General features: G+C 36.9%; 4 protein-coding genes across 5 annotated transcripts in view; 3 read left to right on the top strand and 1 right to left on the bottom strand.

The window, feature by feature from the left end:
• LOC134791613 (cadherin-23) overlaps positions 1–19680 on the top strand; it is a 44874-nt gene extending 25194 nt beyond the window's left edge. The window contains exons 8-28 of the mRNA XM_063762663.1: positions 1–79; positions 721–921; positions 1469–1746; positions 3388–3545; positions 4024–4179; positions 4958–5137; positions 5770–5904; positions 6298–6482; positions 7053–7309; positions 8887–9050; positions 9281–9448; positions 9944–10101; positions 10566–10747; positions 10989–11218; positions 11489–11677; positions 12296–12576; positions 12960–13200; positions 14397–14582; positions 14718–15053; positions 18097–18295; positions 19228–19680. The exon at positions 1–79 is cut by the window's left edge and continues 115 nt beyond it. Of these exons, the coding sequence (XP_063618733.1) occupies positions 1–79; positions 721–921; positions 1469–1746; positions 3388–3545; positions 4024–4179; positions 4958–5137; positions 5770–5904; positions 6298–6482; positions 7053–7309; positions 8887–9050; positions 9281–9448; positions 9944–10101; positions 10566–10747; positions 10989–11218; positions 11489–11677; positions 12296–12576; positions 12960–13200; positions 14397–14582; positions 14718–15053; positions 18097–18295; positions 19228–19577 (4313 nt within the window). The 3' untranslated portion in view covers positions 19578–19680. The remainder of the gene's footprint in view (positions 80–720; positions 922–1468; positions 1747–3387; positions 3546–4023; positions 4180–4957; positions 5138–5769; positions 5905–6297; positions 6483–7052; positions 7310–8886; positions 9051–9280; positions 9449–9943; positions 10102–10565; positions 10748–10988; positions 11219–11488; positions 11678–12295; positions 12577–12959; positions 13201–14396; positions 14583–14717; positions 15054–18096; positions 18296–19227) is intronic.
• Positions 19681–22384: 2704 nt separating this feature from the next.
• On the bottom strand, positions 22385–26966 carry LOC134791586 (ubiquitin-conjugating enzyme E2-17 kDa). Its single transcript, XM_063762639.1, has 5 exons — positions 26694–26966; positions 26119–26182; positions 25685–25716; positions 25318–25501; positions 22385–23410 (listed from the first exon to the last, which is right to left on the bottom strand). Exons 1-5 carry the CDS (start codon positions 26715–26717, stop codon positions 23271–23273), a joined length of 444 nt encoding a protein of 147 aa, XP_063618709.1. The 5' UTR covers positions 26718–26966; the 3' UTR covers positions 22385–23270.
• A 1091-nt stretch (positions 26967–28057) lies between these two features.
• LOC134791914 (progestin and adipoQ receptor family member 3) lies at positions 28058–46805 on the top strand. The gene is made up of 7 exons (XM_063763036.1): positions 28058–28261; positions 28488–28711; positions 30445–30601; positions 38434–38586; positions 43042–43230; positions 43992–44060; positions 45155–46805. Exons 1-7 carry the CDS (start codon positions 28190–28192, stop codon positions 45317–45319), a joined length of 1029 nt encoding a protein of 342 aa, XP_063619106.1. The 5' UTR covers positions 28058–28189; the 3' UTR covers positions 45320–46805.
• Positions 46806–70455: 23650 nt separating this feature from the next.
• LOC134791874 (pituitary homeobox homolog Ptx1) lies at positions 70456–136972 on the top strand. Of its 2 annotated transcripts, XM_063763000.1 has the most exons (5): positions 70456–71063; positions 79941–80235; positions 106666–106791; positions 113289–113530; positions 135745–136970. In XM_063763000.1, the coding sequence occupies exons 2-5, from the start codon at positions 80043–80045 to the stop codon at positions 136330–136332; spliced, it is 1149 nt and encodes a 382-aa protein (XP_063619070.1). In that variant the 5' UTR covers positions 70456–71063; positions 79941–80042; the 3' UTR covers positions 136333–136970. The 2 variants fall into 2 exon arrangements, with proteins under 2 accessions (XP_063619070.1, XP_063619076.1); XM_063763006.1 differs by lacking the exon at positions 70456–71063 and having other exon boundaries at positions 79826–80235; positions 135745–136972.
• Positions 136973–144179: the final 7207 nt, after the last annotated feature.

The following is a 144179-nucleotide window of genomic DNA, read 5'->3' as shown; positions in this document are numbered from 1 at the left end:
ACTTAGACTATGAGAAAGTCACTGTGATGAACTTCAGCCTTATAGCCAAAGAGATTGTTTCTAACAATCCTAAAATCAGGTATGTAAAAACGGATTGTATACTATTATATTGTCTAAAGTAAGGTCACTAAACACGAAGAATGTATTGACACGCCTTTTCCTGTCTCCATCGCACGCGCATAATTATGTTGCTCGCGATGATGATGCCGGTGGTCAATGCCACTGCTAGCGGGACAGCAATAAAATTATTTGCAGTGTCCTTACTTTAGTTATTGATTTGTTACATTACAGGGAAAATATGCAAGATAAGGGGTTGTGCACAATTCACGCGAGGTATTTTCGGCTACGTTTTGATCCCCCCTCCCCCTTGGTGATATTTAGTGAGGTTTTTGGCTACCCCCTCTCCCCCCACACAACCTCACGTGTATTTTTTTGCAATTTTTCCATTCGACCTTATTTTAAGATAAATAGTATTTTGAAGTGCAGAGTGAAGATTTATGTTTAACGAAACCGAGAAATAGTATCTACTCCTGTGGTAGGTTTTATTTCTTAGTTTCGTTCACTGTACAAAAAAAAATACACGTGAGGTTTCTTTATACCCCCCTCCCCCAACGTGATCTATCGTGATTTTTTCGTGACCCCCCTTCCCCTATCGAACCTCGCGTGATTTGTGCACAAGCCCTAAATTGTAATGCCTTTACCTACTTATATTTTTTTCAGCGTGGTTCCTATAACGGTTCACATAAAAGACGAGAACGATAACTTCCCCGAGTTCACTGAATCCTTGTACACGGTGTCGATTCCCGAGAACTGCGGTGCGGGTACCACCGTGGCGTGGGTGCGCGCGCTCGACCAGGACTCGGATAACTATGGCACCAGGGGCATCCGGTACACCGGGCTTGGAGGCAGTATCGCAAGTTTGTTAGTACTTACAAGTACCATAATTATACACGATGGCTGTAAAATACTACATTCCCGTTGCCAGGGAAGTTTTGGGATCTTACTGAACAAATTTTACTATGGGACCAACCCCGAAATCGCGAAAAAAAGATACTCTCCCATAGAAAATAGACCAGCCAAAATGTATGAAACAGACAATTTTTTTTTTTGCGATTTTGGGGTTGGACCATAGTAAAACCTCCCTGCCAACGGAAATGCAGTTATTTTTTAGCCAACCTGTATAATGCTTGATGCCGACCATGTATTGTGCTGTGCTGGTCGCTCTATAGTCTATACTTATTACTGTGTTGTCGATTCGCAGCTTGCATTTATCGGCCGCAGACCTACATACTGCAGGCGCATATTGTGGGTCTACAAGGTTCCGACAATTTGGTTCATGGAGTGTAAAAAGTACTGAACCATAACTTTGCACACAAAAAATACCTATTAAATAGACCAAAGTGAATTTGAAAAATATTGGATTTCTTTTATCCTACAACGACATAAATAACACTTATAATAATTTTAGATTAAGCCTCAACCCAATATCTGGCGTGATAACCGTGAAGCAAGCCGGCGGCGACAGCTTCGACCGCGAGCTCGTCTCGCGGCACTACCTCACCGTCGAGGCTCGCGACGACCTCGGCAAGGGCAACCGGAACACTGCACAACTCATCGTGAATATAGAGGATGTCAACGATAACGCGCCTATGTTCCTGGCTAATAAGTATGAGGCCAGGCTGCTTGAGAATGAGCGACAGTTTGAGAACCCGTTGGTGCTGGAAGCCAGAGATATTGATTTGAATGGTAAGTAAACGTATTGATTTCTTATCTCTTGGTCGAGGCTCGTGTCGACCTCAGCAAGAGCCACTGGAAGCAGTTGTGCAGACAACTCATCATTAACATCGTCAATGACAAACCACCTAACGCCTATGTTCCTGAGCCTATGGGGACAGCAGCAGCAATTCAGCAGCAGTTTTAGAATCCGTTGGTGCTGGAAGATATCGATTTGAATGGTGAGTTTTGTTGCGATCTCTTATCTCATGGTCGAGGTGCACGACGAAAAGTAAACACCAAACAACGCATGTCCTGACGATTTGAAAAATCGAATGGTTTTGAAAGCTAGGAACATCACTCTATGTAAGTACATGGTAAGGACTGCTACCTCACGTTTGAAGTAAGAACTTTGTAAAGGCAAACGTAACACCGTCCAAGTCATACTCAACGTAGTAGATTTCAACAACACAACACCGCTTTAAAGCTGCCTGTCCACTGAAGCGGAGCGGAGCGGAGATGTGGGAAATGAACCAATAGCATTGGTTGTAATCCATCAGAGCGGAGATTACAACCAATGCTATTGGTTAAAACTATAGTTCGTTTTTTTAGCATTAGAAATAAGGTAAACAATCTTGATGTGTCTTTTAATTGAAAAACACATTTTAAAAATAAGTCACGGCAAATATGTAACAATTATGAGCCTAATACGATCATTTATATTCTTCCGCTTTCATAAGTAATAGTTATTGATTTTTAAAAAGCATTTTTCAATTAAAAGACATGTCAAGATCGCTTACCTTCTTTGAAGTTCTTTCTAATGCTAAAAAAACGAACTATATATTACGAAATTTACGAGTTAAAACATAAACTTCAGTACGTAATCTAACTAAATGTTAACAAACGATCAGCTCTTTAAAATTCAGTTAATTAAGGGAAGGTTAAATTTCTATTATAATCACAATCAGACAAGTGAACGAGAGAGAATGTGATGCTAACACGAGTAGGGTACCTACGTAATTGTAGCGTTTTGTAATGGTTTTCTCTGATGTTATCTCGAAAATTCAATGCCACTGTGACAATCTGTGGCACACTTTAAAGCTGACATTGGATTCGGTAATGATTTTGTATGTGACGCTCTGCCGGAAAAGACGATGCCGGCGTCGCTTACGCACTTATAGCCTTGTTTTTCTTATTATGATAGTGCATTAATGGACGCTTAGTGATGTCGCTTCCGGCAAACCAACATATGTTTGATTGTTTAAGTTATAACAATAGAACATTACCTTCTCAAAATGCATACCCGTACTCAATTAAAAATGGGTTAGAACTTATTCATATGAGCCTTGGCTATTTGCTCGCGTGAGATTGTTATTAAAATATAAGTACGGCATGTCAAACTAAAAATGCCTCAGATAAAATGTTGTAATTTGTATCTGTGTGTAATGACAATTTTTGTGTGTTATTTATTTTATACCAGATTGTGCCTTTATAAGTGCTCAGAGCACTCGAAAGCCAAACAATTAAGTGAATTACCTCACCACTGACTGGTAACCCATGCTTTTATTCGGATAGTACATAATTTGGGAAATGGTATAATATAAAAAAAAAATGAAATTATTGATTTCAGATGAAGTCTTTTGTAAAATCTAATTTAAAAAATTAATTCCGCAGGTACTAAGAACAGTCACATAGAGTACTCGATAGTGGGCGGCGAGTACAGGAACAATTTCTCCATCGACCCCAACTTGGGCATCGTCTCGCCCGTGGGCGGGCTCGACTTCGAGCAGATTCCGGGAGACAACACGAACATACGCCCGATACATCTCACTGTAAGATTTTATATCATAATTATATTTCTTATAGAACGTCCGGGTCTAAGTAACATTTACTATTGTATTAACAGTCCGCCGGACGGTATCGGCCTGTCAGTTGTTCGGAACTGTAAAAAAATTGTTCTAACTGACAGGCCGATACCGTCCGGCGGACTGTTAATCAGTGGGCCCCTTTAGACTATTTAAACCTCTTCTACTTATAATAATCAACATTTTTAACATCTTGTAATACTATGGTTGGCATTTAATAAATTATATTATGGTAATACTTTGGTTGTAACAGCAACTTCGATTACTTTCTGTCAAACACCCTGATATTTATATAGTATTTTTATATTTTTATAGCCTTAGTTTTTTTTATCAGCAAAGCAAATCGGAATATTGTATTTATTATTTACGAAAAAAACGAGTAATACACGAAGAGATGTCCTTTTATATTTTCTACTGTCACTACCATAGCATATGCCTGTATCAGGTCCGAGCGCGCGATTTCGGAGTACCACCGTTGTCCTCGACTGTACCGGTCACGATATACGTGCAGGACGTCAATGACCATGCGCCCATGTTCCAGCAGATGATGTACAAGCGCTCAATACCTGAGGACATGCCTGGAGGGACTAGTGTGTTAGAGGTATGCAACAAGCTTTCTTTCATCGTTTTTCGTTTACCATCTCTCACTGCTTAGGTCTACTTGCACCATCCCATTAACCCGGGGTAACCATGGTAACTCCAGGTTTAACCGGTTAACCCCGGGTTAGTGGAATGGTGCAAGTGGCCCTTAGTTACCTAAATAAGTAAGTATACTTAAATTGAATGACCTTTTTTAAAATCAAGTGTTGTCAAAGTAAGTAGTACTGAATATTTCATATGTCGCAAATTCGTCCTTAAATCCTTTATAATTACTAGAACAGTAAATGTTAACATATCGTTATGAAGGCATTGTCGGCGCGGCTGGTCAATTCCACAGGGGACCGTAGAGCTGGCGCGTACCTCTCTCAGCGTATCGCCCTAGCGGTACAGAGAGGTAACGCCGCCGGTGTAATGGGGTCCATGCCGCAACCCGAACTGTTGGACGGGTCATTTTTTTTATGATTGGTTACTTTATAGGTTAATTTAATTTTTATACTGTATTTATAGGTACTCATTTATTTAATTTTAAATTACTTAACTCTAATGTTGTTTAGTCATACTAATTTTATTGGGAAATAAACGTTTAAATACATATCGTTTAATGTCGAATTACTTCTTAAAAGCGTCGGTTGCACCAAATCATGTGTTACCGTTAAAACATTAACTAAATTGTATTGTCTACATAGTTCACTCCTGACTGACGTTGATCAGGCCGTCAATTATAATTATTGGTGCTACTCGTACCGTGTTATAGATAACTTATATTTTCAATGTGTCAGGTGAAAGCTCGCGACGGCGACGGTTCGTCCCCTAACAACCGCGTGGTGTACCGCATACAGCGCGGCGCGAGCGACAAATTCGTCATCGACTCCCGCTCGGGCGTCGTGTCCGTCGCCAACGGCTCCTCGCTCGACCCCGACAAGACCAACCCGAAGAGCAACCGGTACACACTTACTATCGTAAGTAGTTTTGCCCTTATGATCATGGCAACAGAGTATAATCCTTAAAGGATCATCATCGACTCTCGCTCGGGCCGCTCGGGCGTCGTGTCCATCGCCAACGGCTCGTCGCTCGACCCCGACAGGGCCAACCCGAAGAGCAACCGGTACACACTTACTATCCTAAGTAAATTTTGCCCTTATGATCATAGGAATTGAGTATAATCCTTAAAGGGTCATCATCGACTCTCGCTCGGGCGTCGTGTCCGTCGCCAACGGCTCGTCGCTCGACCCCGACAAGACCAACCTGAAGAGCAACCGGTACACACTTAATATCGTAAGTAGATTTCGATCTTATGCTGATAGCAATGGAGTGTAATCTTCGATGGTTCGTCATCGCCTCGCTCTCAGGCGTCGTGTCCATGGACATACACGATAATAACAAATACATTCCTTTGTTAGCAATAGATAAGTAAATAAGAAAAGTTTACTATTTTACATTCATACGCATTCGAGCGTTGCCGTTCCTGAAAATCTGAGAGCTCGTCGAATAATAATTTCTGTCACATAAATCCAAGTTTAAATTTAAAACATAAACATGTAAACTATTTAAGTATTTATATTAAAACTAGAAATTACATGTCAATGTTTAGGTGGCACTGGACGGCGGTATCGGTGAACAGCAACTGAGCGCAGCGGTGCTTGTGAACATCACCATAGTGGACGTCAACAACAAACCGCCCGTGTATGTCGAGCCGGGCACAATCAGCGTCAAAGAAAACACGCAGGTAAACAATAGGCTCTTCTCGCGATAGGCACTTACCCAGATAGAAACAAGGACCAAAATAAAATATACTAACAGCCACTTTTAAAATTTGACAAAGCGAATATGTGTTCAATTCACTATACGTTATGTTGTTCATTATACATAGTTTATTTAGAATATTTTGTTAAAATTAAAGAATACATTAGCTACTAGATGCATGAAGAGTATTCATTGCTTTAAAAAAATAACTACATTTTTCCGGCTGATCTGCTTCGTCCTTCTAGTCCTTAAATGGTTTCTTTGAAAACCTTTACTGTAGTCGTGGGCAACTAGCGACATAACGCGTACATAACGCGTTATCGCTAACGCGTTATCTACGCTAGTTGAAATAAAGAATATCAATAAATTATACCAGGTGGGAACCCTAGTATACCGCGCACAAGCCCACGATCCAGACTCGCAGCCAGTCCTACGTTTCGCAATAGACAAGGACGCCAGTATCGCGCGGGACGAAGACGGCGTGCTCGTGCCGCTCACGGAGTACGACTACATCGCGCTCTGGGACTTGAACGCTGTTGACGGGACGCTTAGGGTTGTCAGGTGTGTAAAATTCACTATACTCATGTAGTAGAGGCGAATGGTACCCACGAATGACGAATAAATGAATGAAAATATGTACTCAGAAATAAAGAAGTGAACTAGAATTTGTATCTACATAAATAATCTAGTTTCATTACAAACAGTTTCATATCTGTACATGATGGTGTGTTGTTGGGTAACTGATCTCACCTTACAGTTTGATACCTGTGTGTTGATATCATGAAATAAGTCTGTTGTCTCAAACCTAAGGTTAATAATATGTATTAACCTTATTAAAGAGTGAGCAGAGATCTAACTTGCTCTATTTTTAACCCTCGGTGAGGGATATTATAAGTTTGACCGCTATATCTGTGTGTGCCTGTTTGTCTGTCTATGGCACATACCTCTTTAACGAGTAAACCAATTTTATTTATTTTTACTTGAAAGCTGGTTTATAGCGGAGATTAGACATGTTTTATCAAAATTAGTTCATCCATTTCATGGCATTTGTTTTTTTTATATTTTCAATTTATGTTTTTTATGCACTATAATACAAAACTAGGAACATTCTAAGAAAAGCTTCTTTCACAGATTACTTGACAGAGAAAAAGTAGAAACCATAAAGCTAGTAATCACAGTAGAAGACATGGCAGCAGTAGCCGGGCCCCAGCAAACCGCGTCAGCCACGCTCACCATTATAGTCGCCGACGAGAACGATAACAACCCCAAGTTCAGGAGGCCCTACTACCGGACCTCCATAGCTGAGAACTCTAAGAACGGGGCTAATATCGTGACCGTGATCGCTGATGATGCGGATAAAAATCGCACGATGACTTACTACGTTGAAGGTATTTTTTGGAACTAAGTAGCTTGTTTTAAAGGTTGAAGCTAAAAGATCTGGTAGGGGGGAAGGGGGCAAATCGCGTCAGCCACGCTCACCGTTATAGTCGCTGATGAGAACGACAACAACCCCAGGTTCAGGAAGGTCTACTACCGAACCTCCATAGCTGAGAACTCTAAGAACGGGGCCAATATTGTGACCGTGATCGCTGATGATGCGGATAAAAATCGCACGATGACTTACTACGTCGAAGGCAGGGACAGGAACCGGTTACCTTAACCGGGGTTTTTCATAGGGTTATTTTAGAGGTGTTTATAAAAACCCCTACCATAACGGTAACCACTTAATAAGGTAACACTTTGATTCGGTAACCGTATCAGATCGAGTTAACCTCTGTTACCGGTAACCGAAATAAAAACCCAGTCTATTCAGTTACCTCATTATGAGGTTTTTGACCAGTTCAAACGATTGTAATCTTTACGCACACTTAAATTCAACTTATTATTGAATAACCGAGGTTGGCATGGGCGGTCTATGAAGCCTCCAACGGCTCCAACACAAACAAGTTTTTTTGCCTTTCCTTTGTTTATCTTTATACCTACCTGTGTGGTGTGTTCTTATTATAAATATTATTATATTATAATTAAAATAAGTAAATTAAATATATTAAATAAATTAAATAAATTAAATAAATTAAATAAATTAAATAAATTAAATAAATTAAATAAATTAAATAAATTAAATATATTAAATAAATTAAATAAATTAAATAAATTAAATAAATTAAATAAATTAAATAAATTAAATAAATTCAATAAATTCAATAAATTCAATAAATTAAATAAATTAAATAAATAAATTAAATTAAATAAATTTAATAAATAAAGTCAATAAAATCAACAAAATATAAATAAAGTAAACAAAATAAACAATTTTTTTAGTATTTTTTTTTAGTTCTGACGGCACATCACTAAAACTACTTTAATGTAGCAAACCAGTAAGCAACCGATAATAAAGGTTACCATAACTGAATGAAAACCTGTTAAAAACCCTTAACAAAAACCCTATCGCGATGGGGTTTTGAGATTAACTCGGTTAAAGGTTAGGGTTACCGTTTCAATAAGGTTACCATTACAATCAGGTAACAGTATGATAGGGTTACCGAATGATAAGGTAACCGAATCGATTGGGTTACCGAATTGATAGGATTAAGCGTAAAGAGGGGTTTTCCGGTCCTTGGTCGAAGGTAATTTCTAGAACTAAGTAGCTTGTTTTAAAGGTTGAAGCTAAAAGATCTGGTAGGGGCAAATCGCGTCAGCTACGCTCACCATCGTCGTCGCCGATGAATACGACAACAACCCCTAGTTCAGGAAGCCCTCTTCGGTTGATGTCTCGGTCTCCGTTGTTGTCGGACCTCCGTAGCTGATGTTTGTTACTCAAATTCACCAACATAAATACTCTGGGTCAGCAGTCAAATAAAGTCACTGTTTTAGGCGCATTTGAAAGCCTGTTTGTATGCATTTACCGGGCAACTTAGCTAACAGTTAATGCGACCATGGCGGATCTAATCACATTCGATTCCAGGCCCCGAGAAGCTGTTAAACCTGATCCACATGGAAAGCTCGACGGGCGAGATGGTGGTGGCGAACAAGATCGACCACGAGCAGCAGGCGTGGATCAATCTAACAGTCAAGGCGGTCGACAGCGGCCAGCCGCCGCGTTACGCTGTCGTCGATTTGTTCATACAGGTATGTTAAATCATAGTTATGTGTTTAAATCTATATAAATATAACATCAGGCCTATGTTCAGCACTGGAAATCTCTCCGTCCAAAAAAGGAATTAGCACCGAAAACAAGTATGCTCTACTTGTGACCCTTTGAAGTTTTTGCTATTCTATTCATATCGGTCTCTTACTTGTGATTTATGAATTCAAAAAATCATTCCTTTTTACGATTGTTCGGAATAAAATCTTGTCAGGTGCTGGATGAGAACGATAATAACCCGTATTTCGAGAGCGGCAACTTCGAGTATCGCGTGCGCGAAGACGTGGAGCCCGGCACCACCATCGCCAACATCGTGGCGCGCGACGCCGACTCGGGCGAGTACGGCAAGCTCACCTACCTGCTGGACCGCATGTCTACACAAGTACGTGGGTCTGAAGTCTACGTGTAGGTACCTATAGCAGGGGTGCGAAACTCCTCTCTTCGGCCAAACTCGGCTCCGTTCGGCTCAGTATCGCTCCGAGCAATTATTAGGGTTGACCCAACTTGACATCCCTTTGCGTGCACGACCACATTCTCTGCAGATAAGATAATAGCTTGAATTTTGACAATCCTAAATTGCCGAAAGGGATAGTGCCATATATTAAAAAGGGACAGCATGATTCGACCCTGAACCGCTGTCAAACTTCGGTTTTGTAGGAAGTTTCCTTTCTGTACAGTAGTATACTATTATTTATGTGTGTGCCTATAGTTTATTTGTCATAAAATCTTGCTGGAATGGTTTGTTCTCCCTTATCTATCCCTAAATTATCTTAAAACGACTGTAACTCGTATTTGTACCACTACATTTTATATTTCTACAGTGGTAGATCAGTGGCTGATCAGTGGATCAGTACCTACATTTATTTTATTACCACAGGGCAAGTTCCTGATAAACGCCGAGACGGGTGCAGTAACTGTATCGGACTGGCTGGATCGCGAGACTCGTGCGTCCTACACTTTAGTAGTCGAAGCGTGGGATAACTACCAATTCGGGTACCTTAGCGGGGAAAGCAGGAACGCCTTCAAGCAGATTGTGTAAGTATTTACTTACTTATGGTGTCGCGCCCTGGGGGTCGCTTACGCTTATCGCTGTTCAATCAAAAGTATGTATTACACGTATACGGCGTGCACAAAAAGAAACGGGCTAGGAGGAAATAAACGATGCTGAAGTAGGATACGATTATTTCATATATTTCTATATAATTATGTGTAATATTATAAACATATTTGATGTCGACTCAACCTAAAACATTTGTTCTGAACCTGGGGATAATTAGCTCCGGTTGGGGTCAAACATCAATTCTGCCCTCTTAAGCTAAAAAGCCGTATTTGCATTCAGTTTTCATACAAATTGACTGCAAATACGGTTTTTTAGCTTAGGAGGGCAGAATTAACCTAGGGCAACATAAAAAAAACACTATCCTAAAGCAATAGTTCGTGAAACAGCGATCCTCGTTCTATTAATATGTACTAATGTTTAACTTGCGGTGTTATTTTAGTGTTCACATAGAAGACGTGAACGACAACCCGCCCATACTCCAGCTACCATCCGACTGCGTCACCATCAGCGAGTTCCACAAGCACCGCGAGCCCATCGTCGCCGTGTCGGCCACCGACGCCGACGACAACGCCTCGCCCAACGGCCGCGTGCAGTTCAGACTCGTCGGCGGGAAGGGATACGGTAACGTAGTACTACCCCTCTATAGTTCCACAAGCACCGCGAGCCCAGAGAGAGAGAGAGAGAGAGAGAGAGAGAGAGAGAGAGAGAGAGACGACAATGCATTCAATATTAAATGTTCAAGTTTGTCAATAGCAATGAAAGAGTACCTACCAAGTACTCTTTCATATCTTTCTAATAACGCAACAAAGGCATACCTACTAGCATACGATCCTGTTAATATACGGATGATTTTGTTTCTTAGATCTATTCCGCTTCGAGCAAGTCGGCGGAGACGCCAACACAGGCCGGCTGTTCGCAAAGCAGTCGCTCAAGGATCGCTTCGGGAACTACTCTCTCACCGTGGAAGCCAAGGATCTGGGCACGCCGCCGAATGTAGTCCGCGGGGAGTTGAGGTTGTGCGTCACCGACTTCAACGACCACGCGCCCGTGTTCGTGCACCCGCCGCAGAACGTCACTATTAAAGTACCTGAGGTATGTCACAGTTCGATAAGATAAGACTACAGTAATTTCGGTAAATTTTCCCTAATCATACCTTGCCGAAGAAATGTGAGTGCCGGATGAGACACTCGTATAACGGCGGTTTCGGCAGACAGTTTCTCACTGTGGCGACTAAGGGCCAGCAGCTCAACGCCTTGATCAGTTTATATTGCTTGTATTTTCGATAAGTCGTCTGTCTCATGGAAATTGTAAAGAGGATAACGATTAGGTATTTGTTTGTGGCATTTTTTTATGTCTTATCAGAACGCAACAATCGGCACGGTGGTGGTGGAGGTGCGAGCGATCGACGCGGACATCGGCGCGAACGGCGCGGTGCGGTACCGCGTGCGGCGCGACGCGGGCGGCGCCTGGCGCGCCTTCAGCGTGCACGCCACCAGCGGCGCGCTGCGCACCGCCGTGCCTCTGCATCGCGATACCACCGCGCGCTATCAGGTTACTTTCTAACTTCCAGCTGTGTGCAGTCGCACAGTCTATACAAATCGCACGCAGGCGCCACCGATGGCGCTATCAAATAATTAGCTTCACACTAAAACCAAGAGCCAAGAGTATGTACTGTCAATACAGTATAGCTTATGGTATTGCTGCCCTCGTATTCAGCTTGCCTATATACACAACACACTGACATACACACAAGACACTGAAATTCTTATAGTGCAACAGACAGCGCAGCGCTAAAAAGTACCATAATAAATAATAAACATGAGATGGCAAACCATCCACCAGCCGTGCGTTATATTCATAAATAGGCTGGACAGCAAAAACCATTATTATTGTAAGCTGCCAGCAAATCCTCGACCTAACACACTGACCTCGACCTCGACCTAGCAAATCCCCGACCTAACATAATAACACAACCTATAACTGTTGAAACTTTGACCATGCTGCATTGAAATATTTCATTTTGTATGTTCATTGCATCTGCTTCTATTTTTTATACCAGTAATAACTACACAAACACAGTTTACGGCACTTTGTCGGATGAGATCATATGAGAAGGACCCGTACCATACACAGTTATTTGCTAAGTTATCCAATATATAATTTTCACAGCTCCGAATCGAAGCTTACGACCTCGGTCTCCCCACGCCGCTCAGCTCCGACCTCGACCTGACCATCTACGTGCAAGACGTCGACAGCTACCGGCCGCGCTTCCCCGACAAACATCTGCACATCAACCTCACAGAGAACTTGTACGAGGAGGGGCTGTATTTGCCCAGTGTCATAGAGAGGGACGAGATCGACCGGGGGGATGAGCCGGTGCTACCGGTGTGCTATTATATTGTGGAGGGGAATGAGGATGGCGAATTTGAACTTCACCGGAATACGCACAGGTACGTAAGTTTCTAGTACGTACGTATTTTGTAGCTTGTAACTCTTTAATTGCATTGGAACCCGAACGCCCCTGCATTCCATCCAAGGCCATACCCTTCCGAGCTGGGGCATAGACTGTATGCAGATGTCATTTATTGCATTTACCGTTCCGTTCTTAAAAAAACCAAGCCTGAAATTACGATTAAAGTAACAGCAAGCCTTAATTTGCATCTTAGAAGAAACCTTGATCAGAAGTTATTTTTCATCGAAATATATTTATTTTTTATTTATCACGCATCAAGCAGTTTTTTGTAAAAAAAAAATGGCGTTGCGTGCAGGCGCTAACCTGTCGACTGGCTACCAAATCGGACGTTCAAAAAACCAAATAGTCTTTATTTAACAGGTTGGCCACACAACGCCCGCTGGACCGCGAGAAGAAATCCAACTACACCCTAACAATATTAGCTACAGAGGACTGCGTGGCCGCGCCCGAGTACCGCGCGCGCGTAGATTCCGTCAGCACCCTGACCGTGCACGTCGCGGTCAACGACTTGAACGACAACGCGCCTAAGTTCGTCAGCAGGATCTTTACTGGGGGCATCACCACGGAGGCTGACTTTGGCATTGAATTCATGCATGTTAAGGTACCTACCTAATCCCAAACTCGTATAAAATTAACTGACTAACTGTAGGTAATGATTAGTTACTTTATGTATGGCCCTGAATACGACGTGATCATGGACACGGGCAGTAATCTGCTATTCAGATCGTATCTTGTATGTTCCCATGTTGCCACGGCCATAATTTATAGGTATTATTCGCCTCAGCCCACGACTTCGGTCGCGTAGAAAATTAGGTGGGAAAATTTTCTTAGCTGTTATACCAGTTATAACAAAACTATTACCAGTCAACCCAGTCGTAACAAGCTGTTACCAGTATAACCCATTTCATAGGATTAGTTGAACGCAAATTAATTAACGAAGTAAGCAAGACATGTAATATCTACGCAGCTCATGTCTGTATATTTTAAGATAAGATATGGAAACGGATTTCTTGCATATCTATTTCATCTAGGTACTTGCTCATATTGTACTGATACTTTTTCTTCATGCATGGTTGACCTACACTTATCATGATGACACTTATTCATTATACACACTTATCTGCTGAAAGCAAGATAACTTATATCTAGTGTCGGTGGCGATAGACTTTATTCGCTATCTTGAGTATCATGTTTTATAATTGGTATTACCAATACGAGACATTGAGTTTCCGGTAAAATATTCATAAAACCGGGCAAGTGCGAGTCGGACTCCCGCACGAAGGGCTCCGTACCATAATGAAAAAAAAAAACGGGAAAAAAATGCAAAAAAAAACGGTCAGCCATCCAAGTACTGACCACGCCCGACGTTGCTTAACTTTGGTCAAAAATCACGTTTGTTGTATGGGAGCCCCATTTAAATGTTTATTTTATTCTGTTTTTAGTATTTGTTGTTATAGCGGCAACAGAAATACATCATCTGTGAAAATTTCAACTGTCTAACTATCACGGTTCGTGAGATACAGTAAGAAAAAGGTGTCCCCAGTTTTTCATACAAATTGTTGGTGCCAGTTTGTAACGGTCCATACAAAATGAAAACTGAAATTTTTAGGGACACTGTTTTTTTTTTCGTTTTAAATCGATAGTCTTCGTGATTCTGAGTAAAAATAACCCAAAAGTTGATGGATTTTCGAAAAAAAGTAAATGGTACACTTTTAAGTGAAAATGTAATAAGTACCTATAAAACTGGTCATATGGAAAAATTATATGCTCATTTTAAGTTTCTTATCAATATTTCAGGCCATTGATCTCGACGAAGGCGAAAATGCCAAAATGGGCTACTACCTCCTGGGCGAAGTGAAGAAGACGCTAACCGAAGGTTTGGAGAATTTGGCAGTATCGCCTTTTCTGGTCAACGAGGAGACGGGAGCTATCTCACTTAATTTCGACCCACAGAAAGGGATGAAAGGATACTTTGATTTTAAAGTAAGTTCCTAACTCGCTTTATTTTATGATAAGATGAATTAGACAACATTTTTCTTGGTCACTCATATATTTGAATGAATGAAAAAAATCAAGTTTTAGTAAGATGATTTTACATTCTACCTAACTTTTTTGTAGGTGCTTGTCAACGATACGGGTGGCCTACAAGACGAATCTCACGTATTCATATACCTGCTACGGGAGGATCAAAGAGTGCGTTTCGTTCTACGCTCGCATCCGTCAGAAGTCAGAGACAAAATAAACATTTTCAGAGAAAAACTAGCACAAGTTGCAGAGTCCGTAGTCAACATAGACGACTTAAGGGTGCATGAAAATAAGGACGGATCTGTAGATAATACTAAGACTGATTTGTACCTGCATCTGGTTAATGGACAAGATCATTCCGTGCTTGAGGTGAATCAGGTGCTGCAGTTGGTCGACAAGAATATTGAACAACTGGATGACTTGTTCAAGGTAGTAAAGTATTATGAGTAATCTAACAGCATAGTCATATATTTCAACGTCTATAAGCATAGGTAACTGCCGACATGGCTCCCTACTTCAGCTACCACAAATGCGGTCGCAAATTCCGGCCCCCCATTGGCTTATACAGCCACAAGAGACATTGTCCCTCGCATATACGCTGCATAAATCATCTGTCAAGATGTTAAAGGCTGAGGCCTTGGACACAGTGGCGTAGCGTGATCTGATGGGTTATTCCCACTAGTTACCACCAAGTTCTTACTAGTGGTAACTACTGGGAATTTTTTTCCCACCTTTTACCATTAGTATTGAACTCTAACAAAATTTTGGTGGTAACTACAGCTTGGCAAAAAAGAGTAGAAATTAAAAAGTGGCAACACTGTAGTGTCGTCCCTTTCAAATCAATACATATAAGAGAACGGGACGACACTACAGTGTTGCCACTTTTTAATTTCTACTCTTTTTTGCCAGGCTGTACTGGGAATTTTTATTCCCAGTAGTTACCACTGGTAAAAGGTGGGAAAAAAATCCCAGTAGTTACCACTGGTAAGAACTTGGTGGTAAATAGTGGGAATAACCCGATCTAATCTGGCCGTGGGCAAAGTCGCATTTGCGAGGTCCTTTTCTTTCAATGTGTATTCCAAGAGAATAATAAAAACTTTTTACAATAAAAATTAAACCGACCTCAAAAAAGATGAAATAAAACATTATCCTTTTTTATGTCTATGCGTTACCAACTGATATGCTTGAAGTCGGTGCCAAGCCAAATTTTGAAGCATACCATGACTTTGGTGCGATTCGATAAGGATTTACCTACGTTGGATTGCCTTACACGACGACAATGAACGTACTTTCTGTAGGTACAGTCGACGTTAAAAATATGTTTACACTTTTCGCCTTACAAAGGAGTAAGGTTCAAAAGTGTAAACATATCATTGACGTCGACTGGACCTAAGAACACACCTCAGAACACACGATCAAACCTTCTTGGCGCAGTCCGTACCATGTTTGTCGGCACATTAGTGTAAATATAAATGCATTTTTTTGCCGTCGTATTTTTTAAAGAGCATTTCTTACTAATGCTCGAACAGTCTATAGCACGCAAGTGTGGGATTGGGACTGAGTTATTTCCCGTCCCTTATCCAGAGGACTACATTTCAAAATATAAAACAATTCAAGGAATTTACCTACTTGCCAAATTTCACCTAAAGCGGTTCAGTTGTTTAGCCATGAAAAGGCGACAAAGAGGCAGACAGAATTCTTTACACATTTATAATAGTTATTAGTACAGTTCTAATGGGATTTATAGCCATAAAGCTGATTATTTTTGACTAGTATTGTTACTACTTGGCTTGGCACCGACTTCAAACATATCAGTTGGTAACGCATAGACATAAAAAAGGATAATATTTTATTTCATCCTTTTTGAAGTCGGTTTCATTTTTTTTGTAAAAAGTTTTTATTTTACCATTTTTAGTTTTAACACATTGTTAAGAGCGCGACGCATGAATGAAAAACAAGATCATGTATAACACTAAATTCGTGTACCTATTACTTTAGTAAATATGTAATCAGGAATTTTCTCGAGTCCGTCTGGGAAATTATAATTCCTGTCAACTAAATCCATCCGCCCGCCCCGCCACTGACCCAATCCCTCAGCCCCCCGATCACTCAACCTCACAGCACTACAACCCCTGATCCAGGGACCCCTCGATCCTGAACCAGCAAACCTTCAACCGCCATTCCCCGACCCCTTAATCCCTGACCCCTTAACTCCTAACCCTAACCCCCGATCAGTAGCCTTACCAGCTTACCACGAGTTTGACATTGATATATTCGCCAGCATGTGTGTAACTTACTTCCTATGCATCTCGCTCGTACTAACCTTAGTGTGAGCGAGATGCATAAAAAGTTACATTTAGATGCATAAGACGTTAGCGAATATGTCAATATCAAACTCGTGGTAAGGCTACAGTTGCAGTAAGTACATCAAATTGGTGATTTCCGGAAGCAAATGCTCGAGTTACTTTAGAAAACCCCGAAATCACTTAACACGAGCCTTTAAAAATTGAGGAGTTCCCTCAATTCCTCATGGATTCCATCATCAGACCAGAATCAAAAATGATACAGAAACACCTTGGAGGTAACTTCTTCCAAACACAAAAAGAATTACTCAAATCGGATCACAGGTGCCGGAGTAATCGCTGAACATACTTACATTTAATGAAATCATCATCATTATCATCAAAATAATCGTCATCATCAGGTCTACTTCATCAAATTGGTGGTTTTCGGGAGAAAATGCTTGAATTGCTTAAGAAAACGCCGAAAACGCCATGCATGCGCCTTTAAAAATTGAAGAGTTCCCTCAATTCTTCATGGATCCCATCATCAGAACAGAACCAAATTAAAATGGGACCAACTCGGAGGTAGCTCCTTTCAAACAAAAAAAGAATTACTCAAATCGGACTACGGATGTCAGAGTAATCGGTGAACGTGCATAGAAAAAAAAATAGCCACAACCGAATACAGAACCTCCTCCTTCTATGAAATTGAAGTCGGTTAAAAATGGTTGGCTTCCGTGAGGCCCCCATAAGTGCTAAGCCGTGGGCGAGCGCCCACTTCGCCCACGCCTAGCTACGCCACTAATTTTACAAAATGTTCTTCTGTATTACAAAATGACTTGCAGTATTTCCATATTTTTAAAGAAAAATATCAACGCCTATGTTATATTATATAGCAATGTTCGTGGGACACTATTACATTAAATTTCTTTTCCCATTCTATAAAGCAGGGCAGCAGTGCCCTTGCACAGTACAGGAGTTTGCGTACAATTTGACTAGAGTGGCAAGTAGTTAAATTATAGACAACATCACATAACTACAAAGACTTGATACAATTTAAGAGGATTCTTCTTAGATTTCTTTTTCTTCAAAATTTAAGAGGATTTAATCCATATGTTCCTGGGACGATTTTTCATCAGGATCGTTCAACCAACCAACTTCTATTTCTATTTTCTACTTTTCCTCGCCAGGAATTCAACGTCCTCGATACGCAACCGGCCGAATACCAGTCGCTAACGGTAGACACGATCACGTCCAACCAGACGGTGTTCTGGCTTGTCTGGACCACTCTGTTCCTCACCGTGTTGCTCGTGCTCGCGGTCATGATGTGCCTCAGCCAGCGGGCTGACTACGTGCGCAGGTTGAAGGCAGCCACGGCTACTGCTTATTGTAAGTATGGTCATTATGTTTTGTAATTTACTAAATCATTGACACATAAATACACAACACTGAGTAATAACAACTATGTACTTACCGTAAAATGGGGTGAGTTTCTATGTATTTAAGTATTTATATATGATGTATATCGTTGTCTGAGTACCCACAACACAAGCCTTCTTGAGCTTACCGTGGGGCTTAGTCAATTTGTGTAAAAAATGTCCTATTTATTTACATAAGGTTTTTCAACACTGTTCATGAACCTACCTTATAATATTTTCAGGATAATCCTGGTTTAAGGTAAACTTTGGGTAAACTACGAGTATATGTGAAGTTGTGAACCAAATTTCATCAAAATCATTAATCCATTTTTACGCACATGTTTGTAGGTACTAGGTGCTATATCATTATGTCGATACCCTAATTCACACTCCTACTATATTTACGCCGAAAAATTAGTTTCAATCAAGACATTCGTTTGTGTGGTATGGTAAGATACCTACTAATTACAATAAATTTTATCCCGTAATTAAATACGAGTGTGCACTAAGGTACCTATCGATATTTTATGCGAGAGAGCATATGACAAGCAGCCGGGCTAGCACATGATTGGCGCGACAGTATCTCGCACTACCCGTCCCTCTTTAATTAATACAGTTAGAAATAGACGGGTAGTCTATCTCGCGGCGAGATACTGTCGCGCCAATCATGTGCTTGGCCTACAGATGAGAAATCGATCGTTTAAATTTAGTAAATGCGACATTAAATTGGTCAATGTACCTTCGAATCTGTTTGGCAAACAAAGTAATGCGTATCTATATCTATACTACGTAGTACCTGTTATCTATTTTGTACCTACCTATACAAAACAGTTTGACTGTTATTTCGCTTCATGCAAACAAAAATATATCCACTGTAACAATGGTTATAACTATTTCTTTCAGCATCACCGACTCCCGGCGAATCGGATATGACGATTAGGAGTTCCGGCGGCCGCGTACCCAACACCAACAAGCATAGTACAAAAGGATCAAATCCGATATGGCTCCATGCATATGAAAACGAATGGTACAAATCCGACGACCAAGTAAGCCATTCGGAACGCGACTCTCTCGACGAAAACGCCGTTGATCAAGACTTGTCTAACGAAAAACCATATTTTATCACCACAGGTGCCTTTCCCTCCATAGATTCTAATGCGACTGAACCTCAGACCAATCCGGTTAAATATGACTTCTATCAACAATTGGAGCAGATGAAAAATGCAAAAAATATGGAAACAACAGAATTGTAAGCAATTTTAAGAGATTTACTTGGACACTGCTCAATTAGGCCTAGCCTACCTTCTCTAAATTTAGAATGTATAGGTATGAAAGGCTTTTCTGTCATATCGTAGATCCCTTAATATGTGGACTCGGCATTAGGTTTGAGAGATTTACGCGCAGAAGTGAAAAACCGAATGTGTATCTGGTCATAATTTAGTGATCAAAATTAGCCAACCAACCTATAATATCACAAACTGCCGCTTGTAGTATAGTAGTCGTGCCTTTTGTAAATTATTTTCTGTACTTAGTTATTAATAATTAGGCCTAAGTGTGATTTGTACAATTCATTTTGAAATCTACATTAATTCCTGAAGAGAATAATAAAGAACAAAGTTTTTGAAACTTATCTTATCAAACTATGTAAAACTAGTTCATGGTAACTTTTAGTTTATTTGAATGTTACCTACCTCTGATATTAATTCAAATAGGGAGTATATAGTTTGCGAATAAACTAAATGTATTTGGATAACCGTTTTACTTAACCAACCCTATTTAATAAACTCCCCAATTCAAGTTCACTATTGAGGGCTAGTCGTCATAGGTGGTAACTTGGTAAGTCTGCAAAGCAATGGATCTATTTACCTACTCAATCGAATGGCATCAAATAGGCAGTTAGATTTATATATATACCCTGCAACAACAATAGTACCTACAGTCGCCATCAGATATATTGGAGCTGCCAAGGTGCCCAAAAATATCTCACAATGCACTTGATAATAGCGGTTTTGTTCAGAAATTTATGAAGACCTTGGCCGCTCCGATTTATTTTCCAAATGTTGTAAAGCTCCTGAAAGTGAAATCGCTTGGGCTCCTCCCTTCCGACATGTCGGAAGCCGGCGTTGCTCGAAGGGATAAACTAGCAAAGTTTAGCGCACCTGTAGGCCAAGCACATGATTGACACGACAGTATCTCGCGACGAGATAGACTACCCGTCATTTTCTAACTATGTGAACAAATGAGGGACGGGTAGTCTATCTCGCCGCGAGATACTGTCGCGCCAATCATTTGCTGGCCCGGCTGGTGCTGCAATCGTTTATCAAAAAACATATCAATAGTTCCAAAGAACCTACACCACAAACTTTTTTGAAGTTCCTGACAGATTGAACCATATAAAATATGGGTTTTTAACCTATATCCCGATAGAAATTAACTTAAAGTATAAATATCCCCAAAAAAACTATAATTAGCGCCATCTAGTGAATGAAAGCTTATCTAAGAACCGTGATGTATTTACAAAATCCTTTAAATAGAAAATCGCACTCAAATATACGATGCCACAGATGCACATGTTAAAATAATAACACTTGAGTCTATGCGGAAAGAGAAGAGTCGTGAAATGTATGGGATCCAATCTCTTTCCGCACAGACTCTATCCCTGTTTTTGTGTCTGAGCGGAGGTTATAAATAGTAGGTATGGAATGGAGACAAGAAATCCAAATTTAAATGGCGCCATGGCGTTGAAATTTCTTCACGTGTGGGTTGATGTGCGGATGGCTTCTCTACGCTTCAGTGCGATACGTGGGTACAAGGAATCCTGATGCCCTACCGCCAACATCGGAAATCCATACCTGCCTCTCTATCGCTTGAACACACGAGTGACAGATACTTAATGTACTTAACGATTTTCGATGTTGGCGGTAGGCCCTCTCGTCACCTCAGTGACAGTGAATCCCTTTATTGCTGTGCTTCCGCTTGACGAATTAAATCAGATAATGTAATGGTTAAAACCTGACCTGATTAAGAATCGTACTTTAATAATTAAAAAGCGTAATTTATTTTTTAATAAATCATAATCCGTGTGCGAATTAATCCATAGGTCTTTTATAATGATGTTTCTAAAACAATATTTTAAAAATAATCGCTTCCAGTCAAAAGATGTGCGTTGTCATTAGTCATTTTGAATGGCCTGGAAAAAGGTTACTGTAAATAAATTAGCTCTGCGTTTTCGACGAAACGCTTCGGTGGACGATCATTACAGTACAAGAAAAGTAGGTCTCCGGTGCTTGACCTCGTTACTATTTTATGACACTGAACTGTATAACACTTATGAATCTGCTAACTCTGTAAATGTAAATACTTAATGCAAGCAGTATTTATTATCTATCTGAACTTAGTCTTGCGCGATTTGAAAAGGATAAAGGTTCCGTCACAGAGACGCGTTTTCCGGGCGGGGCGTGAGCGTTTTATATGTAAAAGCGGCGCGCCCCGCTCGCAAAACGCGCCTGTGTGACGGAGCCTTAAATGGCAGTTGTACCTAAATTTAAGCTAATCTAAAATAATGCTAGTGTTACCTCCAGGAAAGGTCATTACTAATTTATAGTTTTAAGTATCGATTGTACGAACTAGTACGAAGTTGATAGCAAGTTCGATAAAATCTTAATTGAAGCGCCGTTTTGGAGCGTGGAGCTATTTCCAACGCCAACTGTCCACCTGCCGCGCAAGGACGTCACTATTTACAGCGGGCGAGGGCATGCCGCTACGGGAACCCGTGCCTAAATAAAGCTCGCCGTTATTTACATACACAATAATTTATTGTTTCTTACAATTTAGTGAAGCTAAAATACAACTTGTCGATTGATTACAATTTGAAAAGCTTTAATTTTAATCTCCCTGTGTTGAACCAGCGAACATAATGTCCCTCTTGTATAGCAGTAGGCAACACACGCTTGCCACGCGGGTGACGGGCCAGCCCTTGGCCGCGCCGCTGGTCGGTCTGTCCCGAGGAACGTGGGATGGTACGTGGATAGGATTATTCGTGGAAATTACAACGCATGTATCCTTACAACCACAATATATATTAGATAAAATTATAAAGAACGCCATATTGAAAAAATCTAGATTAATCGTAACTTATGATCTTATGAGATACACTGTAATTTTATTTATACTGAATGTTGTAGCTATTGGAGCGTTTTCCTTCCTTCGAAAATATTGTGGATGAAAGAAAACTGACCACTTCAACAGATGTCAGTCTGGTCTGTAGCACGCTACATTTACTAACTTAAAAAAAAAGGTTGTTTCTCTAGTAAAAAAATTAACACCCACTCGACTCCGTCAACGAGCTCATTTCGTAATACCACTTACTTATATTACTCATATGTTCTGAACACTTACGAGCCTTTCATACATTTCATTGACAAATTCCTAAATGAATCAATCGGACAGTAGTAAGCAATGAACGCTCCGTTTCTTAATCATATGGCTATTGTACAGTTTCACAATGCAATTTAGATCTAGTTAAAGTACAAATTCTTTAGGAATACAATTATTCAAATCATGTAAATTTAACTAATGTTTAACTTCAACTAAATGAGAATAATGCATTAAGACATCTACTGACACATCAATGTTTAACGGAATAGAATTTTGCTCTTATGTAGAAAATGTATCTTATTAGATAAACAGAAACTATATTTGCACATGTGTAACGAGTTTACTTAGGATGCAATTATTTGCATAAAAAATATTATTGGACAAGACATAAATTAGGCAGACCCTAGTGAATGTAGACAATTTATACAAGTTCAGTTAATTTAGGTCATTGATGAAGATTTCAGAGGAACACGGTTTGAAATAGGGTACTGGGTTGGGAATGGGAGGGATGGGAGCCCGGGCTGTGGCGATGTGTGTGTGTATGTGTTGCTGACGTCACGCCTGACTCATCACATGGCATACTTCCTCGTCCACTCACGGGCTAGTTCATTGTACTTTTCTCTGTCAGTTTTGTAGATCCTAGCAATTTCTGGCACCAATGGGTCGTCTGGGTTTGGATCACATAACAGTGAGCAGATTGAGAGCAACACTGGAAAACAAATAATTGAGCACATTAAAATCAGTTCAACAAAATTATAATTAGAGTGAGTCAGCATTTAAGTTATTTGGTTAGTAGTAGTAGTAATTTTTCATAACACAAAATGCTATCTGTTGACGAAGATAAATGACGATTGCTGCACATAACTTTAACCTAATTGTCAGTAGCAACACACAACAGCTGAATATTGGTGGACCTTATCTCATTGCAATAAGATTTAAAAACTATGTCAATGATGGTGCATAAAATTACAGTCAATATACCCATCAGAAATATAAGAACATTTTGGTGCTCAAAAATACCGGAACATGTACTTTAACCCCTTGATAACAGAGGCTTTGTTCAGATAATTGTGAACATTTTGATTGCACCAACCTATCTGATGGCTACTGTACATAGGCGTACCCACGGTGGGGCAAGGTGGGGCAGTTGCCCCACCCTGGTCTGTGGTCCGACGAGAAGCTAAACATTTTTAGGAACAATTAAGGCACGTAACCCTACTTCTGCCTTTAAAAAATGCTGGGTACGCCCATGCTACTGTACACAGCATAAAACATGTCATCACCAGACCCCAGGAGGTTAAATATTATTTTTTAAATGTATCACTTATTTAGTTGTTATAGATAGAGGCAAAAGAAAAATATTTTAACTATCTACCTATTTTACGGTTCTTTAGTTAGGTACAGTTGGCTGATAGATAAACCAATTAGGAGGCGTAGGGTTCCATTAAACACCTCTCAGGTATGGAACCCCAATACAATTTGGCCAGTCTAAAATATATGGAATCAGTAATGTAAAAGCCACAAAGGAACACACATCAGATAAAGATAGGAGGCCAAAAGTTCATTGACCAAACAGAGTTGGGTAGCAATGCCTATTTTTTCAACATACCTAAACTAAAACAAAATAGTGGTACCAGTATTAAGATACCTGTGTGATAAGCTTGGGACAAAACTTCCTAAAGATCTTGAAATTGATTACATTATCAACAACTGGAAAATAGTTTTAGAACCCATTCTGAAGCCTCTAATACTAAGCATTTGAACAAAATCCTATTACTAAGCCTCCATTGACAATTTGCCTGTCAGCAGGCTGTATCTCATCAACTACAATAGGCAACAGAAATAATAGAGACAGGAAAATTTACAATATGTATTTCTGTTGCTGCAATAACAATTTTATTTTTAAAATTGTTTAGAATTTTAATAGTGCTCTTTTAAATATGATATTTCATATTTACAACCTAACAAGGGGGATGAGAATTTCCTACTAGGAAAAGCTGTCTAACAACTGGAAATGACCTCATATTTTATTGTATAACATCATGCATCCCAGTAAATGAGTGTATTACCAGACATTGTCGTCATGGTTGCAAAAACAATTAGTATCACACATGCAACAGATATTCAATTTAGTTAAAAAAAAAATGCCTATGTGTTCTCAACCTTTAAGAATGTGCTACCTATGTAAAAGGTAAAATTATGTATAAATAACACATCTGTAGGGATAAATGTTTCACATTAAAAGTATTCCTACTTGTGTTAATGCTTTAGTCATTTTTTTTAGTATTGTCAAATAGTTTTTGCACTTGCAATATTGTCTGATTACCAATCACCATACAAATCTTAGTCATCATCAGTGACACAATTCAACTACATCTTTAACAAAGCTAAGCTTGAGGTTCAGACCGTATCAGACTAACTAGTTAAATAAATTGCAGTACATCTTCATATAGGAAGAAAATTGTACTACAAAATATTTAGCTACTTTGGCTTTCACTATCTGTTAAATGCTGACTGTACTATGCACACAAAGGACAATATACAGAAATGGAACATTGATGATAATGACAATGCTTAATGATAGAGGCACTGATTAGATATTCACAATGGTTATACCTTTAGATATGGTGAGCGCTGGGGACCACTGTGAGCGCAGAATGTCAAGGCAGATCGAGCCATTACTGTTTATGTTGGGATGATAGATACGTGTTGTAAATGCAACTTTGGGTGGCTTAAATGGATAATCTGTTGGGAAATGTATAGTCAGGAAGAATACTCCTCCTTGATACGGACTGTCGACCTGCAATTAAAACAAATTATGGTTACTTTGTTGTATTTTGTTTATGCCGGGGCCACACTAACAGGAAATGCTGCTGATTATCGCGATAATCCCAGTGTGGCCATATGATAATTAACGGCGTTTCCCGTTAGTGTGGCCCCGGCATTAAAGATACTAATAGAATTTTGAAAAAGAGCTACTTACTGGACCCATAATTGTGGCTTGCCAATGGAAGACTGAAAAAAAAATATCATGATATCAGAAAAACAAGCAAGTGTATTTATTTGAACTAATAAATGCACAAACAGATCCAAATACTTTTCTGAATCAAGTAAATTCATTATTCATACACAAAATAATTCAGGATGGTTTTATGGAGGCAGGGTTTCCTTCTGCTAATTACACATTGAAATCAGTTTAATATTAAATGTAATAATATACCCATGATGTTGAGTACAAGTACTCTCACAATGACAAATGTTTACATCACATGGCAATTGAGAAGCAATGTAAAGCTTTCACCAGTGTCTAGAGTATGCTATGAACACTAACCATTGACTGTATTTCTCACTATTATTGTAATGCGACAATGAGTCAGAAAAACTATAAGCACATAGATCAATAGGGCTAGTACTCACGGTCTTCGCCGTGTGGTCCTGCAGAACATTGTGCCGGGGGATCTCTGCCAAGGTCTTGTAATTCCTGTAAGTGAAACCACAAGACGTGTACACAGTGTCACAACACGACCAGAAACAATACCAAAATCAGTCGGACATGTCATCGTTTGCAAAATAAACTCGAGGTTCGGTCACGAACTTGAAACCAAGTATGCCAGAGATAATCCTTTCATAAAGCAATTTTGTAAGATGTTTTTTCCATATTTTTACGTTTCTCACTCATGTAAAGACAAGAAAACTTTAAAATTGGCACATTATTCCGACATTTTATGTACGCCGTGTGCACAGAATTGTCACCTACGTAGAACATTGATTCACCGTTATTTTATAGAAACCGTATCGTAAACTGTAAATTGTTATAGTCCACACCTTTACAGCAAAACAATCACGCACTAGGAATTATCCAGAAGGAATTTCGATAATAGGTATTCACAATGACGAAACGTTCACTTCCAAGTCTGGATACATATTTTACCACACTCTGTTCAAGAACAAATTCATTCATATAAATAGAAATCACGATTAACAATACGTACCCTATTAATTCGTTTTAACGCCATTTGATTATTTTATGATGGAATAAACTGACTTTCAACTAGACAACGAAACTGTGAGCCAAGGACCTTTGATTAGAGATTGCAAGATGGCTCCCGTCTCAACGCAAAAGTACCACTGAGTCGTTTTATGCAATAATAATCATTTATGCTCAATAACACCAGTTCTTCAAGTCTTAAACAAAATATAAAAATAACTAATATTAATAAATAATAATAATTAGAATAGAGTGCGATTTATAACAAAATTAACACACTCTCGACGAGTGGAGAACAGCAAACAGGAAAATCGACCATTTCTAGAGGCGGACCAAAGTTGCTATAAACGAAATATAATATTTATTTGAAAAAGTTTATTTATGTATATATTTTAAATAATGTAATTTATTCAGAGGAGTAGTGTATAAAATAGAAAAATAACTTATTTACATTCTATGTTGTAAATTAAAGGTGAAGGTGCTATCTAGCACAACAAAATCAACAAATAGGTTTAATATACCTGTGAACATTTTGTTACTTTACAGTTATATATGGCAACATTTTATTTCCGGATATGACGACTTGGCCTCAAAGAGGATTCACGGCGCTATTTTTGGATTGCGAGTAGCTATTTTCAAACACATTTTTGCAATATGAAACTTTTCCTCTTCCCGCTAGTAATGTCAGGTGTCCGGAGAACAGATTAATAATTTTTAAGCCCTCAAGACCTTAACTCTGAATAAAATCATTAAATGTTTCATGAAAATATGCACATATCTATAATATTTTATAGCTTCTGTTAGTACCATGGTACAATTTCAGAGTATAAGTGAAATCCACGTGTATTTTAATATTTAGATCAAGAGATATAATAAAAAACAAAAATATTGGAAAATATACCCATAAGTAAAAACAAGTTCATAATAGCGGCTACATTATGTGTTTTTCGTTTGTTACAGTTTGTTGGCCGTCAGTAATCCCATGTGTACGCAGCATTAAAAATACGTGTGTATAGGTAGCATTATATTTAAATCTTATATTATTTTATTTTACTAAACCAAATATATGCGAGATATTTTATAAAACAATTTTACTTTAATTAATGTTATTAAATAGTATAATATAAAATAAAATGCAGTGTACGCTTTGGACACGCCATAAAATAAGAGAGTTCAATACGGACCTTAATTGACGGCTGAATGTCAAGTCAGTCAAGAATAAACAAAAAAAAAACAGTTTAAAAAATTGCTTTGGAGGTGGCGGGCTGGCGGCCAGACGTCCGCAGTGTGTTTAGTTTGATTTGTTTAAAATTCTTTTGTTTTTTTTAAAGACGACTAATTTATTACCGTTATGTTATTAACATATTAGAAATTTATAATCTAGTGTTTACTCACATATTTCTTTAATCATTATTGTTTGTAGTGGTCACAAAATAATTAATGAATAATGTCCATTTTGTAACGATCTTGTTACAAAATAATTAACGTCACATTTTAACAATGACGCTAACTATGACAAAAAAAGTTAGCGAGATTCAAGCAGAAACCGTGCAGTTTATGTCCTTAGAAAAAGTAAGTAACATCAAACGACACTTTTCTTATAAACATCTTTCTGCATTCGCTTGGACATTTATGACCTACTTACATTGTTGTGTGTTGTGTCCCTTTGGTATAAATTTTAAGCAAGTAGGCATGGAACCTCAGTAATTTAGGTGCTCTTCCTGAAGCATTAAGTTTATCTTGTGAAGGTTTTCAAGTGAAAGCCTTAATGTAAGTTTTTTTTATTAATTTTGTTTAGGCAGAAGATGAGAATAGGCAAGATGGGGATTACAGTTCAGGCTCCACTCTTCTTCGACGAGGCAAGAAGCTGGAAGACAACAATAATTTAACCAAAGAAGACATAGAATATGTGAATTACCGCCAGTTGCTCAAATATGAACAGGCTCCTGAGTATCTTCAGCACAATCCTTACATAAGAGATGGATATAGGAAGCTATTACCCACTAAACTATGTTGGGAGAGGTAAGGTTTTATGCATTGTTTTATATCAAATTATTATTACACTTTATGTTTTACTGCATTATTTTAATTATCTGCAACTACCTTAAAAGAAGATATATGGGTACTTGCATATAGTCTGAATCGTCCATACCGTGACTCAATTTTGATTCCTGATTATAAGTACCTATATTACATACCTACCTACTTACATTTCATAATATTAAGTACCTTTGACCGATTTTTGTGTAATTTTCACTGAGGCTTAATTTTTCTCAGGAGAGGTTTTGTTATTGATATGTATAACATCATAAAATATGCATTGTACTTCAAGTTGTGTTTACCAGGTTGATGTATGGCAGTAATTTTATTTAACAGAACAAGCTGTAAAAACTGATATATATATACACCGTGTTTTTTTTGATTTCCGTTAATTTCAGGGGTGCATTCCTGAGCTTAAATCAAGTAACGTTGTCAAAGACACCGATATTCTAATTAACTCCATTTCGGAGATAATCAATAATTTATTTTTTTCCTATAAGGCCTCTACAAGCGTGTACACTTGCCTTAGGGTCGGTTTACATATTGATTAGTGTTTAGAATGAGTTCATGCATTTGCTACTAAACTTAAGTACAATCTCGGTCGTACGATGTTCGAAATGACATTAATGTGTCACAGATTTCAATTGTTTGGTTGAGTTAAATCTAATGCCCGTGTTACAACAACGCTATATGCTACATTTAATTACTTTTTTAACTTAATTTTTTTTTTCACAAAAGCAAAAAAAATTTTTTTTTTTAAATTAACTATGCCATTTAGTTCTCTTAAACGTACTTAACCATACCCCGAAGTTAACGGAATTCAATAAAAACACGGTATATATATATATATATATATATATATATATATATATATATATATATATATATATATACATATACATATATATATATATATATGTATATATATTACATATCTACATACTTAGTAGACATTTTTCTAAAAAAATTAATAAGTGTTAAGTTAACATATCTATACACTGGCAGCAGTGTTTACCAGACTGGAATAATACATGTACAATTGCATAAATAATTGTCTTAGTGTAGAGCAATATTTCTTTACAGACACACTTATTCATTAGTGTGTAGTAAATTTATTCCGATATCCTAGTACTTAGTATTGGTATCTTAAATTTGTATCTATTTCATATTATCTACGAATCTTCGATGAACCTGAGTCTATAAAGGGGTCTTGCAGTAGTTGCATAAGGTTTGGCTTGGCCTGGGTCTAGACTGTCTAGGTCTAGGGTCTTGGAATGAAACAGGCTGTAAAAGGCCGACTAGCTATAAGGTCTATCACCTACCTGACTAATACATTCTACTTACGGGAAGATCACCGCACAACTACTTTTCCAACTGCCTTTTTGGAATGTAGTTGTATGACTGAAACATAAATTTAAAAGTGGAAAAATTACTTTAAATTTATTCTAAGCTTAATAGCATCGTTCGAAGACGTTTCTGCTTGTTAAAAATTAAAATGACTGAAACATGTCAAGCATTCTTTGACTTACAAAACGTGACTGACCTGTTTTAATATACATATTTAATATATCTGTGTCTCACGGAAGTTTATTTAATAAAAATACCTAAACGCGATTAAGGCCTAAAGAATACCATAATGACTTAACGACACCCCGTATGCTTTTCATGTTCTAAAATTAAAAGAGCGCACGCTATTGATGGAATGCTTATTGCAGTATATTCTGGTGGACTAACGAAACGATGAACATTTGGACTCACTTGTTCGGTTTCTTCCTTGTGCTCGGGCTGACAATCAACGATCTGGTCATCATTAACATCCACGCCACCTTCACAGACAAAGTGGTTGCTGCCATACTTCTCTCATGTTTCATGGTAAGTTATTACTTATGTGGTTTTTTCTGAGTGTGTGTTTTTTTTTGTTTTCATCACAATTTTATCTATTATGATATCGCCTACTGCGGAGCACAGGCCTGACCTCTCTACGACTCCCTATTATTCCCTAAGCCTAAAATCGTCCACGTCCAGCGTAGTCACATAATATATGACCATACATTATTTTCGACGTAGAAGACATATATGTCATGCAACTCGAGGGTTGAGGGCCATAAGCAAAGTCATATAAGGGCCAGTTGCACCAACCACAGTTAACAGGCTGATCAACGTCACGCAACAGAGGTGTATGAGAATTTCCATACAATAAAATTTAGCAAACGCTTTAACGGTGACAGACGGTTTGCAACCGATCTTAAGTATGTCATTCATTTTCCAGGACATTTTAGCTTTCTAGAATTTATTAACGATTATTTTATATAAGGTATCTAAAACTTGCGAACTACACCTTACACCTAGATATAATATAATGTGGTGTGACGTTTAAAGTATGGATATTGTTCATTATTCATTATCCATGGTGTTGAAGGCTTTCTTCGTTAAACTATTTACCTACATGGGCTTTATTACATGTGTTTATCGTTGCCAGAATCTTTATAGATACCGTTATTATGATAGTGAAAGTACACTTTTGCGCACTTTTAAGTGTGGGGCTATTATTTAGAAATCATACAACACTTGCCATTATGATACGTTCCTAAAAAATAACAATGTAAAAACCGACTTTATGTCTTTATAATAAAGTCTTTGAATTCTTACCGGCGGTACCTACTGTTAAACCCGTAATAAAATTATTAGTATGATATCAGAAGACATCGATGAGACGTTTAACTGTCTGTAACGAAAAGATTAGATGGTAAAAGCTAGAGTTATACGGCGCGCACCTAATACATACAGGACAGGTAGTTAATTTTCTCTATATTATTACAGTGAAACTTGGTTAAGTGGGACCTGGATAAGTGGGAAACCTCTATAGCTGGGACTCATGGCGCGGTCCCGACACTTTTGCACTGAATTACCTCTGTTAGTGAGATAAAACGAACCTCTATAACTGGGATTAGTTGTTGTGATTTTATAGTCACATTTACCTCTATAATTGAGACAGAGAGTGTATTTTACCTCTTTTACTGAGACAATATTTATGACTACATTTTCTTAATCGTTTTATTAGAATTTTATAGGAATTGACCTCTGTATCTGAGATAACGTCAATCTATGACCTCTCTAACTTGGACTTTATTGATAATTCTCCGTATTCTTACTAAATCTTAGTGTATCCACAAATTTCGCATTTGCTTAATTGTGTCTAAACGACTTCAAGTTTCATTTAGTTAGTTTAAGTAGTTAAAACTATCGAAACGAAAGCTAAAACATTGATAATTAAAGTAACACGAATAAACAAAAAAATATTTTCATTTAATTAAGTTTTAAGACGCAATGAAGACCGTATCAAATTGTATTGAACAAAATCTATCCTGTGTAGAATCATTCAAAATAAATTCGAATAAAAATTTAAAAATACTTACTTAAAAAATATTTAGAGACAAGGATTATTTTACCTTATTTATTTTTAAAGATAATACATAATGTTTACAAAATACCTTATTAATCACCTCTATAACTGAAATATCCTCTATTCTCACCCTCTATTAATGGGACCCTCTGTAAATGAGATAGAATTTTATTTGTACTTGGCTAGCTGAGAGCCTGGGTAAGTGGAATACCTCTTTAAGTGAGACAAATTTGCTCGTCCCCTGAAGTTTCACTTATCCAGGTTTCGCTGTAGTACATTAGGATACAAGTGTGAAAAGTAGGAAATTCGCAACGCAAACACGACCGAAGGAAGTGTTTTAAATCGACACTAGTTGCGAATTTCCTTTTCGCACGTGTATTGTACAACGTTTTACAGTAGGTACATAATTGGCCCTTTAAATTTTTTATATAAGCACGTATTGCCCTTAATCCCGCCCTAGGGCGGTAAAGTAGCACCATATGTACTGTAACAGTACATTGTGCAACATGGGGCGTAAGTTGAATATTGCAAACGAGAGTAAGTTAAATCGCGACGGCTTGCCGGAGCGATTTATAGACTCGAGTTTGCAATATTATTACGCCCCGAGTTACACACAATGTTTTTCATCACACTTGCGATACAAAAATTAAGTATATAGACAAAAACTGTTAATTATGGCACTAGAAACTTCATAACTCCCTAGGGAGAACGCTTTTTCTATAACTCCCGCTAAACCTGCGTGCAATTCCACATTTACTGAGCGAGTGTGATCAAAAATATTATAAAAAAAATATTATATAATATAAACTTATAGGTAGGTACCTAGCTACAATGATATGTCAAACAGACGAAAAAAATCCTTGGACATTTAAAGGTCTTCGTTCCCTTAGTTTTGGCTGTGTGCCGATACGGACGATAGATAGATACGGACGGAACTGCTTGCGTCATTATTTGTTGCATAATATACCGCAGTACCCATGGATTAGGTATTAGAACCCAAACATTTGCGATAACGACAAGACAAACTCGAATTACTTGCGAGGATTTGAAGTTGTTTTGGAACATAGTTAAAAAAATTGACTTCAGAGTAAAATTAGGAGAACCTGTATTGTCCTGTAACCTGTATACGATAGGTACCTAACATACATCACCTTAATAATTATACACAAAGCAAGAGAATAATAATACATATATCCTAATTCCTTTTTTTTAGGGTTCCGTACCCAAAGGATAAAACGGGAACCTATTACTAAGACTTCGCTGTCCGTCCGTCCGTCCGTCCCTCCGTCCCTCCGTCCGTCCGTCTGTCACCAGGCTGTATCTCACGAACCGTGATAGCTAGACAGTTGAAATTTTCACAGATGATGTATTTCTGTTGCCGCTATAACACCAAATACTAAAAACAGAATAAAATAAAGATTTAAGTGGCAGTCTTAATGGCCCTAAAAAGCCATATAGTCACATCCAAACTTATACACGAATGCCACGAACGACTAATGGAGGTATGTCAGAACAATAAGATCACCTTACAATGGATCAAAGGACACAGTGGATCCCGAGGTAACGACGCCGCGGACGAGCTCGCCAGACAAGGATCGGGTGCGGGGGCGATTGGCCCGGAACCGATCCTCCCGATACCGTTTAGTAAGGTACGCTCAATGCTGCTGGCACGTACAGGGAAACTACACACAGAACACTGGCTAAACCAAACTGGATGCAGACAGGCCAAGCAAGCCATGCCGAGCATGAACGGTAAGCTCACAAGGGCGCTCCTTCAACTAGGAAAGGTTCGACTGAGTATGGTAACCAGTGTCATAACAGGTCATGGACTTTTTAACAAACATCTTTTTATAACAGGTGTCACAGACAGTCCCCTATGCCGTGGATGCATGGAGGAAGAAGAAACAGCCTCTCACGTGGTGTTGGAATGCAGCGGATTGGCCCCATACAGGGCAAAACATCTCGGATCCCCGAGTGACCTCCCCGAGGTCCTACTCAACATCAAAGGTCTGATAGGATTCCTCGAGGAGCTGGGCTGGCAAGACTAGTCCACCCCCTATCACGCAAAATAGGCGCAAGACGTCGAGTTGCGGAAAATCGCCCGAACTACAATACAATACAATACAAGATTTAAGTGGGGCTCCCATACAACAAACGTGATTTTTGACCGAAGTTAAGCAACGTCGGGCGGGGTCAGTACTAGAATGGGTGACCGTTTTATTTTTGCCGGTTTTTTTGCATTATGGTGCGGAACCCTTCGTGCGCGAGTCCGACTCGCACTTGCCCGGTTTTTCTGATTGTGGTCGTATGTACCACATCGTAAAGTTTCTTGACATTTCCATTCCCAGTGCGCAAAAGTTACGGGCTCACATTGCGTAGGCTATAATTTCTTTGGCTCGCAGATATTACGAAATATGAGCTATCCGCGCGTTGGTCCAGCGCTCGAAAGCCGAGATGCGACCTGCTTTTCTCGAGTGAAAGTATTCGACCGGAGTCTTGACGAATTAAAAAAAATAAACGCAGTCAAGACAGGGCGTTTCTAATTTTGTTTTATTTATAACGCAATAGGTACCTCTTACCTATGTCATTTGCATTACAATAAAATAACATTATTCTTAACATTGAAATTCCTAGTTCTACGTATTACTTATTTATAAAACGTTGAATTGTACGAGTATAATCATTACGTATCTATTCGATTGTCAACCGATACGATGGATATTTGTAGGGAGTTTTTTTATTGTTGTTGACGATAAATTATAAGTTGCGTTTACACATCTAATTTGACCTCAATATAATTATTCGGTAACACGGTTAACAATGTAACTTTAGGTACTTTATGTACGTAGGTCTCGAAGAAACAGCAAGTCAAAAGATCTCTGGCTTGCCCAACTGCCTATGTCTACGTATTACTGTAATATGTCAATCGGAAATACCTAAATGTGCTGTTTCATTTTCCCATTGGAGTGTTTAAAAATCCTATTGTCCATTGGTGAAGCGACTAATATACATAGGTCTGATAATCTGACATAGGTAAAGATTTAATTATAAAACAAATGTGGCACATTTTGTCCAAAGCAGACTATTGTGCTACTACCTATAGCATAATAGGTAGGTAGATATATTTGTCAAAATGATACTAGCAAGGTTTTGAGCATCAAAACTTTCGCCTGTGCTTTGTGTCTGGAGGAGACAAGTGTATACTTTCACTACCACTAGATCTCACACACTTCACCTCCGAATGCATAAGTGACATGCGTTGCGTACCTATGATAAATGGATTTTATCTCGCGAGTTTATCTCGAATAATGTATATTTCACTTATTACATCCATATGTTGGAGTATATCCGTAATATCCGTATGGGGCTGTCCATAAATTACGTCATCGATTTTTGACGATTTTTGACCCCCCCCCCCCCTATAATCATCCAAAAATCATGCTTCAAATGACCCCTTTTCCTCCTACTTCATGCTACCGTCATCCGATGTCCAGACCCCCCCCCCTAATTTGAAATGACGTAATTTATGAATAGCCCCTATGTAGTTGCTAAGTATCTGGACTATGTACCATCATGTGGGTCCTGTCTCGGGCCGATACGATTTTCTATAGGAGGGGCCTTAGTACTGTACCCTGTGGAACACCGCACAAACAAATGACGAAATATTCGGGAGCACAATAATTGCTAGAGATTAATGAACACAAATTAGGTAGTACTTTATTGAGGTGTAACGAAACATATTTCGGTGGTAGGTAGGTAAGTAATAATAGGTCAAATGTATAATTATAATAATATATGTAATTTTAATAATATCTGAATACTACCTGATGAAACATTTTGAATAGGATCTATCTTCTACATAGGATCTATACTTATTGTATCGTATTCATCGGCTAAAATGTAATCCAGACTCGAATTACTCAAATGCTACGCCACGTAGATATATAGCCCTCTATTCATTTTAGCAATGTTATAGCAACAAGAATCATTAACACAAAGGTTATAGAGATAATGAAAATGTTTTTAGTACCTACCTACATTTAGAATCGTAACCTATATCGGTTTTGGGTACCTATATATCCAATACATATCTCTATCGCTCGACTATCAGGATTCTTAAGGGCATGACCCTTTAGACCAGCGGTCGGCAACCTTTTAGCAGCCAAAGGGCCACATAGCAGTTAACGAAGTGCACGCGGGCCGCACTTTGTTAATATTTATGACTTTATCAGACATTGTCATTTGTCAATATTTCATACAAAGTAGCCAGGGAGGCTCGCGGGCCGCAAGTGAGAGGTTCGCGGGCCGCGGGTTGCCGACCGCTGCTTTAGACCCTTTTTAGAAAGTGCTAATAACATAAGGCTTTTAATTCATTGCGCTCTAAATCTTGTATGATTTGTATATTTAAAAATGCATATTTTAATCATGATGCAGTAGAAAGCAAGCACTTCTATTTTCTAGGTTTGTAGTGCAAGATACGATCGATTAGATTTAACGATGACGTTTTAACTCGGAAATAGATTTAGAAACCGGTTTAATTTCTTTGTTATGAGCACGATGTTTTTGATGTTTGAGATAGGTAAGGTATCTAGAATAGAAACTAAATTGGTAATGTCTAAAAATACACGATAAACCGTTAGCCAACCAGCTACTAATGATTTGACTTTTGTAAGTGTGGCGACGACGTAACCATAGGTGCCTATTAGGTACTAATAGAAAATAATAAAGTAACGTTTTGTTGGTCTTGTCGTAATTGCATTCAATAATGATTAATGTACTTAGAGATCTAAAAGACGTTGTATACCTACGAAAACATGGTAACTTTATTTAATTACACAAACGGGTCTACCGCGATATAATTTCATTGTTTTTACCTTTAATTCCGACGTTTCAGCTGAGTTGCACCAGCTGTGGTCACGGAAAGACTGACGTCCCAACAAATGTCAACGGAGATATTAATAAAACACCACTAAACTACCCGAAATTAGTTTATAAAAATGTTCGGGGTAGACAAAGAAATTGCAGCTACCCGTTAAAGTTTAATGTTTATTGTCCACGGCACGACACGCAACACTCACAGTATCCGTACACTGGTCCGAAGATATATCCGCTGGTTTCAACATTTGAATCACTGGTCCCCAAGTAGACGATAATTTGTACCCGTCCTCACGATTGGTTTCAGCTGGTGCAACTCAGCTGAAACGTCGGAATTAAAGGTAAAAACAATGAAATTATATCGCGGTAGACCCGTTTGTGTAATTAAATATGTGTACAAAACGCGAGAGTTTAAAGTGTTATATGGTAACTTTATTTATTAAATATTTTTTCGTAGGTAGGTATACCTAAATACGAAAAAATATTTAATAAATAAAGTTATCATCCACACACCTAAGAATCTAGTGTAAAGGCAGTCTTTATTATACTGTGGTAAAGGCACTACCAAACCACCATGCATGTAAGTACGTTAAAAATCATTCAAGTCGTTTGTACTACGTCTACTACGACAACATTGCAAGCTTCCTTCTTCTATGATTATGCGTTTAATTACAATAATTAAACTTTAACTTAGCAAGAAATAAAATTACGTCTGATCTTATATCGTGAACCAAAACAAGATTGCTACTGTGCTTCATAGGGCGCAGTTAAAGTACTTACTTTAAGTAGGTATGTACTGATATACCTTTTGTGGTAGGAATTACATGGGAATTACAGGAACTTTTTGACTTTTAAAAGTGACTTGGATAGGTATTATATGACGAATAATTCTTTACCAAGTAATTCATCCAAAACACTATTTTTCCATAACATTACATAATATATGTAAGCATTAAGACTTTTCTTTACGGCTGTTGTAGTCCTAAATATCAATAGATAAATAACTTAAATAAGTAAAGCTATTGTATGAAAAGTATTTGCGTGCACAGTATTAGATTAGAAGTGTGCCGTTGGGTTTTTATGAGTGCATGATTTCGGCAAGCCGGGCGGTCACCGTTATGTCTAACGCAGCGTTACAACTTACATTATTAGTATTGTTTATGTGTATTTTTATTATGGGTTAAAAGCCTGAAATAAATGATATTTTTTTTTTTTTTTTTTTTTTTTTTTATTATTGCTTTAGGCCCTTTATGGAATATTATAAGAACCCACTTACCTACGGAGCTTATGTTTTAAGTAGGCATGTAATTATGTTTATTATATCCTTTGCATTGACATTTAGCTTAGATTCTTATTTAGAGGCCTCTACTGCGATTCGGGTCCGGTTCGACATTTTTACATTAATGAGTGAAATTTTCATTTCCAGGTGTGCATGGCGCTGTCAGCGCTATACCACACGTTCTCATGCCGCTCGGAGTGTGACTACCACGCGTTTTTGATGTATGACCTCTTCGGTATCGCGTTGTCGCTGCTAGCTATATACACCTCCGGCGTTTACTACGCGTTCTGGTGCCACCATGTGAGTGTAACTAAATCAGCTTTGTACACGGGTTCGTACCGCTCTGCGACTACTGCCGTGCGACTACAACGCGCTCCTGATGTATGAAGCTCTTCAATATCGTGCTGTCCCTGCTCGCCATAGGTATAAGTATACAGTAATATACACACCCACATAATAAGTACCCTCTGACCGTGTACTTACCATTACCTGGTTCCCGGACACTCCTCAATATTTTTTTATCTTTTGCACCTGACTGCGACTTGTTTGCTGACCAGAGTCACAAACTTTATAAAGAATTTTTACGTTTTTGCGAATCAACATAGGTACCTTATTAATCACTGTCATATTTATCTTATAATTTAGTACTATAGCTATAGCTTTCTTATAACTTACTTAATTTTACAGCCCATTGGCGCCCCTTAGCTGTAATGCTGTAAAATTTTATTTCAATAAATATCAAATTACTATTAGGACTGATTTACACGGCGCGCGAGCTCGCATGCGATTTTAGTTACGTTGCGGACTGTTGATTACGTCCAATTCAACCGACCGATCAAAAACCGTAATGTAATGAAATTTGCATGTGACTTGCATCGTCTAAATGAGCCCTTATACCAGGCGTTCTCGTACCGCTCGGAGTGCAACTACATATAGTTCGACCACAGGAACTTTGCAGCGCTAGATAAAAAGTAGTTTTTAAAAATGATTAAATAGTCTTGACACTTGTGAAATTTCTACCATATTTACCGTCTATGAAAAATTTAATCTGTGCATTTATGGTTATATAAATTTAATTCCAACAATATATGTCACTATTAATATGTATACATATGTATACTAAATGTTGATAAATAATATTGAGAGATTTGTGAGAATATGATATTTGGCTTCATCAAAATTATTGAGCTTTTTTAATATCCGCGACGGCCTAGCGGTAAATAGGTACAGAGAGCCTACCGCAAACACCGAAGTTCGCAAATTGCGAGCATCTTGCTCTTTTACTCCCATTAGGCGTAATTATATTGAAAAAGAAATTGCCCGCAATTCGCGAACATCGGATTTCGGAAAAACGAAATAAACCATTAAAACAATAAACATACATTCAAAATAAATTTAAGCTTTAACTAGTAGGCACCCATGCCGTAAGCATTAAGCATGGAGGTTGTGGGTTAGAGGACTTCGATCTCAAAAGCCAGCTCGAACCCATGGGTTTCTCGAAATGTTAGAGGAAGTTCATAAGGTAATAGTATGCCTATACCTATTAGGTGTGTTCAATTTACTGTGAAACCTTAGTCTAAACCGATATTATAATATATTATCTATTTATGTAATAGATATGGTGCAAGTATTAAAATGTTTCATTCCACTTACCCGTCATCATCAACTCAAAATTTTGTAAATATTGTCGTTTTTGAGCTTGCTGTGCTGTGCTGATTTTTTACTAGTGTAAAATTATTCGTCATGCGGAAAAGTAATTCCCGCACGCCGATTTTGTAAGGTTTCACCATGTTTTTCTCGTTCATCACAAAACACAACGAATATTTAAACGATTTTCACAAACACATACCATAGAGAATGACGTTTACTGTTTGCTAGAAAACATTGCCATATATAGTTTTTTAATTCACTGTCAAATTATTGCACTGCAAAGTTTCTGTGGTCGCACTATATAATTCTTGATGTACAGATGTCCTAGTCATCACGCTATACGTGAATATGCTCTTGACTTTGACACACGTCAGGGTAACACATGGATATTAGGATATATGTACATAGATCCCCTTGAAACGTAACTGTCGTTGCTTTAGAACAGGGGTCATCTAATGGCGGACCGCGGTTCGAATCCGGACCGCCGACCTATTTTGTGCGGTACAATTATATTTGCTTCGGTACCCATTTAACAAACTCAAGTAGAAACGGATCGTGGTCATTCAATTTAATTTTAAAAACTGGACCCCTGTATAAATTAATTTGTGACCCCTGCTTTAGAAACACCATCTTTAAGTACCTAACGTCTAGGCACACTGTTGGTATGAAGTTACTTTTATGCTAAGTATTCAATATCTGATACCTGGCATCATATTGTGGAACAATTGTTCCAGCCTGTAACGATACACATTCCGTAAGTATAACTTGACTAATAACAGTTGTAGAACAATGTGTGCGACGCCGGGTGTCGCAACGATGCGCCCGGCGGGTATGCGGAACAGTGGCCATGGCCTAGTAGACCATTCATTAATTAGCAACCGAATTCTGTATCGATCGGGTTTCACTTACCTATAGATCGATCATCAATATTTATTCCACGATTCCACATGCTTATGATTTTTCGTCATACCTACTTGCTCGACTTGCCGATTCTCTGAGCATTACGCTCTTGGCTGTTGTATTTCCTTGAACTGTACAGATCAGTTTTAAAATGTTCTTTTTTTACAGATTTTTAATGAACTCTGTTAATTTGTTCACTTTTTTGTTCAGGTCATTCCGTGCTCCCAATGTTATATTAAGCTAAAATATAGTGTACATTCTTTCCTACGTAACTTCAGTGTCAATACAATGTTATGGTACTATCAAGCTGGACCAATGATGGAGAGTGGACAACAAAGGTGGTCATAGGATCTGTAATAAAAAAATCAGGATTGCATTTGGGCTCGCTAAAATAATCTTCATGAGTTATACATGGTTATCCAAAAAATATCAGTAGGTTAGGTAGTAGTCGAAAGTACTTATTTACATTGGCTAACTATAAATATATTAATTGTCTTAGTTTAATAAAAATTGTATCTGCCGGGCGCTCAAGCTTAAAAAATGCACGAATTTAGAAAAAAGAGAGTTTTCGATTGCGATACCTACAATCTGCTACAATGTTGAACACAATGAGAATACCAGTTATTCATGAATCATATGTTAATTCCTTATTCGCGCATATTAGGGTAACATTCAGGTCAATCACGGGACCTCGCCTGCACTTAAAAATACTTCATTGTTTTGTCTCTGTATCATTTAGGTTAGGACCACCCCACACTAGCGTCTTTGGAGCGTCGGTGTCTAGTCAGCGCTATTCCTTTACGTCGCCGGGCAGTTGCATCAACGTTGCGTCGAGCAGCAGCCGTAGAGTTAACTAGACGCCGACACTCGGGAGACGCTAGGGTGGTGTTAGGGTTGCCAGATCGAAAGGCGCTATTATCGGGAAACAAGATCAATCTTTCGGGATTTTGGGACTTAAGTCGGGAAAAAAAATACATTCAAATTAAAGTAATTGTATTAAAAATTTAAAAACAACGATATTTTACCTTATTGCCACTACGTCAGCTCGCTCACTCGACGACAGTTCGGAACTTGAAATTATTGTTTTATAACTTGAAGCTATTTTTCGGGACAATTTTCACTTTGTCGGGAATCGGGAACACATGCTAAAAATCGGGAGAATCCCGCCAAATCCCGACCATCTGGCAACCCTAGGTGGGGTGGTCCTAACGGTCAATTCTCATAAACACACGTACACGTCCTCATACGTGGAACTGTATTATTTTTAAGACTTTTTATTGTAACCGTGTTCTTGCAAATAAAAAAATATGATTATGATTACGATTAAAATAAGCGTGAAGACCTAAACAAAATACATAAAGAGGGGTTGTGGTCAGTATTTTGGACAGCCAACCCGTAAAATTTCTATGACGATACGAAGAAAGACTACCCGAGCTTGCTGTTTCACTCGCACATGCTCACACGCATTGCCATTGCCATATTGACGGTTTGAAATATGATCTTATTTTATAACTTTTTTGATCCCCTAATTTTTTAAACCAAGATGCAAGTATTTGTAAATACTCTCCATCAATTACATTTTTTGGCTGTCAGATTTTCATGTCGCTGTATTTAGTCCAATGTCCAGATATTTTATGCGAGGAGCTAAATAAAGAATGTAGATCAACATCATCAACATCAACATTTATTCAGCAAATAGGCCACAAGGGCACTTTTACACGTCATCATTGAATTTACATACATGCAAAAATAATAACATCAACAATTTTATAAAATAAAACTAAGAATTCAATCTAACGTATTACAATTACTAAGAGATGTATATGGTCTCTTAATGTCGAATTACATAAAAAATACAGATACAATACACAAAAAAAAATCTATAATATTTAGAGGTGTAAATGTCTCTAGGTGTCAGAACTATAAGATTATATAGTTTATCAAGTTATCCTTAGAGATGTATAGGGTCTCCAAGAGTCAATATCCTGTATAATTAATACATTCATTAAGAGAAAAGAAACATACGAGAGCAGAATGAGGCGTCTCACTGTAATTAATTAATAAAAATAAAGTTACTAAGTATAATAGCTTGTGTTAGCTTAAACAGACCAGTCTCCACAAACAGCACCCGTTCACGAGTATGACGCGTATCTCAGCCATCGCCTCCCTCAAGATGCGACATGAACACTTTTTTTTAATCCGCAGGAGCTAAAGGCGTTCTACATGGTATCGGTAACGCTGATCTTCGTGGTGGCGATGGCGCTGCAGATCCCTCGTCTGAACGTGCCTTACGCCGTGAAGATGTGTGTGTTCATCGGCTGGGCGGCGTACGGGGTGCTGCCCACGCTGCACTGGTGCTACGCCATGGGCGGCTTCGAGAACCCCATGGTGCAGGTTGGTTGACCCCTTTACACCTCATTTTGTAAATGCAAGGTTTCGGATTCAGCCTACGTTAACCCTTTAACCATTTGACATTCCTATCTAGTCATTCGATTTCGAACCGTAATTCTTATAGTAGAGATGCGTTTTTGTTTTAAGTATGATGGCAAGTAAGTTAAGTATGATGGCAAGTAAGTTGCCGCTACAGATTAACCCCCTTAGGGCCACTTGCACCTTCCCACTAACCCGGGGTTAAGCGGTTAAACCGTTAACCCAGGGTCAAATTGTACTGGTAACCTTGGTAACTCCAGGTTTAACCGGTTAACCCGGGTTAGTGGGATGGTGCAAGTGGCCCTTATTCATAAAACTATAGGCCTGATTTAGTTCAATTACGTTGTATCCCTTTCTTACAAATACATAAGTCATAATGACAGATAAAGACAAACGATTAGGTATAAGCTAATTGAGGTTTGTAGCGAGTTTATGAATAAGGGGTTAAAGGGTTAAAATATAAGTAGAACATATTAGCGTTTTAAGATACCTAGACTTTTTATATTTATTTTTAACTATTAGTTATAGATACTTGCCATCATCTGTCGGTCTAGCATGAGTTGCGTTTTCGCGCGCGACTCCATACAGCTAGCGCGACTTCAATTATGAACTCGCGCGCGAGAACGCAACTTATGCTAGATCGCCTGTACATTAGTTGACCCGCTTTTTGTTTCTTTCATCAACTGATTTAACGTGTTATTGTTGATTTTTCTTTCTATTTTCAGATGTTCTTTCCCCGAGTGATAATGATGTACATTATAAGTGGAACTGCATTCATCATTTACGCATTTAAGGTATGATTTCTGCATCTGTAGTTAATTTATGTATTAGATCTGAGAAAACACAACACAAACCGGTTGTTAACCTGTCTGGCTAATTGTCTAAATATTGGACCTAATGACGCTGCCACTTGGCGTAATAGCGTACTAATATTGAGGGACGGTTCCATTGCGCGAAAATCGTGCTTAAGCATTAATAAACTAAACGAGTGTGCTTGTACGGTCGACGTCAAAGGCATGCTTACTCTTTTGCACCTTACTCCTTTGTAGAACAAAGAACAATGTAAACATATCTTCGAGTTGACTGTACTACGTGTGCAAGCAGCATGTTTATTAGACTGCGTCGCGTCTTTTCTTGAGTCTGTCACGTAGATCGCCGCGAATTATTTGCGACGGCGGCACGCGTTGGTGTGGATGTGGCATAACCCGCGCCATCAACGAGCAATATAATCTATAGTTTGTAGGTTTATAATAGAGCCAGACGGCTAATCTTATTGTCTATTGTTAAGTAAAACCGCACGTGCTACTTACCTGCAAAAAGGGTCTTAATTATTCTATTTGGCACCTGAGCGCGGGCTAGTCCAACGCTCAAAAAACCAGTGTAGGTGCGCTCTCCGATAACGCGCCTTTGTTACGCATCTCGATGACACATTTTAGTCTGGTTCTGTAGCGTTCGACTCGCCGGCACTCAGTAACCGAAGTACTGAGCGCGGGCGCGTTGAACGGACCACACACATCGTAACAAAAATATTTATCCATTAGTTCATTTTGAATCTTATTGCAAATTCCATAGGAGTTGTAATTCAATTACCTGGGTAAAGTAAGCGAAATATTTTTTATGCAGGTGGTTGTGGCACGTGGCCCAACGTGGCGTGGTTTTACTTAACAATAGACAATAGGATTAGCCGTCGGGCTCTATTAGAAAGCTACACACTATACCGGCGGAAACTATAGCCGGTCAAACAAGTGTGTAAGTAGCAAAAGGCGTTAAATACAAATTTTCTATGGGACGATTACCCTTCGCGCCAATTTTTTTTTAAATTTGCTGCATTTTTGTACCGACTGATTACTTGACAGAGTATACAGTTTAATATTGACTAATTCCGCAGATCCCGGAGCGCTGGTTCCCAGGCCGCGTGGACTACATCGGGCACTCGCACCAGTGGTGGCACGTGCTGGTCATGGCCGCGCTCTACTACTGGCACAACTCCGGCATGATGTACGTGCAGTACCGCATGAACCACGGCTGCGCCAACACCATGCGGATATTCTGAACACTATACCTAATTTACCTAACCTACACTTCGCGAAGGAAAATTTACTATTAGAAACTATGGTCATCACTCATCATTATACGCTCTCTTTATCTCTCTCTCTGCTAGTTTCAGTCGTAGAAACAACGTATTACATAATTATTATGAATGGATATGGCGCGCCCTGTATTCAGTCTCTCTGCTAGTTCAGTCGTAGAAACAGAATGTATTACACATAATTATTATGAACGGATATGGCGCGGCCTGTATTTTTTTTGTGTGGCCTGTGAGTAATATAACCCGTTCACTGTTGTTAATATAAACATGCCATAAAAGTATCTAGCTTTTATCCTTAAGTCTGCTTCTCCTACTCTTGGTCATTAGATATGCAGATAAATTCTAGACGACCTCCTTGATAAAACTGCATGGAACCCATAATTTTTTTTTACGTAACTCGCGTTTAGTGATTGCGTTTATATTATACTGGGGGCCGATTTTTGAATTTCGACCGTTCGATTTCGTGTATTTCGTTCAATAGTTCAACTAGGCATTTAAAATCTACTAATAGAATTGAAAACGAGTGGTCAATACCACTCGATTCCCAATTTCTATCGCTTATATTTCTAAAATTAGCATTTCTGCGTTTTCCACAGATTTTCGAGTGACGAAAAGCGATCGAAATTGAAGAATCGCCCCCCAGACATTCGTATTCCTCTAAAATTGTTCTTGTACAATCTTTCTGCAACTAGTGCTTTTTAGATGATGATCCGACGTATTAAGAACCGCCGACGTAATCTGATAAAACCTTTACGGTGAAACGGTTATATGTACGTTGTCTTAGATCATTTGGGTACTAGCTTACTTATAAATATTTAAATTTACTAGGACTAAGGTTACGTATTTACTATTTATGAGGGCGGTATTCTCAGTAAAATAGAAATAAAATGAAATGAAATGCTCAAGTATAAAATATTTTAATCATTCCATGGGACATTCCTGAGGAAAATCCTGAGAAATTTGTGATTTTAAGTGTACTTAAAATTTATAAGTATAACACGTAAATGTATATTGGTGCTGTTACAATTTGATTTCATTGGTATGAATCTTTAACTTGGTTTTTATCTAAATCATGTAAGAAAAAAATTTTCTGAAATTGTTTCTCGTAAACAATCTCAGAAACTTTTTTTCTTTCAGAAATCCATATGTATACACCGACAAGAAATAGTAGAAATTAAAAAGTGGCAACATCGTAGTGTCGTCCCGTTTTCTTAGATTGATTTGAAAGGGACGACACTACGATGATGCCACTTTTAAATTTCTAAAATTTCTTGTCGGTGTATATGATGTCGACATGCTTCTCGTCCTTTTGATTTATTTACTGTATGTTTTCGTTATCTGTGATTTTTCTGTTTTGTTATTATTTATTTTCTTAGTAGGAAATTATTGTTATTTTGGAATGGGGTTATTATAAATTAATTTATAGATACGTAATAAAATATACAAAATGTATCTGTATTTTATTACTTAAACAAATTATGTTTTTTTATTGGGCATCAAGGGATAGGAACGAGACCACTTGTGAAATCAAAAAATCCTCACTTGTGAAACCAACTTATAATCTGTCAAGCTATTATCGTCAGTTGAAAAGCGCGGAAAATTTAAAAAATGTAGACGCTAAGGTTATGTCCCATCCCAGAAAAGTTGACAAAGTTGTTTGATTGACTATACATTATTTTATAAGAAAAAATAAACCTCATACATTTTTAGTAAAATATAATATAAAAGTTAATTCATTTGGGCCTATACTAACTACTCATAGAAAAAGTGGTTTTATAAAAAATCACGCTGTACATAGGTTGCCTTCATTAGTCTAACACCTAAAACCAAAGGTATGGTTCCATCTTTTCGAGCGATGGCGCCTTGTCTCGAGTATATTGGGCTTCGAGCAACACGGAAGGGAGGTGGCATTCGCACTATTTCCCCTCTGCCGAGGTACAAGATTAGCGCGTCAATCTAATCTAGCGCGGGTAATAAAACTAGTTGCACTTGGATTTTTCACTAGACCGAGTCCAGACGCGCGCGGGAACACTGCTGCACAAAAATGCCTGTTTGCTCGGTTTTTTGTTATAAAAAGAGGTCGGGGACATCAAATTTACAAAAAGAAAGTGTTACATTTCAGATGTAATATTTTTTTTTTACATATCATACGTTTAATTACATTCAAACACAATTATTATATTTTAGTCTCATGTAATTGTTGGATTTATCGATTTTGCTCGCTCAGTACAAATTGCGGATCGGTCGAGCGACAAATCCGACTTCTCATCTCTCAGAATACAATAACATACTTCAACGAAAATGTGTTAGTGTGCGTGTTGTGACACTTGTCACTCGTCCGTACACAAAAAGAGATCGAGGTTTGCAAGATTTGTCTTTGACGTGTGTCATTTTCTATGTATTTGTGTCGTCATTACAGATTGGATTTTGTATGTAAGTGTGTGAGAAGTGCGACTGTGTGCACCTTTCCCCCCGCGAAAAATGGCAGAAAGATTTGTACGGTGAGATATCGCTTGGGCCCCTCCCTTCCGACGTGTCGGAAGCCGGTGTTGCTCGAAGATATTGGGACACTTTTTGATATTTATCAAATTTAACACATATCTGTGAAAGAATAAGGATCAAAGCTATGATCGGTTAAAGTCTATTTCAATAGAACTTGCTAACTATGTAAACAAACCGCCATATTGAAATTGTCTCTGAATGATGAATTTACTAGTGATGGGCAAGACTCCTACTTACTACTTTACTAATGTCAAACCATATCGAATAATAAAATACCAGAAGTAAAAAAACAAGTAGTTACTTATTTTTAATTTGTTTAATCACGATCAGAAAACAAATTAGTACTTAAGAATGTATTTTATAACCGCGGCGGTAGGTACAGAGCGTGGGTTGGGTAGTGTGTAGCGGGTTTATAACACAAACTGTAGCCACAACACTACCCATCATAGACAATTGTAGAATTTAAAAGAAACAAAACCGTCATTTCAACAGGTCCTAATAACCTAACTTATGAACTCATTTTAAACTTTTAATTAAATATCCAAGATACAGTTATATATTTATGTATTTTACGGAACGGACCGTTTCAATAGTGTATATGTGTATGGTTTCAATGGTATTTGATGAGGTGGTGTGAAAGTTCAAAGTGAAACAGTGATAAAACAAAGTTACGTTGTTTGTTTACATAGTTCGCAAGTTCTATTGAAATAGACTTTAGTTCCAAAGTCAAATGGCGTTGTACAAGTTTTTAACATCTGTCGAAAGATGGCAGTAAATTCACTGTGACTACATAATTTAATTTAAATTATTAATTTACTTTGACAATCCGCCTCTATTTCAAATTCTCTTTGGTAGACGTTTGAAAATTATAGCTGAGAAAAAAAATTATGATATTGTAAATGTCAAAGTCAAATATAGGCATGTCATTAGGTAACTACTGTATGAAGCTATTTTTTGTTGTTCTGCGTTTGGTGAGTCACTACATGAACATAAAGAAACCTTCCAATTTGCACAAAATGTGTTTATTAATTGTTTCAGCCAACAGTTAAATAATTAAAAAATAATTTGCTTTTAGTGCCCTCTATCATGCAATAGCAGCATTGTGATGCACTGGATACAGGAACTAGTTACAGAATTGAGTAAGTTATTCTACTTGACCACAGATGGCGATATAATGAGATAACATTTCTATAACTGGTATATTCGGCGTAATGAAAAAACCGGCCAAGTGCGAGTCGGACTCACGCACGAAGGGTTCCGTACCATTACGCAAAAAACGGCAAAAAAATCACGTTTGTTTTATGGGAGCCCCACTTAAATATTTATTATATTATTCTGTTTTTAGTATTTGTTGTATAGCGGCAACAGAAATACATCAACTGTGAAAATTTCAACTGCCTAGCTATCACGGTTCATGAGATACATACAGCCTGGTGACAGATAGACGGACAGTTAGTAATACCTGATATAAATTAAACCATACTTAAAAAGAAAAAAACCGGTAACTATTTAAAGATGTACGAGTACCTATACCGATCTACCTGGTAAGTAAGGAGTATCATTTTTAAAAAATCCATAGGTCTGGGCATTTTCACTTAAAAGTGTAGCATTTGGGCCATTCTTTGATTTGGTGTAAATGCATGTCGCCCGCGTTTTTCGGTGCTAAACGAAGTTGGATCTTTACCGTGTCTTATACTTATAAGTTGTAAATAAAAAAATAGTAGTACAGGCCGTTTTCCATTTCACGATATCTTAACAAGATCTATGTTTTTTAAGGCTCCAAAGGGTCAAAATGTCACTACCAACGCGTGTCGCCTGACCAGATTTTATCAAAACTCGAGCTAAAAGTCAATTTAAATGTAACTTTATGGCTAGTATTTACTAAGTGCCTAAAACTATATTAGTAAGTACAAGTGGGTGCTACTTGCACATCATATAGCTGTCCAATAGCAGGCTGTGCTGAGATCCTGCCACTGCCACCGCGCGCCTTTCGTCGCCTATTAATCGACAGTGGGAACACACTTCAACATTTGTGCCCGTATATCATCATCATCATCATCTCAGCCATAAGACGTCCACTGCTGAACATAGGCCTCCCCCTTGGACCTCCATACGTGCCGGTTGGAAGCGACCCGCATCCAGCGTCTTCCGGCGACCTTAACAAGATCGTCTGTCCATCTTGTGGGTGGACGTCCTACGCCCGTATATATTTTATTTTTAAATAATAACTCGATTACCGTGGTTTCGTCCAAAAAAATGTGTCAGTTCCGTGTGTCTTATTTCTCGGTAAGTGGAAATCATTTTAATACGAATCCTATTTGATATGATAACTTATTCAAATTATTATGATGTAATTGGAAGAATGTTCTGGAACATTAACTATGTTTAGGGTTATGAGACAAAAATTATAGTTTTATCATTACCGTGGTAGTCATTACCACGGAACCACGGTATTTTTCGACCACGGTAATGACTATTCTTCCACGGTAAGAACATGAAACGCTTTTTTTATTGTTTATGGTCTCTTATTTTAACAAAATTTGCCGAAGGAGAGTTATTTTTTCTTTGTTGTATTTTATTATATACTATAATATTTCACTTAAAGTGAGAAAAATATATAATTATTTATATGGTGAAAATGATAATTTGTCATTACCATGTATTATCGCCATACAAAGTCATCACCAATGACACTTTAAAATTGCGAGGTCCATATCTTCGCAGATAAGTTTCACAGAAAGGGACCAAAACGGTTTTCAACATCCTTGCATCCTAAACATTTGATTATGGTCAAACAAATACCCAAAATAAAGATTTTTTATTTTTTTACCGTGGACCCGCCGATTTACACCAAATCAAAGAATGACCCAAATTACATTTTTTCGGTAATCCATCAACTTATGGGTTATTTCTACTCAGAATCACGAGGACGTAAAAGAAAAAAAATGTATCCCAAAAAAATTTCAGTTTTATAACATTCTTACTTACATTTTGTACGGACTGTTACAAAACTGACACCCAAAAGTATGAAAAACTGGGGACACTTTTTTTCTTTGTCTCATTCAATAGTTCTCGTGATTCTGAGTCTAAATAACCCAAAAGTTGATAGTTTTTCGAAATAAAGTAAATGGTATCATTTTTTCTGAAAACCTCCACCCTCCACCTACTTATTTGCTCATGATTACTACGGTTCTATTGTCTTAGGTACCTATGTACCAAAACTGCGACAAAGAAAATGCATTTCGATAGCCGGAAGGTAGAAACAAACTGCCGTATTCGAACTTCAGGATATTCACAAGAGACGACACGTACTAGATCCATTCTAGATACGTTATAGTTTAGATATCAACTAGTTCTCTTTTGCAGCGCAATTCGGGCAACCAATGTCACTTTTATGTTAGATAGAGTAAGATATCTATTAGATGTGAATTGGATCTCTGTCATATCCTGTGGAAATCGTTCAAGATTATCTCCAGAATCGCGCAAATGTCAAATTTGACAGGTTAGATCATAAGATCTAACCTGTATAAACATATCGTTATCGTATCTTGGTGATGTCTAAAAGATATCTAATAGATGTCAAAGAGTAGAAAGAAAGAAAGCAAATAAGATATTGTAGGAGGAGAAGAAGGAAATTACTTTAAAGAAGGAGATACTCGAACGAGAATTGAGTAAGTATCAGGACTATCAGGTCATGACAGCAAGTGCTGTAGTACCACAGAGAATAGGCACTTGATCAATTTAACACCTGAACTTTTTGCACATTACTCATTTGGACAGGATTACCTGCCACGAACAGTAAACCGAACGTGCACGGTTGTACCAAATGTAAGGGGTTCCGTTCTTATGCCGGCATGCTTTTTGGCACACGTATTGAGGTTATAAATTCAGTTTCTACAATGTAACCCACCGTAATAACACGCAAGAAAGTAGTAGAAGATCGTATCGAATCACACGGCTGCTTACGTTCGACTACCTATATACCTACTTGTATTCGGCAGTTCAAGGTGGTATTGCTCTATTGCTTAAAACGGATAGTGGGCTCAAATAATATTCAGAACTGCTTGACATTTTTAATCTCTTTCCTACATAACATTTTTGAATGATTCACGGTTAGTTTCTAGTGAAACTAGTGACTTATATCGACCGGGATATGAACCGTGATTACCTTTTGTATTGTTTTCGAGCTCCCGATATTTCGACGCAGTTACATGCATCTTGTTCACGGGTAATCACGTTTTATATCCCGGTCGACGATATACTTAAGTCTTTCCTACTTGTCCAGAGTCAACCTCTTTAGAAGGAAAGAGAAGAGTCGTGAAATGTATGGGATGGGATTCTACGACTCTTCTCTTTCCGCACAGACTCTAGCTATTTGCAGGTAAACTCGGGTTGATTCAAATTCCTATCCATTCATATCTATCAAAACTGAATATAACGTGTTTTTTCATAGCCCGAAAACACTACACAAACATTTTCCAACCCCCTCAAACATCCATCGAGTACCTAGTGACGGAACTCCGAACATATTTTCCACCACGTTGAGTACACACCCGACCCATTCATCGACGCAATGAAAATATTACCCTTTATCTTTTTGTTCCCAAACGGTTTAACTGCCGTTCGCCGAATGTGTGTGCACTGACAGAATTCATTTCTGCAACAACTAAAATGGATTCGCACCCGGTGATATGTGAAATCACTTTTTTTTATATCGCCAGTCGTTCTTTTTTGGCAATTTTAATGGATTTTCCGAGTGGAATCCTCTTTATAATTCAATACGTACCCGGAAAGGTTTATGTTATATCTTTTTTATTTACCTACTCGTACACGTACCTAGGCGTAAGGCAGCATTGGCCTTACTTATTTGACAAAATATTCCTGTTGCACATTTTTCCTTAGCAAAATATAAAAAAAACTATATAAATTATACTTAAACCGAAATTAATGTCCGATACAAAAGAAATAAGCACTAAAAACCGGCCAAGTGCGAGTCGGACTCGCACACGAAGGGCAAAATATATCACGTTTGTTGTATGGGAGCCCTACTTACTCGTAAATATTTATTTTATTCTGTTTTTAGTATATGTTGTTATAGCGGCAACAGAAATACATCATCTGTAAAAATTACAACTGCCAAGCTATCACGGCTCATGAGATACAGCCTGGTGACAGACAGACAGACAGACGGACAGACAGACAGACAGACCGACAGCGAAGTCTTAAAGAGGCACCGGAAGCCTTGGTCACGCCGCGATTGTAGAGGACGTCGGATCGATTCCAGCCCTGGACACTGGAGGCCTTGGACCCTTTTTTCCTTTGTATATGACATTTATTTCGGTTTATCATTGGAAAAATTGGAAATGGACGTATTGCGCTTGGAATTGATGTGTAAACCTTATCCGATTTCACAGGTTTTAGTCGTTATCGTAAGTAGTGACGCTTGAAAGGTCCGAAAAAATTGTTCACAACTAAGTATTTTTACAAAATTTCTCTGTCGGTTAACCCGGGGCGTCAAATTAGCCAGGTCACCGCGCGTCAATCGGCCGCGTCTCCAGGGACCGACGCCGCTTTGACGCGCTGACGACTGACAGATTGCCGCGCGATTGCTTTCGACGCGGCACGCGTCTGCCGCTTGCCGTTGTGTGATAAACGTTGATGCTGTGCCAAGATTCGCTTTTGATTCTTAGGGGTTAAACTGCATTGGAAAGTGGAAAGGTATTTTGTTAGCTGAAATGAACCTGTCCGCGAACAGTTTTGTGCGGAGCTCTAAAAACGGGCGGTCGTTGTTTGCGCGGACACGTGAAAGCGACTTGCATTTATGGTTCTTAGCATAACAAGAAGCGTAAATCTCATTTAAGAAATTCGATAGATCAGAATTACGAATGAACTGCTTATAATTATAACATGAATCTAGTCAACGTGGGATTCGAACCCACAACTCTGGATTGCGGGCACAACGAGGAAATCAATAGGTATTGGCCGTAATGTTTAATAAACTGGGTGGGATAAAATCGGAGTAGGTAAGTATGAACAGTAACTTACTCATGTAGTTGTGAGATTTTTATAATTCTACCTAATACCTACGCCACAAGTGCATTCCATTCCATGGCATCAGGATGATTTATTATAAAACATTACTTATTCTTCAAATCTTAGCTACAGTACCTAACCTAAACGGATACCTATTTACCTATTTGGTATTATAGGTACCTACCGAAACCTACCTAGTACATTAAAATGGGTGAATTTAGCGCTTTTAGCAATATGAACGTAGCAAGTTATTAGCATAAATCCCATATGCGACGTGCCCGCCCACTGACAGATGTAGGTATTATGCGCTTTTTAATATGCATTCTGTATGCTAATATTTTTTTGCTTTTCATCGAAGACATTTGCGGTGACATTATAAATTATTTTTTATAAAGTTATAAAAAATCGTGGGCACGCGACATGTACATAAATCACGTTTTATATTGCAGTATTTTTTTGTAAGTAGACATTAATCATATTGTTCCTTTCATTTGAACAAATTAAATATGTTTTTAATTCATATTTTTTTTATAATGTTACTTATTACTTAAATGTGTTTACCAAGACAATTCTCTTTGCCTGACTTACTTACTCATCCGTTTTTCACCACCAACTTAAAGTCCACTAAGGCGGCAAAGCCCGGCCACATACTTATGAGTATTTATATAATACCGAGCATAACTAATTTACCTTGGTAAAATATCCCAATCTTAATTTCGGGATCGCTCACCAGGAGCGTAGCAACTTGTAGGTGGCTGGTTGATTAATCACCACATGAATATGCATGGGTGTTACGCTGGCAGGTGCCCGCACCTTTAAATGATATTAAATGTAGCACGTAGCCACCAACTTAGGTAAGTACCTATATTGTACCTATACAATATACGTACATGCTATTGTTAGCAAAATTGGTATTGTGTATACGCAGTGTTTTGTTTCTGAGGATATAAGTAGATAACTGAAGAAGTGCTTATTTATTATACTCGTATATCGGTCGGTAGAATAAGGAATTTACTGTGAGTTACTTTGGTATATCATATAGGTAAGTAGGTATTTAAATATGTATAGTAAAATATGAAGAGCTACTTATTTAATAAACGACATGCTTGTTGTTGAAAAGTATAAAATTATAGAAATTGACGTTGAAGCAATTTTCAGAAAACATATCTGAGTGATTAAGAAAGGGATTGTTACACAATTTTTGTAACTACTAATATTCACTACTTATGTACCTACCTACGATAATCGTGGAAATAGGGTGTTTTTCTACTTTATCATCTTCTTCAATCTCAAGAATGCACTAGTTTTACGTTATCGACCTACCTGGAAGGTGAAATAGCAGACTATCTTACTTTTCAAGTCTTCCACCCAGAGGGAACACCTAGGTCTTATTGAGATTAACAACTAGTTCCAAAAAACTCATTCTGGCTCACGGTGTTTCAACGTTTTTTTCGAAAACTATTTTATTCTCAAAAAATAAATACCCCCTAATGAAACCAATATGAAAATGAGCGCTGCGACCGCAGGCGCAGCACAGGGCAAACACACAGAATTACCACACGCCCATTATTATTTCTGGTGGCATTACCATCCAAATCGCATCTCCCATAGTGTCTAGGTATTTGCGCACTATTGTACGGCGTTGTGTATAAAATAAACATTTGTTATGGAGGGACACAATATCGCGCTGAATTACCATTAGAATGGAGGCTGATGTATGGCCGGCTCTATACGCTTTTAATGCCTTTGTTATTGTGAAATAAAAATCATTGTGGGTGTAAGATCGTAACGTAAATATTGGAAAATAAGATATCTTTGGGAGTTTTAGCTATTGTTTTAATTATCTGAGTAATATAACTAGGGTTGTAAAAAAAAACGGTTTTTTTTTTTGGGTTGAAAAAAAACATGAAAAAAAACCGTGAAAAAAAACCGTTTTTTTTCTGGAGTAAGTACGTTTTTTTTTTCAAAAGTATGAAAACTCAAAATTTGCAAGGCAGTTAATACTTTTATACGGTTGTTTTACTTGTTTTAGACTTTATGTTAACCATTAAACCAATTTAATTTAACAACTTTGATTAATAACAACATAAATGAAATCTGTAGTGGTAGTTATCGCAATTTACTGTTGGCAACACCAACGCCTCTCGTCGCCGCATCGGGGAATTCAGGGATTCCCCAAAAATTACTTAGTTTTAAGTTACTTATATAAACAAATCACGAAAAACCGTTATTGTGGCATATTTTTGTTCATCTGAAAAAAAACCTAATTTAGAAAAAAAACCATGGTGCCAGGTTTTTTTTCATGTTTTTTTTTTCATAAATTTGAAAAAAAAAACATTTGTTTTTTTTTCTATTTGCAACCCTAAATATAACTGTACGAAAGATCACATTTCTATTTTTGGTCGGTGCCCTATAAAATAAATCTTGAGGCTAATACAAACATTTAGTTTTACCGGATATCAGAATTGTACGTTCGAATTGGCCGCCGTTTCTTGATAAATCTTGGTAAATATTATCGAAAGAATACCTAATTTCGTATTATCCATTTTTAAATTGGTATGTTAATTCATATGTACAGTCGCCATCAGATATATCGGAGCGGCCAAGGTGCTCACAAATATCGGAACACGCCTCTATTGTCAGGGCGTTAGAGCGCGTGTTCAGATATTGTGAACACCTTGGCCGCTCCTATATATCTGATGGCGACTGTACTTATATTGGCAAAGGTAGCCAGCAAAAACATATTTGATCATTTAAATTTTTTGCCAAATATTTCAATACATATATGTCATACAAAACAGAACTATATCTTTAAACTATTACAATAACATGCCTCTTTGAGCAATTAAAATACAATGCAATCGAGTATTTGCTTTACGATGTGAACTGATGAAATCTAAACTGAATTAGTGAGGGCGTTCGTCCGATGACACGGGTTCCAAAGATCCTCACGTTAAATAAATACCAAGGGTTCCGTCCTCGGGGGTCCGACGCGTGGCGGGCGCGTGTGCTGCGTGTGCCGGAAGGTACCCTGTCCCATCTCTAGTTTTGCCGGATAGTATTTTGGCGGGAAAAGAGGGCGTCCATAATTGTACCGGGGACATTACACGCTAATTTTGTCACATTTGCGGATAGATTGATATTCTGCGGTGTGCTGGATTAGTTTAATTTATAGTTTTGTTAGCTTTCTGATTTATTGATATACATATTTAATTTGAATTTAGGTGCGCCTATCATCAACTAAACTATAATTGTTTTTTTAAATCTGTAGGTACTATTAATGATGTAAAAGGTTAACCCATATTTTATTTATTTTATTTTATAATATATATATACCTAATTTATATAGATACTTCTACATCGAGTTTCTTTGTTGTTTTTTTTTAAATATCAGTACTATATTTATCATGTTACATTGAAAGTAAATGAGTATTCAGTTATTCACAAAAAAAACCTCTAATCGCAACGAAATCCAGTCTATCGATCAGTCTGGTAAAGATTTTTAAGTGAGTACAGAGTCCATAAATAATTAAATATGTATAATATGTACATATACCTATGTATACATTTCTTCACCTTAATCCATTGCAATAAGAGATAAAAAAAGAGCGCTAACTAACAGTCAACTGATTGCCAAAACTAAGTATTTAGACATCGCACTGTAACTAATTCCCGACGTAACAATAATACAAGCGATAAATTGAACGCACTATATGTAGCGGAAGTAACGAACTATCGGAGTTTACGGCGCGTGTGATTGCTCCTTAGTGGAACTTTATTGATTGTTCACTAATTAAATTTGTCATTTGAGTAAAGGGCATAAGGAAATGCAAGAGTATTTAAATAAAGACGGTACCCAGTACCGTAATTAAGCGTGAAGCGGAATTCCGCGAAATAAAGCGTAATCTTATGTAGGTATTGTTTTATATTCTATCTATGTATATAATAATATAATACCTTTATACGAGCAATTCTTATTTATTTATTTATATATATATTTCGGGGATCTCGGAAACGGCTCTAACGATTTCGATGACATTTGCTATATGGTGGTTTTCGGGGGTGAAAAATCGATGTAGCTAGGTCTTATCTCTGGAAAAACGCGCATTTTCGAGTTTTTATATGTTTTCCGAGCAAAGCTCGGTCTCCCAGTTATTTATTATTTATTTGTGTTTATTTAGCTAGTGAGTTACATGCATCGTTACTTAGAAACCATTAAGATGCTTTATGTTAGATGGCAATGCGTTTGCTTAGGCACTAAACTTAATTGAGTTTAATTAGTTAGGCGGTTTAATCCTGACAATCATGTTAGCTGAGTATCTACTATTAGATTAGCTTGCAATTACAGTTGTGGGAACTTACTTCGTTGCCTAGGGGGCTATTCATAAATTACGTCATTTTAAATTAGGGGGGGGGGGGGTCTGGACACATCGGATGACGGTAGCATGAAGTAGGAGGAAATGGGGTCATTTGAAGCATGATTATAGGGGGGGGGGGGGGTCAAAAATCGTCAAAAATCGATGACGTAATTTATGGACAGCCCCTAGGTACACACGGACGATCGTAAACTACGAGCGGATCAAATATAATCAATAAAATTTGCAATACTTTGATTATGGCTACTGATAATAAGAAAATAGTCGATTCCTACATAATAAAAAAGTCTATTAAAAAAAATGTGCAGATGCAAAATATAGGTACCTAGGCGTATCTAGGATAATACCTAACATTCTTAAATAAAATATAGCGAGTATCGACTGTCGAACAACGTACATTGCTCAGTAAGAGAAGTAAAGTAGAAATGTTGTTTGTGTTAAATACAAAACAAAATTTATAATATGTGGTGTCAGTCTCATAAACGCCTTTTTTCAACATTCTCATAAAATGACATACATTAAAAACCAAAATCTATTCAATATTGTATACTTAATTTTATAGCCTACAAAATTTGTTTTTTTTTTCGAAGAGTTGGGATAGGAAGAAGCAGGAAGGAGTATTATTGAAGTAATTGTTGACTCAAGGTGACTCGGACGGCAGATTGTTAATTAATTTGGAACCAATCAAATAAACGCTAAACCTTGTTTAGGTCGGCCCTTATTGTAAGATTCATTGACAGACTTAAAACTTGGACCCACTTAGCTGTAGGGTGCGTGCTTATGGCTTACCTACTCAAAAATAATTATATAAGTATTTTTTATTACATTATTAAAGATCCGTTTCAAATCTTACAGTTTAACCTACCATCATCATCACAGGCCTTTTCGTCTATTGCCACAGAATAAATAATAGTACTAGGTACAAAAGACTCACTCTCTAACAAAACGCGTCTGTTACGATCAGCACAGACATGGCCGCTAGGTGGCGACAGCGCCACGCGCGGCTTATGGCTTTCCCCAAAATTGGGGCGGAAAGGATGTACTTTTAGCTATCTGTAGCAAAGCGACGAAATCGCGGAGTGAGCCACGCCTGCTATTGCAGACGATTTAAACATTGCTGTTAAGACAACGAGTTTGGTGACTGTGGAGGCCGATGCGTGAGCAACACGACCCGACCTCCCACGTTTTTGGCAGGAAAGCCTAATAATTAGGTAAATACATACCTAAGTATTTTTTATTAGGTACATTATTAAAGATCCGTTTGAAATCTTACAGTTTAACCTACCATAAGTAACAATAAAACGCGTCGCTAAGAGCGGTATTAACGCAAAGCCTTTATCTTGGCGCCGAGCCCCGCAAAGATGGCCATTGTGAGAACAATAACTGGAATCTGCATAATTTCGGCTCGTTAAGGCAATGGAATGATTAATAATAGGGATCATATAGCCCAGCCCTGACTCATATTGACCACGTCTTAAGAGAAACACTGAGGATATTTTCATTTGTAAATATATATACCTAACTGACGAAGAAGAGAGGGCAATGTGTTTTGAGTGTATTTAAGTTTGACATGTCTATTTAGAACAATCTGTATACGACTGGACGGATTTGATGTAACCAAACTAATTTATAAGTTTATAACACGTAGCCATCATCGTACAAGGGGCCTAGCCAAGTTGACAATCGTTAAGAGGATACACCTATAGATTTACAACTACAATTCTATAGAATTTATTTTGACTTTTTTATTTCAATTGGTTGTATGCAAAAGCGACGTTCAATACTGATCCGATAAATAGTTTTTCACATTGGTGTACCTGAATATCACATTAGGAAAAATATTTTGACAAATCTAAGTGATTTAACGTGTTACTTGCATCGGCTTCTCTACGCCGCCGTTATGGCACTAAAGGTTTCAAGTTTTTGACCGAGTACTATTCCAAATTAAACCCTAGAAACTTGGCTACCCTACTCCAAGACGTTACAATAGGAGCGATTTTAACAAAATATTAGCAAGCGACTTCCTATATTAGAAAATTAAATGAGTATTGAAGGAGCCAAGCGTTGAATATTCAAAAGGAATAAATTAAGTAACGAACGTTAAACAGAATTTTGAAGACAAATTATAGTAGACGCACGTACCCCATTAGATTAAATAAATAATAACAGCCTGGTTGTATCTTAACGTGCTTTGTACCAGCAACAGTTTATAATTAAAGGAGAAGCTACCTTACCTCTACTTTACTATTGGCAAGCCAGTACCAGCGGAATACAATATATACCTATATTATAACAAAATTAAATTCTAACAAATAAACCCCACGAAAAACATTTTTCATATCTCATGCTCTGAAAGTGGGTCGTTGTTGTTCTAAAAGGTGCGCAGAAAGTGATACGTTTATGCTCTAGCGCAGAAAAGTGGTGTACTCCTCTGCGTCCCCGTCCCACGAACAACTGGGTCGAAACAAAATGGAAAAATAGTGTCTTTATTTCCTCGCCTGGAACAATTGGTAATTGTTTAATTTTACTAATCCCACGTTGATCCTTTTTTTATAAAAAATGATGTAAGTAAATTGTTAAAAACAAATTATTCTTGATTTCTTTCGTTGAATAGGGGATATTACTGCAATGTTCTGCCGCCAGAGTGCAGCAGTAGTACTCTAGTAAATTCATAGACTAACTTATACATACTGTGCCTTAACAGTATAACGTTTACCGGTAGCAAGGGCCTACCGGTAAACTTTATAAATGTAATATTTTATTGTCTGTGAAAACTTATCAAAAAACAGTTTTTTTAATAAGTTTTCACAGACAATAAAATATGACATTGATGCATCAAGGCGGTTTGTGTTAATTTGTTATACAATTTCCAATTCTGATACTTGACTCCCCATTCCATAAATAACGATACTTTTGCCTAAATTGTTAATTGAAAATACCCTCAAAAAATACTATAAAAAATTATACTCAGTCATGTTTAAAAAAAAACACATGCATTTTACTTTCCTCGTATTCGAAATGAAAAGTAGAGTGTTTAACTCGGGTGAAAGGCATTATTTCATCCCTTGGTTAACAATCTACTATTATACGTACCTATGAGGCCATTAAACATTGGTATTAAATTGGTATATTTTATGTACATATTGTGCATCGTTCATGTTTTAGAGTGTAGATATGTCAACAATATTTAGGTAAGGTGACAGCACCAGTCATGGGACATTTAAGAGGAAATTTGGAGTATTTGTGATATTTCCCTGATACATGTAAATGGACTACCGCTTAGCGTGTTACAAGATAAATGTCCTATCCGTCTTTCATGTTTCAGGCGTGTTGTATCAAAGATACTGCAATGAGTTTCCACATACTTAACAAATTAAAACTATGTTTTTTTCTCCAGTCATGGACACCAAAGCTCCAGTAATGGAACCCCGGTAATGGACGTGGATCCAGTAATGGGCATCTATAATGGACATTGCTCTATCAGTATAAAATATTGAAATAGGGAATAAGTTATGGCAAAAAAAACAATTATTGTTATAAGCTTTTATCGCTGAATGTATTTTTCTTTCCACAGACAATTATTATTGTATTAGACCCATCGAGACAATTCTAATATACCCAAACACAATTAGTTAGCGTGTATCGAAGAGTTCCCATTGCCACCTCATGTCTCTATCATCAGATCAGGTCCAAGTTATCATAATATTCCATTATCATCCGATTTGCATACTTAATTACGTATACAAAATTTCAACTCAATCGGAAATCGGAAAGTGGGTCAAATTCAGCTACCAAGATTTGAACCACACTAACTAACAGGGCAAGTTAAATAAAAGTGTGGAAAAACGATATTAATTTATCCGAAGTCCGAGCATACCTCCTGGTTGACATATTTCGTAACTACATTTTACTTCTGTATTGTTTAAACATTAAATTATGGCATGGCAAGCATCATTATGTAAATTGTCCCATCATAGGAGGTATGCAGTTTTACAGCTCCTATAATGGGATTGGGCCAAATACCACTATTTTTTAACATCTGTGGAGTCACAACATAGTGTGTTGTATACCTTATCTCATGGTAAATGCAATTAACAAAACACATTCTATGTAGTTTTCATCAAGTAATAATTAATTAAAATTTAATAAATTATCTCGCCTCTTTTAGCGAAGTTGTTAAGAATTCTTAGTGGTACCTATTTTTTTTCAGTGACACGACAACTTTTGGGTTGACGCCAATTTCTTAAAAAGTAACCGAATTTATACAACTTGCTACTACGTGGCCGGGCCCAAGGGTTAAGAGAGGCCAAGGACGCCCTAGAGATCGCTGGGTCAAAGATATTAAAAAAACTGCCGGAGAAAACTGGATACAGAAAGCCCATTCAAGGTCAACTTGGAAACTGTTGGAGGAGGCCTTCACCCGTCAGGGGCCTTAATTACCATTAATATATTACAAATTTATATTCATTATGTACTAGTTAAGGTAGATTAAGGATGAAAATAAAGGCTTAATTATTATTTAATTATTTTTAACCGAATTTATTAAAAATTCAAACTGAAGCAGCTCTAGGTCTCTTATTTATGATAAAATATAGCCAGTGTTTATAAACTACTTTTAGATACTTATTTTAGAGGAATTGTGGTTTTTTGTCCCAATACCGGTTCCACGTCCATTATAGGGTATACGTGGGCCATACTGAAAGTTTCTGGATTCTGATGTATGAGACGACTTATTTTTTCTAAGTGGCCAGTCCAGGAATTTTCAGTATGCCCTAAGTACTACATTAGTACTTACCTACCCACAATTAGCCTTATTTTCGGAAACAATTCTGTTGCTGGACTTGCTGGTAGATTAATATTGCATTGCTTACCGTAAACCACCACCGTAACTACAGATGCAGCAGATAGTGTGTTGCACGTATTAAATACAAATGATAATAGGTATCATTTACATTTGTATGCTGGTAAATAAATAATGAACGAAAATCGTAAAATAGATATATTTTTTAGATATAGGACCGCGGAATGTATACATTAGGTAATAGAACGCATTTAATATACTTCAGTTTTCTTAAATTTATATAAAATACTAGCTATCACATCACAATGACGTGAAAATTAAATTGAATGTACCGGAAAATCACTAGACAACGTTACAGTAGTAAATCATTGTCTCTATCTATCTAACCCATTTATACCATTTCACTTTTACAGTTCCGTTCCAAGCATAAGTCTTTGATAAATAAATACATACATAATACAGGAAACCAAAATCATAAGAAGTCTGTACCTACAAGTTCGTTCGATAAATACATCAATGGAAATATAAATGAAATTAAATATGTTAGCCATCAGCACACACACGGTTAGCGCTAGTGATTATAAACAATAACAAAATTCTACCCACCCATGCAGAAGGAGTAAATAAGAATATCTACTAGTATTAATTTAGTGAAACGTTCAGTCCATAACTTCGCCCAATTCTTTTTATCAAATGTACGGAAGGAAAATTTGGGTTGTGGGAGTCGGATCAGTATTTTTATCCGAATACGGGTTTGAACACTTTTAACAGTTTCTTTTCATGCAGGTTTGATACATACGTAAGTGTTCTTTTTCTCAAAAGTAAGTAAATTGTCAGTTGAGTGCTGCTCAGTCTGAGTAAAAAATTATTCGTTACATAAAGTACACCATAGGAGATCAGCCTAAAAATTATAATTGCGTTTAATAATGTAGATATCGTGCCTAAGCGTTTAACTCATAAATCTGCTGGAATTTTATGTATTACCGAGACAAAGTACCTACCTACGGTCAGTGCGGAAATAAACATATTCGAGCAACGACTAGCCAAACTTTTAAGGCTTAGTGCACTTACCTAAATGTTCGACAAAATGCATGTAGACTATCTGTAGCTTACATACATATTGTGCATATAAGAGCAGTTGAATGGTCGGTCAAGTTCAGCCGACACCCTGCGGCTTATGTTCTTAGCTGTAATCTCGATAATCTTTATGGCTGTTACAGCATGCGCTGTTCATACATGTCATATCGTCGTCGACTTACCTACAATGTGTTGTATTGATGTCAGGCGTTCAGTCACTGTTAGGTTTTGCTCTTTGTAAAGCGATACTGCGTTAAATGAATTTTGCATTTTATTATCAGTTAGGTCATGATCATTAGTAATTACGTAGAACGTTAGTGCGTAAAATGGCGTTAGTGCTCATTTCGTTGATGCACATGTTCAGAACAAAGATTTCAAAAGTAATGATAGGGCCCATTACTTTTAAAATCTTTGTGAATCCCAGGATGGCAAATAAATAAAGCTTTGTCAAAATTAAGACTATTTTGTTCCTTTTTCTACAACTTACTTAAATGATTAACCACGTTATTTTTTCAATATATGTATTTGTAGCCGTTATGCCTATTAGGAGTAAACCGTTGCTACTCACCATTGAAGAAATCTATCCAATACCTACCTTACATCTTGCGTCCCGGAACAGCATAACAGCGAAGCATGTTCGATTGATATGTGCCGCATTGTAAACGGTGTTTTAATATACATGTCATTGTGACAATATTATGTATGACTAAAGCGCATAACCCCATTAGATCCTTTTTGATTTGGGTGGACACCTGTAGGTATCGTAACAGACTATTGCATTTTTATAAGCTTTTATTTCACTTGCAATGTTTGTTTGTAATATGTTTATTCGGGTTACTTCTCATTATTCGATTGAGCTAAATTAGCATAATACATAATTTATGTAAGTTGGGTGACAATGCTTCAATTGCTCTTAACTTTATCTTGATATCTATATCATTTAAGCTACTAGGCCAAGTTTGGCATTTTTTTCGTATAAATCGGGATGCCAAATTCTTTTATGGTATCACATTGACGCCGTTCCGAAATTAAAATATATAGAAAATAAAGTCACCTTATTCTAAAAAAGAATCCTTCGGAGTCACTTAAGTACTATCATGATTATCATGAAACTACATAGCCTGTTGGATTTTGTTTTAGAGATAAAGATGACTTGATGATTTTTATTAGGCAATGATACACATTTTACGGTTTTTATTTCTTTATTAATTTTTATTAAAATAAATGCACATTGCAATATTTATAATGTAAATAAGTGTTTCTACAGTCACTTTTAATATTTAATAGAGATTAACAAACTTAAAAAAAACGAATTGTAAGCACCTCTACTTATACAGCATATATACTTATACATTGAAATTAGTAGGTGCCTACCTAATTATATTATGACTAGCATGTTTTACAGGTATTTTAATTATGATTAATATAATTACCTACTAGTAATTAAGATTGATTTCTCTTGTGCAAAGCAGTTATTCACAGCGTGTCGTACGTTAGTTCTTATTTCCTAAGGACATTAAAATTATAATCGCCAAGGAGTCGTATTCGTTAAAAACTCCAACTCGATTTATTATTAGTTTGGCTTTACTCACATTGCCTCCCGCTCTTACTTACACATAGTTAGAAGCGCGCGAGACTCACGAGTAATACCTATATCGAATCAAAATGATATTCTTAAAGTCTGAAAATGGGTCTAAACAATATTTTATTTTGAAAATAATGCCTAATCATTATACTTAGAATTGTAATATCATTAACCAATTCACTGTCAAAATTTAATATTCAGATGTTATGCAAATCGCTCGCTAAAATGCATAAACACTATACATTACGATATCGTATTACGAGGGGAGCCACCCCAATCTTCATTCTGCTACCCCTGCGATAGCAAAATATGTCGTACCCAATAAATTCGCATTCGATTACTCCTTCGCTTCGTTGCGGTACAATAACTGCCTTGAAAGAGTATCGATGTATTTTGTTGGTGATGTGCCGTCGCTGTATGATAGATGCCCTGGTAGTAGGACGGATGGTCTTTTTTGAGAGGCATCTGCTTCGCTCGATTAGTTTGACAAATTATTGTGGGACGTGTCGATTAAAATATCGCGTTAGTTGACGGGTTAATACGGCAATGCCACTGTCGTTTAGCGACCAATCAGACTAGGCTTAAGGTTGTTGGATCGAAAAGTTTATTTTTGCTTGGTTAGGTAGTAAATAAAAAAAAAGTATCTTAATACACCTTCAATTTTGTACTACACGACAACAACATTCACTCGGTCTTTGTACTACTGGTCGATTAATCTTTTCAATACTATTTGTCTAGGTGGCCACCGTCGTCGAAACAGCTTGTAGTTATATCGATAATTATTAGCTAAATCGACTTCTCGTCTGTAATGTCTGTATATAGAAAAAGCCGTCGTTAAAGCCGTTTTCAAGAATTGGATTACAAAATTAATACATTAAGTACCGTAAAATCAGGTAACTTTAGTACACAACTTACAACTATAGTCCAAATTCAAGTTCCAGTAGGTACCTAAAATATGTATTAACTAAGTATTTTTCAAATTATGTTGGCTATATAATATAGAGAAAGCATTAGTAAATCTAAGTACCAAAATAAATGTAACGAGTACAAATCATAAAGGCTCGTTAAGAATCATCGTTAAAAACTGGACCATAGTTGTAGGTAGGACTATAGAGGTACTTGAGTTTACAGTAACTCATGCTATTAGGTTTTAATTGTAGTCTAAATAATAGATTTTTTTAATTGATACCTTCATTATAACATTTCTTTTGAGAGAATACATTTATTAGTTTACAATTCGTTAAACATTAATTTCACTTAAGAACTAAGAATTCTAAAACTATAAATTACAACTAAAGTGTATGTACTTACTAAACCTAAACTTACCTATAAAAACTAATCAAATAACCCACCCCGCATCGCCCCCGGCGCAAAGGTGCCCATCACACTTGCTGCGTTACCGCGTTGAACCGCGATGGACAACCTCTGCGCTAGGAACGACCCGGAGCGGGGGTCGAGACGCCTCTGCTGCAGGCGACGCCCCAGCTCCCCGAGAAAAGTTTTCGCCTCAAAAATCTAAATTAGGTTAGGTACATACGTTATTGATCTGATAATAGGTAATCAGTAGTAGCAGTAAAGCACTTTATTGTACAAAAAATAAACACACATCAGAGAGAAACAAACAGGAAAAAACACACATCATTATTAGTAGGTACAAAGCCGAACTTATCTCTTCCAGTTAACCTTTGAGCAATTAAGGGAGAATTGAAGACGGTAGACATTCATACTGTACAAAAAGGCATAAGAAAGAAGATATTTAATTTCCTAAAAGAATAGGTATTATTCATGAATCATGAATTGGCTTAAAAATGTAGCAGTGTCATACAAATAAAACAGCTTTCTAGTTTCTAGCATTAGGAGACGTAGTACCTATTTCGTAAGCTGGTAAGAATAATTCAGGAAAAAAATCGTGAAATATTTAGCCTAGCCTTAGTATTATTCGTTATTAAGGCCCAGTTGCACTAACCACATTTAACAGACTGATTAACGTCACAGCAGTGAAGTATGACATGTCCCATACAAATAAATTTAGCAAAAGCTTTAACGGTGATAGACGGTTTGGTGCAACCGGCCCTAAGTCTTATGTATATATCGGATGGAATAGAACGAGGGACTTTTATGCAAACGGGGAATTGTTTAGGCTACGTTCTTTATTTTTTAGGGATCTGTACCTCAAAATGAAAAAACGGAACCCTTATAGGATCACTCGTGCGTCTGTCTGTCTGTCCGTCTGTCACAGCCTATTTTCTCGGAAACTACTGGACCATTAAGTTGAAATTTGGTACACATATGTAAATTAGTGACCCAAAGATGGATATGTTTTATTCATAATTTTAAAATACATAGGTTTGAAGTTATTTAAGAAAATAGCCATAAAATTACCATTCCTCCCCTTTATCTCCGAAACTACTGGGTCTAAAATTAAAAAAGAAATACACAAAATAGTTCTTTACCTATAGATGACAGGAAAACCTATTAGAAATGTGCAGTCAAGCGTGAGTCGGACTTATTTACGGAACCCTAGAAACGCGAGTCTGACTCGCACTTGTTTCTTATTAATCACGTTAATATTTCTAACCGTTTTTGAGATTCAGTTTGTTAAACATTATTGCAAAAATTTGTACCTATGTTTCAACCCTAGCAAGAAGATCCTATTAACAACTATTAATGACATAGCCTGTGTCAATTTAAAATGTAAATAACTTTGTAGGGTTGTCACTGAAATAAAAATAGTTCATTTTAATAATTTTGTTTTAATTTTAAATCCAGCTTTACCATTTAATAACTCGATTGTAGATCACTTGATAACACTATCCTTTCAGCTCAGTCCCTAGAAATGTTCCACCCTGTATATTATTGAGGGAACTATAAAATGACGTTTCTTTTTTTTAGTGACCAGACAGTTTTGGTTATCCTTTCATCTTGCTAGACACATTTAAGAGCACACCGACAACAGGCTCTTAATAAATAAATACTATTTATGCCAATCTAAGTCTATTCTATACCAAGGTAGTTTAATAAATCTATCTTATACGATTTTATGAAGGCCTTTCACACCAGTACGGCTACCACCAGTTTTGACATTGACAGATACGCTCACGTCTAATTAACTTACTTTCTATGCATCTCGCTCGTACTCGCATATTAGTGCAAGCGAGATGTATTGAACGTAATTTACGTAGACGCGAGCGTATCTGTCAATGACAAAACTGGTGGTAGCCGTACAGAGTCACTTAGACAAGCCTTCTCTTAATGATTCGTTTTAAAAAATGCTAAGATACCGACTGAAAGCCTGAGACCAACACGCACCGTTAGCATCTGACCAAAGCTTTGTTTTGCAGCATTGTCGGACCAAATAAAACACACATTAGCATTTTGTATAATAACAATCATGATATGTTAAGGGTTTACCGTAACGATAGATTTAATTAATTAAAGTAGGTAGTTTTTGATAATATTAGGATATTTTATTACCTCGTGAGTTTATGAAGGCTATGAACATATTTTTACCAACCTATAGGTAACTTAAAAAGTTACATGAATAAGTTTAACTTGTTATTACACCTAGTTATCTAACAAATGTTGAAATAGGCTTATTTTATTTGTAATATTCAGAATATTCAGATTGATAGTATACCTACTCTTTTGATATACATAACTAGCCAGTATTATTGCAGTACTAACCTACGCAGTAGGTACCTAACACTTAGGTAAGACTTCAAACTAACAATACATTTGACAGATATTTGGGGTAAAAAAAATATGCACTAACAAGCTTTTACAATTAGTTAAGTAAGTTGCAAAGTAGTTGAATTTCTTTTGTGCTACAATCAGTGCAGTTTATTATATGTAATTTATATTTTATTGTGTAATATTTACAACTACTTTTTTATTTATTAAAACCCGTTTCTTTATTACCTTACTTCTCAATACAACTAACACAATCGATCACATTCCGTTGCCGTCGGCCGCCGGCCGCCGGCTCGGCGTAGCGCGCTTGTTGCAGTTCGTAGCTGCGCGTAGCCTACCGTAGACCCGCGTAGCATTCACAATCGATTTTTTGCCCACTCATTAAAATTACGTTTATCTATGAATTATTGAAACCGAACTTTTAACATGATACACGTGGAACAAACCGATCCGCGCACGGCGAGTAACGGACGCACCGAAGGCACGCCGCGCGTGCCGCCATATTGTTTCGCGCCCCGCCCCCCATACCGCTTCGTAACACCATTGGGCAAAAACACGACGGAGGCGGGGCGTATCTCACCAAAATGTTGCCAGCTTTTTGAATAAATAATTTCAGTAATTTAAGTAATGAAGGCAATTATGGCGTTGTTTAGCTAAGTTCGCGCGGTAGCGGGAACTTTATATTTATATCGGTCTCTTTATGTACGCCGACGCGGTTAATGCCGCGATCTGTTTGCGTTGCGCCTTATTTATTGCGGACGCTGCACGCCGGCCCGCGATTTAAACTGCAATTATTTTGTACGCTTAAGGAAAACATATTGCACTATTTAAATGAGCGCAGTAAAAATGCTTAGCTGTCGTTGGTATACAATAATAAACCTTTTGTATGTTTGCATAATAATAAAGTGTCGTTGGTAACTGCAAGTTTGATAGTATTAAAAATAAAAAACAGGGAAACTAACTCTTTTAGTTCTGTTGGTTTTATTGATATTACCTAAAGGATATTTGAACGAGAAAAAAGCGCATGGACAAAAGTCATAAATCGCCAACATGAATCGCAATGACGTTGCGTGCCGGCTCGGGCTCGAGTAAACAGTGACGTCACAGAGCGTCACGACAAAAAGTCGATTTTCGCAAGTTCGGCCAGCTGACTGCGCTCGCGCCCCGCTCCCCTCCGCCACGCACTGAAAATTCAGTGCGACGAGATTTCAGCGCGAGCGAGAGAGACAGCGGGGAAGGGCGGTAGAGAGAGTGGGACGGTTACATACGTGTGGGGTTCCGCAAGACGCGCGGTGGGCGGGCGGTCGGATGATGTATAGAGTGGTGGAGTTAGGTTCAAATTGTGCCGGGAAGTGGCCGAGATTAGAGCCCGCGGGCCGCGCCGCGAACGTAAGCCCACTTAAGACTGTTTTTAATACTAGTATTTTTTACGCGATCCCGACAGGATTTAGCGGATAAGCGACGTCGCGATCGTGCTTTGATTTATCGGTTTCGAATTCGGTTTCGGTTGGTGTTTACGCTAGTGGTGACGCTAGTAATCCCGCGGCTTGTCCCAGATTATGACGGATACCGGATTGCGTGTACACACACTGTGAAAATCGCGGAATTATCAGACGCGCTAAACCAGCTTTTCGCTTGTTAATAGTAAGTACCTACCCATCTTAATTCAGTGAGTGTTCTGCTACGCATGTGTAGGCAGCTTCTGAAATGTTTCACAAAATTACAGTTTCGAACATGAGATTTACTACATGCGTCTGCATACTTTGACAACGAAGGTGGTAAAACAGCACAAATGTACAAGCTCTATAGAATGCTGTGATGATGTTTATAGACTCATAAACAACAAAATGACAACATTTTAAACCTACACCTAACTGTTACGAGTAACTCACCGTAGCATCGTCAAACACTTTCCTTTACACCTGACACGGAATTTTTTTGAATTATTGGACTGTTTTAAAAAGATTGTCCTGATTGAAATTGGTAGGTATTATAGCTATGTATTAGGTAAACCTAAAACATCACAATTATAATCCAGTATGTCTGACAAGAAACGGAGAAAAATAATTTTAAGTAATTACTTAAATATTAATTGATCTTGAACGGAATTACAATAAGTACCTATATATATGCGGGTGATGTATCTCACAAAAATTTTATTAGCAATCATGACGATTTTTTCTAGTGACTTCATCTTCGAATCCTGACTTTTTGACTTTTGCTCGATAGATAAAAATGACGAACAAAGGTTAAAATTGTCTAACAATTATGCACAATAGCTAAAAAATATGAAAATTGCTTCTAAAAATGTGCATTTTTATTTTTGAGGGAAAAACTCATTGATTACTTTTTGTTACAAAATAAAATTCAAAAACATGATATCCGCGGTCACGAACTCTCTCATCCGTCTCGTTCACGCTTACGCTCAATGAGAGTGAAAGAAAACACGAACCTACGGGGCCTGAAAATATAGGTAGACCCTCTGGCGGCTATCATCCTAGCAAGTTGGAAAATTGTTACTTCATTATCATTGTCATACCCTTTATTCGCAACACTAAAATTATAGGCCAAGGTAGGGAACTTCAATTAAAATGTGCTTAGGTATAACGTAATTAATTATTTCTAATAAATATAATCGAATTTAAACTGTCGTGAAACTCGTGAAACATACTAACATTAAACAAAATACCCTCACGTGTTTTTACTAAGAGATGCCCCGAATAGGTAGTGGTTTTGGCCGAATACCGAATACCGAATATTCGGCCCCTCTCTCAGTCGAAGCGCCGAATATTCGGCATAACATTTGTACAATTTGAGTCACATTTTTTTATGAAAACTGTTCGCCAACAAAGAACAACGTTTTCTAAGATGTAATTTTTGTTGCTCAGAACTAGTGAATGTAGTCAGAGTCAATAAAATTGAACCAATGTTAATAATAAAATTATTAGTAACCGACAGATGCTCAAAAAACAGTATTAGTATTTAACAACTTTCCAATAAAACATTTTAAACATTAAGGTGCGGATATTTTTATTGTGTAATTTATCTTTTTAGGTAGGTGTAAGAGATATTCGGTATTCGGCCGAAAAGTAGTTAACATTCGGTCGAATACCGAATATTCGGCAAAGTGGCCGAATAGGCCGAATACTGAATAGTTGCCTAATATTCGTGGCATCTCTAGTTTTTACCGTATTTTGACGTGGATGTCGCTCGATTGACTAAAAACACGTGAGTTTAAATTGTAAAATTAGTTTAATATTTTTAATATATTTTAAAAGACGGCATCGTATCAACACAATGTAAGCAACCTGTAATTAGGTATAAATAATAATAGGTAAGTATTAGGTATGGTTTAGCTGGCGATTAAACGTCATAATTTTATACGGTAAACAGTTATCATTTGTAAACTATAAAACCTAGTATCCTAGATAGATAGATTTCGAAAACTTACTAAAATAAATTAAAGGATATGAAAACAATGCATTTTGTTCATTTCAGACATCATGTTTCATAGTAAAATTTACTACTTAAGACCTACATAATCGATATCTAAATAGAAATAGAGTTAGTTTTATTTTCAAAACGTCTGGGTTCGATTCCCGAGCTGAGTACACATTTTTTTAAATGCAGTTTTTCTTGTTACTTGTTACTAAAAATCGATGACATGGTTCATAAGAAGAGATCGTCATATCGGCACTACTTTGAATAAAGGGGCCACTGATTAACAGTCCGCCAGACGGTATCGGCCTGTCAGTTAGAACAAAATTTTTACAGTTCCGAATAACTGACAGGCCGATACCGTCCGGCGGACTGTTAATCAGTGGGCCCCTTTATCTCGTATCTCACACTGCTACTCAAAGTTGAAAGGCAGTAAGTCTATATGCATCCCATACATAGTTACTACAATTTTCTTTTGATTGACAGAATAAGAGACGAGTTTGTTTTCAAAGTAGAGCCGATTTGTCTTAAAGTTTCAGATTTTCCCATACTAACCGATCCAAATGGGACATCCTGTATACACCTTAGTCAAAATATGTGGCTTGGCCGTTTCGCTACCGACCGTCACATGGGAGCCAGGGATAAAAATGTAATCACTGATCATTACTTTTCTGTTATGTAATATTCTTGTAGTAACGAAACGGCCAAGCCACATATTTTGACTAAGGTGTAGAGTTTGTGAAGGTGTAGAGTTAGAAGTTCGCTCGCAACGCGAGTGTAACTCTGGACTGTAGTTGCAAGCATCCCTATGTTGCAGAAATGGCATAACATCAGGTGGTCCGTACGCTTATTTGCCACCGTCGTGGTATAAAAAAAGATAGAGATAGCATGGATAATATTTTAGTGTGTATACACGACGATTGGATAAATTACAATTGTGCTTATTTCAATATGTAGATACTTATGTAGAATATGTAGGTTTGATATATGATTCACATAAAGGTCTTATTCTACAACATGCCATTTTAATAAAAACCACGTCTCCGTTGCTACTCTATATTTATCCATACAAAAATAATGCTCTCAAGATTGCATCTAAACGGTTCCTTACATATGTAACGTTATCTGATCATTGACAACGCGATACCATATCAGCTGATAGACCGGATCATATCAATATTTGAGTGCTCGGGGACTATTCTTGAATCGGTCTATACGTAAACAGATAAAATATTAAAAAGTAACATAACATTTGAAGTTTTATACGTATTTGTAACATGCGTTATAAATATAAAACTTGGAACCTGTGGATTAATGGGATGCATGATTAATGAGGAAATAGATAGTAAATAATTGATTCATTTGAAGTTAATAATTATTATTAGGTAAGTACCTATATTAATAAAGTGTCTTTTGGTATATTCTGTAGGTAATTAGTATTGTACCTGCTCATAGTTATTACTACACCTTATAAAACAAAGTTCCCCGCCGCGTCTGTCTGTTTGTGTTTTTGTGTATGTTTGTTCGCCATAAACTCAAAAACTACTAAACGGATTTTCTTGAGGAAGGTGTAAGTGCATAATTTGTTAACCCGTGCGAAGCTGGGGCGGGTCACTAGTGCATTATAAGAACGTACATTTGGGCAAAGAGAATTGAGTGTAATAGAGAGGTAAAGACTAAGAAAAAAACGTGCCTCTTAGTTTCACATCCAAAACAGATGGTGTTGTACTGCGCCATATGTTTTGTGGTCACTGAGTTGTCAAACGTCAACTTTTGACAATCAGAGTTACCGCAAAATATATAGAGCTGTACAGCGCCATCTCGTTTGCCTGTCAAATTCGAAGCACGAAATTGTCTTAGATTTTAAGCATCTTACTCAATCAATGTATCTTCGATTTGAGTATGAGAATCAACATTTTTTTTGATGTTATGATTATGAAATTTCAGTACTTACACGTAAATGAAATACCGACCAGTGACTACTTTATTATAATTTATAACAAAGAAACACAAGCATTATTTATTATAACGTAGTAACGTAGTATTATTTATCATTACTTAGCAAAAGATAGCAATGCGATATAAACTGCTTGTTTGCTTATTTTAGTTTTTATTGCTGTGCTGTCTAATACTATCTTATGAATTATGATTTAGAGTAGACTCCTTTCTAGTAGTATTCGTCAATAATTGGCACAGATACAATGAAAATGGTTGGAATAAGTCGTTTTTTTTGTGTTGTGAACTCAAAATAAGTATGGGGTCAATTGATATGTAACTCGAACAGTTTTGAGGAAATACAACACGTATACCTACTCGTAGTACCCATTTCAGTAGACTATGATATTATAGTGTGTGGCCCAGATATCTACCTACGGTATAATATTCATAAAACATTAACAAAAGTGTGAATCAGACAAATTTAATAAGGAATAAAGGTAAACAGTATAATCACAATAGCATATTTTTTTATTTACAGTGCATAATTTATTATTCATTACAGTATTACTATATTCATTATTTTATTTCATAGCGATAAATGTATTCAACTAAATGGCATAGTAGTACGAGTACCATCAGCCGCAAAAGTGCATGGCGACTGTATCAATGAATTAATTTATAATTTCTCCATGCAATATCGCAGCTCACTGTACATATGGGTTTTATGATGACATGTCGCGACTTTGTTTTTTTAATAATTAAATTCTATAAAATAAAAATACTTTAGAGATTTTTTATCTGCGGCATCGAGGACGGGTTCGAGTAAAATTCGAATGAAATCGCGTTTTAATAGAGCAGCCACTTTCGCCAACTTAAATCTTTTGGCTTAAAAAAGGCTTTGCGTTGGTTTAAAGGGATAAGAGAGGCTCAGTCGGCTCGATTGCTGCCTTTGGCTTTGCTCAATTACTCACCGCCGAGTCAAGATTAGTACTGCCGGCTTCAGACCGTTTTCAATTCAACTCTCTGAAAATACGAGCCGTATTTGCGGAGTGCGAGTTTCGAGTTTTGTGACACTTCCTTACTTAACACGTAGGTCTTTGACCTTTTATTTATAAGAGTTCGGGTTTTAGAATCTTTGAAATATATAGTTCGCTACAATTGCATACGAAGTTTGATGTGATACCTTTTTACCTGACTACGGCAACGCAAAAGGAGGGTTATGATTTTGACCGGTATGTATGTGGGTATGTATGTACATATAATGTTCATCTGTTCCCTCATAACTTCTAAAGTACTCATCGAAATTTGACAAACGATGTGTCATTCGAATCGTCTTAATCGTCCGCTAGTTATAGGCTATATGACGTCACAAAAAAATGAACACGGTGCCCTCTAGAGGTCATAAAGTCACGAACCAAAAAAATAAAAATAAGTAATGATGACGTGTTGTATATCATTTGAAAGAGCTCAATTAGCACATTTCAAATATATACATATTGTTAGCTTTTGCACCCGGCTTTGCTTGCATGCACCCGATAAAACATTAATTTATCTGGTAGGTAATTCGAACTACGAATCTACAATCGCTCAGGATTCTATCTATCCGGTACAAGAAGGATTTTTCAAAAGAAATTTGTTTGGCCGCTATAATATACATGGTGTTTTTTAAAGACCTGCAATATTTTGTAACGTGAATAGGTATAGAAGTCCAGATCAGCAATTTTTTTTACGAGATCGGGTTTGGTCCCATGGTAAAAGTTGCTTAGTATATTCACCTTGTAAAATTCGCAGTGGTCAGGAGAAGCATACTGAAACGTACCTATGTAACGCACCGGACTCGGTCTAAAAGGCGACACTAAAAGGGTCAGGCGTAGCCCGATGTAAGTACGTGGCGCGCTGTACGCGGACCAAAGCCGGGCGCCTTCGGCACCCTCATACTAAAAGAGTGTGGCGTAGCCCGACGTACGAGGCTCGATGTAAGTACGCGTTCCAAAGCCAGGCGCCGAAGGCGCCTTCTTGCCAAAGGTTGTTGGGAGTTCATAAGTTCAAAAACTAAAACCCGACTGCTGCAAATCGCGCTCTAAAAAGTATGAAACAAGATAGAATTCTTATCTGAAATTATCATACAGGAAAATTATAAGAGTTATCATTTTTTTATATATTTACCTCTAGATTCAGAGGATAGCCGTGGTCGTATGCCACTTTACCTTAAAGTTTATAATCGTGGCATACGTCCACGGCAATCCTTTGAATATCTCTGTAAATATATAAAAAAATGATAACTCTTATAATTTTCCTGTATGATAATTTCAGATAAGAATTCTATCTTGTTTCATACTTTTTAGAGCGCGATTTGCAGTAGTCAGATTTTAGTTTTTGAACTTATTTTTTCTTATTAAAATGAAATATGTCATTAACAAGTATACATTGATTTGAACACCTGTATGCTCTGTCAAAGTGTCGACTTAAACAACGTGTAACTTTGTCGGAAGCCGGTGTTGCTCGAAGACGTGTAAACATAAAATAAGTGTGTAGAAGTAAAAAATTCTTTGTTAAATTATTTTGAATAATTTAAAAATATTAATATCTGTCGTTTGTTATTGGATACTATTGGAAATGTCAATTGTTTGTGTACTGAGTCGTAGCTATGTTATATTTTAAAACGCATACACTCAAACTGTAAATTATGTAATGTTGCCGATTTAAAAAAAAAACGTTTTCCTAAACAATAATATCGTTTGCTTTATGTCACTTGGCCCACTTGATCTTATAACCTTGATAGTTGAGGAATACCTACTACAGGCACAAAGCTAAGGCTAGGCAGGTGTGGTGAAATTAATTACTCGCTTTAATTAAATCTTGTTATATACCAACTAGATTAGCTTTCCCTTACTTGGTTATATTAGACTCTGACTCTGGCTTACCTTTGCTTTTATTAGATACCAATATCTGCGGCTAAGAAACTAATTTTCTGGCAGCTTTCAATAGGGGCTTTGATTGACAAGTCAAATCAGCTTGTTTTAGAACTTTCAAAACGATTAGCCATTATGGATTTTTCATCACACTTGCTCGAAAGAGATCTTATTTATTTCATGCAGGTGTACCAAAGGATAAACGGCCCTTTTCGAACTTTAAGATACTTTCGGCTAGATACGATATGGATTAGATATATCAGTGTCAAATGTGACGTTTCTTCAAACAAAAATGTCACTTTTGACACTGACCTATCTAATCCATATCGTATCTAGCCGTAATATTTGACGTATCTTAAAGTTCGAATCGGGCAGAAAGGCTTATATTGTTCCCGCGGGAAAGGCCTATATTATTGTTATGGATTGTGAAAAAAAGATATATTTTCTAGGGAGTTATAGTTTTTTTTTAATTATGTCATTAATTCATACGAACCAAGTACGTATATAGATATAAATGAATTTTATTTTTAAAATACTGACGGTTATAAATTAAAATTTTTGTTCACATGAACAAAAATTTTTAAACATTTAAAAATATATAATTTGTTTAATTTTATACGGCCCGATTCGAAGTTAGCCGTTTAAACGATTTTTACACAATTTTCAATCGTGACTGAATGCCGGATGGGTGCCCTCGATGCCTAACCTGTCACCGTATTTAAGGGGCCCACTGATTAACAGTCCGCCGGACGGTATCGGCCTGTCACTTAGAACAAAATTTTGACAGTTCCGAACAACTGACAGGCCGACACCGTCCGGCGAACTGTTAATCAGTGGGCCCCTTTAAGAAAGTTTTCGCTTGAAATTTAGTTTTTTCTTCGCAAGTGGGATGAAAAACATTGTAACCCCGGGGGTAAGAATATTACAAAATCGGGTATTGAAACGAAAAGTGTCTAGATTGCCCTATTTTAATACTTATTATTATTCCATTCTGTGCATCAAGTAATATATTAACAACTTTTACTTGCCCATTATTTGTCCTAAAAAGGTTACATTTCTTAGCTAATCCTTTTAATTTCAAAACACATCTATGCATCCCAATGTGCTGTAAATCAAGCCGAGTAATTTTAAACCGTTAAAAGTGTTAAAACCTATTTTAAACTCCATTCAATAGGTCATTTACCGCCTACCGTAGCGGAGCCGCTTCTCTTTTTGCTGAATATTGAATTCTCGTTGCAGAAATGTAAAAAAGCCCGTTAAAGGCATAAATCAGTTAACGTAGTCGTTCTATCTACGCTATGCGAGTGAATTTTATGTGCTTAAAACTCACTGACGTTTGCAATATGAAAGTTGCATATCTCGCTGTTTGTGAGGCTGGATATCTGTTGTGTTAGCAACGTTAAATCAACTTGATAGTTTACTTGACTGGCCTAAATTGTGTCATGTTCTGGACTTTCTCTTGTTACCGTAAGTGTAATAATTTTCAAGCAAGTGTTTACTTGATACTGTGAGTATAAAATATCTTGATGGAATGTTACTATAATTTGGGATTTGAAAATTTTTGAAAGTAAGTGATAATACTTGTATATGTCTATAATGTTGAGTACCTACTCAACCACCAACTTCAACAACAACAACAAGTACCTACTTGTTACGTACAAACTTTTTTTTTTGGGATTAGAAAAATGTCTCTGGCATGGCAAATACTACCTACATACATATTTTATATTTGTATGACGCTGATTTATATGCCCAAGCGGAAAAATAAATTCATTATACAGGCTTCATTATACAGAATTAAGGTCTGTCTAGTCACTGATTTTGCTGCATTGGAACAGACAATAAATTGATTAGGATAGGTTACATATTTTTAGTTTACTTAAACAAAAACAGTAAATTTAAGAAACTGTTGCAAATTAATCCACTATCAAGCTAATGTATAAAATCCATTAATGTAAATCTGTGTGCAATTGTGCAGCCAGCCTTAAGGGGAGCCCATGCCCCAATGACCTTCGATCTGAATCCCTTAGTTTTCTAATGTTTCTTGTAGCTTATCAAATTATCATATTAACAACAACAGCTGTATTAGTGAAAGCCAAAGTGGTCAAATATATTGCAACTCACACACTTATTACCACAGGAACATGGGATAAGGACGTGTTGGGATATATTTAGCCACTTCCTTTTCTCCCTAGTCAGACTTTTTCAAAAAAATATATGTATTTTGTTCTAGAACCCAATGCGCTGCGCATAAGCGTGTTGTATTCTTGCCCCCTTGACCCCGTCCGGCCTCACCATTCACCTCCGCGTGTACAAAGAGGCGCTGGCGGCTGGCATGGAGCCGCTGAGCGAGGGCCTGTGCCTGTCGGAGCTGGAGCTGCACGGGGGGCACCTGCACGACTCGGTGGCGGCGTCCGTGGGCTCGGCCATCTCCAGCCTCATGGCGCCGCTGCACCACGAGCCCCAGCACACGCCGCTGCACGCGCACGCGCCGCCCCTGCACCACGAGCCGCTTGAAAAGCTTAAACGTAAGTGTATATTTTTAAATTAACTGCAATTGTCTGTTTAAGGACTTTCGGCCGGTTGAATATTATGTCGCAAAGGGACACTGTTGTATTGGAGCGATAATTTTAATGAAGTGATATTCTAGTTTTCTTAGCCATATCAAACATTTATATATTTTGCGGAAATTATTACTTAAAGATTCTCTAAGAGCTTGCGTAACGTAAGCTGTAATTACAAAAATATTTAGGGGCGTGCATCACACATCATTTCAGATTCAGTTATCAAACATGTTGCACATCGCTTTTTCCGCTTTGGGACCGCTTTAGCACATGTGAACATAATTATGTATAAAATATAAATGCAAACTGCTGCAGATAATGTGAAATGGAAATCGCCGCTAAGCCCCGATAGATGAATTTTAGTGAAATACATCGCAAACGATCTATTCGGGAACGTTCTATATTGGCAAATAAATCCCGTTTTAAACTCCACCGGGCTTGTAAATAAAATAAAGGGGACTTTTCGTCCGTGATCCGCGGCGAGCATCCGATGAAGTCGTTCTTTCGTTTGTTTTATTTTTATGAAGATGTGTAGCTCCTCGGAGATGGGATGTGGGATACGGCGAGGGTAAATAAATAGGGTGCTTTCGATTTTACGTAAAAAACGTAATTGGGTTCTTGGCGTTGATGAAATTAGTTTCAGTAACGCTGAGAAAGGACTGGATATAGGTTAGATACGTTTCTTATTCGCGTGTTATGTAAGTATTTACGTGGCGCGGCCATAGAAAGTAAAATAAACATCTTATTCACGAATATATATTCAATACGTGGCAACTACTACACGTACGTGGTACTATATGTGACTCTCCTGAGCGAAATAGCGCACGCTAAACGACCGGTTGGGCAACCAATGCTTCGTTTTAAGGATAGCGCAAAGCGAGACATGTTGTCCTTCCGGATCGTTCCCACCAACTGGGAAAGGGAGGCTGAAGATCGCGACTACTGGAGGAAAACTGGGTGAAGGGGTAGTTGCACACGATGAAGCGTGGTTTAGCCTTCTTCACACTAGGCGAGAACTGAGACACCAGCGCTTCGCTCTCCCACTTTCGTCACCGGGCACGGCATTCTCCTGCCAGCTGCGGTCGCGGCTGCCGCTCTCGCATTGGACTTAATAGTCATTTGCGGAAGTGCCGCACTCTTAATATGGACGCTGTTTAAACCATCATCTTATTGATGTTACAGGCCAATGATGATATTCAATAACACTATATATATTATTTACGCGTGTTTAAAAAATTGCAAAAATTTAAACATCAACTTATAATTATACTAATAATTAAAAAACGTATATGTTTTCAAATATTTACAACTACAATTTTATGAGTTTTGACGCATATCACTTATTGGGCATATACACATTTACAATTAAGTATTTATGCTCCTGCTACAATCAAAGCTACAGTCGAGAACTATGCCTAATCCATATAAAATCACCAATTAGTTACACAAAATCACCACCTCGAAAACTAAAACAAACGCACAGTTGCACACTAATTAGTAAGGACCTATCCACCGTGATCAGCCTCACGTCGGCAGCAACAATGAGCTTTGGCTACGTACAAAAATATTTAATCGGAAGAATGCGCCCAGGGTGCGTAGCCAAAGTGCCAATCGTTACCTCTTCAGGGCGTAGATAAAGATCTCTCTCTATCATTCTTCCATATTAGTGCGACAGTGACAGTTGCGTTTCGTTCGCTCACTGAGAATTTAAGTATGCTAACCTAACCTAACCTAAACTATCATTACTAAGTATCTGTCTAAATATTAGAATCTAAAAAACGCACTCTAGTATTTCTTAGAACCTGCATTCCTGTCATCTCTTTGATACATTAGCACTATTAACGAAATAAAAGAGGGTAATGGTGGATTACTGTATGGTTTTATCTATTCTACTGACGCTGACACGGATGGCTGGCCATCATTAAATGATAAAACAGTATATTAGAAAAACATTGAAAAGATCAAGTGCACATATATGTACCTACCATAAAACTTAAAATTTTCGAATCAATACAGTTTTTACAACAATTTTATAGCAATAATCATCGATTGTTGCCACACGTGTTTTAGTTTTATTCACGACACAATCGTGACGAAATTGCGAGCGTCACACGTCATCAGCGTGACGACCGTGACGGGGACGGTGCACTTGCCGCGTTTGTATACAAAATTAGGGATTATTCTGTTTCGGTGACACGCAATTTTATCTTTTATCCGGGCCCGTGCCAATTTTATCATGACGCTTTCAAATTCACTGTGCTTTATATATACAATGACATACGCGCTGGCGTCCTGTTGATGTTGATTTACCCGTATTTTGTTTAAAAGAACATTTACGTATAAAAATATATAGGTACAGAATTAAAATGTTCTTTTTTTAAATTAAGCTTCTGAAAACAATGAAGTATGCTGGCTGGCATTATAATTGTTAATATGTAAATGTAAATCATGTATGTACTTAAATGTTATTACATGATACACGTTTGTAACCCAAAACGGGTTACATACCTAGAAGTTATATTCTACGAAACATAACGCGTTTTCAACCGACGAAAAAAAAAACGGAGGAGGTTCTCAAGTCGACGCGTATATTTTTTTTTTTTTATGTATGACCACGCATAACTTTTTACAGAGGTGTTCGATTTTGATAATTATTTTTTTATTGGAAAGGGTATACCCCGAAGTTGGTCCCATATAAATTTGGAAAAAAAAATCCAACCTTAAGGGTAGGAAAATAGGGGATGATTGATTTTTTCACTCACCGATTGTAACGTATGACCACGCATAACCTTTTACAGAGTAGTCGTAATAATAATAAAAATTTGGAAAAAAATCCTACCCTAAGGGTGGGAAAATAGGGGTAATTTATTTATATTACAGAACATAATAGTTAAAGTAGGATTATTAATATAACAGTTAATAGCTAAAGCAAGGTAGGTAGCTATTTTAAAAGTAATCAAAAATTAAGCATGCAATAATTTGTATAAATTATAGCCACAAAAAATTATAAAATAAAAATTTTTTAACAAAAAAAATAACCGCCGAAAAAAAACTAAAAGGAAATAAAAAACCCGGCACTAACACGAAACGAGTCGACCAACAAAAACAATAGCACACTGAAAAGAAAAAAATAATTATTTTGTCTTCAATAACGCAAGTGAATACCTATGAACTATGTATATACATACTTCTGAAATCAATCACACAAATCTGCGTATTTATATATTTAGAATCTGTTATTTTTGGAGTCGGTGCCAGCCTCAAACAAACTTGAGCACCTTAGTGAAGCACCTGCACCGACTCCAAAAATAACAGATTGTAAATACATAAATACGCAGATTTGTGTGATTGATTTCAGAAGTATGTATATACATAGTTCATAGGTATTCACTTGCGTTATTGAAGACAAAATAATTATTTTTTTCTTTTCAGTGTGCTATTGTTTTTGTTGGTCGACTCGTTTCGTGTTAGTGCCGGGTTTTTTATTTCCTTTTAGTTTTTTTTTAAAGGATGAGTTACATGATCGCATATTTAAAACTAGTAGTTCGCCCCGAACTGAGAACTCGCGGTTAACCAAAAATTATATAGCGATTGACTTTGTTGCACCTACTTAGGTACTCGTATAGTGCGACATAAAATAATACAAAATAAATGAGGGCGCCACTTTCTACGTAACTGTCACATTTTTGACGTAAAATGCTTACACATGGCAACAATTTAGTATGGACATTTTTGAGTTCCATTTTATTTAATTTTTACTATTTTATGTCGCTCTATAGGCGGCAATGGATCAAAGATCGCGTGGATTTATTGCAAGGTCTGTGGAGCCCTTAACTGATAGATTTAAGTAAATATATTGTATGTAAATAAATGTTTTATAAAAAAAAAAAAAAAAAAAAGTAAAGAGTAGTATGTATAATATAGTTGGCCAAGCAGATCTTGTCAGTAGAAAAAATGTAGGCGCGAAGGGATATGGTCTCATAGAAAATTTGAGTTTCGCGCCTTTTTCTACTGACAAGATTTGCTTTTGTGCATCAATTTTGAAGCGCCATTTACAAGTTTAGCGTTAAGTAATATAGATGGCGCTATTTTTCGAATAAAGGGCTTCGTATACGGCTGTCCCTCCCCTGGATTTAAGTCACCAACTCACCACCATAGAGATTAAAATAAACTGTATCTGTGCTAAGCCGAAATATTTCCTGTCAAATGTCAAATACATATATTATGTTTATTCTATTTTATTTTTATCTTGCTAATTATTTCAAAAAGGTAAATTTAAAAACGATATTATAAAAGTGTAAGTCGAGCACTTTCATTTGATACTGAACTCGACCAACTTTCTTGCAAAAAAATGACCAGAATAGCAAGATCAACAAACAGCTTTTTGGCCTTCTAAGCTCTTCTAGCTCAATAACCTCTTGATCGGGCCGGCTCATAATTTAATGACTAAAATATAATGCCCTCGACTACACGTTTACCCAATTTCATTTAAATTAGAACAAATTTACTTAAGTTATTGAGTATCAAACTATCTTCTGACAGTTCAGCTTAAAAACATCGAAATGCCGGGACGGACGTGCCGCTAGCCAGCCGCGTGTTCAAAGTCGAATGTAAGAACTTCGCTTCGCTTCGCTTCGCTCGCTCGTTCGATTACTACGATACGATATCACTAACAAATGAAGTTACTATTTTTAAAGTTCAAATTGGCCTCCAGATAGAGCACGAAAGGCCGCCGACTTCCGCTCGAAACATCTTTAGTTAAATATAACAATCCTAAACATTATTTCGTTGTCACCGATACCCTCTATAAAAATATACTTTTTTTTTTAATAATTTGTATTAGTCCGCGCCTGTTTGTTTCTCTTCTTTACGAGTATATTAGATTTGATAGGATAATGAACATGACGTTTTAACTGAAAGAAAAGGACCAAAATCATTAGAGTATTTCCAGACATTAAAATAATTGTATTGTTTGTTTAATTTTGTATTGCCGGCACCTGTATCTACTGCCCGTCGCAAACAGCCAGGGCTAATCGGATAGTTTTTACAGACGCATCAATATCGGATTACGCGCCCCCGGGTGTTTAGTTGCGCAATTAGTCATGCTGAGGGGCAGCACACCACCGTCTGGTTGCGTGCTCTGCTTGGCTATTTTATTTACAATTTTAGTGCGTAAAAAACGGCATGTACTCGTAGTTATAAATATAGGTTACACTACAGTTAAATATTACCAAATAATCCAAATATGACTAATTTCTATTAACAACATATTTACACATTATGTAGGAAGGTACCATGTTTTAATGACCAAAAAGCACTCTACCTACGCCTATGTACCTTGGTTATGGTTTCTGATATATTATAAATAAATTTCGTAGGTACTACATTTATTTTCATTTAAAATAGGTTTATGCATAGGTAAAACTAAACGTAAATATTAATGTAACAACATTAATTTAATGTTCGTTTTATTTAATGTTGTAAATTTTAAATTAAACACACGTAGAGTAGTTAAACACCGGCATCACCGGAGTGAAACTGGCGTAAACGCAATGATTTGCAATCCATCACTGACGAACAAAAAAGGGCAGCGGGAGCAATCATTTAAAGTCAATTCCGATGAATTGAGTACTCTATCCTTCTTGTACTCGTGTATTCTTTATATCTCTATCCCGCCTGCACGTTAAAACACAACCCTCCGAAATCGACGAAGCATTATATAGCGATGATTAGCTCGCACTTGCCGCTTTTGTCATTGAATTTAAATAGGGGATTAAAATGCACAGTATTTTATTAATGCTATTATGTTTTGTTTGGGGAACATAAATCCTATTTTCGATTATGAGTAAACTATGCTCATGATATTAAAAAGGAAAGTTACTTATTATAGAGTAAGCCTGAGTAACCAAAATGACAAACGGAACTCTTATATAGATTTGCCTAGGAATTGCACTGAAAAATTATAAAACCGCAAGTAAATTAGCTACCTACATCTAGTAATAAATTGCTCTGATAATTAGATTAAGATTAATTACGATTCATAAGAGCTTGTTGCTAGGCCTACATGAATAAAGTACATTTTTGATTGATTGATTGATTGATTGTGATTTGCTGATCGTTCTGATGCATGTCATTTTTTACATCTCTTTATAAAAAAAATACACGAAATACGTATACCTATGCATAAATAATGATTCTCACAAATTAATAAAAATATAAGTAACCTACGCTCTTTTATTATAAATAAGCTTTTTCTAAGGTTTCGTACCTCAAAAAGAAAAAAGGGGCCATTGGTAAAAAATAAATAAAAAATAAATCTGTGATGTAAGGGTTCTTCGGCACGAGTCTCTCTCGCACTTGGTAGTTTTTTTTTCTAATTCATTTTATTATAAAAAAGACAGCTTAATGAATAAGAGGTATGCTTAGTTAGTTTTGTGTCTTATTGCAATGAGGAGGAATAGGAGCTCAGTCTAAGCCTAAGTGGTATTTATACTTATTAGAGTTATTAGTAACATGTGTATTATTAAAATCAAGGAATTTTAAATCTCATTTTTTCAAAAGATAATGATATAATTTATGTTCTGAAAGGACGATTCACGTTACTACGGCCCGGGTGCCGGCACTTCGTTTTCTTCGAAAGAATGACGTGATCACTGGTCACCTGTCATAGAAAATGAAGTCTCGTTTGCCTCAGCCCGGAGCCGGGCCGTTCTAGCGTGAGTTATCCTTTAACTTAATCTAATAAAAAATAAAAAATAAGGCTTCACCGAAGTAAAAAAAGTCAAAATCCAAATCATATTTTTTCACGAAACTCGAAAAAACACGTAACGTAGGTAATCATATTGGCTCTCTGCAGTGATAGGTATTGGGTTTATCCTCCGAAGATTGTGTTATATCCTACGATTTTTATAAAATAGGCGAAAAACACGTTTCGTGGCTTTAATTTTAAATTGCAGGTTTTGCGGAATCTTGCCTTAAGCCTTCCGCTCGTCGATTTTGCCGTTGCTCGTGATTTTTTTCACCTTTGCTGTTAAATCCAGGGCGAATCTCATTATTTTACTCGAAAAATATGGAAAACTAATTACGGGGGATTTGGATTCGATTATGAGGGGTTTTTCTTACTTTAAAAATGTATGTATGAATGTGTTTAATAAAAATGTGGCGTGTGTTAAAAAAATATTGACGAGCACGTACCCAAGACAATCTTCGTTAAAGTATGATTCAGAAGTAACAAAATGAAATGTAGTAATAAAACAATCTTCTGTTTTGTTTATTACATATTTCAGTAACTCACTACATATAGCGAGATTTCGTTGTAATGCACTAATTAAGCCTACATGCTTTTTACATAGTCTAAAATTATCAGGTATGTGTGGGTTCATTAGCTCTAAATAATCTACCTCGATACCGATCGATGTAAAATTCAGTACAGATCTAGTGCATAATTGTTTTCCATCGTATTTTCTCGGAAAGGTTCGTATTTGTCATGCTACTTCAGTCAACCTCAGTACTTTTTGTACCGAGACTGATTGAAATATCCTAACACGTTCGTAAGTGTCCGTGAAAATACGATGGAAAATAATAACCTATGCACTACATGCGTATATTTATTGATCATGCCTACTCCAAAAACCGGTTATTAAGTGTTCGACGTTTGCTTAATCTTACTTTTATATAATCAGTCTCAAACAGTTTAACACTTACAAATAGTTAAAAGCACGATCGCGTGGTTACACGCCAGATGCACCTGAGATATTTTCTGTTGCCAGGGCGGTGGCTGGGCAAATATTTGTAATGCTGCCCGTCACTCGAGATTACCACTATCTTGATGTTAATCTGACTGTACGAACAGTTTTCCTGGACCCCAAAATATGTTACCATTACGTAGCTATGTTGAATTGGGGTTCAATTAATGTAATTATTTTGTTATAATACCTACTTACTGTGTTTGTGCATGTTTTCTTCATTACTTCCTTTTACTGGAAATGTGTTTTTGTATTACCTATATTCAAATGTTTAGGATAAATTACTGTATTTCAATATCATCACCTGTAAACAATTTTCTAATGACACTTTATAAATGAGGATGATGCCTATAAAATGATTTGACAAAAAATCGGTGCCACACTGTCTGTCCCGCCCGGCGTCACTACACAGTTTTTGTATATTTTTTTACAAAAAGAGGCATCCCCTGTCACCCGACTCTGACACCGGGTCCCGTTGTCGCCGCGTTAGAACTCTGATGCAATATATTATTTTTTTGTTGTATTTTTTTGGAGTGCAAAATTAGCAGTAAGTAAATTCGTCTGTTGCTTGTAAAATCTATTAGTTGTCGAAAGAAAACATACTTAGTGTAGTAACATTCTAAATGGTATGAAGTACATATTTAGATATTACTTACTTACTTGACTTTACTTGTACTTAAATACATACATACATATGTACAAATAAGAATGGAGGTAATAGTACTTTTATTTCTTGTACAATAGAGAACCGAAAACCAACATGCTGTCGTAGCACGTTGTCAGTGTTCACTCCAATCTGATAGTATTAAACCATTCTGTCTGATTTATATTAAACCATTTTAAATTTATAGTTGAGCGCTGATGCCACTCAAAAATTATGCAACGATCTGATAGTTATCAACATCAACGTTGAAAACCGACTTCGCCTACTATGACTTGTATGCCATGAAGGCATCTTACGACCGTGTCCTTTGGCAACTTCAAGGCGATTCGTAGCGGTATCACTTTGTACTTTTTGCAATTTTTTCTACAATCCGTAAAAGTCAACATCTTCAAAATTCACAAACGTTGGGCGTGACTGTGTTTCGAGCGACAGATGTCTCGCCATCCGCCCCAAAAAACGCGCATTGGAGGCGTGGTAGCAATAAATTTAGTCAAAATATGCTCGACACAAATACTTCCCATACCTCCCTATTAGAATAACAGAACGAATCGTTTTAATTTGTTAACAGGCCTCCGGAATGGGTGTCACATGTCTACCGGGGCTAAATTATTTAGTTTCGACTTCACTAATTGCCGATGACAAAGTTTAATAGCCTGTGCATATGTTAATCGGCGTTTTTTTTGTGTTTTACTAACGAATTGAGTGGTTTCGGGGTGTTAGCGCTATTTTAAGATTTTATTTGACTTCTACACTATACGTAAGTACTTAACGTGGATCTAATTATCTAATGTATCAATGGCATTTATTTCAGCACTTCTAAACCATTGAAGTGATCACTAGCACGCCATGCAATTAAATCAAAAATGCACTAGTGAGGCACTAGTCCTTCACGTCAAGGAACTTCATGAAGGTGCTTAATTTCTATATAGGTACAGTAATATGTCGTGTACAACAATAAACGTGATCATTTTTAAATGCCTGGCATGCCTATTGTAAATTATGTTACTACAGTTTTATATTTCTTGCAACAGAATCCGATACGTAAGTCGGTATAGGTGACTAATTAATCTCGTGACAAATGAGCTAGTGTCACATGTTGATATTCTACCTCTAAATAGATGACAACACAAACAAATAATTGAAATTGATTATTTTCCCGTACAACCAGAAGTCAAGTAATGACAGAGCGCAGCGTGAAATCGGGAGTATTGGCAACAAACAAACATTGTTGACTGTGTGATTGATAGTGTGACAGATGTAACCCTTGCTCTGTCGCATCTGTCGCTAGTGGTCAACGGCCACCGAAAGGGATAGGGTTTAACTAATATTTAAAGATTCTAATTTGTACTTCCGTATGCTTTGTTAAGGTATGCTATGGGCACCAATCATGAGACATTTAAGAGAAAAAATTAAATGAAATATCAAACTAAGCAGCTCTGTGACTCTTGTTTATGGTAAACTATTGCCAGTGTAATAGTGTAAACTATTTTTAAATACTTATTATACAGGATCTCAATATTGGTGCTAATAGTGCCACGTTCATTATAGGAATGTTTACTTTCGGTAGGGGCATACTTAACAGTCTATAGATATATTAGTATTTTAACTAGTCTGCATACTGGAGTTACGCGACTACTGTGAAATCTAGCTAGAATGTCGGAAGGTAAACATTATTAATATTGAAAATTTTAACATGTTTATTACACTTTACCTAATAACTAACTTCAGAGAAGCAAAGGGAAACCTATTAAGAGGTTAATCGCTAATCAGTGGACGTAGCAGCAGGAAGTACTCGGATAGAAAGGACTGATGAAAAAGGCACTACCGCATTTAAAAAAAAAGGGAGCGGATGATTACCTTTAAACCAATAATTTCCCATACATATTTTGTAAACAAAAATAATTACAAATGTTTACTGCAACATCGCGGTTTCCATATTAGAATCGTTTTTATTTTATTGACATAGCTATAAAAACAGATAACGGTTGTAAAAGAGCATTGTGCTCGCACATCCATAAATCTCTTTATTTTATGACAAATTGTGTAGTCACCCCAACGCATTCAAGAACAAATAACAACATAATAGCCGGTGATGGGCAAACAGCAAAATAATGGGACAGTTGCACCGCACAATAGTGGGCCACTAATATCGGCGAACTTCACAAAATATTGTATTGTATATGTAATTTATTATCTGGGGAGGTGAGGCATTGGTCTAACAAAGAATTAACTCGGCGTAGGCTGACTTTCAGGTTTACGATATCAACTACGTAGTTAAATACTTTTGCTTCGTTGTTGACCAAATTTTATAATTACATAACTAGCTTATGCCCACGACTTATCTTCGTAAACTGATTAGATCCGGGATAAAAAAATAAATATCCTATTGGAGTTATTCATAAACGCTGTTTTGTCTTTAATCTGTCATTTTTATTTTTGTATTTGTAAGAAAGGAATAGAACATAAATTAACTAGGTACTAGGCTTGTAGAGTTTTATAATTAAGTATTTTCTTAGGACTATCTTCATACCAAGACAACAGATAGAGATACTTTCGCAATTACAATTTTATAATATTACTTCTCGGGATCCTATAAAGCCGTATGCAGCAAATGTAAATAGTGTAACTGCATGTATGTAGTTGGACGACAACTACACTTGTTACATATGCCAAAAAAAAAGTCTTGACAAGGAGTGTGTTAAAAACAGATTTAAAGGATAACAAAAACAATATGTTATAATTATTTTATAACTCAAAAAAATATTTTGTGAATTTATTATATCATAATCATCTAAAATGACCGTTATACCGAATTGAACTTAAAAAAAAACAGTTTAGTTTTATTTGTAAGTTTACCCGTGATACGCGTATAAAGAGCAGGATAACAAAATACGGAAACGTTATACCTAGCCCCTGTGACTATTATTTTAGGTCCCCTTTAATGTCATTAGTATCATTACTCTCTCCTTCTAATATAACGTCAGCAATGCACCTTCCAACACTATTCGCCACCCTAAACAAGTTCGGCTATAATTTTGTAATCACCATAAAATCTGTATCACCACAGTAATATATTTATGACATTATAGCTCCCACTAATATTTATGCAAATTGAAAACGAACAGAATGGAATCGCTTACAGCCCTAATGCTGGGAGGAAGATCATATGTTCACTATGAATGTTACTACTACTAAATACAATCTGTCGTCAACATTTGATTAAAAGACGGAGATTAAGTCTTTAGGTAAAGTAATATTTAGGTATTACAACTTTCAAGAAAGGTCCACTTTTCTGACAAATATATTAAAGTAAATAAATAGGTATATCCTCATTGTCAAAAGCTGCAGCATTTTTCGTTTCTAGTCGTGTTATTTTCGTTTTTATATTTTATATATTCAATGTAAGAAAATTAGCAATGCCCTGAGGAAAAGTGTCCATTTAATAACCTTCATCTCTAGAACGTTTTTAGAAATGAAACAATCCAAACAAGTCCAGAGCTCAGTTAGGTGTTCACTAAATATATTATATCTAAGTACTTGTATACATACCCATCAGTTGTTTCAATAATACACATCAAATTTCAGTTCATTTTACACCTAATTAGAGACTTATTTTAGAAATTTATTTATTTTTCAGGATTTACTCACGGTTCATAAAACGTTGATTAATATTGATAAATTCAGGCTGCAGTTATGAAATACATATATGAAATACTATTTTTATGAATTTTATTCACAAAAAATAAACAGTAAGAAGGACGGCAAAATTCCATGATAGCATAATTCAAAGGGCCCTTCCATTCGCCACACATTTCATCCACATCATTACAATAAACAAACCGCATCCCCAGCCAGTTGTCATCGAGTCCGCAGAAAGTAATTTGTGCCCATATGTGCGCAGTGATTGCCCTCGATGGTCTTTTGGCCATTTTGTCCCCTCATCTATTTTCTTAAAAGAATCCATTTTATTACAGTTAAGGGTTACAATTGTATTATTATGTATGTGCTCGTTAAGGCCAAGTCAGCATCAAGACTTACTGAACATTTTGTAAAATGATACTAACGGTGCAACATAAATTAGTTATTAACATGAGTCAAATAAATAAATAAATATTGAACATTCTTACACAAATTAACTACATATTTTGTATAATGTGTATAAACGACGTACAGTCTGATTTCCGAAATCTATAATGGACTGAGTACTAGAAGTACTAGGCAGTAATGTACAAAGGAAGTTCAAATACGCTTTTCAGAATTTGAAAAAATATAGCTGTAAAACACGGGCCAGACTCCGTGCTCACCCTCCTTAATTCGGCTTCCCATTGTGCACTAGTAATATTTTTTTACAAGTCTCAGGTGGTCTGTAATTTGCTTGCGGGAAGGGTTGCTGATTTATCTGCTGATTCGTCTCCGGGGACTGCTCCGCCGCGCCGCCGCTGTCGCGGTCTCTCGCGTGCTTTAAACACTAATCTGTTTAGGTATTAGTGGTATTTAGTTGTTTTTATGAATATTGTTTATTATAAATTAGTATATTTTTTTTGTTTCTATGTGAAATGATATACATAGGTATTTAATTAAATTCCTGGAAAATATCACCTAATGCACAAAACTCGTCAAAAAAAATCTTCTTTTTCTACTCAGAATACGATACGGAATATGCCCTTAAATAATTCCCCACTATTACACTGTGTATATTATATTTGGTAATTCTAATTTATTTTTATTTCGTTGACTTTGCAATGTATTCAAATACGTGTTTCAAACTAGTGTTGAGTGAATATGATCAACGAACTCATTTGGTAGACGAATAATATCGGAATCCATTATATCTATAACCATTATCACCTATGATAAAATAATAGGTAACAAATAAAAATAAATATTATGTTGCGTCAGTGTTGACTGTTACCAATACTCATTTGGTAGACGAATAATATCGGAATCCATTATATCTATAACCATTATCACCTATGATAAAATAATAGGTAACAAATAAAAATAAATATTATGTTGCGTCAGTGTTGACTGTTACAAGCTGTAGTGGAAAATACGAAACGTCATATGTTGTTAGAAAAACTTTCATAGAGTTGAGTTCACAACTCGTAAACGTCCCTCGATTCGCAACAGATACGACCTTGAGACCGAACGTGGCCAATAAACAGACAGCCGTCCTCGTACGTGTCATGTCGCAGCGCTACAATAACGAAACATGAAAAATTTCCAGACGCCCACATCAGACTGATAAATGGCTTCCGAAAATCCAAAAGGAAGTTACAGCTTACTCGGGATTTGGTCTAGAACCTCTCACGTCCCATAACTGCTGCACTTCGCTTTATTACAATTACCATAAGCCTCAAAGTCCCGCACTCCACGCCCGATGGGAGCGACTTCATCATTTTGAACCTACCTACGAGCGCGGTAAGACTGTTATTGCTTGGGTGAAATAGAAACCGCGTCTGGGGCGAAGTCTCTGCGTGAGCTCGCACGACTTCGGTACTTGCTGCCGATGCTGTAAGACTCAGTTTGGCTCTCACTGAGCGTCCGTGCAAAAGTTATGCGCCGTTCGTGCCTCCGGAGCGGTCCACTCTTTACATTTATGTACATACGTGTACGATGTTGGGGCTATTTGGAATACTAATTGAGGATGTCTACGGACTACAACTGAATGCTATTTACTTTTGTCGATATAAAGTGTCTTGGTAACGTGTTAAGAATTCCAATTAGATTGCGGTACAAATATCCTGAAAATTGAATTGTTCTTTTGGTTACGTTACCGTACATGTTTAAGTCACACTAAAATACATACCTACGTCTATCGGTTAACCCAGGAAGTAATTAAATTAACTAAACGAATGGTTTGATTGCCTTTGGTATATCTGACTGAATAGAAGTATGTATCTACAAGTAGTAGAACATCTTTTATTAAGATAGCAGTTCCCACCTCTCATTTATCCCAGACTTTCCAAATAGATAGCTACACCTATTTACAACTTTCACAAAGGTATCTGAAGGCTGGCAGCAAGGGAATATGAATAGGAAGGCAGCAAACCGCGAAACGATGATGAATCGAGCGCGAGAAAAGGGCCCGTCGGAGGGAAACACCGCTACCCGCAGCTATGAGTTAGACAGAGACAGAAGTTGGGGAAATTAGCGGATGCTCCTGTGAATTTGTGTAGGTTTTCAATGAACCTTCATGGTAGGTAAAATAGGAATAAAGCGGATCGGGCCTAATCCGCGCCCATTTATAACTCACAGGCCATTAATTTGATTGATAATTCATTTATAGGAGAGCGGCCGAAGATATTGGGTTCCAGATTGGTGAACCTGTTTGTTTAATTAGATTAAATAATGATTTAGGTACTGGTATAAAAAACATCTATCACTGTGTTGGCATTTTGAAAACAAATAGAAATTTAAAATATTCATTTCAAACACAATATTTCATTCAAAAGAATTATGCTTTTATTTTCATAAGTAATTCCGTCACTCGTGCAGGTAACTTTGAATACTAAGATTACCAAGCCCAAGTCCACTCGCCATTTCCTATTAGAGCTCAACAACATTTCAAAATTATGTTGTAAGCTCCTCTTCAATGGTTTTTGGTTTGCAGTGTATGTCAGTATCCATACTATCTGATACTATACTACGCATTTTTTAAGTTTATATAACTTAAATCATTACGCTGTATGTCTATTTATTTGTAGGTACCTATCATCAGTCATCATACTTGCTCAAGGATATTTTTTGGGAGCTCATAGTTACTTGCCTCGCCATGTTTTTGTATATTTCATTAATTTCTTACCATGATAAGGCAGTGATAACACCGAAACTGATATGATTATGCTTCTACATGTAATTCAATATTATCACGAGGACACACTTTTACTCGTCGTTTAGTGCACACCATTGCACTAGCTGTATAATTTTGGTGTCAAAATGATACAGCATTTTCTACGATTTATTTAATTGATACTGTCAATTAAATAAGTAATCTAAATATAATATAAAACACCATAAACATACAGTACAATTTAATTTAATAATATAATGATGCGAAACATTAACTGATTGTACCTGACCTCCTGCACCATGAGATATACTGACTCAAAAATACAAGACCCCCAAACCTAGACCACCTCTCCTTATCACGACCAAAAATACCACCTTAACTGGAACCCTGAGGGCCTACCGCGAACCACGTGCGACGTGTTGCCTCCCTGTCACACTTAAGTACGAATTTACAAGTACGACAGAGAGGCAACCCGTCGAACGTGGTTCGCGGTAGGCCCTCTGATTAGCCATGGAATGGAACCTTGTGGAATAGACAAATATGTACTTGGCAAGCGATTCTTTAAGACTTTGATCCCGATATTTCGACATAGTTTTAAGGCGGCCCAAGGCTTCATTTATAATAAATGTACGATGCGAAATAATTACAAGTAAACATGAAATACCATACAAAATAGAGGACGTTTTCTAAAATGGCATAATTCTACCCATCATTGACCACACCATGAGTTAGGCTATGTTGACATGTCTACTAATTAAACAGGGAGCAAAGACAAAGTCGTTCACCATGACGTCACATCCGGAGCACCTCGGACACCAAGACCGGAAGCGTACACTCGACGTGACTCGCCCGTCTTCCTCTTATCAGTGATACCACATTAACCAGACGCGCGGTGGTGGGTCTGCTTATTAAAGCTTAGCACTTGTTTCTTCATTCTGAGCATTCTAATTGAACGTGAACGTTATACATTATAATAAGTACCACCGCACGCTACGCTTACCTGTGTACGTCTACCATCAGTTTTGACATTGACATATACGCTCACGTCTACGTAACTTACTTTCTATGCATCTCGCTCGTACTCGCATATTAGTGCAAGCGAGATGTACAGAAAGTAAATTACGTAGACGTGAGCGTTATGTTAATGTCAAAACTGGTGGTAGACTTGTAAAACGTGACAATCGTACATCGAGAAACACCCAGCGGAAACACCAAACGAATAAAATAATGCATCAAGATGACAGATGCTACGAAAAGTCACGTGCCTATTTCCATACATTATTTAAGTTTCGTTTGGTTTTTTATTTTTTATATTAACTACGTCATCTTGGCTAGGCTCCCGGTGTCGCAAAATTCACCAAACCCTAAACAGTACATTAAAAAACATTTGTGTTGTACCGAAGTTTGAAAATTATGTTAATGAGCCTATTGAGTAAAACTATAATATCACAGAGACATAGACTAAGCCTGATAAAACCCTCAACATTTTAATATACTCTTTAAAAAAATGTAATCTTTTAATTATATAACATTCGAGTGCTGTTTAACCTTTTGACGACTCTCCGCTCTCTGATCCTCGATAAATTAACGAATTATTGCAAGTGACTCCTTAAATAAACAACATAATAGTAGATATAATTTAATACGCTCAGACAAAGCAGAAACACAATATTTCTTCGACAACTAATGGTCGACGATTACTTATGTTTATTCGCCTGTAGAATAAAATGAGTGTTGAGGCCGTGAGACAAAAGATATGAATTAGTCGATATTTCATGGCGGATTTAGCACAATGCGCTCAGAAGACAACACAAGGATTACAGAAGCACTACTCAAATCGTCTGAGGGTTTGATTGATTTGTTTGCCCGTCTTATTCCATCCTTGAATCCGACCATGACTAGGTAAATAAAGAAAAAAAAGTATTGTATTTTAACTCACAAAACACCAAACAAAGCTATCTTCTGTCGTAAGTTCTTAGTGTCTACTAAGAACTTTCTACATATAAACAAAGTTCAGGGATCAATCAATTTTCTCAAAGATTTTACACGGTCTAATTTACCTTTGGTATGATTTACCACTGATCAGTGGATCCTTACATTCAACATAAGCATGTCAACATTAACTGATGTACTACATGTTTAGAACAACCAAGATTTTACACACGAAAAGTAAGCGAGCAAACACAACTCTTGGCAATATTCAAATCATTAACTCAATTTACTATTACTATTCCTTGTAACATTCCTGTGGAATATCCAACACATTCGAAATTTCAAAGAGTATAAACAGAGCATTCTGTATTTACAGTAAAGACAGATAGCCGGGGGTAAATACAGATAAGTATTGTAATTTATAACGGCAGACTAGCCGCCGGTAAACTGGACGTTTTTATGTCGCTACGAGATACCAAATGTACTATTATTATGTCTATGCTATAAATAACTGCACAAGATTCGGTAAATTACTGGATGTGAATACTCTATAAAGATATAAATATAACATTTTATACTTTCATATTTTGGAAACATATTAAATTAGTAATTTTTAACGGGTCTACCGCGAATTTATTTTGATTACCTATGTCTTTCCACTAGTTTCGTTGAAACAGAAATTTATGTAACTACCAAAATCATTGCTTTTACATACTTAAATAAATTTATTTATGTAAAAGTGAAGATCTAATCTTAGGCTATTATTGCACGTGTAAAAGTGGAGCAAGAACCCTTGGTACATGCGGTCACGTTACAGCAATCTTATGGTTTTTAGGTTTTGTTTTGGTTTCGAAGAAAATGTGAAGTATCCATCATTAAGATCGCTTCATACCATACTTAATGCATTGAATGCACAAAGGTAGCCTTGTAAAACCAATCAGATATCAATTAATTGTAACTAGTACAGATTAGCACCGTAATGTAGCTTACATACCTACGAGTTTGTTAGTTCTCCACGCTCACACTAGGACGGAACCGGACGAAATTCGGTGTGAACATAGTTTGAACCTTCGAATGATGTTTTTTATTTCGATATTGCCACGTAAATAATAATAAGCCAGGTTGCTACAGTGTACGCTAACTAATAAGAATTATATGTAAGTAAAAAATATCGAACATAAAAATAGTCATATTTTAAAAACTAGTCATTAATTAATTTTGCAACTTCACACAGTTGATCAGAGTATTAGAGGCTATATTTTCATAAAATTTCAGCCAAATCGAATGAACAGCTATTACTGATCATTTTGTGCGGGGTTCAATTGGAGATTTTTGGATCACCAAATGTAATTTTCATTTCCCCATGAAGAAATTAAAACACAGTAAGCGTAGGTATTCTGATTGAAACCTCTTCTGTGGAAAGGGTTAGATTCGACCTATATAAATATTCTGTTATATATATTTATATTGGGTCAATTATTAGTTGCCTCAAATTTTCGCAACGAAGGTGTGGTGTTAGCTTAAATAATAGTATCTTTATATATATCATAGATTTTTTAGCGGTATATCCATAATTATCTCTATAATATTTATTTTTAAGTTTATAAATGTTATAATATATGTATGTATAGTGCCACTCTCCGCATCCCGTGTCAACCGATAAAATTAAACTTATTACGTACCTAAGTGCAACAAAGTTCATGATAATAATAATATATTTGACATGATAATAGCTCTAGATAATAGCTGAATAAAGATTACGTTAATACTCACCCAGTAGCATTATTTAATACGATGGCATTTAGGTACTAGTTCAGATTCGTCACACTATCTTAATATTGGTAATGCTACATAAGCTTTGGGATTTGACGATAGCTCCCATAGGTATTCACACGGTTTTATCTTTCAGTTGAGACTGAGCTAAACTAAGCAACGGCTGAGTAGTAGAAGGTAATACTTAGCTATTTAATTATTCGCTTTATTTAGATTTATAATTATAGCTAATTTGAATACTAACAGTTATTTGTTCAACAAGGGGAATAGGTAATTGTTGTTTAGCCCTCGTGCTAACATTGAGACCCAACCATGCGAAAGATACCTAAATTGAATCACAAGCGCAGCGAAAAGCGAGCAAAAAGTGTACCTAATCTTGAGCAGAACAAGACGGGTTTCAAGACACGAAAGGTGAAAAATTTTGCTGCCGAGTGAAACGCAAAGCTTTTCACCACTTTAACACTAACTGTAAAACTTTACAAATGTAATCCAAATTTACACTATTTAATATTTATTAATCATCTTGAAAAAAGTAATTAAGTATTATCTTTTATCTTAATAATAGCAAAATAGCAGGTAAGTTAAAGACAAACATGCACAGGAATATACTTAAAAAACTTTGTCATTAATTTAAAAGTTAATATTGTTTTTGTTTATCTTATTAATTACTTATAGTCTATTATCATTATAAAATGTACAACTTAAGCCTAGGATTGATTTTTATTACTCTTGACGTCCGTCCTTACGTCGGAGTTAAAGAATTAGGTACCTACCTATTTATTCAACTCCAGCTTTACACCTTACACCCTGTCATTACTAAGTATAATTATACTATCTAAATATAGCTGTTATTTTGCTACCAGTTACCATGAAACCCGTAAATATAAGTCCAAAACACTCAACTATGATCAATCTAAACTTTAATGCAACACATTTGTGACTATTATTCAGAAATGAACAGTTACGATGACGTCGATGACTACCGGCGCGATTCGCGAAATGATTTAGAGATTCACTACATATGAAATAGTAAATATATGTGACGTTCCACGGCAAAAGGTACCTTATGGCGGCTGGCGCTTACGCTATTATTAACGCTGCTCCAATATTCAGCCGGGGCAATGGTAGGTACCTTTTGCCGTCACATATCTTTACTATTTCATATCTAGTGAATCTCTAATTCATTTCCCGAATCGCGCCGTAACTATAAGAGACAATGATTTAGCTGTACGTAAACGGTTACATTATAGATCATAAACAATTTCAAATTATGTTTAAGACGTTCTTACGTGTGCATGGTATGTAAATTTTCAGGATTAAAAATTACAATTTCGATTTAAGTTTAACAGTTGAATTCCAATTGCTTGAAAAGTATGGTTCTAAAACAGCTATTATAATAATTCTTGTTATTTTGTTTGTTACCAACAACTAATCGCCCACTGAAAAACCACCAATCGGAACTATATTATTGGATAAATATACGAATTAGGTCCAACACTTACACCGCACATTTCAATATCTAGGGAAAAAATTTCGTAGACAATTATTTTTTTGCTTGGAAATAATAATAAAAAAACATTACCTATTAAATGGCCTCCGCAAGCTGCAAAACCCCAATCGATAAAAATATTATTAAATGAAAATACGAAGTTGGTATGTAATTATAAGACAAAAAAACGTAATTTGATATCTAGGGCAAAATATTCGTATACGATCAATTTTCCATTGTGTCATACATACATATTTGTTTTCACAATAAAAGGCATAAGCGCGTCATAAAGGTTATGACTCGTTGTATAACGGCGGTGATACAGGTGTGACAGCTGTTACGTACAGTCGCGGACACAAGTCACAGCTTTAGGTTATTTCAAAGCATTTCAATATATTTAAGCCATCTAATACAGAGTTGTAACAAAAATAGTGGGGATCCTTTTCACGGCATATTCAGTATTGTGTTCTGATTAGAAAACGGTAGAAATAAAAATATTTTGATGCGAATATTTTTTTTTCTATGGGGCAGGTCGTTTAAGTCGGCCTACCCTCCATACAAAGTCCAAAAATTTCTCGCGTCATTTTTTTTTTCTTTTTTATAATCAGAACATAAAACCGAATATGCCCTTAAACGGATCCCCACTATTGGGGAGACTACAAAATAGTGGGGAATTACAAGAAGAATATTGAAGCAACATCAGCAGATAGATATTAAAAATATAAGTACGAGTATTTGCAATATGGTTGGTACGGTGTGTTCATTTTGACGAAGTGATACTGTTGTTGAAATCAAAACAGTTCTATTTGAATAGCCCTAAATGTCAGTAATCGGAACATTTCGGCGGATATATGGGACTTTGTTAACTAAAAACAGTTTAATATACTATTTATTGTCTTCGGTTACCGCGATAGTTACTCATGAAATAAAACTATTGAAACGTCACCCGTCACCCAGTCACCCGTTGACCACGAACGCTGTAGTATTAATTAAATATACTTACGGGATATAATCCGTTTCAATAGTTTTATTTCATGAGTTTATATACTTATTCGACATATTTTTTTACTCGCTTTTTACAGCCTTCTTATTTTTATAAACACTTGTGGTTTAGAAGTTCTGTACTACGCCATTTTTCGATATGCCGGTACCACAGTTCATCACTGTAAACCAGCCGAGAGGTTTACAACCGCAATAAAACAATGAACGTACGCTTATCATTGTTATCTGGCCAAACACAATTTATTTGAACGCGCACTCACGTTTGTACCTCCCGACGTTTGTGACGATAATGCCTAATCACACCTTCAATAACAACCCTTATTTGCTTAGTTTTTCTAGATTAAATTTAAACTTAGCCAAATAACTAACCATCGTTGTCTGTACACGTCTTTATTATTTAGCTTAATCATATTTATTTATTATGTTGCTATCACGAACATACGCTGTTTTAAATACGTGATATTGTTAGCATTGTGACGCAGTGATGTATGATTCACTTTGACGTCATTTAGTTTTAATAAACCACCTCAAAATCAGCTAGAAAGTTGAAGCCGTATTTTGATCTTTAGAAATCTTATCTTGATTTGACGTTACTCGCTTTCGTGCTTTATACAATATGTTATTAAGTACTGCGAGTAATGACATATTCAAATCTTTCAGATTTTTCAAGACAAGAATGCTTTTCATACGAATGCGAATTTATGAAAATGTTATGAGTTTTATCCTTATAAGATATTTGCTTAGATTCGATCCTTAGCTCAGGAATGCAGAAGTCATATTCGACCTTAATCGGATTTAGTCACAGTGCCGAATGATTTTTTACCAGTGTTAAAAATGCCAGTATTTAATTGGTATCATACAACTGCCGGTAGATTGCCATCGGTCACTTTACTTACATTATTTTATTAATTAACAAGTATTTTTTTTATTATACGCTAACTAAAGTGTGTTAATTAAGCAGCATTGAACTGATATACCTATGACATATTTTTCGTACCGCTTGTGAAATGTCTATTAATAAAATATAAAAATGTCGGGAGGCGTCTACAAGGAAAACCTATACAGTGTGGAAAGATTAGTCGGGCCCTGGAGGGAACCTACCTTAAATCCTTAAGCGGGCTCTTTTTACTTAAAGGAGACATTCCTTTATTTTTAAAAAGAAACAAAACTACATTCAAAGATTTTCTAAAACTCGCTTGCCTCGCCCGGGACTCGGACCCACTAAAAACTCCAAAAAATAAACACTCGCAATTTTATTCTACTAGTCGATACAGTTCATGTTAATGATAACATTTCTCCAAGAAACATTAGGTCTTACACTCGTCTGTCGTATAAAATATCCATAAAATCTAATATTTAGTACTCAAGATTTTTTTAGATAAGCCAAATTGAAGAAAAAAAGAAAAATCTTTAAATGCAGTTTTGTTTCTTTTTAAAAATAAAGGAATGTCTCCCTTAATTAAAATGAGCCAGCTTAAAGGATTTAAGGTAGTTTCCCTCCAGGGCCTGACTTATCTTTCCACATTGTATATAGGTACTTACATAAATATTGACCGCTGGGATATTTTAATCACATTGTGGCATTTTGGTTCACCTATTAAAAAGCTCGTTACAATTGTTAATTTGTCGATTTTTTTCGTGTGTATTTGTTGGAAGTCGTCTTCGCGCTGATCCCATTGTTTTGAGCGGAGTCACGCCCCGCGGGATTGATAGCGCCGTTACAAAACAAATGCAGGAATGTTTCTTTTAATTAAAAGTAGCTATTCCGGCAATGTGAAATACTACAATATTTACCAGATTTTTATCTATAAGAGCAGGTGGTATACAATGATTTATATTACAATTAAATGCTATGTAATACTTTTTAATTTAAAATGTTTCTAGACAAGGCAATTTGAAGGCTAGCATGTTTTTACAGATCTATATTTGGACAAGAAAAAAAGATACAACGCGTATCATGTTTAACACATAATAAATAATCCCGAAAGATTTAACAATACTGGGGATAATATAAAATGCTATCCATTGCCGCTCAATCTCCACCCAAGTGTAACTTTACTGAAAGCAAGTACGCCGTGCATGCGAGACATTTAAAATAGGCGTCCCTTGAAAAGATTTTGTAGTGAAAGCATTGTTGTTCTTTGTCAAACAAGGGATGCACGTGCGTGTCTGAGATACGGAACAAACAGTACTAAATAACTCGAAAGATGGCTACTCAACGTAGTTTATCTCGTTGCGATCCTATAGTGGAACGTGGTACAAATAACTTGTATTCTCCAAGAATAGATTCTTCATAGCAAATCAAAATACAGAATCATAAATGGTATTCGGTAGATATATTAGATTTCTAAACAAACTACAATTAACCACCATTCTGTAGTCAACGGCCGGTAGCCCACGTGGCTACTTGTAAAGTCCAGCTATCGCATTACAAGAGCTAATAACTAATAACAGTAAGAACCGTACACTGTCTTGTACTAACCGTACAATAATCGTCGTATAATTTATGTAGCTCTCAATACCTTGACACTGGCTAAATTGCCCCACTGGGCAAAACCCATTTCATTAAAAAAAAACTTAACTGGCTAAATACTTATACGTATAAATCTAAAGTAATATATATTATGTTTTCACCTGATATCTAAAGGCTTACGTGTATCTACTTGTGGAAGGCACTTCTGTTTTAAGCATTCAGTGGCATACATATATTACATATTGTAAATGCAGAGTTTTTATACTTTATACACATATACGTATATGTGTATAAAAACTCTTGCATCCTATAAATATGTATGAACTTTTGTATTTTTAATTCCAGAAGTACCTATTTATTATGTACATTCATATATTATACACGTGTGACTCTCTACTGGCGGGCCTATAAATAAGGGCGCACGTACACGGGCGTCTCCGGTGACTAATTTGTTAACAAGTGTTCGGGGACACTTAATTGCCCGTAAGCGACGGGGCGTCATCGTCGCTCGGCGAATACATTATTTTGTCGAGATCTCCTCTTTAAATAATGAGTACGTTTAATTTACGACTCAAAGTATTTTAATGTACCTGCCACCCGTATAACACTTTTATTTTTATCTAATTGCTTATTTCATTAAATTTATTAGAACATGCCTGTTTGTAACTACTTAGTACTTACGTAAATTGTACAGTTCGTACGTATTATTTCATGGTACTATAGTATATCTTTGAATAGGTATTTCCCATTAACAATAAAAAGACAAAGTCTGAAATTAATATGGCAATGAAGAAATAGTACGCATGAGTGCGAAAAGTAGGAAATTCGCAACGAGTGGCGATAAATTGAAACACGACCGAAGGGAGTGTTTTAAATCGACAGGAGTTGCGAATTACCTTTTCGCACGTGTATTATATATTATACGTTGTACACGTTTTACAGTACATATGGCCCTTTACATTTTTGGCATAGGTACATATCTACTGTCCTTACTCCCACTAGGGCGGTAAAGTAGGCATAAGTACAGTCATCAGCAATAGTATGTTACACAACTAGGGCCGCAAAAATATGTGACACGTTCTTATTTGGAGCGCAATAAGAGCGCGTCATATATTTTTGCGGCCCTAGTTGTGTAACATACTATTGCTGATGACTGTACCTACTGTAAAAGTAAGTAATTTTTAGGTTTAAATAGGTTAAAGCGCGGCTACAGTACACTACAGTGAGCTGCGAAATTGCGTGGAGAAATTATGAATGAATTCATTGATAAAGTCGCCATATACTTTTGCGGCTGATGGTACAATTGCGACTCTTGAAGTCGCTCAAAAAATAACAAGGTACCGCAGTTCTAAAGTACCGGAAAACAACATTTGAGATTCTTTAAAAAAAAAAAATATTTTCCTACCGCGCGCTCTTCTCAAAATATTGCCGATCCCTGATTTAGGCACATAAATAATGATAATTTACGTTTTCGTAAAATGGCTAAAACGTAACCGTTATAGTTTCGACATGACATCTGTCCGTCGTCTATACGTCCGTCTGTCCGTATGTTACAGCCATTTTACTAAGGAACTATATGATATATTTTAAGGAAATGTAGAATGTAGGTCTATTTTGTGAGCCACTACTTAAGTAGGTACATTTAATGATTTGAAATAATATACAAATAACATTACAATGATATGATAGCGGCACTTCAGAACACCAAAGCTATCAGTAAAGCACAAATCATGTGCTCCAGCGCATACCTCTACTATGTAAGTATCTCGAGGAACACGAAAGTACAAGTTTAGTACAATGTACTGGAAAATTATCGCTTTTTCAAGAGCAGACATGATTATCTGAAAACGATAACAAATGAGGTTATTGAAGTTAGAAGTGTATTTCCAAAATTCTTATTTTTAGTTAGAGAATCGGGAGTAATAAGTTATAACACACCAAAGGTGGACAAGTGGGAATTTGCAGGTATTAGCTTCCCAAAAATGAACTTTGTTTCTTATTATGTACACTAAATTAAAATGTATGGTTCTTTGATATTCCTGAAACTAATTACTTACACTCCCCCTGGCTGTTTTGCGAAATAGTTTTCCAGGTTTTATATGAAATAAGGAGATACCTAATTAATAGACCTAAAAAGAAGTAAGAGCAATATTCTTATGTATAATATGAAAGTGGCTTGACACGTGCTACGACTTCATTTTCAGTTAGGTAACAAAGCTATGTTTAAGTTATGACTATTTTTTACTAGACACCATAAAAGTAACGTATTAGAACCTTTTTGCTAAGTAAGAGGCACTATAAAATAATACAATTAAATCATCAGTATCGACTTATAAAATAATAAATGCTTAAATTAAACAAAAATAACTGTTCTTACGCACCGTAAGCCTGTGAGCATTATTATTTTGGTCAGCGGACCGGGATTTTGAAACTACCTACATACCTAATTACCAAAATTTCTTGAGTATCATGTCAAGGAAACAATGTTCTGCAGTTGCATTGAGATTTTTTTCTATGTTGCAGTATGGGCGGAAACAGGCGAGTTTCGGGACAGCGGGCACTCGTCGCTGACGTCGGGCGGCTCAGGCGTCGAACAGTCGCTGTACGCGCCGCCACGCCCGCGCCGCGATCGCAAGCACAACGACGACAGTGAGTACATGTCTTTATACTGACCTTGCTGTAAGTGGTGACCACAGACCTGTCATTGTCATCACTGATGTTTGACCCCAGACTTGTCATTGGTGACACATCTGATTAGTTTTCTGTACGTTGTTGAAGACAAAGAAAGAGCCATGTGAAGAGATCATATTTTTAAAGACACATCCACGTGTGTACTACTGAAGTGTTCACCCATCAAACCATTGCATAGGAATAATGTAAAGCTATTCCATGCTTTATAAACTTTGGAAAAACAAAATATGCAACTACACTATAGAAGTAATTACTTACAATGAAAGGTATCTTTGACACAGTTGCTTTAGTTAATTATAATAAAGGTGAATTATAATAAATTTAATAACCTTTCATTACATGTAACACACATGTATGTGTACTCATAGTATAGCTATAATTTACATTTTACGAAATTCGGCAGTGATTATTTGTATGACGTCATTATTCGTGACTGGGGGACAATAGAGATGGTCTCCCGGCAGTTTTAGAACCCAGGTCATATTGCTAATAACATACTAGAAGCTTACGCGGATTATCCTGAAAATGACCAATTTAGATTTTTTTTAACTTTAATGTATTTGTATGGGCAAATACCTACATTTTGATGCATAATTTCCACATATTTGGTCCAATTTTATTGATATCAACGTATGGCGTCAGACGTCGTCTTTAATTTTGTAGTACATTGCTTTAACGTCCGACTTTTGGTTTGGTTGTAAAACCCAAATAATTGAATATTTTTTTACATCATTTTGATTCTTTTGTAAATGGCTCTTAAACTGCTGTATATTTTGGTACACACTGTACAAATGAAATATAGCATATTTAACAGGCTTTCATTCAATACCCCACACCAATATGCAATATTCGCAACGAAGCGGGAGTCATTTTGATGACGTCATTCCGCTGAAGTAGATGGCCGGCGCCGCTGTTTCCCGGCAGTTTTGGAGACCCAATACCATGCCCAACAACATACTAAAAGTTGGTAGCGGTTTCCGGATCTGAACTATCTCTTCGACCGTTTCCCATAAGGCATAGTACTAAGTGTCATGTCGCCGCATTTGCAACTTTTACTATGGGACCAAGGTTCCCCGAATCTCGAAATTTTTTTTACCCTTCCATAGAAAATGGACCAGCAACAAATGTATGAAACAGACAAATTTTTTTTCGCGATTTCGGGGTTGGTTCAATAGTAAAAGTTGCTCAGTAAATCCTAAAACATCCCTGGCAACGGGAATGCAGTTACCCTACCCTGTTTAGGAACCCCGGAATTTCGCAACAAAAGTTAAAAGTTAAAAAAGTCATAACTCATTACATGGGGTATTATATTCTGGTAGCTCACGACGTGAGGAACCTAAAAAAATGTTTTGGTCGTCAAGGTTTGGACCATGCTGTATAATAGCTGCTTAATCTGCGCCTACCTACTAACTTTTCATAAATCTTTCATTTAGTGCGAAGTCAAAGACATATGCGAAGTAGAGACCATTTATTATTATTTATATTTAAAGAAGAATATAAAGGATTTTCCTAACAGGACTTTCACCTTCAACGCCAATGAATTTGTACCCCCACGGAATACAACAGCGTGGCAAATTATAACTCTTCATTAAAGCGGCCACACAAAGTGACAAACTTGATACTGAAAGCAAACTGAGCGAGCGCCGGGAAACCTACGGCAAATACCGTCGCGTTTATTCTAATGCCTTCACAAACATGCCGGCGAACGGCTTGCTCTAATTATGCAATTTTTATGCTTTTCATTCTGTGGCATTATACTGTTGATTGGTTTGACATTGACCTTGAATGTAACAGAATTCTATAATTTCGATAGCAGGCTTCTTTCAGAAATAATTAAAAAAATCATAAATTTCCATGATTAGTAAGATTTCTGGGCACCCATACTTACTTTTCGATTAACCAAAGTAGGTCTATGTTTTGGACCAATCATTCAAATCTAATTACATCATGCGGTGTATGAATTTGCTATTTTGACACTTAATCATCTTGATTTCTATCAAGATTAAGTGATAATTGATAAGATGAAGAATTGTCATACTACCGTTACATATAAATAATATAGTTTGTCGTTAAACCCCGGTATCTTGCGTGTTCGATAACAATAAGTGTCGACAGAAACAGACACTTATTATATAACTATCTATTACTTGGTACATTAAAGATGTTATCGAATAGAGTGATCGTTGAAGTGGCCGTGTACCGATATCGGTAACACATGTTCGTGCGATATTTACACGTCCATATCGCGTCGGTACAACGCAAAGGTTGCGCGCGGTGATGGATCGGTCGGCGACTCACAAAGCGTATCGCCGATAGCCGCTATCGCAACCTCTATCGACCTTATCGCCAGTTCCACCGGTAGCGCTCCGCCTAAACCTGAGACCGTAATCCCACCTTGTTCATTATACGCCAATGAGATTGCCAAACCATACAGATTGATGGTTTTAATAAAGTTGTCGAAATTAACGCGATACGCGCGCGATAATCCTCCGCAAACGTTTTGATTGGAAACGTCGGCGTTATTAGAAATTCACGTTAGATATCTATTTGACGTTTGCATAATCGAGTTTATATAATCGTGGGTTTAACTAGAATAAATTAAGTCTATTAAATAGATGTATGTAGACAGTTTTAAGTATTAGGTACGTACAAGTGCTTATTGGATAAGTTTAATAGTAATACGGATATATCTAAATGTGCTGTAATTACTACGATTTAATTTTAGATTGTCACCATCAGATTTAAAATTATAATTTGTAGACACATTGAAGGATATCGTTAATCAAAAGCAGCATGCGAACATGCTTACATTTACTAGCGGCGCGGCCGGCCTCGATTTCTAAATGAACTATTTATTGAGTCTTCAATCAAGATAACTAGGTACAATAAATTTGTAACCCTTAAGCCGATAAGATGTAATAAATAATAAATGATAATAACATATGAAAATAAATTCTAGATTGCAATATAATTGAAGCAGTGGGTTTTCCAACAGTTGATTTATGTTGTAATCTAGAATTATTGCAATTGAAGGACAATTCAGTGTGAAACTTACTAATTACATAATTACATTACTTATAACAATTTTAATTTATATACGCTCTATAAAACCATACGATGAAGTTTTTATTACTGCGTACAACTGGCACATCGCCGTCCCTAAATTGTCGACAACACCTTCCAACAACACCCATCCCACATCCCACAGCGATTGGATGCGAACCGCAACAACTACCACAGAAATACGGATAGGTACCTACATCTGCTTATACCCCCTAGACTAGAAAGAATAAAACCTAAGAAGTTATTTCTGCACTTCTATTTAATCGTTGTATGTTGTGTGATATAGATTTTTTATTATTATTCGGACCACGAATTATAGTACGATTACGAAACCAACTGTACCGGAATGCATATCGCCCCTTTCGTTAGGGAGTGATAGGTTATTACATCAATTCGAGATACGAGGCCGATGGCAATCAGTCCGCGCATGGGTTTAGGCTGGATCCGAGTGTCAATGCGATAAGCCCGCTGTATGTACGTACGTGTAATTATAGAGGTGCTGCGTTGTGTGTTGATAAGTGAGCGTTGCGTCCATGGATGACTGCCATCGGTTTACAAAGTTATACAACTGAACTGCACTCGACATAAACTCTTTGATTACATAATCATTTTCCTGGTTACTGTAAGATTGGAGAAAAGGGTTAGGTACTTCTAGGTAGATAGATCATTAGCAAAACTTGAAATTTATACAAAAAATAAATAATTCATCTAATCCAGATTAATAATTAGCTAATCGCGGCATAACCCGTGTTTTTGTTAAGAATAATTAGTAATTTAAATATCGATACTTGCATAAGTTATAGATTTTATTGCATAATTAAAGCACGTGATGTGCATTGAGCTTAAATTTACGGGCGTCGTAAAAGCATTAGACGCAGTAAGCCACGATTTAACGCCGCTACCGATGATTTTCCTGACCGTTGATAATGTTATTTTTTATTCTGATATTTATTTATTGTTCATATCTTAGAGGGGTTGAACATACTTTTAGGATAGTATAAAGTTTACAACCTAATGCTAAACATTTGTTTATCATTTGTCTATTAATTTGTAAACATTTTATTCGTAAATCCAAATAAAATTTGCAAAAAAATGGAATATGCCCAACCTAATCTCATTAGGGCAAAGCAACAGTTAATTAATCTTAATAAAACGATCAATTTCAGATGAAACATTACCATTAATAATGCAAAGACATTCATGGACATTGTTAACCTAACCTTTAAATAAGCACACCTGTGCTAATTCGGGGCACGAATACTCAAGTGATGTAGCAAAATAGTTTATCGATGTAAAAATATCGATGTTACTGTCAACACATGTTATTCAACATAAAAATGTATTATTATTTTCTCTGGATTTTAAAATAAATGTGACGTTCCACGGGAAAAGGTACCTTATGAGGGTTTCTAGTTTCGGAGATATGAAATGTTTTGTAAAGAGGTGAAAAAATGCTCAATTTTTTTTTATTGTGTGATCTGAAACCTTAATGCGTAACCTTTGTTTACCTGTTTTTATTTTTGTTATAAGTTAGTTATAAGCCTAGTAATGTCGTCTCAGAGTTTAGTAGAAAAGGTACCTTATGGAAAAAAGATTGAAAATTCCCAAAAAAACTAGTCAATACGGGAAAAGAAGTTTGGTAGAGAACTGTATTAGCATTCTGCAAAACTAATTTGATAATTTCAGTTCTGGTTGGGGGGCCTCGCAAATATTATAACCGTACATCGACCGACATCACAAATCCAAGTAGCCTGCTATTATACCAAAGTTACTCTCGTCAAGTCTTTCTTAACTAGAATAATCTTCATTTGGTTTGGTCGCATGCAGTAAATCAGCCATTGGTTTGCTGAAAAATGCCAATACCAGACGCATTACCTTATGGAATATCTGAGGTCATTGAACCTCAATGCCGCTTATCTTCAATAGCAACCGAAATATATTATTGATAAGAAATAGACGATTTAAACCAGGTTAACCCCAAAATATTATTAGTTTATCCTAACTGTTCCATCATCATCATCATGCCTCATCATGTAACTTAATCACAAGGTACCTTTTCATTACATACAAATTATTGGTCTTTTTTAAGATTATTATGACGAAGAACTAATTAAATTTGGGTCAGTTTAATGTAAATTAATATTTTCTATTCATAAAAGATAAACTGTAATATGATTGATATTTTGTAGTGATGTATTATTAGATTTATTTCCATAAGGTACCTTTTCGTAAATGTATGGAGCAAATACTGTTATTGTTATGTAAGTTTAAAGTGGCATAAGGGGTTAAATATAGTATTTAGTTGGGGTTTTAGGATTTATTTCATTTGAATGACAGAATTTCTTTCATATGTGCTCAGAAAAATTGATTGTGTGTCACATTAAAAGTAAAAATATTCAATTTTGTGATTTTATATGAAAAAGTCAGAAAATACATTTTCACCTCTAAATCGGTATTGTTTTTTGCTTAAACTGTCTGTCAGTGTCGTTTTCTAATAGATAAAATTTAAATCTTGAGAGCTCATTGCAATCAATCGTGAAAATGAAATAAAACTTTATTTTCAAGAGATTGGTTAGTATACACATAAATCAGTCGATATCAAAAGTTTCTATTTGCATTACAGAACAAGTCGCAATATTTTTTAAATCTCAGATATATAAGGTATTATTATTTGTAGTCAACTATGTAACTTACTTCAGGAACATAGTTTTTTAGGCGGCTAAACTTAAAACTTCTCTATCGTAAAGTTGCTCATTTCACAACATTATTTTCAAAAAATCATATCTCTGTAACTACGCAACCTAGAAGGTTGATCTTTTGTGTTATCGATAGCTTATCTATTGTAGATTACTGGGGTATGCATAACTCCATACCCGCCATAAGGTACCTTTGACCGTGGGACGTCACAAATACACTAAACAAATTTAAACGTGTATTATTCTTTTTATTTTAAAATTGACGTCATAGTAGGTAAGATTATTTTGACTGAATTTATATCATTATACTTTTATTATCTTAAGAGGCTCAATATAAGACATATAGAACCTCTTTATAGTAATCGAGGATTTTTCAGTGAGCACATGTATAAATATATATCGACATTTTATTTATCAACATGAAATCCCTAGAACGTGCCCCGAGTTAGCATACGTATTTAACGGATTTGTACAAAACCAAGCCTTTTTAAGTTATTACAAGGAGTATTTAATATTGGTATAGGACATTTAAAAACGAGCAACAGAGAAATTAACTAACTGCCTGAGAAATTGACTTCTTCTTCTTCTTCCCAGACCTTATCCCATTTACTTGGGGTCAGCCTTCCCTGTCCTCTTCTTCCATTCTGCACGATTTAGTGCCAAAAAATAATAATGTGATGCACTTCTTGTTCGCAGACTCGCGGCCGCTGACAGAAGCGACGATCAAAACGGAGTCGACGACCCCGGGCGTGGGCGGCGACGACGGCTTGGACGACAAGGGCGACAAGAAGAACAAGCGGCAGCGGCGCCAGCGCACGCACTTCACCAGCCAGCAGCTGCAGGAGCTCGAAGCCACGTTCGCGAGGAACCGGTACCCCGACATGTCCACGAGGGAGGAGATCGCCATGTGGACCAACCTCACGGAGGCGAGAGTTAGGGTGAGTCGACTGTTTTGTTCTTTAGGCGCTTAGCACAATGTATACGATTCGTACGTCGCTCCGATGTTTGAACGAGACAACGCTATGCACGTATTATAGCGACATCCCGCTCGCACTTCGTTCCGATGTGTCTATTGTGCTAACCGCCTTATTTAAATAAGTAGTGGTATTGGTTAGCATAGAGCAATTTTGTCTTAAAGTGACAAAACTTCCGGCACGGTAACTGCACAATCAACTCTAAAATCCATGTTACAAAAGTTGTAAAAGTGACAAGGTACTTATAATATGTTTGATGATTTTGAACGCAGTTAATAATCAGGTATTCAATAGGTAAATATTGTTATATTGGTGGTAAACACCCGAACGAGAAAAAGTTAGTACTATACATCATTCACGTTAAATAAAAAAAAACTTTAAATAGATGCAATTTATAATATAACTATAAAATTTGGCAAATTATAACAAGGGCAAATAACTACATAGGTACTAAACTAACACAACCATTTAATCATAAGTACTGAAAGGGTAATGTAGAGTAATTTATAGATCGGATCACCGTAACTGTCCATATAGCCAAAATTAATGAGAAATCTTAAATATAGAAGTGACTTTTTGTCCCAGTGCGGAGGTGCAGTGCGCGCGAGTGTTTAGACTAATCGGCGCATCCGTTGCTCGGTATTTTTGTGCCTCCGACGGAACATGGAATCCCTTAATCCCTGAGCATTTGAACCGTCTATTTCGGTCTTCTCATAATCCCCGGCTTAAGACTGATCGCACCCACACTCACTGTCAATAGTTCCGAAGGCCTGTTACAGATTCTGCGGTTAGAACTGTTCTATTTACAATGTTTTCTGGGATTCACGGAATACTTGACGGTTTCTTCGGTATGTCGAGGTTTAGCGCGACTTAATCCTAAAACGTTTGCTTTCGGTGAATCTCTACACAGGAACAGATCGTAAAACAAAAGACGGACGACTCTATCTGGACCATTGGTTACGAAAAACATTAATGAATAACGTGTTCGCAGATGAGATTTTACGGGTCAGGGCCATAAAATCAATTTTATACGAATCTAAATAAAATAGAGGTATCTACATACTACAGATTTTTTCTACCTTTTTTAAGTTTTCTCAACTAAAGAATTGCTTTGCAATTTATCGTCGTTTTCCTGTCATACATAAGTATATAAAACCCATTACACGTAACATATTTAAAACCAAGTCCTCCACAAAATGGTGTAAATCGATACTTTCCAGTCCAGACTTACACTTCAAGTAGATATTAATTTCGAGTGCAATCGACCGCGTGTGTTCTTCAAAACATTGCGATCGGAATGTATGCAGGGCTGTCAGAACATTTGAAATAATATCAAGAATGGAATTTCATACTATATTTTATACCATCGTGATGTATCGTGTAGACAATAAATGAGCGGAAATGTCTTGAATATTGCTCATGAAACTCATGAAATAGTGTTGTTTACTAGTGTCCGACCGAAACATGTTTTTTTGCCGAAACCGAAACCGAAGGTTCGGCATTGGCCCCAGTTTCGGCCGAAACCGAAACCGAACCTTTTGTAGACTTGTTAAAATCGTTGAAAATATGTCATAAAACCGCTTTTTAGAGGAGAGGCCAATTCGTAGATACTACCTTATTCACGATTTTCGTAGGACCGAAAAGGTTTATACCGACAAGCGGTATTGTTGGAATCAGCATGGTCTACTGATTATCAAAATACATGTTGTCGCTTCTTAAAGTGGTGGAATGAGTTTTTATGACGTCATAAAGTCGGCAGTACTAAGTTTTAACCTTTTTTCTTTTAAACATACCATGTGGGGTACCAAATAAAACGGCTTTGTAAGATTACAATATGTAACATACTATAACATTTTCACTACTTGATCTAACAAACTAGAAGAAAACGTTCTAAAAATACACAATGAAGAGTTGATTTTGAACTGCTCTACGTTGAAAACTACTGAATGGATTATTCTAAAATACATACCAAGTGATTGTGAATATCCTCTATATAATGTTCAAAAATAATTAGACAGAAATATTAAAAAATAAGAGAAATAGGTACATCAATTTGAATAACAGTATAATTTTCTGTTATGGGAAACTTGTAAAATACATCATCATCAATCTTTCACTGAAAATATACCATGTGATGTATTAAATGAAAAATGAAACCGATTTATGAGTAAATTACAAAATATATAACATACTTCATTTCCAGTATTTGGGCGTTTAAATATATTTGTAATCTACTGACAAAACCAAAACCCTTTCTTTTCAGACCCCACGTGGTACGTTTTCAGTAAAAAAAATAGTATTTAGTAGTCTACTGTAACAGAAATTTATACTGTTATTCAACTTGATGTACTTTTCTTATTTTTGGATATACATATTTGTTTAATTATTTTTAGACATAGTATAGAAAATATTCACAGTCGTTTTGTATAAAATTTGTACTAATCCATTCAGCCATTTTCAATTTAGAGCAGTTCAAATTCAACTCTGGATTGTCAATTTTTTTAAAGTTTTCTAATAATTTGTTAGACCAAGTGGTGAACATGTTAGACTATGATATATTTGTAATCTACTCACAAAGCCACATCCATTTCGATAATCAGTAGATCATGCTGATTCCAATCCAACAATAACACTTGTCGGTATAAACCTTTTTAGTCCTACGAAAGTTGTTATTCTTCAACTTGGTCACTGCACTATTTATACACATTAAGACTGCGTCAACCGTCCAGTGGCGCCTTGATTAGGGGAATTGCGTTTTCTAATAAACCAAACATAAATCAAATCAGTAGGTGTATTAATATTGTTATCCTACTTGTTCCCCAACTTTTGATCTTTGTCACATGTTTAGTTTCATAGTACCTACGAAGTACGATTTCGTAAGTTTCGGCCCGGCCGAAAGGTTCGGCCGTTTTTTGGCCGAAACCGAAACTACGGCCGAAACATGATTTTTTGGCCGAAACTGGCCGAAACTGAAACCGAAACCGAACCTTCGGTCGGACACTATTGTTTACACGAAGTAAAAATAGTCTCATTCATCTCGACTGTTGAACTTATTGTATTGGTTAATGTTTTCAAGAATTGTATTGCTGAAAAACTTTAATAAGAATATTTTTTATAAGTAATTATGTATTTATTCTCACTTCCTAACATAAGCGATGTTTGACGGTGAATCCTGTTTTCTCTCTCTAAGGCGCACCACATGTCAAATGAAATTGGTTATTAGAATTCTGATCATTTCAACTCGCCCATTCTATTTAGATTATTCCTTTCAAAACACGATTTTCGGACTTTTCAGATTGCACGCATTATTTAAAGTATTAAAGTCAATTTGCAATAAAATTGAAAATAAATGGATAGTTTTTTGACAACCCTAATCCCTGGCGGGCTTAGCGCTGCTCGCCCAATAAATCGTGCGCTCGCGCCGACAAATCGACCGACATTATTTTTGTTCTCATTAGGGTCATTGCCTGCTTATGACTCAATTAGCCGTAAAATATGAATTAACTAAACGCTTGTTGTAAAACGGTCGGGTGCAAATTGGGTGTGAACATGATTTTATGATCGGTATGAGAATAAACTAACTGGGAGGTCGTGATAACATTACGTGAGTATATTTTAAAACTGAAGCGTGTAGGTAACTTAACAGTCATAGCAAATTTTCAATATTGGCAGCGATTGGGCAAGTTTTACCACAGGGCATCAATCGAGGGCAACAAATCAATGCAGTCGATTTCCGAATGAGTAACCGCTTCAAAAATTGAAAAATTTAATTCGGCCTGAAATTGTATGATTAGGTTACCGAGCGACAACAGGACTGTCAGATGCGACGGTGTATATTTTTATTAGGTACCATGTATCATGAAAGAGTTTATGGTTAGTACCATAAAGTTCTGAATTGGTCAGTTTTTTATTTTCTTTTGTAGGTAATATAAAAACATTTGTTTTAATATTAAACACATTTGAAATGGTTAAAAAATGTTGGATAATTATATATATAAATATATTCTGAAATTTTGTAAAAAATAAATATTTTTAACATGGATGTTTAACGTATAAAGGAAAATGTAAATATAACTCTTAGATTTGTCATAAAATCCGAAAGCATCTATTACTAAATTGATACACACACATTTACATAATTTTTTTGTCCTCTGTCCTTGTTAGTTTTCGAGGAATTCGCAATAGACATCGTCGGCAATCGGCCGTGAAACAGTTCGCGACGTCTCATCTGAGCGACACATTTCATCTGGGAGACACGACTCATTGAACCACGCTATTGACGTTTGGGAAGGGAATTAACCCATCGATCTGCCGTGAGCAGTGAACATAGTTTCGATACTTAATTTAGTTAGGAATACAAACTGATGAAAATGAATTTTATATGTATTGTAGCTTATTATTTTTTGTAGTTAACTGAACTTGATAAACTGAAGATATTAAAATAAACATAGCCTAATAGAACATATCTCCAAACCTACCGTTAATTTTTCCGATACTGTTGACAGCAGTTCACAGCACCCGTAATTTTGTGACATAAAGGACAATTACACATTGAGATGTGATTGATGAGAACGAGTAGCGGCCCGATTCGAAATTTAAGATACGTCAGTTAATATATAGATCTAGAAACGATATGGATTAGATATGACAGTGTCAAATGTGACGTTTCTTTAAACACTAACGTCACTTTTGACACACATATGACGTATCTTAAAGTTCGAATCGGACAGCAGGTATATTACAATTATTACTCGCACTAGCAACAATGTATGAAGTTCAGATAAGAAGTGAAGATTAAAAACCTATGTACAGGGTGGTCAAAAAATAAGTGCATTCCCATTGCCACGGAGGTTTTGGGATACTGAGCAACTTTTACTATGGGACCAACCCCGAAATCACGAAAAAAAATTGGCTGTTTCATACATTTTGACTGGTTCATTTTCTATGGGAGCGTAATTTTTTTTTTCGCGATTACAGGGTTGGTCCCATAGTAAAAGTTGCTCAGTATACTCCCAAACCTCCCTGGCAACGGGAATGCATTTATTTTTTGACCACCATGTATATTTTACATCCAAATATAGTCGTCCAGTGAATTTTAGTTATTCTGTTTTACATTTGAACAAGTTGTAGCACGACTGATTTAATATACTACCTACTCGTACCAGTTTGCAATCAGAATTCATGCCATTCATTCATTTGGTAGATGTACCCAAAAAGAATAACTGCTAAACTGTTTGCATACAACGCAGACAGTGTTAAAACAAACAAAAAATGAAACGTGAAACCCTGAAACGTTTTCAGGTAAAATAAATAATGCTTCGTGCCACACCGGCTGTCAGCGGCATTGCACACGGCTTTTATCTATAAACGAGTTCACAAATGTGTAACAGTGTAAGGACTCGCGTTTTGTACGAACGTGGGTTAACTGTTTAACCAACAGGGGGCCAACCAGATACCTTCATAATTTATTTTTGATTTTGTATCTTATAGTTGAACTACCAGTTTGACTAACGGAAACTGAGGTCAAATACTCGCAATACTAAGTGACCTAAGCACTCCGTCGTCAAATGCAACACAGTGTTTGGTAGGTACTCTTTCAATCATCTACACAGTGTTTTATATCTTAAATATCTGGGAGACCGAGCTTTGCTCGGAAAACATGCAAAAACTCAAAAATGTGCGTTTTCCCAGAGATAGACCTAGCTAGATCGATTTATCGCCCCCGAAAACCTCCGTATCTATAGTAAATTTCATCGAAATCGTTAGAGCCGTTTCCGAGATCCCCGAAATATATAAACAAACAAGAATTGCTCATTTAAAGGTATTAGATAGATAAAATACCGTCAATTTGTTCATAAAACTACAAGATGAGTTAAACATTTAAGAAAATTAGAACTTTGAAAGAAAACGTGTAGAGTTTTACAAAATGTTAGCAATCGTAATGACGCATGGGTAAATATGGGAAACGTAGCAAGTGTGGGAAATAGGTAAGTTGAATTTGGATAAAGTGGAATTGATGTTGCACCGATTTCGACAAAATATCCTAGCGAGCACAGGATCGTCGTTATCACTGCGACCCAGTATGTATAGCTAGTAATGGGTCGTAGGCCTAGCCTATATACCAACTACTAAGCTAACTAACGACGGGTTCCCATATCCGTTCCATACCAAGTGACAACATGACACTGTTGCATGTTCAATAGTATGGAGAGTTGGTCTGCTGGTGCTACGAAGTGTGCGCCACGTCGTAAGCCAGTGGCCGTGACAGGGCTGCAGCGCCGCGGGGTGCATTTAATATCTGCACCGTAGGGTTGTCGCTAATCCAGTCCGAACATAAATCACACCATTTTCCGGTTCTGGCTTGGCCAAATGTCAAAGATTTTGAGTGGAGTTAACTGGAATATCAGTTTTGAGGTAGGAAGAATAGGGTAACAAGTGAAAGATTTTTTTCCTGAAGTAGGTATTGCAGTAAGTTATTAAAACTCTTTTGTCATTGACAGATGGTTTTCATCAATTTTTTAACACAATAGTACCAATTAATGTTGATTTTTAAAACACACCACTCAATCGTATGTTATATTGATTGATATTAAGATATGAGAACACAGTAAAAACTTAAACTCTTTTAATCCGAGAATAGTATAGAATAACACATTAATATAATTGATAATACATATTATAAGTAACTGTAACAATTAATTTATAATCGCAATCTGAAGGTGTGTTGTAAGGTATTTGAAATTTTCGTTCCATTATTCTTTACTCTGTAACTTTTTGTTCTATAAATACGTGATTCAATATCCCTAATACTTGTAAAGTTTACGAACAATTCGGACTCGGAAGCCAAAACTTGACCGTAAATTTACGTCTGACTTCTTTATTACAATGAGACAACCCTATATTCGGCGAGAGTCAATTCCAAGTTTATATCCTCTATCCATTTATATGAGCGCGTGTTTATTTGACTTTGGAATAGTGATTTATCCTGTGCTATTATTGTAAGATGAAGTTTATATTCTACAACATAAGGTTGATTATTGTTTGGTTCAGAACAGAGGGTAAGCGTTCTGTTAGAGCGTTATTTGATTGATGACACTAATAAAACTGTGATTCCAGTTTAATTTAAAATTTAAGGCAATTTGGTCGCAGTCTGACCGTGTAATGACTATAGAAGCAAATTCATCAGGCCGTGGTTAATCTGCGGACGTTGATTTGACAAGATTTTCTATTTAGATGAACAATTCATCATCGTTTAGAAAAACGTTGCCAAAGATTGTTCTTACCGGAGGGGAGTTTTTGTTGATATCCGAGCATGACTTGAGAGTCTTGAGACTACATAATACCTACTAAGAATAAGTTGTTCATAATGTTAACACAAATCAGTTGAAAGTGAATTCAAAATAAAGGTAATAATCACAACAAGATATTTAAAAACTTTAACCTGGCTGTCCAGTCCTCGCGTTTTGTAAGTATTCAATTATTTCGTAAGTAGTCTATTAACTAAAAATGACACCTAGGCCATAAAAACGACTCGATTGACACCCACTTAATCAAAATTAGCTTAGTAGTTTTGACGCTATGATGAAGTACACGTAAATAGTATACAGACATTGACTACTAAAATCGTAACCCCTCTCATAGCCGGGTAAAAAATGGTTTAAAAGTAATAGTTAAAAATATTTTAGATGGTTCGATGAAATATTTAAGTTCGGTTTTTGCTTTTTGTTTTTTTTTCTAAGTACCTAAACAGCGCATTGAATAAATGTGGTTGGTACAAGAAACATTAATATCGATTTCGGGAGCATTAAAAATTGTCCCTCCTTGCGGCCGGGTAGGGTACGGTCACCAACGTGCAATAATATATTTAAAGGATTAGCAGGGACGCAATATTGCGACCCTCTGCCCTGCCTCCGCCTATTCAAATAATGGAAATTATTTCCACATATGTGCACCTAAATAAATATCATTCTGTTGTCATTATTGAGCACCCCAAAGTTCCTGTGGAGTTATTTTCACCCGTTTGTTCGCGGTTTCAATGGGAAACGGCGCGGTTTGTGTGAATTGGTAATTAATGTGCTATTGTAGGTTATCCTTTCACATTTTAATATTGATTTAATATTACCGATAAGGCTCTTGTTTTTAGTATATTTTTTGGTTTATTTGATAGCAATTGAAAAAGAAACATTCTTCTTTCACTGATACTAGTTTGAGTTGAGTCGAATGGGCCAGAGGTCTCGACTCAACCATGGGAACCACGAATAATGTGCCGAACGATCGTTTTCCACTTTTTTCCAACGAACTAGGGGCCCGATTCGGATTTTGAAATAGACATTTACTAGATATCTTTTAGACGTCACCAAGATACGATAACGATATGTTTAAGATCTAACCTATCAAATTTGACATTTATGCGATTCTGGAGATACTCCTGAACGATTTCCACAAGATATGACTTAGAGATCCAATTCACATCTAACACTATCTGACGTAAAAGTCACACTGGTTGCCCGAATTGAGCTGCAAAAGAGAACTAGTAGAAATCTAAACTATAACGTATCTAGAATGGATCTAGTACGTGTCGTCTCTTGTGAATATCTTGAAGTTCGAATACGGCAGTAGCTTTTTTCGGTCTGCGGTAGTGTGTACTTTCGTCTTCCTCAGACTTTTTACTAGTGGTATTGCGGTGGTTATTATTGGTGTATGGACAGGAACAATATTGCTAAGCTCAGATTTCACACACAATCATAATGATTTTGTTTATATTTACATTTTTTACGAGTCCACTCGTACTTACCACCAGTTCGCAGGCTCCCCTAGGGTTCGGGCCATCACGCCCCAGTTTGACGAACAACGGATTAAGGAGTAGGCACTTTGTAATTAAACCGTGTGGAACCCGAATACTAAATGCATTACATTATTATTATTATGACAACGGTCTGCGGCGGTTCAATCACCAATTTCATAATGAGTCAACCAAGATAAATACGGTAGACATACATATAGTTTTAAAGAATCTAAGAAATAGTCGTTACAGCACTATTTATTGACCCACGATTTTATCATAATATTTTCAACAAAATAAAAGTATATACTGCATTCGCCTGATAATACTTACGGGTCTACAATTACCTATGCATTTCAGTTACACCATTACGATATCCTTCTGTTATTTAAAGGAAATCACTATAAAATTAATCCATTAGTTACTTGGGCAAAGCAAAATAATTTTATGAACTTGGCAGACTTTTATAACGTATATAATAGATTAAATATCACATTGGATCTTACGTGGGAAGATCTTTTAAGAATAACAGCACATAAATTCTGAGTTACCTACCACACATGCGTTCATGCGAATTTGTGAAATTTATGTTTTGAAAAACAAACGATTGTATATGGGGTGGAAACGAGCGTTCATGTTCACTTAACCGAGGAGGAGGGTATTATTTACCGTTTCGGCTGGGTGCGCCCGCCACTGAGTGAGACAAATACCTCTGGCGGGACGATATTTATTGCTCGAGCTTGGATTGCACGATTTATCGGCGAGGAACCGATCGATAGCTGGGCGTGAGCGAGTAATCGCCACTTACGGCGACTTATCACCTCGCCCGTCGCTGCACTGTATCGCCGTCCTGACAACCCTGACAGATGTGCAGCCGAAGTTAAGGCCTCGGTGCCCATCCATCTCAATCCTTCGCGAATTGCATTTCCTACATGCTATCAGTGTCGCGCGGTGAGCTAGGAGTAGGAAGGCGGTGATATTTCACCGCCCTATATGTTTAACTTTTAACGGAATTCACTGCTGCAGATTTATAACACTGCCGGAGCTACAGAAGGTCTGCAAATCGGCTCTGTCCAATTGCTTAGTTCTAAAAGAGATCCATTTACTTATGTATAGATCATTTATATAAGGAGACAGCAGACAAAATAAAAGTAAAAGCTTGATAGAAATATTGAGGTAGGTACAAGTTTCTGTAGAGATTTGTAGTAAGATTTCAGCAGTTTTTGTTATTGTGTAGCAATGAATAATAGCGGGCCGTCGGCGCTGACGGAAGGCCCATAAATCAGCAGCTATCTGCAAAGTGGCCGCGCATCGATCCTGCCCGTCTGACGCGTACTTTAATCTTATATATATTACCTCTACTAATGTTCCGAAATACAAATACTCCAACTTCAGTATAAGTACCTATTTATTTAGAAGCTTTTATGTTATTATTTTTTTTTGTAAAATCTCAAATCTTGCAAGTAAAATTTGACCCATTTCCCGACATCCGATGAAGCTAAAAATTTGTATACATATGTACATAAAGCAGGTGACAATGCAATATTAAGGTACCATCGTCCTGGTCTGATAATGGAGACAGGAGGTGGTCATGGGAACTCTGTGATAAAACAACGCAAACTATATAATTGTGTTTGGGGTTGTTAGAATTGTCTACTCATCTAGACTAATACTCATCGTAAAGAAAAGAAAAGTACAGTCAGTGATAAAAGCTTTTACTAAAACTGAAGTTTTTGCCAAAAACTTAACTTGTATACTTTGAAATCTAAAATCTAAATCTTAGGATATCTTAAACGAAAGTGAAGGTTTAAACGGAAATGAAGCTACATGCTGGAATCTAGGGATTACCTGAGGGCTGCGCTGCAGCCGGGCTTCCTTTTCGCGGGCCGAATTAAGTATACGGAATTCGACACTTTTCGCGGGCCAAAGTGGCAGGCTGAATCCGGCCGTGAGTTGGAGGCCGCTAGCCTACACAAATTGCAGGGAGTCCTCGGTAATAAAAAATTAGCAGTTTTAAATCACGTTGTGTATCATTTAAGATGAGATCAGCAACCCTCCAGTTTGAGAGCCATCTATCGTTATGTATCGATGACTGATGTAATATAGGAAAAGGGACCGTAAAGCGTCCGAAAGTAGTACCTACAGTATATTATTAACATACTAAACATAATTAAAAATTAAAAAAGCACGACTGCTAAAAAGCGAACTAAAAATACATAAATAATTTTTAGTAGTGTTAGTCATCTTAATGAATATTAATTAGAATATGAGTGTTTAGCGAAGGTTATAAACAGGAAACGCAAAAGTTTAATGCTCATTTAGGATCGTGACTGTACCTGTGTATTTTATTTCAATTGCAGTCGGGGACCTTGATGTATTGACATTTTCCCATTTAAAAGGTCCCCGACTGCAAGTGAAATAAAATGCACAGGTACAGTCACGATCTTAAATGAGCATTAAACTTTTGCGTTTGCTGTTTATAACCTTCGCTAAACACTCGTGTTTTTTTTAATTTTTAATTAATTAATTTTATTTTATACTTTTTACATTTTAAACCAACCATATTTTTGCACAGCGCGCCACGTCCGCGCGACACTTTTAGTATGAGTAAGTCCAAGGCGCCTGGTTTTGGACCGCATGCAGCGCGCCACGTACTTACGTCGACGCTCGACTCTTTTAGTATGAGGCGCCCGGTATTGGTAAGCGTACAACGTGTCACGTACGTCGGGCTACGCCCGGCTCTTTTAGTATGAGGGCGCCTTCGGCGCCTGGCTTCGGAACGCGTACAGCGCGCCACGTACGTCGGGCTACGCCTGACGACTTGAGTATGAGGGCGCCGAAGGCGCCCGGCTTTGGTAAGCGTATAGCGTGTCACGTACGTCGGGCTACGCCCTACTCTTTTAGTATGAGGGCGCCTTCGGCGCCCGGTTTTGGGACGCGTACAGCGCGCCACGTACGTCGGGCTACCTACGCCCGACTCTTTTAGTATGAGGGCGCCGAAGGCGCCCGGCTTCGGAACGCGTACAGCGCGCACGCTTAGAGTATGAGGGCTTGATCCAGATAATACCGAGCTGACTTTGCATGGCATTCGCTAAGACAAAGTGTGAAAATATCATCATCATAAATGTTAAAATTCAACATACGGTTATAATGATACTTTCACCAGTGTTGGCCGAAAGTTAATCCAAATTGAAAATGCTGGCCATTAACCATTATAAATTGAACCGTAATCTGTAATCGTCCGTTACGGTTTAAGGTTCAATTTATAATGGTTAATGGCCAACATTTTCAATTCGCATTAACTTTCGGCCAACACTGACTTTCACAATTTGTTCTGCCAAAGTCGGTGCAGAGTTAGCTTAGGCGGACTCTGCATCGTATCGATTAATAAATAGAAGTTATATTTTAAACTTTTCTATTCCATTAGCGTAATTAAGATCATCTTTTAAAAACTATGAGTAGTATGTACCTAATATAATATATTTTTTTATGATCAGCCGTCAAACCCCTTCCTTTTATTTTAATAAGTATCCCATTCAATAATATATTTGGTTTTATGAGATTAGCTTCTCTTAACATATGTTGTCAATTCTTACTTTCTCAAAATCAAACTTATACCCACATGATGCATATGTATTATCAATCGGCTTTAAAAGCCCTTCATTTTGATACCCTACTCGATAGGTTTGCACGATATTTTTTTCTAAAGGTTGCGTATTATGGCGTATTAAGTCCGCCAAATTGTTTTTATAATGACGTCACATAGCCTATGTCAGCCGGGATAACGTAAGGATTCTAATGATGTATCATACGTCTAAATCGGTTAAGGCTATCAGAAGTTACGTTGGAATAAAGAAACTCACATACATACAAACATGAACGCTGAAAACAATACACTCTTTTTTTTCGGCAGTCGTGTAAACACTCTTTTTTTTCGGCAGTCGTGTAAAAATAAACCTAGCAAGAATAATGTTATGAAATGCATAGTAAAACCTTAAACCTCATTAGAACAATAGGTACGAAGTTTTAAATCAGAATCAGGATTCGCGCGGCGTTGCGTAGCTATTAACTTTACTCATTACAAAGTTGACGTCGCGTTATTCCGCGATTCCGGCCACGTCCTAACCGCCGCTCTAATTGCGGCCGGAATGAAGACGGACGAGCGGGGCGATCGGACGCGACGCGGGTGCGATAAATGAGCCCCGCGATCGATGTTGTTTAGGTTGTACTTAGCCCGAGGTAAGATTAATTATTGGGCTCTGTTATTGTTTGACCGGATTTTTACTCTTCATGTTCCTAATTATCTGTGGTGACTGAAGAGTTTTTGATAATCAATGACTCGCCAGTTTTATACCGTTGTCGTCAAGCTCACCATACTTGTTAACCTATCGAATGAGATGATGCCTTTACTGATACTGGTTAGCGATATGTAATCATACTACATACCTATATGAGGCCTGGGCGTTAGTGAGATGACGATTCACTCATTGCTGGTGTCCTACTTTATTACCTGCATATAAAATGAATTTCACCTGATTATCCACCTGGTTTCTTGAACCTCATAGTCGCCTCCAAACCTCCCCTTATAGCGACCCCATTCCTCACACTAAGTTTACCATAAGTTCATATTAGCCATCAACAATTCCCTCGGATCACTGTTCACTCTGAATACTGATATACGTTAGTCACAATTTACATGAGGCACATCATTAATCTAATAACACCATAAGAAAGCCGTTGAATTGATCCCCAAAGCAAAATTCTCCCTCCGTATCTGTTCGCACATAACCTCCCTTTCTTACTATCGTTCGGCGTCTACCCTCTTGTCTTGTCCTAAAAAATCACAATAACCTAGAAGCGGTTATTTAACTTAAACATGACTGCGAGCGCCATCTACTCCATGACGCTGGCAACTATTAGCCGGTTCGCATGTTCGCGACACTCCCGCCCCGCAGGAAAAAGCTACTCTTTTAATTGAAATTAGATGTCCATAGGCAAACATGTAAATAAATTAACAATTAGATGATAAGAACACTAATGTGAATAATAATGTATTTGAGCTGTTCATCCTCTGAATGCCTCTCTCGGCTTTGGCGCTGTGAATCGGCATGACCTGAGATTTCGTACCATTTCTGATGATGTCGTAGAAATTGTGCTGTGGCACACCGTTTCTGAGACTGATCTGATTGTTCATCTGTATTTGTGCTGAGCTGATAAAGAACAGGATCCTGAGACTGGTCTGAGCATTCATCAATGTTTGTGCTGAGCTGATTAATAATTTGATCCTGAGATTGGTCTGAGCATTCATCAAGGTTTGTGCTGAGTTGATTAATAATATGATCTTGGGACTGATCTGAGCATTCATTGATATCTGTGCTAAACTAACTGATCTCTGATTTGAGAATGAAAGCAGTATCCTGAGATTGGTGCGAGCGACTGAGCGTTTATCGGTGTCTGAGCTGAGCTGAGTAGGATCACGGCTGCGATTTGTCATCTCTGGTCCGTTACTTATCTCTCTATCTAACCTATATCTATGTCCTATGTCTATGTGTATTTCCCACAATCTCGCGAGTTCGGTTCCAAATTGCTCCGAGCAGTCCTTAGTTACAACGTGGCAACACCGATTTGATATCGAACATCGGTGTTGTTAGACAGTGAGAACTCAATTCTCGCTATATTTTATCTATGACTACCATCTGTGATGTTCTGATGTTTTATGCTGCTTTGCTCTTATGATATCGTTAATAACTTGTTTCACTACTTCAAGGGTCAGAACTTCTACTACAGCAGACGTATACATGATGACCAGCATAATTTGCGTAATTAAACAACTGTAACTTTATTAAACACCGCGGCGACCGCGCGATCGAACCATAGTTATTACACAGACAAAAGCGACCGTCTTATCCGAACGTGACGTGTATATGTAACCTAAGTTCCCACTTCTCTTCACTTATTACTACTGGCAGTAATCTACTATGTGAAGTATTTTAATATACTTGCTTATTCATTAAACCTACTGCTGACATATCCATCTCTTCGTGTATCTACTTCATGTCCGGCAGCCCTCCCCAGCCAAGGAAGAATTACGCTATTCTCATTTAATCACAAATCAACATGTAAAAGAAAGAACGTATCTACAACTCAAGAGAACCACATTATTTTTTATTTTCTTAAGCTAAGCTAAGGATATTTAACAGACTTGTCAAATCAGGCACTTATTTCGAGTCAAGTCGCCTTTTCTTGTAGTTCATTCTGATTTATTAAATAGATATTGTGCCAAAAATTACTGCAGTTTTTATTTTTCTAATCATTTTCTGATGCTGGTGTGAAATAATCTAGTTTAAAAAGATTGGGACAGTCGTGTCAGCCTCTCTATTAGGTATGAAAGCCATCAATGCATTTAACCTGAGCTACACTCAAATAATATAAACTGAGCACTTTATTTTCATCTTGGTTAGTTACAAAACCTGTCAACAACTATTTTTTACTGCGTTACATTTACGTTACCGTGGACCTAAATATACCTAACCTAACCTATATATATATATCATGCTAAGGATCGTAGAAACATCATAGCAAACTGTACCTACCGAGGTACCGATTCATTACGACTTTACATGACTATTCTTTAATTAATGTAACCGATCAGATCTTCAAGTGTAATAATCGCCCGCTTCCCGTACTACGGTATTTTCACTGCTGTGTCTATCAAATTGACCCACTAAGTTTCCTTTATTCACGAATTTTCACTTCACAGCTTTGATAACCATGAGAGACATTGAAGGGTACTCACTCAGTACTCTCAGTAGCAAATACTCAATGTGTGGCAATTAATAGAGAATACAGTGGGCACGGCGTCTGTATACTCTTTAAAGGCTTTCGCAAAGACTTTTGATTTCCTTAACTGGAGTAAAATGTCAGGGTTATGAGCGAAATGGGGATAACACGCCGAGTTATCTTTTTAAAGTTGACCAAGGAGTGCAACTGTTTACTAACATCGGTGAATACATAATGAGTATTGGAAGGCTGTTAGGGTGGTGTCTGAGTTGGTATGAGACTGCGTCCATAAAAGCCGATTCCCACCGGCTTGCCTGTTTTTGGACGTTTGAGCAGAGTTGTAAAGGAAATATGTAAGCCAATTAGCCCCGGCTTGCCTATGGATATGTTTGACGCGCCGCCACTGGTTGATAGCCAACTTATCAATAACCTCAGTTTTGCAAATGACATGACTATAATTAGATTAAGTGTCTGTGGAAAATAACTTGCGGTTCTGTTTCTAAAATTGAGCATGTCAGATATGAGTCCATAACTCCATACTCAGGATTCAGACCAGATTCATACCCCAGGATCAAAAGAAATAAGACGAAGTTGATGCATGTCGATCTGGTAAAATGAAGAGTACCAATACATTGCACGATCTAGAGGCAAGTTGTTGGTTTACTTGGGATCTTAAATAAGCGACGATGGCGTTTTCGACCAAAGGGTGGTCAGAAGAGATCAGATAGCCAAAGCTGCGGTGAAACGACTTTCCAGGGTATGCATATGGGAGAACATACAACCAGTATCACACTAATGCGGACGCCTTGTTTTCTCGATCTTTCTGTACATGTCCAAACCTAGACCATTAAAACTGAAACCCATCATAGGACAGATGCATTTGATAGGTGGTGCTGGCGAAGAATGCTTGAACGCAGTAGGTGAAATTGCATCAAGTCTCGACGAACTCAACATCAAACCGAGGTTATCCACTATTTGTACTCACCGCGCACGTACTTTCTTCTGCTATCGAGGCAGAAGAGGATCCTATAGTCTGGAGAAGCTCATAATCACTGGCCACATGGCAAGGAAGCGTAGGGATAGGCATGGACGTATGGCCACACGGTGGGCGAACAGAAAAAATATTAAAGACAAAGCCACATTACAGGCTAGCATATCTAGGTACTGCAGATGGTGAGCACTGGTGAAGAACCACACAGGACAGGTGTCTAACTGTCCACTGTGACCCAAGAGACACGATAGGGACACGAATAAAACTGATAACTCTGTCTTGTGACTATTGCTCCTGTAGTACTTAGTCGTACATAAAACAAATACCATGTCCTTAACACTACGATATTTCACAGCAATATTAAAATTAATGAAGAAAGATACATATAGAACTTCATTATATGACATCTGATTCTAATTGTGATTCTGATTCTTGTGTAGCTCCAGCCTCCAGCCTGCATTTTATATCTCAATATTCTGATTAAATCTGATAATCAAGTTAACAGTTGAGGCCACGATCATATACCAATAATTATTTGGCTCATGATTGATCTCTTCCTTTTACTATAACATAAAAAGTTTAATACTTAATTGAAGTTACCTATCACCCTTTCCTTCCTTCTTCACAGGTTTAAATCAACACATTTTATGTTAGAAATAATGTTCACTCGCATCACAATGTCTGTTGTGATAGACGACAGACAACTCTACGTGCCAAAGGTATGCTTTTACCGAGTTTTCAATAACAGGCATTATAACTACATAATATTACAAACACCTAATGTTGGTACACACTGTATTATCCATACTATTTTATTAACATCTGAGAAAAATCTGTGTTGACAGACGAGATAAAATAATTAGCCGATACGCTGTTGAGACTGGAATAAATATAATATGATATAAAAGGCTAATTTCTAGCCTAGTGTTAAAAATAAAAAAATATTAATTATTATTAATGTTTCGTCTAGACCATCTAGTATTATTACAGTTTACCACACAACATCTATCGTGGCCCATTTTTATTGTAAATATGATTTTTAAGGCAAAAAGAAACGTGAACAAAATAACTGAAAAGTATGTGAATTGACAGAAACACTGCTTGCTAACTTGTCATATTGTCATTTAGCCACATCAAGCGCTGAGTTTGTTTCGGCTCCCCCCACCACTTGCCTTGCACGCAGCGAATACCTACTATTCCTTTTCGTTACCTAGACATAGGTAATATACTCTGTAACAAATGCTCATGTGTCTTTGTCATTATGCCATTATTTAATTTCAGAACTACTTGCACAGAGTGGTATAATGACTACTATCATAGTTAAAAATACGTTATCACATTTATTTAAATAACCGAATACTTGAGAATTTCTCTTATTCAGAAACCTATCCACCATGGTCTTACTACCGTCTCTATAATTATTATGAATATGTAGGTTCGTATTCTTTAGTATTTAGTATCTCGATTGGGTAGGCGATATCAATTAATATGTGTTGCTTGATTCCAATTCATTTAACAAAATCAAATTAGTTATGCATGGCTAATGGCTATTCTTTAAATTATCTACCACTCCCTTATCCATTTCTGTTCGAGTAAAAGTAAAGTATGTACTATGTACTTAGAAGTATCTAAATCAGTTAGCAGATAATATAGAAACCACTAGCCCATTCAATCAGTATGACTTTCACTGGGAGTCTTTTCAATAATAACTTATTTTAGCATTTTTAACACTTTAGGTTTGGGTCATCGTATGTACATACATACACAATTCAGAAGTTTAGTTAATCTTTATCTAATCACTAATCTATGGACTTTCCACACTAAGAATCAATGGTTCAGTAATAATAGGAAGTCATTATACCTTAGGGTATTGCTTAAGTGCAAACATATTAGTGGTGGCTTATACTAAACAGTTTTGCCTTTGTCCGTTACATATCCAAGTTGATATTTACTGATTCTCTGATAACAATCTATATTGAAATGTTAATTGGGAATAAATTAAGATACTATGCTTTATTACATCAACAGACAAGTCTTTGGAACCTTAATGTAACGCTGATTAAACGCAATCCATAAAGTAAGTGAATATTGTTTAAATTAATTCGGTAGTTTTTTATTCGTTTACAAACATTTTACCCGTTTATTCTTTCAGAACAGAAATATCATGCATGCCAATTGAGTATGTTACTATTGTTAAATCTAGCGAGCCCCATTTTTGGCCGTTTGCTGGTACCATTAGAATGGCTGAGTGATTCTGATTGAGTTCCAATGATGTTCCTGGTCCTTTGAGTTTGAGTAGTATGTACCTACATTGTACATATGACGTCAAGTTGTAATCTGATTTCAAGTGCCTCCTGCATTTTCATTCAGGCACATTACAACTAAATTGTACCGACTTCCAAGAAACCAATCCGTTACAATTCCTTACGATTGTAACAACAAACAACGATGAGGCAAGAAATTCCATATTAACATCTCTTATGATATGAGTGGTTCTAGTCCTTCAAACGTGATGAGTGTTAAATTCGAGTTTTTAATTAAACTCAATGGTTCTGATTAAAGCCCAGTGAAAATATGGATCCGCAAAACATACCATTATAATAGCCTGGTTTGTTTGTCTGGAAGATATCAATCTTTTAGCGATAAGACCGCCCGTTGTGCACCATAGTATAAGTGATATGTGTTAAGTTCCTTTACATATTGGTGAGCAATAAAAAAATATTGTGTTGTTGTAAAAATATTGATCATATAAGTATAAGGCTAATACGTTAAACATGATACATTCGTTTCATGAAAAGATACGCAGTATAAATTGTTGTCATTTCACCACACTTGCGCTCACGACTAGTTTAATCATGGCTGAGCTGATAATTTGTGATGAAGCGGGTATTCTGCAAGCAATGCATCTTCTAGAAAAGCATGCAATCCAGTAATAATTAACTTGGCGTGGAACTTCATAATCACAAAATATTGTTTACCACCAATTTAACGAAATACCGATGTAATAGAATATATACAAAATCGGAGGTCAGACCTAAACTGGTTTGTAAGCAACAACAGTTGGTAAGCCATAAGTAATATCAACTACCCGCATCAAAAATAAACTTTCAATTTGGTACTAAAACTATTCGGCCACACAGAACAATGAATGTGAGATTATGATTCTTATTATTTTAATATTAAGATCTTAACTCATGCAACGTTACAAACAAAATTGCAAAGGCATGGATGCCAAAAAATTCGCATATAATTATTTTAACAGATCTAATCATTTATGCGATTTCATTTATGTCTTACATTTAATTAAATTACGAAAAATGTCATAATCGTCACTTAAGAACCCAATTTAAAAACAAATATAATTAGTAATGTTAAATTGTTGATCAACTGCATAATTTGAATCTTCTAGCTCAGGTGATAAAGTCGCTGTTTGAAAGGATCCATTCTGGTTCACAAATCGACCAGCAAATTTTAATTCAAAATATATTTATATAGACCGTGATTACCTTTCCCTTAACCGTGAATCATCCAAGACCGTTATTTTTCAAAATGTCGTAAATTTTTATTAGTGCATGATTTTATCAAAGATTGGTCAGGTAACTAAAACTAAACAAGTAAAGCAACTTGTCAACTACATCATCAAACATAATAAATATCAAAATGAAACCATGTTCTTGTGAACATAATCATAACATACACCCAAATATAGATTATATATAAACCTCCTGTTCAACTTAAACTTGTTAGGCATGAGCAGGTATGGTAACGGTACCAATCATATGATATTTAAGAGAACAATAAGATTATTCACAACTTTGAGAAAAAATCTAGTTACTTTTATCAAATATTGCCATTGGAGCTTCTTCACCTTTTCTTTGATACATGACATATATATATTTCAGTTCAGGATTATTGCTGATAAGTGTAAATTTCTACTGCTTAGGGCGTTAAAACTTGAGTTGAATGTCCGTTTCGTCACCCACGTTTTTAGACATGTTTAATGAAAAATGTACGTAATGATTGGTTTCAACGTAATGAAATCTGAGACTTAAGCAGTTCCATGGCTCTTGTTGAAGGTAGTCTTACCAAGTTAGTGTTTAAAAACTGATTATAAACACCTCTCTGATAGAATTTATAGTAAACATACCCATATTGTGCCTTTTCTGATGTGACAATCTTAGCCACTCTCTCATTCTTATAACATAGAAATGTTGGAATCCTGAGCGTTGCGAGGGTTTCAAGGCACGTGGGTTAAAAACAAACTTTGCTGCCCTGGAGACACAAACATTTGTATCACATCAACCAGTGACAAATACTGGCTGTAAAACGTTAAATATATAACATATGCTTTCAAATATTTTTATCATTCAAAACCATCACTTGAAATTCCATTCTACTGCTTAACATGAGGAATCAACTCCAAATTTGCACTCTATAGGACTGATTGATTAACACACTGCTTTCAAAGATTAAAGCGAGCTTTTTAGTATTATGTATTCCAAGTAGAATTTTTTGAAACAATTTTGTATTTATATAATGTACCAAGGAAATTTTTGTATTTAGATAGGTACCTATTTTTTATAAACTATATATATATTTACTGACATTTGCAATCTCTTGTATATCAAAGAGCAAGAATGTTCAATAAAATGTAGGCACTTAATTGCATATGTGCTCCGGTGAACCACTAACATATTCGCCTGCTTAACGCCTTTTTGCAAGAATAGGATTACATAAATATGGGCTTCATTTCATGCCTGAAATAAAACATTAAATTGAACTGAACAAACCAAAAAATGTAACTCTTTAGTTGTACGTGCATATATAAATTGACTTTTCATATGTTACTTTTGATGATGATTACAGTGCATGTGCATAAAATCCCAGCATCTCCACCATGTCGTCAAGCTCACCATACTTGTTAACCTATCGAATGAGATGATGCCTTTACTGATACTGGTTAGCGATATGTAATCATACTACATACCTATATGAGGCCTGGGCGTTAGTGAGATGACGATTCACTCATTGCTGGTGTCCTACTTTATTACCTGCATATAAAATGAATTTCACCTGATTATCCACCTGGTTTCTTGAACCTCATAGTCGCCTCCAAACCTCCCCTTATAGCGACCCCATTCCTCACACTAAGTTTACCATAAGTTCATATTAGCCATCAACAATTCCCTCGGATCACTGTTCACTCTGAATACTGATATACGTTAGTCACAATTTACATGAGGCACATCATTAATCTAATAACACCATCAGAAAGCCGTTGAATTGATCCCCAAAGCAAAATTCTCCCTCCGTATCTGTTCGCACATAACCTCCCTTTCTTACTATCGTTCGGCGTCTACCCTCTTGTCTTGTCCTAAAAAATCACAATAACCTAGAAGCGGTTATTTAACTTAAACATGACTGCGAGCGCCATCTACTCCATGACGCTGGCAACTATTAGCCGGTTCGCATGTTCGCGACAACCGTCTTACCGTCTATCCAAAATAAACTATCGATAAACTGTAAATACTAATATATATAGGTATAACAGTAAAATAGATACACATTTATGTAAATCTAAATCATAGAGTACACGAACTTAAAAATGTTTCATGTTGTTCCCAGGTATGGTTTAAAAACCGAAGAGCGAAATGGCGAAAGCGGGAGCGCAATGCCATGAACGCCGCTGCGGCTGCCGCCGCTGACTTCAAAAACGGTTTCACCACGCAGTTCAACGGACTCATGCAGCCCTTCCCCGACACCGACATCTACTCTTCCTACCCCTACAACAATTGGGCCGCCAAAGTCCCAAGTCCGCTAGGGACGAAAAGCTTTCCATGGCCCGTAAATCCTCTGGGTTCCGTCGTTCCGGCCAGCCATCACCAAGGCTCCGTCAACTGCTTCAACACGGCTACGTCGATGGGCGGCGTGGGCGGCAGCAGCATGGCGGTAGCGGGCTCGGCCGGCGTCGGTGGCGGCGTCGCGCCTTGCCCGTATAGCGCTCCCCCCAACCCGTACACGATGTACCGGACGGAGCCGTGTCCGGCGATGTCGTCGTCGATAGCACAGCTGCGGCTGAAAGCGAAGCACCACTCTACAGGGTTCGGCGGTGGCTACGGGACAGTGTCGCCGGTGTCGCGGGCCGGCTCGGCGCCGCTGTCGGCGTGCCAGTACGCGGCGGGCGGGGTGGGCGTGAGTGACCGCGTGCTCTGAGACGAGGCGCGCGGCCGCGACGAGGCGCGCTCGCCGCTGCTGACCGCCGCGCGCGCCTCCTAGTCGCCGCTCGCGCCCGACGCCTCCTCACCTCTTGGACTTTATAGGCATCTGTGGGACTGGTTCGATTGATTCTGTGCACGAAATCAAGCGTAGCGTTTATACTCTGAGCGTTCATACGTGGAGCAATCACAACATGTAATAAAAGCAACAAGCGTTTCAAACTAGAAAATAAAGTACTTACCCAATTTCTTTTTGATTATATTTGTACAAAAATTACTAAGCGTTTAATTCGTAAAATGATGTATAGTTACATAGGAATCTTTATCATTTAACAGTGCAACCATTATGCATTAGTACCTTTGTCGCAGTTACATGAAAACTCACCTAACACCGGCAGATTAGTATGAGCGTTTCGTTCGCTTTGAAAGTTGTATTAAAGCTGCAGGTATTAACAGTCAGCAGATAAACTTAACGTAAGCATTACGGTTGTTTAGAGCGTGTCGTTCTTGTTGCAGCTGTGTGAGGGCTGTGAGGGCATATTCGCGAAAAGCTAGGTTGCAGCTATAAAACACCTATTTATTAGCAAATATAATTTATGTACAATGCAGCACAGGGTACAGGTGTGTTTAGTCAAAAGGCACCACTCTAAATACCACTCAGCAATGAGGTGCTATTTGGATAACAATGCTTTTGAAGAAGTCACCTTTTTTTAAACAGACAATGTGGTACACAGGTGAATCCTCATTAAATTATCATAATTATAAGCAATGGTTCGCATAATTATATATATTTCATTATTGATAACAAGAACCAACTTTTCGTGAACATGTCCCAGGAATCATGCTGCAAGAGTGTTGAATTTCTCGTGAACAAAGTTCCGTTTGAAACTTCGGGCAATAAAAACCTAACGATTCTTGTAGGATATTAATACGTACCCTGTAAATATGTAGTTATGTACTTACGTATACCAAAGCGATGTGTGCAATTTTATAAGCTTAAAATGTATGTACTAGATTTAATTGTATAATTTAAGTATGTAGTTTAGAATGTAAATATAATGAATGAGTAAATTAACTATTTGAGTTACATATCGAAGTAACATTGTGATGCGACATTTTTTAGAAAAGATTATCACGTCACAAAATTGGGTTACGTCTTAACTTTTCCTAAAAATGCCGATAAACGCATTTAAATAAATTTAAACTAAATAAATTCAGATTTTCATGAAAACATAAAACACGGTACATAGACTTACACAGAGTTAATTGTTATGATTGTTTAACAAGTTTTTTTTGTGCTGTGCATTTCTGCAGTGTTGTTAAATGAATTGTCAGTTGTTGTTAATTTATTTAAGTCACAAAAAAGCAATAACAGTTTATATTAAACCACAGTACGAATATAATATATTTTGTATCAACGTATCCGACTAGGGAAATCATAATGATCACCAGTATTTCTAGTATTAAATATAACGTTTAAATTGTAAATTCAAATGAATATTTTCTTTTATGATATTTATTTTTAAAAGAACGCATTTTTGTACCGGTATACTGAGGTTTTTTTCTAGTAAACTAAAATTGTTGCAATGTAATAAAAAAAATATATTTCACAATAAACAATAAACAACATGCCACTTTGTTATCATAAACTATGACCTCAGTCCTTAGGATGACGCAGTTGAATCATGATTGTTTCTAAATATTTTGCCCAATTGGCCAAATGTAAAACAATATCTACACGAAAATCTTATGCCTGGTACATTCAAGTATGGCACAAATTCCATTATTTACTCCATAAAATCATAGTCGAGGGTAGATAATTGGTCTACACTCTGGGTTTCTGGAGCAGCATTTGAGCTTAAAATATTTTATTAATTATGTTATTATTCGTAGCGTATCTCGCTTATACTTACATAAATACAATATTGGTGCGCAAGTAAGTAATGTCCAAATGAAATCAGATTGACATCAATTTGTAAACTTGAATCGGCCTCTGGGAGGGTGAATTCTGGTTTAAGAAATCTCACTGCTAGCTGACAGCTGACGGATCATATCCATAACCGTTTCAAAAGAAGATTATCGGCTCGATTCGAGAAATGAATTAGAGATTAACTAGATACGATATAGTAAAGATATGTGACGTTCCACGGCAAAAGGTACCTTATGGCGGTTGGCGCTTATAATATTGGAGCGGCGTTAATAATAGCGTAAGCGCCAACCGCCATAAGGTACCTTTACCCGTGGGACGTCACATATCTTTACTATATCGTATCTAGTTAATCTCTAATTCATTTCCCGAATCGCGCGGTATGAAGTTCAAATCGCCCTCCGGGACCATTTAGCTCGCAACAATGCTACGCCGTGGGCTCGTAGCATAATTATGGCTTCAAAGCCGGCGTACGGCGTAGCACCTTGCGGCCGACTCTAATGAATCAATTTGGTAAGATTTTGATCTAGAGGCCAATTCGAACTTAAATATGGATAAAAACCTTAACAAATGGTTAAAATAATGTATTAATGAAGCCGATTGTGAGATTATAATCTGTGATGGTTTTAATATTTTTATGATTAGACGTTAACGACTCACAGTGCTCGAGCGCACCATTACTATGTGCGAGCGAGATGCCATATGACACGAATCGCAATGCATTTCCTGCGCTCCAATAAGTGTGCGCGATTTTATCATATCAATAAAAAAACCATACAAGATAATCTGAATCATGCTGAATGTTCAATGGCTTAATTCGAGTGAAACTTAAAATATATCGTCATATTTGTAGCACTCTTGACGTGAGCTAATAAATATAAACTTACCTCAATAGTATTTGAACGAACGAAGCTTTACTATTTAAACTTTCCTAAGATATTGGCAACCTGAAATGAGATTAATGTAACCAGGATCTCATTAATTTAAATAAATAACTATTTATTAATCACTGGACAGGAACTGTATATAATTGTAATAAATTAGTATTTTACATTAGTGCTATTCTTAGTTAACTACACGAACTAGATACCTTCCGTGTGCCTATCAATAAAAGTGATGTAAATAAATTAATTTGATAGTGTAAAGGATTGAATTCGAGGTTTTCATTTTAATACATATCAGACAAATATCAGCGAACTAGCCAGTAATTTGAATTATTTTGTAAATTACTTAAGAGATCCGATTGTTTTGTAACTTCAAAAACCTCTAGTCATAATAAAAAATTATCACCAAGTATTTTAAAGTTTTATTTATATCTTACATTTAGGTAACATTCACACATGTCGACCCACAATTTAGATGAATATTATTTGTATTTATTTGTCAACCTATCATTGGAACAAGAAGCCTATTAAAATACATGCGTAGGAGGTACCTACCTAGTTAGATCCACATAGTCTTTGCATTAGGTACACGAAGTTAATGCAAACTCATTACTTTGTAAACGTTAAATTATATTTTGTGATAATATTTAAACCGTAGAAAAATTCCAGAAAGACTTATTTCCGATTGCTAGGAATCAAAGATGCAAGACTGCCTAAAGGCCAATTTACATTATACAAATTATCTTGCACATTCAATACAATAAAATTGAGGAGACAAAAAATTGCTCAGTCTAAACCTAACGTGATATTCTAGCATATTGAAAGCAATTTGGTTTCAATTTTGGAATAGGTGTAAACAGAGGACAACAGTCGTTTGATTCATATACCTACCTCCAACTTTCCTATTAAGAGAATGTAAGTGTATAAGCCCTAAATCTGGATTCAGCAATTATTTTCTCTCAGAACATGTATTTTTTCCGCAAAGGCGTCCAAGAATTGCCGCTCCGTAGACAAAAGTGGAATTCATATTCCTCCAACTTTCCTATTAAGAGAATGTAAGTGTATAAGCCCTAAATCTGGATTCAGCAATTATTTTCTCTCAGAACATGTATTTTTTCCGCAAAGGCGTCCAAGAATTGCCGCTCCGTAGACAAAAGTGGAATTCATATTCCTCCAACTTTCCTATTAAGAGAATGAAAGGGTATCAGCCCTAAATCTGGATTCAGCAAGAATTTTCTCTAAGAACATGTATTTTTTCCGCAAAGACGTCTAAGTATTTTTTGTGTAGAATTTAATCGGCTTTAATGTTGCCTTACATCATATTTGTCATAGAGAACTTAGATTCCGAGTAAATGCAAAATTCTCTAATTTCTAAATTTTCCATGATGGCGGCGGTTCCTCGAGGTCCCCAAATAGTGTGGACATAAGAAAGAGACCTTTTATTAGAGTCAGACCGAGAAAAGTCTGCAGCGATTTTGATACCCCACGCAGTGCAAGGGTCGTTTTAAACGTCAAACTTCTATGAAATTATGACGTGTAAATAACACCTGCACTGCGCGGGCTATCAAAATCGCTGCAGACTTTTCTTGGTCTAACTCTAACATATATACCAAATCTCAGGACTGTTCTAGAGATTTCGAGGTTAGACCTATAAAAGAGGGGGGCGTCAGCGCGTAAACAGTGTTTTCGAAACGCTCCCAATTAAAAATTAATTTAACCTGTTTAAAGTTAGTTATTTGCCTTGGAACCCACATCAACATTATCGTAATTAGACAGTGATTGTGTAGTGTTTATAGTTTGTTACAGTTTGTGTCAGAATTAAGGACAAATCATATAAAACATTTAACAGCAAAAGTGCGCGGGAATTAGGCGATTGTTTTGAAGAGAACGCGGAAAGATCTACTGAATCGTGCGGCGCTTGTGTCGTTCTGGACGTTAACTTTGCCGCTGCCATTTCCGAGAATTTTCGGTGACCTCGCTCGAAGTTTTTGAGTAAAAGTGGTAGTTTTGAGCACATATAATCGATAATTGATATTATACTTTAAAAAAATGGGTCCCGTAAAGTCCACCAGCAAAGAAATCTTAGTATGCTCCGCTTGCAAACTCACGTATGACATTGAATGCGCAAGCGTGACCTACGCGCGATGGAGTCTTATGAATCCCAAGCAGAGAACCAGCTGGAAGTGCTCCACATGCTGCGAACAAGCCCTGCAGGCTGCAAAAGATAATAACAGCAGCGTAAATACGCGTGCAAGGACAAGCAGGCCCGCGGGCGAAGTTCAGTCGGACAGGCCGGCACACTCCGAGTCCCCAATGAGTTCAGGATACAGCGAGGACCAGATGGGTACATTAATATCCGAAATACGTTTACTTCGTGCAGATATACATACAGTTCGAGAGGAAATGACGCAGTTCCGTGAGGAAATGAGAACTGAAATAGCATCCTGCAAAACCGACGTATCAAAGGTGGAGCAGCGGGTAAATAATATAGAAGAACGTTTGCTAGAGCTGGAGGGCTGTAGGGTACAGACAATTGAACTTAAAGCAACCATTGAATGCTTAAAGGCGGATTTGAACGATAAGGAGCAGGATATGTTAATCAATGACGTGGAGATCGTCGGCATCCCCGAGAGCAGCGGTGAAAGTATTGAACACATGATATGCCTACTTGCCACCAAAATAGGTACAACACTGGCTGCAACCGACATAGCCGAGGCGTATCGGAGCGGCCCGCGGCGCATCGAAGCGAGCGGCGCGCAGCCCGCGCTCCCGCGCCCCATTGTTGTCCGATTCGTGCGGCGAGCTGTTAAGGAGCGCGTGCTACGGGCTGCACGAGTGCGCCGAAACATGTCTACCACAGACCTTGAATTGCCAGGTAATGCGAAATCGGTGTACATGAACGAAAGACTTACCAGGGAAAACCGCCGGATATTCAAGAAAGCCAGAGAGGAAGCCAGTAAACGGAACTGGAAGTACGTTTGGACAAGGTTTGGTAGAATTTACGTCAAGCAAGCAGAGGGGCGGCAGGCGCATCGACTTCGCAATGATGACGATTTCTCCAAGGTTTTTATTAACAATCAGCTTGAAACCGAAATGTCCTAACTTAGTACATGTTTGTTTGTTCTGTCTGTTTTGTTTCAACTTAATTATTACGTGTTTTGGAATATGTAAACGTACTTCTACTAATATCAAAAATGGCAACCCGTCCAAAGGCAACCCGGTAAACCTTACTAATTGTCTAAGTATGTTTATTAGTTTTATTACGAAGTTTTTCATACAATTATTAGATGTAGCGGGGCAATATATGAAGTATCTACTGCAATTTAAATTAACTAATATCTCACTTGATAATTGTACACAGTTTTTCTTTCTTAATTATTCACGTGCTTAAAGTAAAAAATAAAAATAAATTTAATTTAACTCTGGGACTATTAAACATACGATCAATCAATACAGGTAAGGATGAATTGCTAGACTCTATGGAAAAATATAAACCCGACATAATAGCTCTAAATGAAACATGGTTAAAAAGTGGAGAAGAGAAATGTGCTCCAATGGTGCCAGGGTACACTTTTAAGCACTCTCCCCGCGCCGGTGATAAGCGCGGGGGTGGTGTGGGGTTCTACGTGAGGCGCGGAGTGCGCGTGCGAGTGCGCCCGCATCCGTGCTCAGCGCTCGAGCAACTATGGCTAGAGGTGTCGCTCCCGGGTGGCATTCGTATAGCCGTATGCTCAGCCTACAGGCCTGAAGCGCTATCTGTGGCAAATGCTATTGAATCACTAAACGAATCTGCAAGTGCCTTTGCTCATTGTAACCATGTTTTTATTCTAACCGATTTTAATGTAGATTTACTACATCCAGAGAAAAACTCCGTTTCTGAACTGTTGACTTTTCTTTCCCAGCTAAACTTACAACAGATAGTGCAGGAGCCCACTCGTATAACTGACCACTCTGCTACACTTCTGGACCTAATTATTACGGACTCCGCTAACTTGTGCCAAAGGGTCAATGTCTACCATAATCCTTGTTTGAGCGATCATGCTCTGATTATTTCTGAATTTAACATTAAAAAACCGAAAGAGACTAAGCGTTTTATCGATTATAGACCTTTAAATAAGATTAATGATTTAGAGTTTAATTCTGACCTTAAGGATTTGCCTTGGACTGATGTATTGAATTGTGTTGACATTAATGCTATGGTTAATTGTTTTTATGACTTGCTGCATAAATTATTTGATAAACATGCCCCGATTAAGAGAATCCGTGTGAGAGAAAAACCGCGACCATGGCTCACAGATAACGTTAAGCTTATGATGTCCCTTCGGAACAAAGCATTGATGAGAGCTAACACTACCGGCGCAGAAACGCATCGTAATTACTATAGAGCTTTGCGTAATCTTACTAACTCGGCGATTGACAGCGAAAAGAAAGCATTTTTCACACACTATGTTAATAGTAATATAAAGAGCCCAAATAAAATGTGGAGCTACCTAAAACGTTCTGCGGTACTTGGCACCAACGACGTCGGTATACCACATCACTTAAACAATCCAGACACCATTAATGATTCTTTTCTTGATATACCAGGTAATGGCCATACTGATCTTGATACGTATAACTACTTTATTAATAATAAATATGGAAGTAACGAATTTAACCTATCTGAATGTTCGGAAAATGAAATTTTGAATATAATTGCATCAATACAAACAAATGCTTGTGGAGATGATTTAGTTTCAATTAAAATGTTACGAATGACCCTACCCATAACGCTACCTATAATAACGGCCATCATTAATAATTCCATTTCGTCGAAATGTTTCCCTGCAAAATGGAAATTAGCGAAAGTAAAACCTCTGCCTAAAGGATCAAATGTAGAGTCGTATAAAGACCTCCGACCTATAAGTATCTTATCAGTTCTCTCTAAAATAGTGGAAAGAGCAGTTTGTGCGCAAATAACAAAATACTTAGAACATAACAGCATTTTACCTAATATACAATCTGGGTTTAGAAGCGGACATAGTACAACAACGG

Source organism: Cydia splendana, chromosome 1, assembly GCF_910591565.1.
Source record: "Cydia splendana chromosome 1, ilCydSple1.2, whole genome shotgun sequence".
Classification (NCBI taxonomy): domain Eukaryota; kingdom Metazoa; phylum Arthropoda; class Insecta; order Lepidoptera; family Tortricidae; genus Cydia; species Cydia splendana.
The sequence above is the reverse complement of the archived record's forward strand: the minus strand, read 5'-3'. Positions and strand labels throughout refer to the sequence as shown.

Coding starts and splice junctions, on each gene's coding strand:
- LOC134791586 (XM_063762639.1), bottom strand. CDS start 26,717: ATGGCGTTAAAACGAATTAATAGG. Junction 26,183..26,693: donor CGTTAAAACGAATTAATAGG/GTACGTATTGTT, acceptor TTTCACTTACAG/GAATTACAAGACCTTGGCAG. Junction 23,411..25,317: donor AGCGCTCACCATATCTAAAG/GTATAACCATTG, acceptor TTTGTTTTCCAG/TGTTGCTCTCAATCTGCTCA.
- LOC134791914 (XM_063763036.1), top strand. CDS start 28,190: ATGACGCTAACTATGACAAAAAAAGTTAGCGAGATTCAAGCAGAAACC. Junction 30,602..38,433: donor TACTTCTCTCATGTTTCATG/GTAAGTTATTAC, acceptor TTTCATTTCCAG/GTGTGCATGGCGCTGTCAGC. Junction 43,231..43,991: donor TCGAGAACCCCATGGTGCAG/GTTGGTTGACCC, acceptor TTCTATTTTCAG/ATGTTCTTTCCCCGAGTGAT.
- LOC134791874 (XM_063763006.1), top strand. CDS start 80,043: ATGGAGCCGCTGAGCGAGGGCCTGTGCCTGTCGGAGCTGGAGCTGCAC. Junction 80,236..106,665: donor GCCGCTTGAAAAGCTTAAAC/GTAAGTGTATAT, acceptor TCTATGTTGCAG/TATGGGCGGAAACAGGCGAG. Junction 113,531..135,744: donor TCACGGAGGCGAGAGTTAGG/GTGAGTCGACTG, acceptor TGTTGTTCCCAG/GTATGGTTTAAAAACCGAAG.